Genomic DNA, 144179 nt, shown 5'->3' on the forward strand with positions numbered 1-144179 from the left:
TGGTTAGAGGCTGTAAAAGAGAAGATGTAAATGTGAAAGAACCTGTGAAAAGGTGAGAAGAATCTACTGGGAGAGAATAAAGGGTAGCATGAGAAGATTAAGGAAGTGTGGAGATATTCTGGGAGATATTCTGGGAAAAGTGAAGAGGTGGAGAGGTGGAGAGAATCAAGCAAAAGAGGTGGAGTGAATCAAGGAGAAATCAGTGGGATTAGATGCTTGGATGTAAACTCTATAAATTGAGGCATTGGCCTAATGAGAATTTGCTGGTTTTTTATTATCCATGCTTACATTAAGCTATTTGTTAATTGCTCACTAATTACGTCTTAATTATTTACTAATCACTTTGTTAATGATGTTGATTCTAGTATTTTATCCATGCTTACATTAAGCTATTTGTTAATTGCTCACTAATTATATCTTAATTATTTACTAATCACTTTGTTAATGATGTTGATTCTAGTATTTGATCCACCATAGCTCATCACATTGTTGTAATTTCAACATGGTATCAGAGCCATGCCTAGAATCCATCAGGTTTATGAGCCCATTATCTAATTAATTAAGATTAGTAGATAATTAAGAAATAATCAAATTTTTAGTCATTTTCAACTAGCCTCTATACCCCCAGCCAGTGGAGGAGCTCCCTCTCCTTGCACAATTCAAATTAGCCCAAGCCCTTTTAGGTACTCAAACTAGACTCAAGGGGCTACACTCACCTCAAAGGAATTGAAGCAAATCAGCGCAGAACGTCGGCGGCGGCGGCCCGATTTGCAGGTGTCGTTTTTCAGAAGGGAAATTCAGATTTCTTCTTGCTCAGTTGCAATGGCTCTAATTCCTCATAGCTCCAGGGGTTTTCAAGCATGCTCTACAAGCTGGTGAAGTCAGAATTCAATTTGATCAAGTCTACAGTGAGATCCAAGCTCTTCATCAAATCTGTAGGTGACATTGGTGAAACACAGATTAAGCATTCAATATTTGGTCAAATTTTGTGTTTATTGGCTTAATCCTCTACCAGACTCATTGCTATTGATGGCCTTGAAAGCATTTGAGCTCATTTGAAGTCTAAGGCACCAGATCTGGACTCCCCACATACTCTATTTTCTGCACACAAAACAGTGGATTAATTTACTACTCACTTCATATTGTAATTTGGAGTTGGTTTGATACTCCAGCCATTCCGTACAAATTGGTTACCCTTGATTTAATGTAATTTTTGGTGATTTTATGCTATAATCATCTATTAAACACCAGATTGAGTTGTAAAAGGGTAGACACTGCCCTTCAATCTTGAAATTGGATCAAGAGGTAAGACCCCCTTCACATCATCATGAGTACAGCACAAGAAATAGCCAAATTTAATGGGGAGCAGTTTTACACATGGCAGACAAAAACCATGTATTTGCTCATGAGGAAAAATCTGTGGGGGCTAGTTGAGGGAAGAGATGAATGCCCAGAGGTGAGAGGGGAAAATGAGTGGAAGATTAGGAATGAAAAAGCATTGGGACTTATTGCACTCAGTTTAAATGATGAAATCATTCATCACATCACAGGGATACAATGGGCAAAAAATGCATGGGATGAACTCAATAAATTATTTGGCACACAAGCTAAAAATTCAAAGATAAATATGTTAATGCAATTCTACAAATTGGATATGAAGGAAAGTGAACCTTTAATCACACACTTGAACAACTATAAAAGCATTAAGCAACAACTGGCAGCTATTGGCAAAAAGGTAAAAGATGATGAGGCACTAGCAGTGCTTCTGAAGAGTGTGGACAAAGGTGAATATGAAAATATTGTAGCAACAGTAAAGAATGTACCTGAATTGAAGCTACACGAGATAGAAGCAGCTCTACTAGAGCAAGAGAGCAAAGACAAAGAGAAGAAATGGCTCGACTCAACAGTAGGAGAAGAAAAAGCATTCTTCACCCGAGGAGGATTCTCTCGAGGACGAGGACGAGGAAGAGGCAAAGTAGAAGGAAGGACCTTCACTTGCCACAAATGTGGAAAGCCAAGACACATGGCAAGAGACTGCTACAGCAAACCCAGTGGAGAAGGAACGACATCGGGGGCAAACTTCATGGAGGCTCCAAAGGAAGTGGAATCGGATCATCTTTTCTGAGAGAGAGAGAGAGAGAGAGAGAGAGAGAGAGAGAGAGAGAGAGAGACCCCACAACCCAATGTAACCTGCCCCAACAAAGTAAAACCACCTCTGAGCCACCGATGATATAGGCCACGTGGTAGATAGATGTATGTGTGAGCACTTTAGTCAAGGTCGCGGGCAACTATAGTAAGCCTTGGACACATAGAGAGAGAGTGTGTCAAGGACTGAGTTCAGGGACTTGAGGCACTGGTCGCGGGCTATCAAGTAAGAGAGAAACTTGGTACAGGGTCCAGGTATGCTAAGTTAACTTGAGGGGAGGTGTGCTAGACACTGGTCGCGGATTATCAAGTAAGAGAGAAACTTGGTATAGGGTCCAAGTGTGCTAGGAGTATTCACTTGATGGGAGGTGTTGAAATATACAAGTGAATAGGGTGTGTGCGGGAACAAGCCCTTGGTTAGAGGCTGTAAAAAAGAGAAGATGTAAATGTGAAAGAATCCGTGAAAAGGTGAGAAGAATCTACTGGGAGAGAATAAAGGGTAGCATGAGAAGATTTAGGAAGTGTGGAGATATTCTGGGAGATATTCTGGGGGGAAAAGTGAAGAGGTGGAGAGAATCAAGCAAAAGAGGTGGAGTGAATCAAGGAGAAATCAGTGGGATTAGATGCTTGGATGTAAACTCTATAAATTGAGGCATTGGCCTAATGAGAATTTATTGGTTTTTTATTATCCATGCCTACATTAAGCTATTTGTCAATTGCTCACTAATTACATCTTAATTATTTGCTAATCACTTTGTTGATGATGTTGATTCTAGTATTTGATCAACCATAGCTCATCACATTGCTGTAATTTCAGCAGTCCCAACCCTTGCCATCATATTCTAAACTTTGGTAAGGGGGTGGGAAGACTTCGCCAGGAGGTCGGTAAGTAGCGCTTCATTGACATACATCGATTGGTTTGGCATTGGTATCAATTGATAATGATTATGCAAGCAATACAAAATGGAATGTCATAGTTGGTTTCATTGAGATTTTGCAATTGATGCCCAAAGTTCATGCCAAAATTTGCTTGGAATCACTTGATGGATAGTGATTGATGTATTATTGATTAATGGATTGTTGCCATGGACAATGGGACGCTTCGAATGCATGATTTTAAGGTTTTGGCAATTTTGATAGTTTCCACAATAGAAGACAAAACACTAATTCAGTATTCTAAACTTTGGTAAGGGGGGGGAAGACTTAGCCAGGAGGTTGGTAAGTAGCGCTTCATTGACATACATTGATTGGTTTGGCATTGGTATCAATTGACAAAATGATTATGCAAGCAATACAAATGGAATGTCATAGTTGGTTTCATTTTGATGCCCAAAGGTCATGCCAAAATTTGTGCAAAATTTTCTTGGAATCACTTAATAAACATTGATTGATGCATTATTGATTAATGGATTGTTGCCATGGACAATGGGACGCTTCGAATGCATGATTTTAGGGTTTTGGCAATTTTGATAGTTTCCACAACAGAAGACAAAACACTAATTCAGTATTCTAAACTTTGGTAAGGGGGTGGGAAGACTTAGCCAGGAGGTTGGTAAGTAGCGCTTCTTTGGCATTGGTATCAATTGAATGATTATGCAAGTAATACAAATGGAATGTCATAGTTGGTTTCATTGAGATTTTGTAAATGATGCCCAAAGGTCATGCCAAAATTTGTGCAAACTTTCCTTGGAATCACTTAATGGACAGAGATTGATGCATTATTGATTAATGGATTGTCAAGAAATTCAATGTTAAATAGCTCAGGACAGAAGCAGAGTAACAGTGCATAAACACCATTTTGCTTTTACAAAGGGGGAGGCTTCTATTTATAGGAAAAAGTGAGCCTCTAACCAAGCAAACTGATTCTAGAATTTTCTAGATCAGTTTGGTCACTTTTTGACCATTTTTAGTTATGTTTAGCTTACTTTTGGATCTAGTTGAAACAAGAGAGAGGAGAGATGAAAATATCTCATTATTTGTGAGTTTAAAACTCATCCACACATGTGAAATAGGCACCTCCTTTATGAGGGGAATTCCCCACACTGAGGTGTCAAAAATGCATCATTTCCTCTAAATATCTCTTCTTTTTTAACTAATAAACCTGGTTTCATGTAAATGGTCCAATGCATTATGGAGAGTGATGATGGAATTGTCCTGAATGAGATCTTGGTGTTGGTGGGAGTTTTCCACAAGCCAAGTTTATCTTTTATTTGGGAAATCTATAAGGAGTTCACTTCAATCCATATCTTCTATTGGAAGCCTTTCTTATGAGAACACTATAAGTGGAATCAAGATAGGGAGAATCACTGCATTTGAATTGTTTGTGCCATATCTTGGTTTAACTCTTGATTTGAGTGGGGATGGGACAACTACAATGAATTCTATTTTGGTCTTTACAAAGAGAAAAATGGGATATCCATTCATTATCGCATTTGGTCAATGCATGGATTATGATTATGAGAACATCACGAGAGTCGAAATGGACAAGACACTTGCACATCATGGGAGTTGAAATGGATAAGACACTTGTTATAATTTCTAGACAACAAGATGAGAAGAAGCCATACATGCATCAATGCAAGGATTTGGATTTCATCTTGAGTTTTGATTACACCTCTACATTTGTGGATCATTCTTGTGCTAATTTTATGGAGGATATTTCGGATTTTGATGATAGTATTGGAAGCAATAATTCATGCATTGATGTGGATGATGATGACACATGTGTTGAAGACCATGTTGATGAAGTAACACCCTATAACAATGTGTTGTATGAGCCTTACTTGGATGAGAGCGGTGGACGATCCATGGCAATGTATTGTATAAACCCATTGGGATGGAGGTTACACATGAGGAGGACCTTGTTTATGATGAGAAAATTTCATTTGATACGGAAGTTCCATAAAATTTCATTTGATATGGAAGTTTCATCACCTAATGGTGGATGTGCCACTAGTGCTTTATTTTAGTTCGGGGCTTCTATGAGAGACAACTCTCCTTATGGAGGGATGGAAGAGATGATGTGGACTATAAGGAGATCTTTTTGTACACAATGGGGACTATAAATGCATTTGTGGACAAATTTAGGCATGTGTGTAACGATGAGTTATAAGAAGAGAAAATGCATGGTTCTCTTGTTGAGGAGAGTGGCATTGATAGTAGTGAGGCATATGAAGGGGACTATTTTAATGAAGAGGGTAGCTATGAAGGTCTTGGTAGTGATGAAAGTCAAGATGCATACGAGGTTAGTGAGATTGAAGATACAAATATCAAAGAATATCAAGATCAAGATGTGGATGCTATTGAGGGTTTACATGCTTATGATCCTTATGTTAATGGTATATACAATGATGATGCTTATATACATGGTTATCATGAAGTATTGGATGATGCTTATATACATGGTTATCATGAAGTATTGGATGATGCTTATATACATGGGGATCATCAGATAGTGGTCTTGATGTCGAGCATTATGTGGATCATGTCATTGATGTGGTTAATATGGATGTTCATGACATTGTGGATGTTAATGAGGATCATTACTATGGTCACATTACTATGGTCACAATGATGTGCTTTTGAGTTTTCCATTTTACTAAGGTGGCATTGTGATAGAGGATGTAAGCAAGGATCTTCTTGGATATGTCATTGATCTAAGTGGTTTCACATTTAGTTTATGGGAGCATTGTGCACATAAGGGGTATCCATTTGATCACGGAGGTTACATTTTTTATGATGGTGGTGATGCCCAATTTCCATTTAATCTTGGAGGCTCTATGATCAATGCAAAGCTCCTTGGCAACCAAATTTTATATGGGAAAGGCTTGAAGGGATTTTGGAGACACATCATGGATGATATGGTTGCCAAATGGAAGTACTTTGTTTGTTGGAATTTACTATTATGACAGTTTTTGGGGTCCCATAAGTGGAAGATTCAAGTTTCCATGCAAAGAATATTTCATAGGGACTTTACAACATTGACATTGGGGATCATTTTGGGAATGATTTGAGAGCATATTATGCAACTCTTAGTGTATGGAAGTGGCATTATGTTCTTATGGACAGATTTGGGGCCATGTACATCAAGGCCATTATATGTTGCATATGGTCTACTTGGTCATTGGAGCTACATTCCATTTCATGAGCTGAATTTTTATGGTTTCAAGGATAAAACCAATGGGAGTGGATGGTTTGTAACAAAGTTATTAATACCATGTAAATAATGGTATATGTTGCATATGGTCTACTTGGTCATTGGAGCTACATTCCATTTCATGAGCTGAATTTTTATGGTTTCAAGGATAAAACCAATGGGAAAGGATGGTTTGTAACAAAGTTATTAATACCATGTAAATAATGGTATGGACTAAAGGCAATGGACAAGTGTAAAAGGGACATTAATAAGTGTAGTGTGGAAGGGGATAAGTATATAAGCCCATGTACATGTTCATTTACCAACTTTTGGAATATACAATCTCTCTTGAAGCTAATTGCTCAAGGTTTCATGGTGGTAATCCACTCTTGCGTGCATTCCATGCAATGAATGCTAGGAAGTGTGCACCCTATCCTCATTGAATGCTAATCTTTCTTGCAATCACAAATCTGATTGAATCACTTAGAGCCGTTTTTTCTCTCAAAATCCATAAAAAAAAGTTTTACAATTGGAGTTACAACAAATAGAAAGTTATGGCCATTTTACTAAAATTAAGTCTGGAAGAATTTAAAGTACACACAATTCTTTGGATGTTTAGTCATGTGTATTCTAGAATACATTCTCGAGTAGAGAAAAACTAAAAAAACTCTTGAGTCCCATTTTTTGTGTTTTTTTTTAAATCGTGCCAAAGGGAGGTTGTGATCTTCTCGTGTATTTTGGAATACAAGAAGTTTGAATATGGGAGGAATACAAAAAGCACCTAAAAATCAAAGAAAGCAAGGGAAAAGCTAGCTAGGATAAGAACAGAGAGAGAGAGAGAGAGAGAGAGAGAGAGAGAGAGAGAGAGAGAGAGAGAGAGAGAGAGAGAGAGAGGGAGAGAGAGAGAGAGAGACTTTTATTAACGTCTTCAAAAGACTACTAGGGTTTATGAGACAAAAAAAGGTGTTACAAAGTATCCAAGAGTTACATTGATCCTAGTAAAACAGAAGAATAAAACAATAAAAAAAGACTACTAGCTACAAATACAAGTAGCATCCTCAGGAATACATCATCAGGAATATAATAGCATGATAAGAACAGAGAGAGAGAGAGAGAGAGAGAGAGAGAGAGAGAGAGAGAGAGAGAGAGTTTTATTAACGTCTTCAAAAGACTACTAGGGTCTATGAGACAAAAAAAGGTGTTACAAAGTATCCAAGAGTTACATTGATCCTAGTAAAACAGAAGAATAAAACAATAAAAAAAGACTACTAGCTACAAATACAAGTAGCATCCACAAGAATACATCATCAGGAATATAATAGCATGATGACCCAAGGTCCAAGGAACATCAAGCTAGGGTGGGTAGTGGAGAGGTCTCGTAATTATCATCAGGAACTATGTAAAGGGCATCAATGTCCACGTCATGTGTGGGCATCTTTGTATCACCGGAGCATCTCCTAGACTTGGAGCTGACAAGCAGAGCACCTATACGGCCTAGTAGGTCTCGGGCACCTAGCTCGTTGCATCTGAACCGCCTGGTCTACAGTAACCCCACAGAAACGAAGAGGCTCTTTGTGTGCACCGTCTAACTCGTCTAAGAGGTGGGGGTCCTGGGTGGGTTCCTCTCTCAGGTAGTGGCTGAGGTATCTGTGCCCGAACACTGTCGACATGATCTAAGCAACTATGTCTACGCAACTCCAAAAGGTAGAGCCCAAGACAATGTTGATCCAGATAGTCGAAAGTGTAGGAATGTGCGCTTTTACCGCACAGGTCGTAGCTGGGGACTTGCCGAACACTGTATGCGCCACGAATGGCTGCAAGCATACAACCAGGAAAGCAAGCTCAAACAAAATGCAAGGGTGTGTCACTCACCGCTCTAACCGCCGCCGTGAAGGATTCCCGCGTCGCAGTAGTGAAGGAGGAGCCGCCGTCGCCGCTCTACCGCCTTGCCGCCGCCGTGCCGCTACACAGTGCTCGATCGCTCTCTCACTCTCTCTCTCTCTCTCTCTCACACACACACGCAGGAGAAGGAAACCAAGGAGATAAGGCAAGAGCACTCTTGTATTCAACACATGAGAATGAGGGTTCATTTGACTCTTATAGGTGACTTGGCCGTTCACACATGGGCACCCACACATGAGAATGAGGGTTTTAGGGTTACATTTGACTCTTATAGGTGACTTGGCCGTTCACACATGGGCGCCCATACATGGCCGGCCGATCCTAACCCTTATCCTATTGTTGATATTCAAGGTGCGCCTCTCATCGGCGATCACCCAATCTTTGCATATGGTGCCGACAAGCCCGGCCCATGACTCAGAATAGTTAAACTAATTACATGACGTAAAACATAGTACGTCTCAATGTCCATCATAGGTTAACATGCCCCCCTTCCTAATGTAGATTCCGTCCTCGGAAGCTATGGTATGGTAAGCTTGAGAGGGTTGTTGTGGTAGACCATCTGCAAAACAGGGAAGTAGAGTGAAAGTATGCTGGAATTCAAAAGATATAAAGTGTATAAATTCAAGCATGTTAGACCACAATGGATGTTGCTATGAGACTTAGTTTAAGGGGTCACATGAATGAACTAGTGTAGCAAATTAACAGGAGTTTAAAATTATTGAAAGTAAATAGAGTTAACAAGGAGTCAAAGGTTAATCAAGGTTTATAACTCGCCTAAGTCATCAAGGAAAATAACCAAGCTTAATAAATAAACAGATGACCACACTGTGTCTACTCTAAGAACAAGTTAATACCATGAGCCTAGGGACACAAGAAACATCAGAGTTACAGGAGCCTTTTGCCTATATTTTTTTTAATGCACGTGACAATTTTTACACACAATGGCGACCTTCCTAAGGCAAAACTAACATCGATCCTGGTACCATGTTTAACACAAGGCATTATCCAAGAATCTATTAGTTCACCTTAGGCAAGGCTACCCCCTACCAACCAAGGCATCGGTCTGGAGTAGAATACTCCTCGCCTACCAAGTATCAATAAGGCGATAGGCCAACATTAAAGCACATCATAGACTTGTATTGCCATTTATTGTAGGCTTTTTTTTTTTAAATTTCTTTTGATCTTCGCTCCTGAACTATAATTTGTCTTGCATCCTTTAGACAAAGGGTAAAACTATGTCCTAGAGGTCAACACACACATGGCCAGGTGTCAAACATTAAGATGTTTTGATCCTAGACCTAAGACAATGGTATTCCAAGGTTAACTAAAGACTGCATGCATTCTCAAGAATATATCCAATAAGGTTAAACTCATTAATGATTCACACTAGCACGTCAGGCAACTTCAAAAACTAAGTAGTACATTGACAATTTCCATGTGGTCATGCATTATAGTTCATGCAATTAATTGAACAATAAAAACGAAAGAGAGTGGGTATGGAAGAATTACACCTGTATTTTGGAGATCTCCTTGATTCGATGAGAAAAATGCCTGCAATTTGATGAGATATTTATGTATGAGCATTGCGGCTATCTCAGGACTTGAAAGCGAACCCACCTCAAACTTTTCCACCTGTACAACCAACTAACAAGCACTATACCTCAAGAGGCACATCAATGTGAAAAATTAAAGACTCGTTTAAGGAATCCAAACTAGAAAAAACTTGAAAACACTAACCTACCTACCAGTCACCACACTACTACTGAGGATACGGTAAGAGGATGTTGTAGAGTCCTGGATCTAGCCCTAAGGCTAAGCCTCTATCCGCATCATCCAAATAAATAAAGTCAACCTCAGTAGTGCCATGAGTTTCATCCGTCCATTCAGATATTTCCTTTTCATTTTCCCATCCACAAACTCATCAAGAATGTAACCATGCGAGGATAGTCATCTTGTGGAAAAGGAAAGCATTGAGCTAATGGGGATATGTCCTCTACGGAGTAGGGGTCAGTCATGGTCAATAGGTGAATTAGCCATTCTAATTCCTCAACATTTTCCTCTCTGGCTAGTACATCTATATGATCCCATTCAATTTCAATTACAGGATAGCACATGTGGAATATCTGAGAAAGGTACAGATGATACCTCTCACCAAAGGTGGATGAAGTGTGCGATGCTCTTGAATTTGCCATATCTGCAAACACAGATATAGCATCAGTAGGTTTATGACAGGTCAATCTAGTTCCTGATTGTATACGGATATTTCTCCTCTTTTTGTTCTCTTGCTCTTTTTACTATTTTTTGTTTTTCTCTTTTCTTTTCTATGTATGAAGCTATATATATACATCCCCTTGAATTTGGCAATTACATGGTCAGGGGAGAAGGTTAGGGAGGAAGCAATAGAATGTCGAGCGTGAGTACATGCTCCCCCTTTCCTTGGGTAGATCATATTTTTTGCAATGATGTTGCAGCCTCTTGGAACCAATTTGTCCAGCGGGTCATAGGTTGTGATGTGGGCAGATAGCTTTTTATGACCCTTGTGGCCACATCCAATTGCAAAGATGTTAGTGTATGCTCCCATTGACGAATGGAGGAAATGGTTTCCGACGATACTATTACAAGGGGAGACGTAGACTCATCGGTCTTTTGTTGGGTGTTGAAAAGAGTAGGTGTAGAGCATGTAGAAACTTCTATATCAGCGTGTGCCTGGCATGAGGAGCTAGAAGCTTCATGTGGCTCCCCCCTTCCTGAGCTAGGTGGTAATGATCGATATCGTTTGGGAATCCAAACTAACTCTGGAAGAAGTGGTGCGGAGCACTCTGTTACCTTTCCCTTACCACGGTCTTGAATTGTCGTTGGGGTGGCAACAATTGGTTTGCAAGGTTTTACAGGTGATGTAGAGGGATTCAGCTTATGTTTAAAGACCCAAATCTGGTCATTCCCCTCGTAGTACCCTTGGGCTACTAACAATTTTTTAGGGATCCATCGTGATGTTACATTGCCCTTTCTCGGGTAGGTAGCTGCTTTCTTCCTACGAGGCTTCTTGTCTGAATGAGATTGAGCAGGGGAAGTAGCTGTTAACGAAGCTTTTGGGACCCATTTGTATGTATTTTTTGGCATAGTAAGCGGAGCTTTAGAGACCACCCTGCATGTTTCCACTCTTGGCGTTGAAGCGTTAGAGGGGTGGCAAACAATCAAAGATGGTTTTGCCACTGGACTTGGTGATTTTTCATTATCCAGCATTTTGTCCAGAGTCGATGGCTTAGGAGCAGGACTTTGAGCGGTCATACTGAGTGTTGGTTCTTGCGTTGTGACTCGTCTGGTTGCCCAATCGATATTGCACTTGGTGGCCAACATCCATTTGTGCCCTAAGTTTACAGTGCCTTCCATGGTACCAGAAAGCATAACCAAAAAGCTTTGAATTACGGTCCCCTTATCATAGGCAACCGGAGTGTGCAGAATTCCTGAGACAGGGGTTTTCTTCTTGTTGATACCTTGAACTTGGATAGCACTCTTGGATAAAGGTGGTTTTCCAAGTTGACACCACACGCCATATGATAGCAAATTGTGTTGTGCTCCTGTATCCAATAATGCATTATACAGCACCTCTCCGTAAGGACTCTATAACTCAATTGGGTATCTTAGAGGTGGGTCAGATTCCAGTGAATCCTCGTCTGCCTCCTCGAAAAATGCTTGTGTAATCCCCAAGTTGGTTTCTCGTTGGCGCCTAGCACGCTGTTGACGTTCTTTGGCTTCAACTCTCGCTTGTATTTTCTTAAGCTTAGCTTGTTCTTTAGCTGCCTTCTTTTGATGGATTGCATATAACTCCTCTTGGCTTAGGGGGTCATAGTATCTTTTGAACTTACTCCCATTAAGGAATCCAATGGTTTCAACTCCGTTGAGAGTCTCCACTCTGATGGTACCTTGCGGGGTAATTTCGCATACTCTATACGGTCCCTTACCAGCATATTTGAGCTTCTTCTTTTCGTTTCGCACTCCATACATGAGGACTTTATCCCCAACCTTGATGTCCTTGTCCTTTAGATGGCGATCAAACCATTTTTTCCTTCTATCCTTCTCCACAAGGGCATTGTACATAGCCAATTGTCTTTCTTCGTTTAGCCGCTCAAGGATATACAGACGCTCTGCTAAGGGATTACCATCCCAACCCTCTCGAGTAGCAACACGAAGACTAGGAATGACAAATTCCCACGACATGACCGCTTCTTGGCCATATACCATTTTGAATGGTGTGCAATTAATAGCCACTTTGTACGCAGTACGATAGGCCCATAAAGCTGTTGTAAGCTTTAGATCCCAATCTGTGCGATGAGCTTCAACTGTCTTTGTCAAAACAGAGATTAAGGTCTTGTTGGTACTCTCGGCTTGGCCATTCGCTTGCGGATAGTAAGGAGTAGATTTATGATGGAATATCATGAAATTTGTTGTGAGCTCCTTCATCACTTCATTTATAAAATGCGTACCATTGTCGCTCATAAGTTCAAAAGGATAACCGAAGCGTGTGATTATATTTTCAAAGAGGAACTTGGCTGTTGTCCTTGCATTTGCCTTACGTGTCGCTTTCGCTTCAGCCCATTTGGTCATATAGTCAGTGGCCACAATAATATAGCGAGATTGTATGTTGCGGGCCGCTGGGTTAATTGGACCTACAAAGTCTAAACCCCACTTTTCAAATGGTTGGTCTACTTTGATCGGATGTAGGGGCATCTCATCTTTCCGCTGGGGTTTCTTGTATCGTTGGCATTCATCGCATCCCTTCACAAAGAGTGATGCATCTTGGAACATAGTGGGCCACCAATACCCTGATTGTAAGATCTTTCGCGCAGTTAAGTCTCCTGAGAAGTGACCACCGGCTACACCCATATGTGCCTCTTGCAAAATGTATAGATACTCATCCTCTCGAGCACAACGCCTAAGAACGTCATCCTTTCCTCTTTTATAAAGAGTCCCGGCTATCAGGCAATAGGGTTCGCATTCTTTGATCAGCTTTCGAGCTAGATCTTTACGAAGCTCCTTGGGTGGAAAGCCATTAACCAAAAAGTTAACAATCTTCTCACTCCATTCAGGCATTGTCTCCACCATGAACAGGGAAGTGTCCGGTAAGTCATCATCAACCCCCGTAGGAGCCTCACCATTAGGTATGCGCGAGACAAATGATCAGCCATAACATGTTTCTTGCCAAGTCTCACAACAACAGTGAAATCAAACTCAAGAAGAATCAATAGCCATCGTGTGATTCTTCCTGTGGAGCATGGTTTGTTTACCAGATACAACAATGCTTGATGATCCACATAGAAAACAAACTTGGTGGCAAGGAGATAATAATGAAATTTCCTTACTGCATATATCATTGCCGACCCTTCTCGCTCTGTAGTGGTGTAGTTCATCTCAGCATCGTTCAACTGGCGACTGGCAAAGCTAATGGGGTAGTCTAGCTTGTGTTCTCCAGGTTGAGTTAACACACACCCAATAGCAAAGTTTGATGCATCAATATGCACATGGAAGAGTAAATCCCAGTTAATCATTCTCAAGATTGGAGCACTCGCCAAGGCTTTCTTTAATAGCTCATAGGCACGGTCACATTCTTCGGTCCAAATAAACTTGATGAGAAGCTTATACAATGGTCGAGCTATCTCGGCGAAGAATAGAATAAATCTTCGATAATAACCAACGTGGCCCATAAAGCGTTGGACTGTCTTATAGTTGGTGGGTGGGGGTAATTCCAGAATGACCTTGATTTTACTCTCGTCATGGAAATCCCATTTTTGGACACTATATGCCCTAAGATAACTCCGTGTTTAACCCAGAATTGGCATTTGAAAGGATTCAATGAGACGCGATATAATCTACACCTTTCAAATATTTTTCGTAAACACATCAAGTGCTCGTCCCAAGAGGAACGAACACAAAGATCATCTAAGAAAGCTTCACAGAAGTCCCTTAGATATTCCTTAAAGGCCGTGTTTATCAATCGTTGGAATGTTGCAGGTGCATTGGTCAAGCCAAAAGCCATGACGCGAAAGGCAAACACTCCAAACTCTGTGATAAATGCTGTTTTAGCTTGGTCCTCGACTGCAATTGTGATCTGATTGTAACCCGAGTACCCATCTAAAAAGCTATATGTCTCCTTGCCTGCCACTCTTTCAAGCACATGTTCAGAATATGGCAAGGGGTGATGATCCCTTCTGGTGGCTGCATTAACCTTTTTGAGATCAACGCACACTCTGAGTTTCCCATTCTTCTTTGGTACGATGACTATCGGAGAAACCCATTCTGAGTGCTCAATAGGGTATATGAATCCACATTTTACAAGCTTTTCAATTTCCTCTTGTACAATCTTTGCGTACTTAGGATTCATTGGGTAGGGACGTTGCTGGACTGGTTTAGCAGTGCTAATCATTGGAATCGTGTGTTGCACCACCGAGGGTGGAACACCCTTCATATCATGATATGTCCAAGCAAATATGTCCTTGAATTCTTTAAGAAGCTTCTTAAGTGCAGCTTCCTCTGACTGGGTGAGGTCTTGAGTAATAAAAATTGGTTTAGACTCCTCACCCGGATCTGCTAAGTCTATCTCCTTAACTACCGCAGGGCCATCGTAGACACCGCTACTCCCATTGGTAGGTGTTCGTTGGGCTTTTGTGTAGACCACTTTACGTTCCCCTGTGGTGAATGATTTGAAATGCTTGGGTGCGGGGTGTAAGTCTACTGGTTCTTGTTGTGCCAGGCTTTTTTCTTTCAATTCCGCCTCCTTTTGTTGTTGAGCTAACTCTTGGTTTTGCCACCTTCTTGCAGTACGACTTAGTTTCGGCTTCTCTTCGATTTCTAATTGGGCGACGTCATGAGGTTGCGGAATACACCACATGACACTTAGGAGGTATTGTCTCCAATTATCTGCTAACTTCCCGATGAGCGTCAATAGCTCCTACATAACTAAGCCATTCTGCGGCGATGGATCTCTCCTTGTTTATTGCAGTGCGTACATTAGCTCGATAGCGTTTTTCACTTGTGTCCCCCTCACTTTCGGATAAACTGCAGGAGGTCACTGTCCTAGGCCTTGAGCACCTTGTTTCCACATTTGGGTGAATATTTGATTCATCCCCTCCATCAGGCTCACAGAGTCAGTTTCTTCTTGATATTCATACTCAGAGTTGCATTGGTCAGAGTCTTCGCCACTTTCAGTGTCAGTGGAGGTTGCCGCTTTCTTGCCATCAGGAGTCAAGTGCATAACACCTATCATGTTTATTGGCACTAACGGTGGCATATCTTGCCCCTCAGGTGTTACCCAACTTATGCCTCTATTTCCCCATGTGTCTATGGTTGCCGCTAGGTGTACCCAATCCACGTTATCCGACTCAGTCATACCCAGTAGGACATCCATATAAGGAGAATCTTTCCCATCATCAGTCTCTTTTTTGCATGTATAGCAATACCTTAATGGGGCGGAGTGAATAGTGGTATCCGATCGATTATCAATGATAACCTTGCTTCCTAAAGGATGTGCACGACCATTCTCAAGATCAACTCGAATGACAGAGTCCTGGAATTGTAGGTAGACATGGTTTTTCGACCAGTCATGGACCATTTGTGCTTCCCTCATGAAAGGACGTCCTAAGATCATTTGATATGACATAGGATGCTTGGAGAAATCCATTACAATGAAGGTATGTTTTACCTTGTATCCCAGGACCTTGATCTTAAGGTCCCTTAACATTCCAATAGGTTTAGCTATGGTTCCGTTTGCCATCTTAACCACTATGTTTGTGACTTCGAGGTGAGGTCTTCCCATAGATTCCCAACAGTTTTTAGTCACAATGCTCACGCCAGCACCACCATCAAGGATTCCCTTTAGAGTTAATCCCTTGGTAGTAATGGGGAGGGTTGCATTAGATTCGTCACCTTCAAAGTACTGTCCCAACTTGTTAACAGGTATTTCAATGACCGAGTCTTCATCTAGGTTGGGTTGTAGATCCCAATGTTCCCCTTCATCTTGAAGCGTGTCGGGTCTATCCATATTTGCAAATTGTGGTAATCTCACCTTTAGTTCTCCATTGAGAAATGCCCGAAGAGCTAAGAATAGCTCAGGATCTCCGTATAACTTGGATATGATCATGGTTCTGATTTCAGAGGACATGAAATCCATTAGCTTAGACACATTCAACGGTACTTTTTGGGACATCGCCCCTTGACCAGGGACTGGTGAAGATGGAATCACTTCCTCTTCGATGGGGTCAGGCATTCCCTCACTAAACATTCTTTCAAGCAAAAAGGGTATTTGCCCACTTCCGGATGTCCTATCCTCACTTTCTTCCCGAATGATACTCAGTATAGCTAACGGTTTATGGTTCTTGTGAGGCTGAACTTGCGTAGGAAACACTGTGTCTGGAATTTTGATTTTTCTCGGGTTTGGCTCCAGTTCTCTTTGTGTTTCTTCCACCAAACCCCTTAAGTGTTGCACTTATTCAATCTCCTCAACTGGGTTCGGGTAAGTTCCAATCTTTTTCTTGAGGGTCTTTGGCCCACGTGGCTTGTCTTTGGGAGTCTCAGTCAGTTTGGGTGGCCGAGAGGGCATTAGTTGACTTGGTTGTGGGGCCAAGGAAGTTTCCTTTTGTTTCCCTTGATTTATGTGTTCGCTTGATTCTCCTTCGTTGAGCTCCCGAGTGGGATCCTCCCTTAAGGTAGTGGCTTTGGTCCCCATGGTTTCTATTGAATCGAAATCATCTTCGGGATCATTCATATACACGGGGTCGTCTCCTGTCCCTATGTTAGTCTTTGAACTAGGCTTGGAGCTCGTGGCATTAAGCGATCTCTTCCGCCGCGTTTTCTTTTTCTTTGCTCGAGCAATTGATGCAGTATCCCTCTCCTCGAGAATGTAGTTTTGATTTTGAAGCATTGACCGTATAACTACATTCGCGGGTACAACGGGTGTGGTTCCTCGTGCCTGGTTGGTGACCTCAACCAAATTCAATGGCGTAATCTTGGGTGCATTAGGATTATGTGGACATTGAGCAATCAAATGATCTATGCCACAACGATTACATGTAAGTACCGGCATTCCCGATGTGCTCCCTTGATTTGGTTGCATCTGAGTAGCGATCTTCTGTAGCCTATTAGGGCACTCCGCTACATGATGCGGTCCACCACACTCGTAGCATTGAAGAGGTGGTCTCCTCGCCAAGGTATTAAGGTTTTGCCCTCTTGTGGCGAGAGCAGCCACTTGATATACAGGCTTGACTTGCCCGAAATGATCCTCCATGTAGTACTGGGGAATCATTTCAAACGTATCAATCCCATATGAAACAGTGGGGTCTATCTCCTCTTCATAATCCCCACATGCACTATGTGACTCACAATCCATCTGGTTTACATGGGTAATCCTTGGTGTGGAGGTTGTGGAGGTTGTGGTCCTAGCACTGGCGGTGGTAATGGCATAGACTGGACTACATTCGGATTCCTTGGAACTATGTGCTGTGACGGTTGCTCGACAGGTTGTGCAGGCATTAGCGCGGGTACTTGAGGTGTGTTTGACCAGGCTAGTGGTGCCTGATTTGCCAACATTTGCTTAAGTACTAGGCAATCTTTAGATTGATGGCCATACTTACCACATGCATTGCAATTCCCATTGAATTTGACTCTGAATGTGGGACATTCACTCGTGCTATGTGGTCCTAAGCAAACCGAACACCATTGTTGCTCTCTTCTTGGGTACATATGGCTATTTTGAGGAGCTCGATTACCCCTAAAGTATTCTTAGAGAGCCTTAGTAAGGTCGGTCATCACAGACATTTCGGATATCTTGGGCTCCTTGGCAATAGGTTTTACCGTCATTGGCTCGTGCCCAGATACTTGCGAACTAACGGATTTTGTCTCCGAAGACACCTTTTTACCTACAATCATCAAGTTGTCTTCTAACTGGATTGCATTGGCAGTGACTGCTTCCCATGTTGTAAGACCTCTAATGACTAGGCCATTGTATATGTCCTCGTGGCGCAATCCTCGGATGAATCTATCGAGCAGTTGGTTATTATTGAAGCGCTCATCGGGAGTGGAGCGAGAATTTAGATGCTTCAATCGACTTATAAAGTCTCTCACTGACTCCCCTTCCTCGCGTTCAGCTTTTTGGAGTTGAGACGCTACTCCCCAAAGCACACCCTCATGTATGTATTCTTTCAAGAACAATCTCTTTACAGTGGGGTAGTGAGTGCGCTCTTCAACCCTTAAGGTTCGATACCAATCTCCGGCCTTCCCACTCAAGGTTAAGCCTAAGGCTTTACACTTATGCAGCTCATTGTGCTCTTCCAAGGAATCACACACGTGTTCAAAGACTTCAATGTGCTTCCTAACATCCTCGTTACCACTGAAGTTCTGAGTGAGCTTAGCCACTTGTACTGCCTTGCTTCTAGGTTCTCTCTCAGGCATGCCCCGCATGTTTTCCGCAAATAGATCGTCCGATCGTCTGAGCAAACGCTGTGGGATCCCCTAGGTGAGCAGGCACTTCTGGGATAGCCTGGCTGATAGGAGTTGGCGTTGGTCTGGGTATATTGGCAAATGACGTAGGATATGATATGTGACTAGGCCTAGCTCCTCTTGGATAAGGGTTGTGCTAAGGCGGTGGTGGAGCATACACCATTGGCATACTAAGAGGCGTAGGAGCTACATGAGCATGAGTAGCAATAGGTACATATGGTCGATAGGCACTGGCACGCACTGTTGTAGGTACTGTTCCACTAGGTAGCGGCGTCGTACTAACTACAGTGGTCAGGTGCGCCTTCCGTCATGCTCATCATTGGAGTAGGCATTGTAGATTCCCTAATGGAAAGTTGAGCCAAGGTTGGAAAGCTAAAGTTACTGCTCGTGGGCTCAACCTGCATTGAGACTCCAGGCAAAACAACATACGAAGGGTCTATGGGACTCACCGAGGGAGTCTCCAATTGTGATAGGGTTGGTTGTTTGGCCTTGCCTCTATCCAAAAATCTCATAGGGCCAGTGGAACCTAAGTTCACTCCCCTATTTTGCCTCTCAATTTGGATAATTCTATGAATAACGTCACATATCATTTGTTGTTGCTCCTCTAGATTAGTGGCGCTAGATGTAGATCGTAGGACTTCTAACCAACCTACATGGTATGTGTAGCCCGTGTACAGGTCAGTTAGAGTCTCTGTGTGTAGATCATATTTCCAATTTTCATTGAGAAATATCCCATCCAGACTTGGTGTGCCAAACGGTTCTCTTGAAGTGGACGCAATGTCACTTCTTATGGATTGGCTTCTAGGGACCTCTACTTTAGGAGACGCGTCGGAAGGTGGTAGCTCAGTAGGGCCCTCATTAAACGAAGTGGGTAGAATATCCACATGGACACTCTTTGGGAGGGTAGGGTCTACATGAGATGTGAATGGCGAATCCACTACCCCTCCTTCATTTACTTCGCTTGTCGCATGTTCAGAGCGTGTAGCTCTACTAAAGGTCTCTATTAGACGACTAAACATGCTAGATCCGGGTTGTGGGTCCCAAACTGGCATGTTTTGGCTTGTCTCCTCAGGGTTCTTGGTAGGGTGCCCTTCCATGGCTTCTGAGTCAGAGGACGAGTCACTATCCACTATTCGTGGATCTTGGGTTGCACTCCCTTGGGTTCCAAGGCTAAGATGCCAACGTGGAGGGATGGTGTGAGCTTGCGTAAACTGAAACGCTTTCTAGTGGCTCAGGCTCTAGTACCCGACCAGAGCGTAGATGCATGTGACATGGGTACCCTACGGGCGTTGGTGACTACATTTGAAGCCCACACAAGTGGTTTCTTAGGTGTTTCGCACCCCGTTTTTACTTGTTTTTGTATTGTTTTTAACTCGTTTCTAACCCCCTTACTTATGGTCGAATCTGAACTAGGGCGTGTGATAGCTCGAAACGAGCGTATCGTTTAAAGGGTCCTAGCGTGCTTTACATCACCGTGTTCGCCTATCCAGAGCTCCTGTAGTCCTCAAAACAGTCTGTTTCCTTGTGGGGGAAGGGGCGAAAGCCTATTTGCTTGTGGAGGAAAGGGTGAAGGCTTTATCCCACATGCTCACTTTACTCCTTGGGGAGTGGGCTACATATAGGGCACAACTTCCCAAAAGCTCTCACTTGAAAGAAAGCTATGGAGGCTCACTCTCCTATATATATATATCAAAAGATTGAGACCGGGGTCGGGGTCAATTGGGGGTTTTTCTTTTCAAAATTTTTTTCTCCAAATAAAAAATCTTTCCTCTTCACACGTTTGGTTTTTTTTTCTTTTCAAAAATTTTTAGTTTTTTATTTTTATTTTTATATTTTTTTCCAAAATTAAAATTTTCATTTTTTTTGTTTGGGATAAGTTTTCTAGGGTTTCTTTCTAGGGTTCAGACTTTGCCGCGGCGCAGTTTGCACACAGCGTAGGCCTGGGGATTCAGAAATCCCCCCTCACACGCAGAAAACCAGAGAACAGAACGCACGCCCACACGCGGAGCGGAAAAATAACAAAAGCAGCAGAAATGCAGAAGACAAATTGCAGAAACAGATTGCAGAACACGAAAACACCTCAACAACAAACACACAGTCGCCTTTCCTACAGTGTAAATTTCACTTTACGCAGCAGATGCAAACTAGAGCTTGGTGCAGGGCATCTCCCCGGCAGTCAGCGGCGCCAAAAATGTACGCTTTTACTGCACAGGTCGTAGCTAGGGACTTGCCGAACACTGTATGTGAGCCACGAATGGCTGCAAGCATACAACCAGGAAAGCAAGCTCAAACAGAATGCAAGGGTGTGTCACTCACCGCTCTAACCGCCGTGAAGGATTCCCGCGTCGCAGTAGTGAAGGAGGAGCCGCCGTCACCGCTCTACCGCCTCGCCGCCGCCGTGCCGCTACACAGTGCTCGATCGCTCTCTCACTCACTCTCTCTCTCTCTCTCTCTCTCACACGCAGGAGAAGGAAACCAAGGAGATAAGGCAAGAGCACTCTTGTATTCAACACATGAGAATGAGGGTTTTAGGGTTACATTTGACTCTTATAGGTGACTTGGCTGTTCACACATGGGTGCCCATACATGGCCGGCCGATCCTAACCCTTATCCTATTGATATTCAAGGTGCGCCTCTCATCGGCGATCACCCAATCTTTGCATATGGTGCCGACAAGCCCGGCCCATGACTCAGAATAGTTAAACTAATTACATGACGTAAAACATAGTACGTCTCAATGTGCGCCGTCATAGGTTAACAAGGAACATGATCATGTAGGCTCATGCTTGCCACATGATCAATAGTTTTAAAAAATCTTTTAAAAAAAACTACAAAAGTGCCACATACAAAATCCCAAGACTCAATCAAGCTCTGGCTCTCCCTCTAAGGCGCAAAACATGCCCATAACCATGCTAATTAAACGAGGTAGAGATGCCCAAGTCACTACAAAGCCGCATCCCACGGTCTCGGGCATCATCCGATAAGCCACTATAGTTTACCAACGTACATGCCAATATTGGGTGTCCTAAAATCTTTCGTACTAGGTGTCCTAAATTCTTCCATTCTCATGGACAACCCAACCTCATTCACACCCACCTTACCGACCATCCTTGCTACACACCAACACTTAATTCCCTATCTCAAACCATGTGTAAGAGTCGAAGAAAGTAGTCAAATAAGTGTCAAAGAAAGTAGTCAAATAAGTGTCAAAGAAAGCGGTGTGTTGAAGTTTTCATTGGAAGAAGCTTCTACACATGACGTGCCACCTTTGCGCAGTGCCTATACATAGGCTCTACATATAGTAGACACATCAATAGGCACTAATATCTCAAGCATTGGCATTAAGCCTCGTCGCTCGTGAGCCGTCCAAGTACGTTTCTAGATAGGGGAACCATGGCAGGCACAAGCCTAGCCCATGGTACGACTTATTGCCTAGACCTTCCTCAAATCAGTAGGAATCTTCCATGGTCTCTTCTTCGGTCCCAACATTGCCTCTATCCCCACCAGTGCTTGTTAACGCCAAATCCCTCAAGCCACAAAGGCCGCCCAACTCCATTGTAGCTATGGGCTAAGCTAGCTACCATGCATCAAAAATCTAATGATCTCGACTTCCCAAGAAAAGAAATGTCGAAAAAATGTAAAAGAAAGCTGCTCAAAGAGACTTGAAGAAAGCAGTTAAGTTGGTGAAATCTTCAAGTTGGAGGAGTACACATAGGGGCTCACCTTTTACCCATTTCCCATGCACATCGCTTGCATATTTCACTACGGGCATCACGTTTTCTTTTCATGTCTTGCATCTCGAATGAATACTAGATATAACCTTCTTAAAAGTGGTTTTTTAAATTATCCATTATAGGAATTTGCTATAAGTGGTTTCATATATAGTGGTAGGAATGCTTAATGACGGTGAGACAAGAGTGCCATTGTACTCTTGTTCTCTTTCCACTTCATCCCATGAAGTATTAGTTTTTGTATTATTGAGGGGTTCCATTGTTCATGGAAAAAGTCGCTTGGAGAATGGTTGTGTTGGCCATCCCCTTCCTAGATTCTTCTCCTTCTATGGGTTGAGGCACTTGAGAAACATGATTGAACTCTAGATCGTTGAGGATATAATCTTTTACCTTGATTTATCTCTTCTTCTATATGACTCGTTTGGGATACTGCTCATAATGTATCTTAGTAGTCTCTCTTGTTTTCAATGAGACTTAATAAAGTTTTCACTTGGTTGTGCCATTTGTTGAGCTATTCTATGGCTTTGTGTTTTATCATTTTTCTTTTGGTGGTGCTTCAATAGCTCCTTCTTTGTTTCTTTATTATGGTGACAATGCCCTATGTAGACTTCTTTCCCAATTACCTAATAGAAGGTAATCTTTGTGAGCACACGCACGTAAAAAAGTGCCACAAAAGGACCACACGTAAAAAGTACTACAAAATAGAAGGTAATCTTTGCGAGCACACAAATGTTAAAAGTGCCAAAAAATTCAAAACTATGGAACATGGAGGGGGACAATTTTAGGCTGGGTCCCTTTGTCTTATTCTGCAGCTCTAGTGATTTTTTAACGGGGTGCGGCCTGGCAAGATCAAAGTGCATAGGTGTGCGAACGAGAGCACATCTTGTGCATCCGTACATACCCATCCTTCACCACCCACCAAGATTTGTCGTGGTCCTAAGCAAGCTTTTCCACCCCCGCTACCACTTTTGCACATGTGTACAGACATTGGTTAAAATTATCTGCTTATAAACATCCTTTTGTCATCCCCTGGCATTATCAAAGGTGATCCAACGCGGTGGGGGGTGCACACACCTTATCCTCAGCCCAAACGGACACCAACACATCCAGGTACGTGGGCGGACACGTTTGTGATGCGGGTTGACGTGCCACTACGTTAAAGCTACTCCTTTCGAGAAACATGGTTTAAGTGCATCCCATGTGTGGTGAAGGTCGTGCCATCGAGCTGCCGGAAACGGATATAACAACTATGAATGGAAGAAATAGGAACTTCTGGCGTCGTTGAGCGATAGCAGCGAAGCTTTTTCTGCCACAATGAACGCGGGATTGGCAGTTCGCTCCACCTTCTCCAAGACAGTATGCCCCACCCATCTTCTCTCTATCAAGCTAAGCTATTTCTCTTTTGCGGTTTCTGGTTTGCATAATTTCTGTAAATCCTTAATGAGTCAAATGGTTTTGATCTGCATCAAGCTTTATCACAATTAATAATTAGGTTCAAAGTTGCAGGCTAAACCAAAAGTTAAAGCTTGTTAATGATGTCTCATAATCGAGGCAATGTACTTTGTGGTGCTCTTGTGTGAGTGGGCATATGGGCAGAAGTATATCCGAATGATCAGGAAATCGTGCCTATGTTAACAGAGATTAGTGCTCAAAGTGGATTTGGAAGTAAATTCTTCTAGCCATTCTTTCGATCCTTCAGAGTCCTTCAACATAAAAGGGTCAGGGAAAGGAGGTGACCAACATCCCGAATTTACCTCCAACACAACTGAGATACATCTTTGATCCTCACATTTAATGAGTTGACAAAGAGGACCAAATCCCTCGCAGGACAAGAAACATGATGTCCTTCCATAATGTCCCTCAAGCCTCATGTATGCTGGGTATTGTATTATGTCATGCTTCTCTGTTTCCCATCTTGCTCATGTCACACATTAGGCATATGCATAACTTGCGGTTCTGCTGCACCACATCTACATCTCTCCCCGCCTCAATGCGGAGCTTGTGTGATCGGATGCTAAGCTTTGCCCCATGGACAGCACATAGCTGTACGGCCAGTACTGAGTGAGAAACTGCTGTACGGCCATTTCCTGCTGGAGCCGGACGAACCAGAGAAAGGTACACAGCTCTCAGCCAAAACAGTCCCAAAGGCTGTCTAAAAATCTGTCTCAGACAGCCCCAACTCAATCCTGTTCTGTGCGAAATAGCTCACAGGATAGCACACAGCTGTACGGCCAGTACTGTGAGAGAAACTGTTGTACGGCAGGTTCCTGCTGCAGCCCGACGAACCAGAGAAAGGTACACAGCTGTCGGCCTGTTTGCTTCCCTGCACAACCACAAGTGTGGCTATAACTGTACGGCCTGTTTGCTGAGTTATTACTGTCAGGAAACTGCTGGTTAGCCCATCAAGAGAGAAATAAAACTACGCACAGCTGCCAGCCTGACCCATAAGCAATCAGTGAAAGAAGAAGCAAAAACTGCAGGCGGCCAGCTCCAATAGAGGAGAAGAGAGAGAGAATATGTGCTGTACGGCCAGTGAAGAAGAGGGAGAGAAGTCCAAAAATTGTAGCCCATGTGAGGGCAAAAGAGACCAAAGGACCAACTATATGAAAGATCAGAGTAAAACACACAGCATGCAATGGTGATGTGTATATAAAAGATGAAGTCCAATACAGGAGCTCTATGTGAGACTCCGAATAAGCAGAGAAGGCTGCTATCCCAAAAATGCAGGCGCCAATCCAGAAGTACACCTGATGTGAGCGCCTAGAAGTAAGCACTGATGTAGGCGCTTTATTGTGCTAATCACTGCTTGATGAAAAACGCAGAACTGTGCTTTGTAGGTGACCAGTTCATAAGCTTTGTGGGCGACCTGTTTCAGTCCAGCAGGAGGAGGCAAAACACCCTGTGTGGTGCTGTCCGTGTTCTGTCCAGCAGGACGCGGTGAAACACAGTGTGGTGCAGTCCACGATGTGTCCAGCAGTAGGCGATGAGACGCAGAGGTGCAGTCCACGATGTGTCCAACAGTACGCGATGAAACGCAGAGGTGAAAAACACCCACTTAGATGAGGGTGCCAATTCAACGTAGGTTGATCATGATCATGCATGATGGCGGGGGGGGTGGGGGGGGGGGTTGCTCATATTTACATATTTATATGAGGTGTTGTGGTCGGTCAGCAGAGGAGTCGGCTAGAAAAAGGCACGGCCCTTTTTGGGCTGGATTAAATACCTGTTTTGGGTATATTTTCACACACCCCCTCTCGGACCAAAAAGGGATCATGAGAGAAGATGAGGGGGAAAAAAAACAGATTTGGTTGTCGAAGATGAGGATTTCTGTGATTAACTAGAGTGTAGGCATCTGGGATTGAGAGGTACTAGAAGAATGCTACAATGCAAGAGGTTTTCACATGCATGAATGCCCATTTTTGGGTTTTCATTCATACATGCGTCCCAAACACAAAAAACAAAATGCTATGCATAGGGAATGGAAGATGGAAAAAAATGCAATGCAGTGGGTTTTCACAGGAGCCGTGCCCTCATGGGGTTTTCACTGACTCATGTGCCCGATACAAAAATGGTAAAAAAAATGAAGAGAGAGGAAGATCCCCCTTTCAATGTGTGGGGGTGATGGTGGTGGACCGATGCCAATCCGATAGCGAAGACGCTCGAGAATGGGGCGGTTGACGGACTTCGTAAGGATGTCTGCTTGGTTGTCTGCCGGAAATGTACTGGAGTCGGATGGTACCGAGCTCAACCTGTTCCTTGGTAAAGTGAAAATGGACACCCACATGCTTGGTACGGCTAGAAAAAATAGGGTTGCTAGCAAGGGCAATCACACTCTGACTGTCGACGAAGATGGTAGAGGCGGTGTCGATGGAGACGCGCATGTCGGAAAGAAGTTGACGAAGATATGTAACCACAGTGGTGGCGTCATAAAGGGCCCGGTATTCGGCCTCTGCTGAAGAACCTGCAACAGTGTCCTGCTTTTTGCTAGACCAAGAGAAAGGGGCAGATCTGAGGGAGAACAAATAACCACCATGAGAACATTGGGAATCGAGATCACCAGCCCAGTCGGAGTCTGTGTAACCGTGCAAGGTGATCCCGCGATTGTAGTGAAGTCCATACAAATAGGTACCTGCTAGATAGCGAACAACCCTCATTGCTGAAATCCAATGTGGCTCCTTGGGAGCATTGAAATACTGACTTAAAATGGATGTGCAATAGGAGATATCAGGACGAGAATTTGTGAGCCAAATAAGTTTCCCAACCACTTGTCGGTAGGCTCGCTCTTCATGTGGAGGTGAGTCCACTGCCTTTGACAGTTTAACGGTGGGATCCAATGGAGTGGCCACGGGGATAGCACCATCAGGAAAATAGGAAGTAACGAGTTGGAGACAGTATTTCTGTTGAGACACGAAAATACCATCAGGATGTTGGATCAAATAATTAGGTCATCGACATATAGTACAAGGTAGCAAACCATCACCAGATTAGTGTGAATATAGAGATTGGGGTCACAGTGTGATGGGTGAAAACCTTGGCTGTGAAAAAATTTGTCGATGCAATGATACCACGCCTGGGGTGCTTGCTTAAGCCCATAAAGAGCTTTCTATAAGCGAAAGACTTTGTCCTCAAGACCAGGGAGAGGGAAACCCGCAGATTGGTCAACGTAGACCTCCTCGTTAAGAATGCCATTTAAAAAGGCACTCTTCACATCCATCTGATAGATTGGCCATTGATGGTGGGCAGCCAGATTGAGTAAAAGACGGATTGTGGTCATTCGAGCAGTGGGTGCAAAAGTCTCGTCGAAATCAATGCCTTCTTTTTGGCAAAAGCCTTGCACAACAAGCCGGGCTTTGTATTTGTCCAAGGTACCATCGGCTTTAAATTTGGTGCGGAAGATCCATTTGGTTCCAATGACCTTCTTATGACGAGGGCGATCCAGAAGGGACCATGTGCCATTACGGTCAATGCTTTCGAGTTCGAGTTCCATGGCCTGTTTCCAGGGTGGAAATTTAATAGCATCTTTCCACGATGTTGGCTCATCATGTGCCACATAGTTTGCGGAAAAAACAGAGGCAAATGAGGCACGAGGAGCGAGTCTGGTGGATCGACAAGGATTGTCCAAAGGGATATCAAAGGGAAGTATGCCAGAATCACGCATGGTTTGTTGATACGAGCGAGGTAAAGGGTCCCTAGGTGGTTGTCGTGTGAGGAGGAAGCCTCCTCAAGAGGTGAAGTTGTAGGTAACTGTTAGAAGTCATCTCCTGTCTTTACTGAGACACCAGGGCCTCTGTTGTGGTTGTGCCTGCCCTTATTAGGTGCTTTCTCATTTTTCCCCACTCTCCATATTTTTTTCGCCATTTTTCCCTATTTTTCCTTGGCTTGGGTGGTTGCCCTGTGATGGTAGGAGGACCCACATGCTGGCCGACTGCTCCTTCAGGTCCTCGACCTCTGATGTGTGCTGGCCGACTGTGTATAGCTGGCCGACTGCTGTGGGCTTGTGCCCATGGTCTTTGTAGGCATATGCTCACTTATGGTAGTGCTATGTGTGAACCGGGCTTAACCAAGGGCACTTTTTCCCATGTGGTTTTTCCCCTTGGACATCAAGTGTGAAAGGACACTATTTTGTACTTCTATATTATATGGATGTGGCACACATGCAAGGGTTGACTTGCATTTTGTGGATACCACACTTTTGGCTCTCTCTCTCTCTCTCTCTCTCTCTCTCATCCTCTCTCATTTCTCTGTGTGAGCTTCTCTACCTTGCACCTAACCCTAATGTGCAGGTTTGTGTGTGTGAGTGTGTGAGTCCAACACCCAACATTTGGTATCAGAGCTGGGAGCTGGCCCTGAAATTCTGTCGCTGGAAGACCTGTAGATTTCCGTCGCCGTCCGTCCGTGGATTCCGTCCGACAATTCCGTCTCGCTGCTCCACCGTCCGGCCACCAGAAGCCGGCGGCACTAGTGGGGAACCCACCACCGCCGCTCAGCCCGCGGGCGGTAGCCTTCTCTGCAGCAGCCGGCAGCCTAGCACCGCCTCCGCCCAGGTGCGCCTCCCACCTGTCGTCCGTCCCTCGGTACTCCGTTTCGTCCCGGAGCCCACCGTCGACTTTGCGTTCAGAGCCGTCGATGGTCCATATCTCGCACGCTCCGTTCCGGCGAGTCTACACCTCCGTCACCGCTTCGTTTCGGCCGTTGGTAGCCGCCCCGCCATCTGCTCCGTTTCGGTCGACGTTGACGCTCCCTTTCGGTTCCCCAACAGCCGCGCCTGCTTCGAGCTCTGCACGTGCCCGGCCGACGACTCAAGGCCGTTCCGTTCTACCCGCCTCCGCCTGGACAGTCTGCTCTGCGCGCTGCCATCGACCCTGCGCTCCAGCTCCCCGTCGACCTGCAGGCCTCCCTGCCTCCGACTGGCCTGGCACCTGCCCAGTGCCCGCCTCTGCCTCCGACCTGCCCGGCACCTGCGCAGCCCCGCCTCAGCCTGCCTCGTCAGCTGTGTACGCCCTTCTCGACACCTGCAGCTCTGCACGCCTCCGTCCGCTGAAGCTCAACGCACACGCCTCTTCCCGACTGTGCTTTTGTACTGCATCTTCCCGGCTGTGCATCAGTACTGCCCACACGTGCAGGTACCTTTGTTTCAGCAAACAGAAAAATTAAACAAAGTAAACAAAATAAGCTTTGCAGACACTCCACTCCAGATTTGACGAATTTTGGGGGTTTGCCAGGAAGATTTGAAAGCTTGCAGGTGGTACAGGATTCGTGCAAATTGGGGGATTTCTCAATTTGAGGCAAAATTGAAAATTGCAATTTGGGGGTTTTCGAAATTGAGGTCAAAATTAGCAAATTGAACCTCTTTCACTTGCAGAAATTTGGGGCTTTTGTGAAAATTGGCCAATTAGATGCACATTGAAGCGATTGGAGTGCATAAAAATTGGGGATTTTCTGATTGGAGCATGTAATTGGGCATTACAGCTGCGATTTGTCGCATATGTATACACATTGTGTGTAATTGGACAATTTGGTGCAGGTTTATACTTGCTTTGGTTTGCAGGCATACATTTGCACAGGACATTTGGTTGCCTGGGAGTGCACATTGGTGCTTGGTTTGCTTGCAGGTATATTTTGTTGACATGGCACAAAATACTACAGATGTATTTGGTGTGCTCACCCAGGAGGACAAGCTGGATGGATCTAACTACTCCCTTTGGAGTTTCATGATCCGTAATTTGCTGGTAGCCAAAGGGCTTTGGGGCATCGTGTGTGGTGATGACACACGCCCACTTACCATACAGCCAGCCACGCTTCAAAGGGGAGGTCCACAAAGAGCTCCTGATGTAGAACCTGCTCCCACACAAGAGCAGAAGAGATGGGACTCTAGAGATGCATAGGCCATGTCATTGATAGCCCTTTCAGTGAAAAGGACTATTATTCCGCACATTCGTTCTTGCAAGACATCGAAGCTTGCATGGGACACATTGGAAGCAATGTATCATGTACGCAATGAGGCAAGAGTTGCCTACTTGAAGAGGCAATTGGATCTTCTTTCTATGGACGAGGGTGACTCCATGGCAGATCATCTCACCAAAGTGAAAGATTTGCAGGAACAATTGCTCAACATTGATGAGGTTATCCCAGACAGACAGATGGTCACCAACACTCTTCATTCTTTACCGCCTTCCTACTTGGGCTTTCACACCTCTCTCAACCTCTCAATGAGAGGAGGTGCTGATCCCGTCACTTTTGAAGAGCTCGTGGGTTTACTCTTGCAGGAAGAGCAAACAAGAGCAAACTTATCGAGCAACCGTGGTGGACAAAAGGCATTTACAGCCAAGGATAAGGGTAAAGCAAAGAGCTTTAGGCATGGGGGACAATAGTCTAGCAAGGCTGGTCATGGACAGCCCTCTTCTAGTGGTGAAAAGTCTGACAAAGGGGATGCAAACAAGCCCAAAAAGAAGGGCAAATGTCACTACTGCCATAAGCCTGGACACTACATCAGTGAATGTAGGAAGCGGATTGCAAAAGAGAAAAGGAAAGAAGCAGGCAATGCAGTAGCAGACTCTTCTGATGACAAAGCACAGCAATCAGCTAATGTAATCCAGGAAGAGTATACTTTTTTGGTCACATGCACTAGTGACACACCAAGTGCTTCAGACATTGATATGTCTTGCATTGCATCTGACAGACAGAATGCATCATGGTATTTTGATAGTGGTGCTTTGAGCCACATCACTTCATGCAAAGATGTATTTCAGCACTTGGTTTATGCTTCAAATGGCCGCACTGTATCATGTGCAAATCATAGATACCTGAAGGGCACACAGGATATGTGCATTTGCTTTGGCAAACAGAATGCATTAGTGCATGGTTACACGGATTCGGATTATGCCGGTCATCCAGATAACCGGAAGTCTACTACCGGTTGTGTGTTTACATTCACAGGAGGTGCTGTGCCATGGATATCCAGGATGCAGAAGTGCACAGCCTTATCTACTACAGAGGCCGAGTATATTGCAGTCACAGAGGCTTGCAAGGAGGCATTATGGCTATCTCGGTTAGTGGTTGATTTGGGTTATACAGGGGATATTCCATTGTTGCATTGTGACAGTCAGAGTGCCATCCAGTTGACAAAGAACCCTGTCTTTCATGCAAAGACGAAGCATGTGGATGTGAAGTATCACTTCATCATAGAGGTGATAGAGAACAAGCAAATTCAGCTTGTTAAGATTCATACGGATGACAACCTGGCTGATCTGTTGACAAAGAGTTTGCCTCCGGAGTGGTTTGCTCATTGCAGACACTTGATGGGCATTGGATGAGGCCAGTTTCAGCCTTGATATGGCCTTGTATATTATCATGTACATGCTGATTTTTTCTTTTCCTTCATTTAAGGGCACTTTGCCTTTAAGTGGGAGGTTGTTGGGGTAAAGGCATTATGCCCACCCTTGTAGTGTGTACAAGCCCATAAGTTATAGTACATAGTACAAGTACTTTTAATGTACGAAGTGCACTATGTGTACTAGTGCAAATATACATGTGTGATAGGGGAGTCACACACTCATCTCATGTGTTGACTTATCCCCACATATGTCTCTCTCTCTCTCTCTCTCTCGCTTTTTCTCTGTGTTTGTCTCTCACATGAAACCCTAACCCTAATTCTCTCCCATTCACAGAATTGTCATCTAGTAGCTTACATGTCTCGTAAGTTACTGCCCGCTGAGAAGAACTACTCAGTCTATGATTGTGAACTCCTAGCAGTGATACAGGCCTTGAAACATTGGAAACATTTCCTGTATGGCCGTGACTTTGAGGTTCGCACTGACGATCAGACATTACGCTAGATTCAGACGATGCCAAGTGCACAGTGGAGTGATCGACAACACCGCTGGAGTCTGATATTCCAGCAGTTCGGTGGTATGATTGAGTACCTTTCAAGAAAGGCCAATCCAGTGGCCGATGCTTTGAGCAGGAAGGGACAGGTGTCTACGATTCAGACAACTAGACTTGATCTTGTTGGTACAGGACTAGAGGACATGAAGCACACGTACGCGGATTCCGAGGAATTCGGTACATAGTGGGAACAGGGATTGGATGCCACAGGACCATGTCATTTTTTGATACGCAATGGTTGGCTTTTCTACAAAGGCCGACTATGTGTCATGAAGTCATTCAGGGCAGCTCTTCTCCATGATGCCCATGACACCATTACAGGTGGTCATAGGGACATGAATTCGACTCTGGAGAAATTAGAACAGCAATACTATTGGCCAAAGATGAGGCGTGATGTGTTTACATATGTACAACGTTGTGACATTTGTCAAAAGGTGAAAGCTCCTCGTGGAAAGAAGATAGGGTTGTTACAGCCCTTACCAATTCCCGAGGGTCCTTTCCAAGACATTTCCATGGACTTTGTCACGAATCTGCCTCCCAGTCCAAGTAAGCGTAATACGCAGTGCTTAACTATTGTTGATAGGTTTAGCAAATTTGTTATGCTTATTCCTTGCAGGGTCAATGTGACCGCCGAGGATGTTGCCCAGTTGTTCATTCGGCATTGGTACCCAATTGGCGGGATTCCTAGAACCATAGTGTCAGACCAAGATGCTAAGTTTACCAGTCATTTTTGGAGGGCATTGTTTGATAATTTTGGTACTAAGTTGAATTTTTCCAGTGCATTCCACCCAGAGACAGATGGCCAGACAGAGATATACAACCAGTTGGCCTTTGATGTGCTGAGGTGTTATGTCCACGATCAGCAAGGTAAGTGGGAATTGTATTTGCCTTTAGTTTAAGCTGTTTTGAATGACTCTTTTTCTTCAGCTATTGGTAGGACTCCATATGAGGCAGCGTTTGGAAGACCTTTCCAGTCGTTCTTAACCAGGACTTCGTCTTCAGTACCGGAGGCAAACAGAGTGACGGAGTCTTACCAGGAGATCTTATAGTCAGTTAAAGACAGATTGGCTAAAGTGCAAGAGACCTACACTCGACAGGCCAATAAAGACCGAAGGGATATGAAGTTTTCGGAAGGGGATTGGGTTTATCTTCGGATTATGACACAAAGATTGAAGCAGGTGGGCAAGCGATGCCCAAAGTTCTCTTTCAGGAGCTTCGGATGGGAAACAAAGTTCTCTTTCAGGAGCTTCGGACCTTTTCCCATCCGGAAAAAGATTAATGAGGTGTCTATGCAATAAAAGCTACCTCCGAGTTGGACTATGCACGATGTATTTCATGTCAGTTGGTTAAAGCCATATGTAGGTCCACCCCCTTCAGAGGTCAAAGATGAAGCGGAACCAGACATTGTGGATGAAGCAGAAGTTATGGTTCCAGAACAGATCCTTCTGCACCGTTTCAAGCATGGCTCAGGCCGAAGACTACGACAGTTCCTCACAAAGTTTCAGGACCGAGGAACTCATGAAGCGGTATGGCTCGACAAAGAGTTCTTTGAAGACTATCCGGCGTTATTGACGGATTATTTGGAGGCTATGTAGCTTCCGTCAAGTTAAGCAGAAGGGAATGTCACGTGCATCCCGCACTTGGATGCCACGTAGACTTTTTTGTACAGAAGGTGTAGGACCTGGGATGGTGAACTGGTCCCATGTGAGCCCAGTCCGGGACGAGTCAGCCAAGGATCCATCTCAGATGTCCGAGGTCAGGTGTGCATTGTCGCACAGGAGTCTAAGGTTAGGTGTGCACTGTCCTGCACATGAAACAGTGCCAGTCCGCGCTGTGAGTCTCCCTCTGGAATGATGTCAGTGATTCTGTGTATCTGGTATGGTACCATATGCCAGATCACTGAGTAGTTAGTTAGGGTTTGCGTTTAGAACAAGGGGCCAGCCCATAGGGCTACCCCGGGTCTTTGTGTGGGCATGGGGATAGTGTGGAACCACCCCCATGAGGGCCAAGAAGGCCCTGGCTGAACCCACCAGCCATGGAGGGGCTGTAGGACAGTCCCAGGGGCAGGCCAGGGGTAGCCGACTGATTATCCAGCCATGGGAGGGGTATAGGGCAAGTATGGGCAGGCGCCTAATGTCCAGCCAGCCAGGAAGAGATGCACAGACTTTATGGGATTTTTTCCAGCATTTAATGGGATTTTTCCAGCATTTAATGCTGGATTTACAGTCGTGGGACAGAATATTGCTGGCCACCTGGACTTACAGCTGGCCGACTGCTCATGATTGGGTAGTATAAATAGTGGAGGCCACAATCCCATTCAATCATCTCATTTCTCCACCAAGAGCTCGAGCATAAGAGGCTAGACAAAGCCAAGAGGGTGCTAAGCAAAGGGGTGAAGGATTCAGGTCAAGGGCAGGGTATTCCCAGCCAAGAAAAGGTCCAAGATTGCTGTATTTTCTTTCAGTTTTCTCATCATTCTAATAAAGCAAATACACCATCCGTGGTGGCGGCCCTATAGAGGGTAATTGGGACCCAATACTGTGTCCTCTCCACCTCTCCCCCCCCCTCTCTCTCTATTTTTTGCACTTCTCCTTTCAGTTTGTGTGTTAATTTCCGTCGCGAAAAGAGTGCTGAATTCTGAGTATTGAAGTTATCGATTCTTCTCCGAAGCTTCCGCATATTACAGGGATGAGGTGTAAGGGAAGACCAATTAGACATCTCTTTAGGAATGGTGAAAGAAGCTGACTGGGAAGGTGGGGCTTGAGCAACCTGACTATTAGCTCGCCATTGGGAGGAACGCGGCCAAGTAGAACCATTTCCTTGCGGAGAAGAAAAACCATATGCCAAGGGTGTAGAGGGTGAGTGGGTAAAAGTAGGCTGGTCGTCTCCCAATGAAAGACCTCGAACAGGGCTCTCTAGTGAATGAGGAGTTCCATCCTTTGTGTGATCTATATCAGAATAAGGGGAGTCAGTATCTGGTATGAAGAGTTGATCCTCCGGAATCGAGGGTAGACGATCCATGGTGTGTACTTTTGAGGTCTTCAATCCCTTTGCTCACGATTGCTCTGATACCATGTGAGGGCAAAAGAGACCAAAGGACCAAATATATGAAAGATCAGAGTAAAACACACAGCATGCAATGGTGATGTGTATATGAAAGATGAAGTCCAGTACAGGAGCTCTATGTGAGACTCTGAATAAGCAGAGAAGGCTGCTATCCCAAAAATGCAGACGCCAATCCAGAAGTACACCTGATGTGAGCGCCTAGAAGTAAGCATTGATGTAGGTGCTTTATTGGGGTAATCACTGCTTGATGAAAAACGCAGAATTGTGCTTTGTAGGCGAAGTTCATAAGCTTTGTGAGCGACCTGTTTCAGTCCAGCAGGAGGAGGCAAAACACCCTGTGTGGTGCTGTCCGTGTTCTGTCCAGCAGGAGGCGGTGAAACACAGTGTGGTGCAGTCCACGATGTGTCCAGCAGTAGTAGGCCATGAAACGCAGAGGTGAAAAACGCCCACTAAGATGAGGGCGCCAATTCAACGTAGGTTGATCATGATTGTGCATGACGGAAGGGGGGGCTCATATTTATATGAGGTGTTGTGGTCGGTCAGCAGAGGAGTCGGCTAGAAAAAGGCGTGGCCCTTTCTGGGCTGTATTAAATACCCGTTTTGGGTATTTTTTCACACAGCCCACCTCTCATCTCATGCGGCTCTTCAAAAGATAGCCCCTCCTCCTTTTAATAAAGTCGACTAGCCTATAATAGCCCATGCTTTTCTTTTAAGCCAAAAGTGGCTCAGCTTGCTAAAAATAACTGCTTTTGTGCTTTTCCCAAACTTGCTTCCCAAGTTTTAGCTAGGGGCCTCTTTTTGTCCACCTATCCATGCCCAAACTAATAATAAGTCCAGCCCTTCATTTACGATGTGTGAGCACACTCACTTATAAGCATCATAAGTCACTTAGATAAATAAAATCCCATGCTGCTCATGCTCTGAGCCATCTTTTCATGCCAAACTTTACCAATAAATGCTTCAGCTTTCTTATGTGGAAAATCTCCGTTCAAACCTTGGCTCCGTTGAGTGTGTGAAACACTGGTCAAGCCCGGTGAGGGGACCAAATGGTGACAGAAGGCGAGGACTTCTTGGATAGTTTTACTCCAACCGCCAGGTATACCACTATTTGCATTGTTCTTGTCATTGCTGCTCACTTTTCTTAGCCCATCTTTTAGATGGATGTCAAGTCCGCCTTTCTCAATGGGGTTCTTCAGGAGGAAATATATGTTGAACAACCCCCTGGCTTCATCCGCGATGGTTTCGAGGACCATGTTTATCATCTGCAGAAAGCTCTTTATGGCCTTAAACAGGCTCCTAGGGCGTGGTACCAAAAGATTGATGCTTTCTTTCTTTCTCATTCCTTTGAGAGAACTCTTGCGAACAATAACCTTTATGTTTTGATAGAGGAGGATCACATTGTGATTATCATTTTGTATGTCGATGATCTTATTCTCATTGGATCCGACCCCGACCGCACTACTATGACTATGGATCTTCTGAGTCACACCTTTGAGATGACTAATCTTGGTCTACTTCAATACTTTCTTGGCATGGAGGCTTGGCAGCGCCCACATGGGATATTTCTCTCTCAACAAAAGTAGGCTTCTCAGATTTTGGAGAGGTTTGGTATGACGCTCATTATCTTGCCCTATGGACTGAAATCAGAAGTTGAGTAAAAACGATGACTCTCCACCCTATCATGATCCTACTCAGTACTGAGAGCTCGTCGGCTCTCTTATTCATCTCACCATTACTAGGCCTGATCTTGCTTATAGTGTTAGTGTCCTAAGTCAGTTCTTTTCAGCACCACATACTGAAAGAGGGCACAGAGTAGAAGCAAGATGAGCACTAGAGTGTGCTGATCTGAGATGTGCAAGAGAGAGAGAGAGAGAGAGAGAGAGAGAGAGAGAGAGATGAAGCTAATAAGCTGAATATACTGCAATGAAAGCAATCCCGAACAAGAGACAGTATAGTCTCATATGTGAAGGATACAAAAGCTGAGAGTGTACACATGAACCACACCTCAAGCAATGAATGAATGAAAAGGGGAGAGGCCAGCCCACCTATATATAAGTCATATGGGGCTGGCCAATTGGAGCAACACACCTGGCGGATTGGACAAAATAATCTGGCTGACTGGAAAAATACCAGAAAAATGGGGGAAAAACATGAGAAAATAAGGGTGGCCAACCCACAACCAAGGGCCATAAAAGGGATCAAATATAGGCACAATACATGGGCTAACACCCCCTCTCAACACTAGATGCTGAACAAACTCTGAGAAGCCGAAGATGAGGAGGCAAGAAAGCCTGAGACACTGGCTTGGTGAACAAATCTACTGCATTCTTTGTTGAAGGACAATACTCCAAATGCAAATCTCCAGCAAGAACCTGTTCACAAACATACTGATACTGAATCTCAACGTGTTTCGTACAAGCATGAAACACAGGGTTCTTGGCGATGGTGATGCAACTTTGATTGGCACACCAAAGAAGAGTAGATCTGGTAGGAGGAAAGCCAAGTTCTCCCAATAATCTTCGCAACCAAATCGCCTCACAGGTAGCATAACAAACTGCACGATACTTTGTCTCTGTAGAAGAAAGCGCCATAGTAGGTTGCTTTTTACTACTCCATGAAATGGCTCCCAACCTAAGTGAAAAAACACAACTAGTTGTCGAACGCTGAGTATCCGGATCTTGAGCCCAATCGGAATCAGACCATCCAAGAAGAGTGCACCCTTGGCCATAGGAGATGCCAAAGCCCAAAGTACCACGCAAGTACCGAAGAACCCTGAGAGCACACCGGCAATGCTACTGACGGGGTTTGGATGTGAAAGAACTCAATAAGCTGACTGCGAAACAAATGTCCGATTGGGAGTAGGTCAACCATACCAAACAATTGACAAAAACCCGATACTGTCCCTGATCAATCCTCGGAGAATCATCAAGAAGAGAAAGCTTCGCACTAATATCCATAGGTGAAGATACTGGTATACACACCGTCATTTGAAACCTGTCAAGAGTCTCCTATGTGTACTTCTGCTGAGAGAAGAAAATACCCTAAGGGGTTTGCCAAATCTCAAAGCCAAGAAAATAATGTAGAAGGCCAAGATCCCTCATCTCAAACTGTGTCACCAAAGCATCCATGACTGAACGGATTCTCACAGAACACAAATCTGTAAAGATGAGGTCATCAACATAGACCACAATGATAACAACTAATCCCCTCTCAAGGAGGATATAAAGGTTCGAATCTGCATGAGAACAGTGCAGACCAAGCTTTTGAAAGAACTCATCAATCCGTTGGTACCAAGCCCGCAGAGCTTGCTTCAGACCATACAAAGCTTTCTTCTGTCGATACACCTGGTTCTGTCTGCCTGGAACCTCAAATCCCGGCGGCTGATCAACATACACTTCTTGTGTAAGCTCTCCATTCAGGAAAGACGACTTGACGTCCATCTGGAATACGCGCCATCTATGATGTCTTGCAAGAGCAAGAACGGTCGTATGGTAGTCATTTGGGTGGTTGGAGCGAAGGTCTCATCGAAGTCGACTCTAGGGCGTTGAGCATAGCCCTTGGCAACCAACCTCGCCTTGTGTTTGTCCAAGCTGCCATCAGCTAGATACTTCGTTTTGAAGATCCACCACACCCCAATCACCTTACGCTGCTGTGGCGTAGGCACCAAAATCCAAGTGCCTTTCTATTCAATAGCATCCAGCTCTGCATAGCACGACACCAAGGCTCATGTGAAAGAGCCTCGTCCACATAAGTCGGATCAGAAGGACCATGAATAATAGAGGACATAAGAGCATAGTTAACAAACATGTTGCCCTCATGAATTTGTTTCCCTGTAACTCTGGATCTAGCACATGAGATGTCATGACAAACATGGCTCACTTTAGCTTGCACACAACTCTTTTGAGCATGTGGAATGGATGTCTCCATTATTGGTATGAAGACTCAAAGTGAGGTTGACTCCTGAGTCCTCACCCATTTAATAAACCATGCTATGTGATTTTACAGCTACATATTAGCTTCCACAGTTCCTCACTTGTATTGCTAGTTTTTGGATTCCTCACAGGAATTTCCTTAGTTCCTTTGGCTTGCTTGCCCTTTGAACTACAACTAAGGTTCCTTGGATTCCTTGCCCCAGAACCATGGATCTTCCAGATCTTTAGCCTTAACCACAATATTTGAAAACCAAATCAAATGTACCAATTGCTGCAAAAGTGCACTATCAAACGACTACAAATAATTACATTCCATACCCCTTTTAACAAAGGTTGGTATTCACAATCCAAAGTTCGACTTGCCTTTGACCTTTCATGGTTTACAAGCCTTGTTCACCTTCCACCTTGCTGAATGGCAACAATACCTACAGCTGTATGGTGTCTTTATTCCTTTGTACGACCCTGGTATGGCTGCATGTCTTTGTTCGCCCGGCTGTACTTTTAGTTGGGGGCTTCTCTTCAAGCCTTTTTCAATTGTGGAGAGCATTCCAGGGTGTTGGAGAGCCAACTCATGTGTTGAAGGCTGCCCATGTGTATGGGAGAACTCTTTGAATATTTTTGGAGAGCACATTAAAGACGCTTTGAGGACAATTGAAGGAAATTGAGGGCAATTGAAGTCTCTTGAAAAATTCTTTAAGACTTTGAAGGCTCCATGTGCACTACCTGAAGTGAAACTGGCTGCAAAAAGGTAGTACCGTCTGTAAATCAGAGGTATGGGCTGCATAAATGTCAACATCTTTTCTTTAGGCGTGCTTTGCTCTAGGCCTTCTTTCTTGTGTTCGATTTGCATCCATGTTAGATCCTTGTACATCTAAATGATGGTCTCCTCTAATGCTGGTCACTTCTTGAGTACTACTAGGCATGCTCGCATCTTTGAATTCGATGCCATTTCTCACCAGTAATCTAGCTCACTTAATGTTGGTTTCCTCAGCCTCATCGTTTGCATCACCACATATGGTGAGTGGCATAGGTTTTTAGTCCCGTTGCCTTCTCTATGTGTTTCTTTAGTGCAGCAAGAATTGAGGCCATTTTTTGTAAGGCAGTCCAGTTTACCCTCACCATAAATGTCATGCTCACATTTCCAAGAGTTGTGTTGAGTGCTTGTCATTGGTACAGTTGTTGGATGAACTTGTTGGATTCCTCTGCATGAGCTAGTCGCTCATTCCAAGCACCATGATGCATAGATAATTAGTGGTGGAAATAGACTCTTAAGCTCTTTATGGCGGCACTCTGACCACTGAATTTGTATTTGCAATGCGAGTTACTGCCCTTGAGGAATCAAGGGCTCACAAGTAGAGGAAGTGGCTCTTTAAAAAAAAATGTTACATTTATGTATAAATAATTCTGTATGTTACTTATTAGTAAAGTCTTACAATTCTCATGCAGGCATCAGTCTGCACGACATTCGGCAGCGGGCAAACGACTCTTTATCATCTATGTTTCCTGAGTTCTTGTAGTCAGGTATCGAGGCTGCAGACTACTCGAGGACTTCAGGTTGCAGGCTTAGCACGCCCATCTCACAAACAGCCAGTAAGGCTTCTCGGTGGAACACGGGAATACCATGTCAGGGCTTCTTCAGAAGGCAAGGATTCCACCCAACTTTCAGAGTCCACCATACAACAACATGACACAGTTTCAGAAGATGCTGCAAATTCGGGAACTCAAAATGGAGCTGCAACTAAAGAGGACTTTCCATCTGGAGATCTGGACTACAGGACAATAGGTGGTTGGGATATGCTTGTAATGCGACTGAAAATGCTGTGTACTGTGCCTTGGCAAAGGGTCAAGAAAGGCAGTGTCTTAAAATTAAAGCTTTCTGGCAAGGCAAGTTCAAGTTTCCTTTCGGAAAGTAGGGGGAATGCTGGCATTTAATCGTGCTTTTTTAAATGATAATTTGTGAATGTGTTAACAACCCTAATGCCTAGTCAATTATGCACCTGATGATTTGGTATCAGCAGTGTGCTGGTGGGTTTTGGTTCTAAACATCAATCAATACATGGACGTTTCTTTATCAGATCACAGAGCAATTTCAAGGGCGCTTTACATCTGGATTATCATTACCGCAAGTATGCCAGAACCTTGTAAAAGCAGCTTATGACCCCAGAATCTCAGGTGTCTACTTGCAGATTGAGCCACTTGATTGTGGCTGGGGCAAGATAGAGGAAGTTCGTAGACATATTCTTTTTTACAAAAAATCAGGTATGTCAGTATATATTTGCACCGCATATCTGAAACTTAAAACTGGCTGTCAGAGTGCTTGCGACCCTTGCCTCCTTATCAGAAACAAAGTTGGCAGTATTAAACTTAACCTCGTCTTTCTTATTTCTGCAAAGATTGTGTTCAGTGTTTCTCCTTATGAGACCTATTCTCACATGCGGCTTGTAGGGAGCTCATTTTATCGTACTCACACCAAACTAGAAATACTTTATGCTTTGAAGCAAAAAAAACATATCTAAATTGGACCAACTTATTATAAATAAGATTTTATGGTATTGAAATGATATGAGGTACTCATATTCATAGGGCAGGTAGCATGTTGCTGTGAAAGTAGTACAATCAAAGAGGCTGAGGTAGCAGCAGTAGTGGCAGGCATGAAGAAGATGTGCCAAGGAGCCTGAGGATGGGTGGAAGCAGAGTCTATTGAATGACTGCTTAGGCAAAAGGAATCAGTTTGCATGGTATGAGGCTGTTAATTGGGCAATTCAATCTTCTTTATGAGAGTCATGATGTTTACAAACGTATTGTCTTAGGATATTTTCTAATTATGACATCTCATGAGAGCTCCCAACAACTTTTAAGAAATGGACATCTAGACATTTAGAACCACATTATTAGGCTCTCCTTGGTATGCAACACTGAATGTGCAGGTCCAGTAGGGCAATCTTCCAAAATTAAATTCTTCCCCCTTCCTTCTGGGTGGAAGGATTAAACACTATTTTTTACATGCGTAGCGGAGGTTTTGACGCTGTTGTTAACACCCTTAGCAGGAGGTTTTGACATATAAATAGCTGTGTATTAAGGTTCTTCTGAGGCCAAATACAGCCTATGAGATCCAATCAAAAGCATTACAATGTTTTTCATGGCTAGTTGTTGATGCTTTGCAGTCTTTCTCAGCACTGGAGCACCCTTTGATGAAGGCAGCAATGGCAAGAGTCTTTCCTGCTTGTGAGAGGAATAGGTAGGTGTCATCTTGGTTGTCAAAAATGTGAGGATAGCGGTCATGAATGGCTGTGTCTCTAGATTTTAGAGGGTTTATCTCAAATGTACATTTTCTTTACTTGCACCATTCTTGTCTGGAGCCAAGGATGGGTGACTTCCCATTACAGCCCCCATGACAGACAACAAGTATACCTCATTACAAAATTGTTATTTGTTTTCTCGGATGTATATTCTCTTTACTAGTGGGAGGATATCATCTTTAGGGAAAATAAATTTGACTATTTACTACATTACTTTACACAACAGCTTTAATTTAAATACCAATCACTAAACACTCAAGTGTGAAGATTGCAATCAACTCGATAAAAGGATTAGAGGAATGCATATGGGAAAGCTGGATTGTTCCTCATTAAGAGTGTTTTACATTCAGAGGAAAAAACCCAATGTCAGAGTACACCTATCTTCCCGGACATGGACTGTGCAAATCACACCAAACAGAGCAACGCCACAGAGCCCCTATCTCAACTCTCTCTTGCTGCTTCATGACTGCTCTGTCCACAAACTCTCTCTTGCTGCTTCATGACTGCTCTGTCCACAAACTCGATATTAAATATCTACTCTTTCCCTCAAAGTCCTTAAGAGATATTGCAAACCTCTTCTCTGCTCTCCTGGCTGAATAGAAAAACTAACTCGTACACTTGTGCCTTGCCACACAGCAAACCATATATCAGTCACTCATACATCTAACCTGTAACCCTGACACAAACAGTTTAACCAAACGTGTATCAGATGTCACTGTCAGTATCATGTCCACCATCATCACCGCCTCTGTAAGCCTTTTTCTTAGGGTCTCATCACCTCAAATGCCAGACCAGATAACCTCATGCGAAACCAGGTAATGGCTTTGAAACTTGGAGTCACACAAGACCTGTCAGATGTGTTCCTTGAGAAAGAAAGAAAGAAAGAAAGATATATTAAGTGTTTACTAAAGACCCAATGGGCCTATGAGACAAAGTCGTACAATAATGTCCATGGCATATCTCATCATGGAATGGAAAATAAAACAGAATGAAAACATAAATACAGCTATCTCATTGGGGTGATACAAAACTGTCCATGGAATACTAAGAACATAAAAACATGGGAGCAACATCAGCTCCGAGTAGATGGTATACCACTCTCCAAAATGTCAAGCATGGGGTTGACGAGTATGGCCGAGAGGTTTTCTTAGCTATGTCACGTGGAAAGGTAGCTTGATGGCGGGGGAGCATGTCCTGGATCTGGAGCTGATGAGGTGATCGTGGCCGACGGGGGGGTCGAGGGCGTCGGGCACGCTGGAGTGCAAAGGCTTGGTCCGAGGTAACTCCTCTCGGGCGAGGTAGGTCCAGAGCTGCTCCTGGAGGGTCCACAAGATCCACTACGTCGGTGTCCTCCACCTCCTAGGTCCGGAAGAAATTGGTGATGGTTGGTTGCCGAGGGAGGGAGCGGGGTGGCTGGGGCCTGTCTCAAGAAGGTGTCCCTGTGTGTGCGGAGCTCAAGCAGGAAGAGGCCCAGGCAACGCTGGTCCTAGAAGTCAATGATCCCGGAGAGTGGACCGAATCCCTCATGAAATAGACAGTGAAACCTCCCGCGGATCTCATAGTATACTGGGCAGCGGCATATGTAATGCTCCTCCGTCTCAACCTCTGTGTGGCATAGTCGGCAGATCCTCTCCTCTCTGGGTGTCCGTATGAGCTTCTCGGCTCTGAAGATGCACTTAGCTCTACCTGTCTCCACTCTGAGGAGGCGGAAAAAAACCCGTATCTGGCCAATCGCAATCCGCATGGCATGGGACATGTGAACACTCAAGTTGCGCGGCTGTTGGATGAATCCATCCTCAGTGAGTGTGAGTAAGTGGTCTCTGTAAAAGTGCATCTTCGTGGGGAGCTCCGGGGGTGTGATCCATGTGCAATGTGTGTAAAGGCTAAGAAGATCTGACTAGATAACTCGGTTGGTATCCTTGTGAGACAGCCGGAAAAAAGGGGAGTCCAAACTGTACTAAGGGGTCCATGCAAAGCCCATATACTGAGAACCAAGTGGAAACTAGTGCATACCATACTCCAGAGTGCCCCTCAAGTGCTAGCTGTCTGGAGGACTCCAGGGCAAGCCTCGGGTACCTGTGGGGATCCATGTGACTGATGCGATGAAGGTACGTGACTATCTGGAAGAGTGCCTCCACTACCATCGGGGCTGCAGCAAACTTTGCCTGGATAATCTGGTGTGGGACTGATGGTTTGCTGCGGATCATACGGAGAACATCATGACCTGGGGCCTCTCAACTCGTTGCCAATCCTCATCGGATAAATCTGGCCCCCAGAAAGCTGCTCCATACATCAAGGTTGGTGTGATGAGGGTTTCAAAAAGCCAGCCCTTCGTCTTGGGCTCCTGGAAATGTGCCTAGAAGCACTGCCGCTCAAGTAAGCTCAAGGCTGCATATCCCCCCACGTCACTCTAGCATGTGCTGCGGGAAGCATGGTAAAGCGTGGCCCACTGAAAGTGACACCAAGGCAGACATAGGACGAGACAATCTCCACAGGATCCCCTCTATATGTGAAGCTCAATCTGGATGTGACGGGGCGAGAGGTATTGAAGACCATTACCTTGGTTTTACCAAGGTTAACAGACAGGTCCGTTGAGTGCAAAGGTCATGTAGGGCATCCAACTGTCTCTGAAGCCCTTCGGCTGAGTATGAGAGGAGGACGATGTCATTTGCATAAAGTAGTATGGGGATCAATATGCTTGCCAGTGTGGGACCAGCCCCGCCTAATCCATCAATGAAGCTTGAGATCTCATCAATGTAGGATCAAAACGTACGTACGGATCCAATCCGTACCGCACATCCGTACAGTACGGGGATCCGTACGTTTTTATTTTTTATTTTTTATTTTTTTTTTTGGTGGTTTTGGGTTTCGCCTGCGATTGCGTCTGGACTCTGTATTTTTTTTTTTTGGGTTTCGTCGATAGCGTCTTGACTCCGTACAGCGTACACCTTCCGGTAAGGGCCTCTACAGTCTCTCTCTCTTCGCTACTGTTGCCACCGCCTTCCCTTCAATTTGCCTCCCTCCCGGTGCCTCGCCATGTTCGCCATCTTCTGTGTTCGCCTGCTGTTGCCCCCCTTTCCCCACCCACGCCATCTTCTGTGTTCGCCTGCTGTTGCCCCCCTTTCCCCACCCACCCTTGCTCAGGCCCCCAAGGCAGCAACCTTCAGCATATAGAGATGCATCTTGCCTTAGCACTCCATCCACATCCCCACCCCCCCTTATATTGTTTGTATATGGACTCCATCGATCCATGATGATTCACAGTTGTATCCAGACACATGCACACTTTTTCTTTTCTTCCGATGACCGGAAGAACACAGTTGTATTATTTTTTGTCTCATAGGCCAACTTTGGCCTCTCGTAGACGTTAATATATCTTTCTCTCTCTCTCTCTCTCTCTCTCTCTCTCTCAGAGCCTTAGCCCACCATCTGTGGACCGTGCACTGAGCTCTCAGCCTCTCTCTCCTTCAAGTCTCTCTCTCTCTCTCTCTCTCTCTCTCTCTCTCTCTCTCTCTCTCCCCCTCTCACTCTCACTCTCACTCTCACTCTCACTCTCACTCTCACTCTGAGCTGAGCTGCCCACTAAATATTATGCATTGCATGATTGCTGAATCCTGATTGAAATTGTATGGCATTGTGCATTGAATTTGTCAGAGCAATCATGCCGAAGCGAGAGAACCCATACTGGAAGGAGCACACAAACGTCATTCGCATTGTGACTACTCCAGGGCAGGCAGGTAGTGGCACTCGACAATGGCAGTGCAAGTACTGCAATTTCACCCTCACGAGTACAATTACTCGTGTCATCAAGCACCTCACAGGCATTGGCACCACCAACAATTGTGCAGGGTGCAAGAGAGTGCCACAAGCATTGAGAGATCAGTTGATTGTTGAAAATTTCCCTGCAATGGGGGCAGCTGGAAGAGGAAGAGGCACACAAGAGACACAGGATGCGCTTCATGATGCTCTTCTTGGAGACTTGGCCGGTCCATCCATGCAGGTTGATGAATCTCAGCCTGCCTCTTCTGAGCAGGCATCGTCTGCCAGAAAGAGGCCTTCTGTCATGCAAGATGAGAATGAGGGTGATACATATACGGAAAGGCAAACCACCTTGCCTTCTCGTGTGCATGCACAGTCTTGGGTCAAAGAAAGGCAAAAGGTGGCTGAGATGGAGATTGCTCGCACTGTCATAGAGTGCAATATCTCCTTCAATGTTTTGAGGACTGACCAATGGAAGAGGATGGTCAGAGCTATAGCCGAGGTTGGACACACGGAGTCATGGTTAGGGCTTGAGTACAAAAAGATGCGCACCACGATGCTTGATGAGCAAAAGGCCTTGATAGACAAGGCATTGGTGCCAGTGAAAGCAGGTTGGCAACAATTTGGTTGCACTATCATTTTGGATGGCTGGAGTGACACACGGCGACGACACATCATCAATATTCTTGTCTCTTCATGTCTTGGTACGTATTTCTTACGCGCTGTGGATGCTGGGAAGGCAGGCGAACGCATCACTGCTGAGAGTATCTATGAGCATATTCGCCAGGCAATTGTTGAGGTTGGTCCAGAGAATGTGGTGCAGGTTGTAACAGACAATGCTGCTAATTGCAAGGCAATGGGAGACATGGTGGAGGCGGAGTTTCCTCGCATTGTGTGGACTCCATGTGCAGCCCATTGCCTTGATTTGCTTATGGAGGACATAGGCAAGCTGAGTTGGGTGCAACCCACAGTTTCTGATGCCACGAAGATCACTACATTCTTCAGAAAGAAGCAGCAGGCATTGGCTATCTTTAGGAGCCACAACAACCTAGATATGGTGCGGCCATCCAAGACAAGATTTGCCTATATGTATTTGGTGCTACACAGGCTTTTCAAATTGAGAGATCCACTATTACAGACAGTTGTGGATCCAAAGTGGAGAGATATGTATCATTCACAGACAGAGCCCACCAAATACATACAGAGACGTATACTGGATGAGACCCTCTGGACGGATGTGCAAACTCTCTTAGTGGCTTTGCAGCCAGTATTTGTACTTCTGTGAGTCACAGACATGGAGGGCTCCACTTTGGGCTTAGTGTACCACCTCTTCATGCAGATGAAGAGTCATATTGCAGCCTGTACTCCTTGACACAGAATTGGTAAGTAAAATCTTGATTCTTGATGGCCGATTACAGAATCATTCTTGAGTCTTGACTTACTAATTGCTCTACTTCTCTGTTTATTTTACTCTTGCAGCCGAGATGATATATTGGCTATTGTGGATTATTGATGGGGGTATATGAGTCGCCCCATTCATGGGATGGCTGCATTCCTCCATCCTTTCTACAAGACGCCACTTCTCTTTCATGATAGGGAGCTGCTCACCTTACGAGATAGGTACATTAATAGTATGTATGATGTGGAGCAGCAATTGGAGATTGATGCAGAGCTCTGCAGCTGGGTCAACAACTTGGGACCCTCATTTGCTAGAGCTGTTGCTCTTAGACCAGAGGCCACCAAGCTTCCTCTTACTTGGTGGCAAAACTATGGAAGACAGGGTCTTCCACAGCTTACAGATATAGCTCTGCGAGTGCTATCTCAGGTATGTATATCATGTATGTACTATGCCATATGAACTAGTCTTGTGAAGCTTATTGGGAATTGCCGAGCTCACATGAATGAAGCACTTTTTTTGAATTGGAGTGCAGGATTGTTCGCTTGTGAGTGCAACTGGAGCGCTTACTCGCTCATACATACAAAGATACGCAATTGTTTGAGCACCTCTCAACTAGAGAGACTGGTCTATTGTAGGGCCAACATGAAGCTCGTACGAGCTTATCATGCTTTGGGCACCCCAAAACAGGTGAGTTTATCCTATTCATTCTCTTATGGGGATTGGCCTCCCATTTACATAGCTTTTATACTATAGTATACAACAAGTTGAGTCGTTGACACTCTGCGTTCTCTTTGGTTTTACATTGAATAGGTGGATCCAACATGTGTCAAGCTGGTCCCAGATGCTACCACCATTGATGAGGCAGAGCAACGGTTGAGAGATGAGCAGGACGAGATTCTTTGCCTCTTGCATAGAGAGCTAGAGAGTGTAGACAGGCAGGTGACGAGATCGAGAGCCCGGGCTTATAAAATTCAGCTACATGAGGGACCTGCAGATGCAGAGAGTTCTGGCCGGAGAGGCGCCCGGAGAGGGAAGTTGCCTATTCAGACTCCTTGAGCACGTGCGAATGAGGCCGTTCGCCTCATTCACACTACCCAGCAGGATGATGTAGAGGCAGGGACAGGGACATCTGAGGTAGCCCACCCACCTGTGCCCATGATGATAGGGCCTGAGTATGATGACGAGGGCAATGTCATCACGGAGGGTTATATGCTTGATTCTTCAGGGTCATCATCCTCATCGGATGATGAGTTTTGATTTGGATTACCTTAGTTTTGATTTGGTGTTGTATAGACATGGCACATTTTGTCATTATTCATAGACTCATTTTCAAATTTCATCATTTTTTGATGTGAATTGTGAGTTGTCACGACTCACTTGTGACAATGTGACTTGTCTTAAGTAATAAGTATTAAGTATTAAGTACGATTAACTTATTAAGTATGATTGACGACTTTGTGATTCTAATTTCTCACTTTTGAATTAGTAGGTTTTTGACCTTGTTGTGTCTCTATTTCGAAAGTTTTATATGTCAATGTGGACATGGACTGAAATTTTATGTAGGTGGCTGAAATTTCTGAGATTTTATGTATTTTTACCAATGGTACGTATTTTTACGTACCTTAAAATTTTTTTTTTCCGTACCAAACAACGTACAGTACGTATGGATCCGTACAGTACATAACGTTTGGAACCACCTTGGATCTCATCAATGTAGAGGCCGAAAAGAGTGGGTGATAGAGGGCAGCCTTGTTTCACCCCAATGGTGCTGGAAATCTCCTGTGATGTACCTCCTGGGGCTCTCACTCGTCCGTTGACAGACTCATAGAGGGGGATGATGCTCCAAACCATGTCAGATGGGACTTCGATCTCTTGTAGACGGTGTAAGAGGCGGGCTCGGGGTATAGTATCAAAAGCTTTGCGGAAATCCACAAAGCAGCAGTAAATCGTCTGGTGTCGTGCTCTACCCTCCTCGATGATGGCACGGAGGGTGAAGATGTGGTCAAGGGTAGAGTAGCTCCTCCGAAAGCCAGCCTGTCCTAAGGCTCTGCATCCCTGGCTCTCTGCAAATGAACTGAGCTCCGCCTCTAGCACTGATCCATAGAGTTTGGCCAATGTGTGGCCAATCATGATCGTCCTGTAGTTATTAGGATCAAGTGGATCTCCGGCTTTGAGGATGGGGGTGATGGTGTTGGTGGACCAAGAGGGTGGAAATCCTTCACAAAGGGCTCTATTGAACATGTAGGCTAGTAGGGGTGCTAGGGTATCATGGGCATGCGAGTTGTACTCCGCAGTGAGTCCCTCATGTTCTTGGGCTCGTCCATTGCGTAGTCTACGAATGGCCTTGAGGACCATGCCCTTTGTGAAGAAGGTGGTGGGGGTAGTGGTGGCTGATGGGGGATATGATAGAGGGAGCGTGCATAGGAGTGCCATGTGTCTGGGCAGGTGATAGTTGTGGGAGGGCGATGTTCTCGGAGTTTCCTCCATGCCTCTTTGCAGTTCGGCCCTAAGAAAAGTCGGTATAACTCATCCTCTTTCCGAGCATAGAACTCCCGTTTCTTGTGTCAGGCGAGCCGTTGAGAAATCCGTTGCGCTTGGCGCTTCGTGATTTGCCCAACCCGTACCTCATGCTTAAGACGGGAGCGTGTGGCCCGACATTCGTCATCATACCAACAGTTTTGGGGCATGGAACCGCAAGGTGGTTGGTGGTAGACCGCCGCGTGCAGATGAAAGAAGTTGTGGCGGATGTGTGGAGTATGGTGGCGAGTTGTGTTGTGAGGGTGGATAGGGGGGCACTAGGTTCCACATCCTGGAGTTGGCGGTAGATGTGGTTGGAGTAAACAAGGTCAAGCTCGTGATCAAAGAGGACCTGAGTGTAATGTGAGATGGGGGGAGGTGGTGGAGGGACGGGTGGTGTGCAGGTAAGAGTGAAAGAGAGGTAGGCATGGTCAGCTTCAAAAGGGGGTGGCGGAATGGAGAAGTCGGGGATAAGGTGTGCCAAAGCCGGAGATCCCATAGGGTAGTCCAGAGTGCTAGTACCTCATGAGAGAGGGAAGGAGGTGACGGCGACGGAGGAGGGCCATCGGGACATCCCGTTATAGATAACAAGACCATGTGCAGCTCCCAGCTCTAAGAAATATCTCCCAGACACTCTGACCTCCTCACGGTCCTGTGATGATCGCTGCAGCCCTGTGTCAGTGATGTCTAGCTCCTGTAGACTTATAGGGTCGTCTAGATTGAGTAGTGGGACGTGCTGACTTCCCATCCTGGTGTTGAAATCCCCGAGTAGGAGGAATTTCCCCCACTGTGAGAACTCCATGATATCCTCATATAATGGTAAGTACGGTGACTGGCCATGCTGTGCGGCGTAAGGGGAGTGGCGTGTTGCAAAATAACACACAACAATGTGGATGACTCTGTTCGCTGCTAAGCTGTAGCCGTACCCAAAGATATCGTGCATTCTCGTCCTTCCGAACGATGCTGAGAATCTGTCGGAGATGAGATCTAAAAAGGACAGCTACCCCCCCCCAGAGCCACGTACTCCTCCTGGTGTGCGGGTCTCGCCTCGAAAAGCTGACTCCCACTCATACCCAGCTATGTATGGTAAGCCCCTCTCAGGGCTTTGATGAATCTCTGTATAAAAAATGACATCCCTGCCTGTGAGAATCTCGCTCAAGCCTCTTGCATTTGACCACAACATGCCATTGCAGTTCCATACTGCCAACCCCAGGTGTTTGGTCTCATAGACCCCGCGTCCCTATTTGGGACGGCGCTCAGTGATAATGACTCTTACCATCTGTGTAGATAGCCCACTTGCCTGCTCTGCAGGCCTCATGAACAGTCACCATCGCCTCACGCCGGGGTGCCACCTGTGCTGGAGTGAGATCATCTCCCATGTACACCTGTGTGCCCTTGAGGGCAGCCTGCCTGTCTAAGAAGGCCTGTTTGCTGGTGGCATCAGGGAATCTAATGATGAGGGGTCGCTGTCGTGTCATATCCTTTCCTGCCCTCCATGTGTCTGCAGAAGGGGGGGGGGTGATCCCGTCCACTCCTATCATCTTGCAAAGTGTCATGGCATCCTCCTTTGGGGAAGCCCCCGCCTGTAGCCCCCGTACTCGCACATGGAGGGCCCTATCCTTCCTGCGTTTCTCCTCCTTGAGAGTCTCATGTATGATGCTCTGCGGGGGTTTGTGCTTCTTCATCACCTCCACCCAATCTTTCTTCATGGTCTGCAGTTCTTCCCGCAGGTTATCACTCGCAGCTTTCAACTGCTCCATGTCAGTCCTTAAACCCTCCTGAATATTCAGTTCCCCTTCCTCCACTGTGTGGTCCTTGACCGTAGCCTTTAGGGCTTCCATTTCTGCCCGGAGTTCCCCTATCATTGGGGCAGCTTCTGGCATTCCTGTTTGTTGCAGCTGGGTCTCTTTCAACATCTGAATCACCTCTTCCTGGTGGTTCACTTGGGCTGTTAGTTCTTCAATCCTGTTAATCCTGTTGTTCTTTCCTTGTATCTCCTTGCAGAGGCCTTCCAACTGTTTTTCTTGTTGGTTCAGAACCCTGTCCAGCACCTTCTTTTGTTCGCCCAGTAATTTCTTGGTGTTGTCCTCCACTGTCTTGATGTATGCCGCCAGCTCCTGTAGGTTCATTGTGTTATTTCCCCTAGTTGCTGCCTTGGGGGCCCAAGCAAGTGCGGGTGGCAAAAGGGAAGGCAGCGGAGGCGGAGGCGGAGGGGGAGCGCACCTGGAAGGCGGACACGTGGTGTACGGGTCGGAAAAGGGAAGGCGAGAGAGCGAGGGAGACCACCAGCGCTCAGCGAAGGAGCAAAGGTGTCACACCATGGACACCAGCGCACAGTGCGAGCAGCGAAGGGGGGGGGAGAGAGAGAGAGAGAGAGAGAGAGAGAGAGAGAGTCGCAAGGAGGGCTGTAATGCGACGTGATTCCATCGATAGGGTTTGAATTTTAGATGTGCAGGAAAACCAATCGTCGTTCTTGCATTGCCATGAAGTTTCTCTAGAGGCTCTCCCATTTGCTGTTGCATGCGCTGAAGCCCATCCTTTTTGCGGAAACTGTGCAATGCTTAGTGGGCTGAGCTTGCCACGTATCCAAGAGATATAAATATAGAGAGAAGATAGAGAGGAGAGAGAAGGGATAGGGAACTTTGCACAGTACACCACACTGAGCAGGGAACAGGCCCCGCCCCCTTTCAGGAATTTATTCAAGAACAATCCACGGCCTTACCAAGCCAAGATCAATACAACAATGAATACAAAGCAAACAAAAATGTTGATGTAGAAATCCGGGTCAGAGTCGATGTCGAGGCACAAGATCTCTGATGCCGAGCACTCATGGGGATGACCCACAAGAATCTCTCATGGGGCTAGTACCAGATCCAAAATCCAAATCCAATGAATCCAAGTCCAAATCCAAGATATATCCAAATCCAAGTTCACGTCCAGATCCAAGTTCAAATCCAAATCCAAGCAATGTGTGTAGTTGACAAAGCTTATCATATTCAATTGTAAGCTTGTTTGCCCAAGTTGGAGAAGGAGACAATCCACAAGAAAGCCTCTCAGATAGTCGATGTTGGCCAAAAAACAATGAAAGTAGTACTTCAGGTGGCAATGATGGTCAAGAGGTAGACGACATGTAGGTAGGTAGAGGTCGGCTTTGTTGGCGGTAGTGTCCAAGACAGCTGGTGGGGTGGCGCAGGCGGCTCCGCTCAGAAAGTGGCGGCAGAAGGAGGCGTTGGTACTGGCTGGTGTGACGACGGTAGCATCACACATGCTGTCGTTGCTGGCAGCGCTGGTTGGTTTGGTGTTGAAGGCGCTTCACGTGGCACAACTCGGTAGTGCAGGTAGCTGTCACCCACCTGTATTTGTGAGAAATCCCCAATCCAAAACCCTAATCAGCTTACAAGGAATTTTGTATCAAGAATTTTGAAGTTAATAAAACTTGGACATGTTGTCTCACCTAGCAATGCAGACTTCATGATGGAGCATGTTTTCTTTTCCAAGGAACCATGATTGGACATGCTTCTATTCCGAAATGGGAGAGCATAATATTGCATGCATGAATGGACATGCTTCCATCCCGAAGTGGGGAAGTATGATTGAACATGCTTCATAAGCATGATGGACTATGCACTCTTACCATTATGGGAGAGCGTATAGATGGATACAAGTGTATGGAACCGATGTTACTCACCTTAGGCACATGCACAATAAGCTGTTTGAAGATCTTGCATTGGATGCTGATTTTGAGAATGCTTGAACATTTAGGAATTCATCTTAAAGCATCGAACTTGTGCATAATACTGGTTGCTGATCTAGCGACTTGTATTTTGCAGGAGGTTAAGTATGTTTCTTACTTAAACTACTTTCAATTTTGATAGTTTTACAAGATATGTACCTTTTAAGTTGGAGGTCGATTTTGAGGCCTTTCCCTTCATCTTTTGGGAAAACAGAGGCTGGAATCGAAAGTAGAGTGGTCGAAAACTCCCCGGGCAAATTTTTTTAATTTTTAATTTTATTTTTTTTGAGGTGACGTGGCGACTCCCCAGGCCATCTCAGCAACTGTCTCTTCAGTTGTACATGCAAATTCATTTTAGAACTTGAGTTATAAGCATCTCTTTCTATTTTCCAAAGAGAGAAAGAGAACTAACTCTTTCTATTTGTTGACAAAGGAAAGTTTCCCATGCAACCTAACATGTGTAATCTTTTTCTATTTTGAACTAAGAAAGCTTTTTAGAAAGGAATTCACCTATAAAGGAGGTGATTCCCTTCATTTTAGAAGAGGAGAGTTCATGTAAACTTGTGCATTTTTGAGAGCAGGAAGGCAAGAAGACTAGCTTCTTCTCTACCAAGTGTAGAGAACCATTTTTCAAGAGAGAAGGCTATCATGTGAAGAAGGCTATCATTTTTCAAGAGAGAAGGCTATCAGGATACAACTGTGAGTTATCATGGATCGGTGGAGCCCATATAGAAACAATATAAAGGGGGGTGGGGATGTGGATGGAGTGCTAAGCCAAGATGCATCTCTATATGCTGAAGGGGTAGTACAAGCATGCTATGCAGATCTATGTCTAACTCCATCCAGTGCCATAAGAGGGATATAAGATATCATACATCGCCGATGCTGAGGCTGTGAATGGCGTGAACATGTTCCCTGAGTCTGAATGAAAGCGAGCTAGCCTCTCCTGTGTCTCCATCTGGTGTCTCATCCGGATAGCTGCTATCTCTCGGTGACGGAGTCGGGGTGCTCTATGTCTAGTCTGTCTAGGTTTCCTTCTGGTTCTCAATTCCTCTGCTCTCTGTGCGGTCACTCCACGTGGTACATCAGTTGGCACTGGCATAGCTCTCTGGAAGAAATCTGTGAGCTGGGACTGTCTCCCACCCCTAGTGGGAGCGGGTGTCTGGAGGAGTCTCTCTCGAGAACTATGAAGCTCTAGTAGTAGTTTGCCAAGCTGGTCCGAGGCCTCCATCAACTGATGTAGTGAGGAGTGCTCCTCAAACAATCCTGCTTATCTATCTCTGACCCCCTGGTGGGCTCTACATCTACATGCAAAGTGATCCTCAGTCTCCACCTCCTCGCGGCACAATCTGCATATCCGCTCGGCTCTGGGAACCTGTGCCACTCTCCCAGCCTCTATCTCTAGTTGATGTGATGAGACTCGTAGCTGTCCAATAGCAACGCGAGAGCTGTGTGGCATGTATACATCCATATACCGTGGTCGCTGTATAAACCCATCCCCTGAGATGCTCATAAAGTGGTCTCTGTAATACAGCATCTTCGGTGGTAGTGGGCTCTCTGGTGCTGTCCATGTCTCTTGTATGTAGTAGTGCTGCCATATGTCTTGTCTCATCACTCTGTTCCTCTCATTGAGAGAGAGGTGACCCCGTGGAGCAGACTGATCATACTGAAGAGGTGGCAACCGCTCAATGTCTATCCCATGATGTGAGAACCACTGTAGCATCTGTGCATACCAAGATCCAGTGTGTCCAGCCTCGGCCAGCTGTTGGAATGCCTCAAAAGCTCGGCGGGATAATCTCTCTGTGGGCATCTCCCTCATCCTGTATATAAAGGAGATCGTCTGGAACAATGCCTCCACTGCCATAGGTGGTGCAGCAAACTCAGCTTGAACAATGTCGTGCGGGATGGATGGTTTGCTGTGTATCATCCTCGACAGCATCAAGATCTGTGGTCTCTCCAGCTGTACCCATGTGGAGGCTGCAAGCCCTGGTGCCCAAACCGCTGCTGTATACATCAAGGCTGGTGTCACTAATGTATCAAAGAGCCCCGGAGGGGCTACAAATGCTGAATACTGAAATGACTTGATCAATGCTGAATTATGACTGATGTATTTATATATGCTTGAGGTACTGGTTGGCCAGCAAGACTCCTGTCGGCTAGCTCTGTACGTGGAATATTCATAGAAAAAATCCTTAAATGCTGCGCTTTGCTCCCTGCCTTGTCCTCATCTGGCTGACCTTCACTTGATCCTAAACAGCCTGCTGCCTAGGTGCCTGCAGGCTGCAGGCTGCCGACTGCTGATGGCTGATGGCTGCCGACAGGACACCAGAGCCCTCTATGCTACTTATGCTGATGGTGATGCTGCTGATGTTGATGATGATGATCCTAATGCTGGAGCTACTACTGATGCTGGTTCTGATGACGATAATGATGTTGATGTGATGCTACTGTTGAAGATGCTGATCGGATGCTGACTTAACTACTGACTAATCAGGGATTAAGAATGTTCATGCCGAAGATTAGCCATGGCACCGGTGTGCACGTGACATTCTACCGTGGAGGGTATGGTTAAGATCGACTTAGCTGGAATGGAAAAACTTGGCAAGAGGAGTTGCAGACCCCTCAATGGTTTGTGACCATGCTGTAGACTATTGATCATTTCCCAGTGGGAGTCAAGACGCGTGGTTGTAGCCCACTGTGTCATAGGCAGGTGACTGGCCACCATGGCATTCTTCTGTTGGTCAGATAGATGATATGCCAATCCCGTGTCATCCTCGTTGTAAAAGTGAGATCTATGTGGTCCAAGTTCATGACATTCTTCACATTGATTAGGACATTCTGAGTAGTTCAGTAGGTGGTCAGTTTTGTCACCTGTAATGCCAAAAGACAGCTGCTTTGCGGTAGCGACTCTTATTTTTCTGTATTTAAAGGGAATATTAGCATCCTTTATCCTAAATGACGCTTTATTTTTAATTATTTTGCAGTCTTTTTTGTTACATATTCTATTTTTGGTACTTGTGCATATTTTATACATAACGAACACATTTTCTTTCAAACATTTTCCTGTTTTGCTGAACATGGTATTCCTGTGTTAATTGTCTGGGTTGGTGCAGGCAAATTCATTGTGAGCTATATGACGGTTGGTGGAGAAAAGGAATACTATCTGGCATGCACTTGTGAAGAACTCTATCTACCACCAGGAGCTTATGTAACTCTGTATGGTTTGAAAGTACAAGCTACTTTTCTTGGAGGTCAGTGCTGTTCCTCTCTATGAGGAAAACAAACTGTTTTGTGTGTTTCCAAGTTTAAGTGATTGAATAAGTCGAAAGTTGAAGTACATTTGTAAGACTGCTATGCTTTTATTCTCAACACTATATGGGCACATGAAGAGCACAAATTGCACGCGTAACCGCTCGTGACTTTGATGAGCCATGCCATTAAATGTGACATGGTTTTCTTGTGATTTCTGAAAAAATCAAGCAAGGTGAAAGCATGTATAGGTGATACCACTTTTTTCACCTTTTGGTGGTACCACCAATAGCCCCGAAAAGGAGGGAAGTTTAGTGTTTTTAAAATTAGTAATATGGAAAATAGTGGGCCATCATAAAATTAATTGGGCCCCCCTCTTCAAAGCATGCGCCGCCCCCCTTCTCGTAATATGAAAAATAGTGGGCCATCATGAAAAGGATTGGGCCACCCTCTTCAAAGCATGCAATGATTTGGCACCCCCCTTCTCGTAATATGGAAAATAGTGGGCTATCATGAAAAGGATTGGGCCACCCTCTTTAAAGCATGCATTGATTTGGCCTGTCGCGCGCGCCCCCCTTCTCCCTCTACTCCTCTTCTCCCTTTGCTCCGTTCCTGCATTCCCTCTCACCAAGCGAGTTTCCTGCCCATTCATCCCTCTGCTGCCTCGCATCACTCACGGTTTCATCGTTTCACAGCCGTGCGCGCAGAGATGAGTGATCCCACCCCCAAGAAGAACACCCCCCCTAGGAGGTGCAAGAGACCCTTTGCGGATGCTAACTCAGTCGTGCAGACCCCTTCACCGATGCCAGAGCAAGGTGAAGCTTCCCAGACAACATGCGGCCCCCCAACAGAAAAGTCCGCTCGGAAAGGTATTGTGCTCCTCTTTCATGTCTGGTGCATGCACATATCCTTCTTACACATCTCCTCCATTGGCTTTTGTTTGCACATTGTTTCCCTGTCAATGCATGCTCCCCTTGAGAACTAACGTGTGCTTGTTCTCTTATTGACAACGTCATCTGAGTACCCCATCCTCTCCCGTTTTTGCTACTCAGCAGCTGAGTTGCATGCTGAGTACGGCTTGAGCATGGAGGGCAAGCTGCCCAAAGACCTTACTGTCGAGGATTTGCCACCTGAGGAGTGATTGACTGTCTTCAAAGTTTCCGAAAAGAAGAAGACAAAGGTCTTCCTGCATATGGTGCAGGATCACCTATACGACGCTTGCCGTCTTTTGTATCAGAAAGTGCACCAGGCTGTCCCCTCTAATGGGTAACTAATGACAAAGTTTGCTAGGGGGTTTGCCTTTGAGAATTGTGCAGCTGCTAAAGCTCAACCCGAAAGTCACAAGATTGCATGGGCTGTGGTGGGTTGTATGGTCTTAGAGAATGTGAAGGCTTAACGGGGAGGTTTGAATCGCAAAGTGAGCAAGTTTATGTCCGATTACGGTGTTTCTGTCTTATATGGACAAACAGAGCATGCTGTTGACTCCTACGCCTTGACAGTGTCTAATCACCCTGCAAAACCGACTGAGGTTGCATCCCAGCCCCTATACATAGAATGGTTAGGTAGAATTGTTGAAAATCTTGATGGGCAGGCCCATATTGCTGAAGCGAAGGTTGGTTCTGCTAAATTTGTCTTAGCAAAGAAGAGGGATTTGTGGCTATGCAATTCGGCCTATGTCCCGATTATAGTAGAGATGGAGAGACTTAGAGCAGACATGGAGATATTAAAAGCATCTCCCCTAGAAAATGAAGCTCTCATTTTGAAGAAGGAAGCTGAGATAGGAGTGCTGGAGAGGGTGGTCTCAGTGGCTTCTGGTGCTGTGACGTCTGTTGTAGAGATGCAGGAGGAGGTGTCCATTATGCAGGTACTTTTGAAAACTCAAGCATTTTTCTATGCTTTAAGTAGTGGTCCAAGCACTTGCAAGTGATATATGCACTTGCAAGTGATTCAAGCACTTGAAAGTGGTGTAGCATTTACACCACTTGCAAGTGCTTGTTTCACTTGCATCACTTGCAAGTGCTTAGAGGTCATCGAGTTCATAGACCACTCATAAGTATTTAGACCACTTGCAAGTGTGATACCACTGTAAGTGCTTACATCACTAGCAAGTGCATAGAAATCATGCAAGTTCTTAGAAGTTTAACAAGTGCTTAGACCATGTGAAGGTGCTAAGACCACTTGCAAGTGGTCATACCTGTCAAATCCCCACGGATCCCCTCGTGATCGATCTTGGTTCGAAACTCGAATCCTGCAAACAAACGAACAAACAAACAACAAAGGGGGTGCAGGCCTGACTCACCTCCCAACCATGACAGCCGTGGGCAAGCCCATAGTCTTGGCTGTCCCCACCGAGCCACGAGCTAAGCTAACTAGGTTGACGTACCGACCAATCTCCTCCTCACGACGTCCCATACCGCCACGAAGCTGCCCTCGCGGGCCTCGAGATTGCTGCCGGCCTCGGCTGCATAAAGCAGGTGCACGTCTGCACTAGATCCAGGCTCCAAGACCATAGAGCTCTCACAAACTTGCGAGACTCTCTATATCTCAATAACTAACCTTGGCCACCCTTTTATAGGCTCTTGGCCGGTCATCGGGCGTCCACACTTGGCCGCCCGCCCGTCCATACTTGGGTGCCCGCCCGTTAGTATATCCCTAACTCAGCTCGTCAATCAGCCTGCCTAGTTCCAAGCTTCCCCAAGCCTCGAAACTAGTCTTGCATGCGTATAGCACACGGTAGATACCCACTGTGCACATGACATACTGCCCTTCCTCTAAGAGCTCACTCCTGAGCTCACTAAAAAGCCAGGGTAATCTCTCTGAAGAGAAGTCAATGTCTCCCATGTAGCGTCCTCCTCAACACGATCCTTCCACTTGATCTTGTATTCCGTGATAAGCGTATGATGCAATCTTCGTTCACGAAATCCAAGAATCTTTTCAAGTTCGTGCGGAATAAATGTCATGTCCTGGACATCTATGATGTCTTGAGGAGTAACTAACTGATCTGCTCCACCCAGTACTTCCTTAAGTCTACTGACATGAAATACAGGATGAACTTTCACATGAGAAGGCAAATCCAATTCATATGCAACTGAACCAATCCGTCGTGTAACACGAAATGGTCCACAGTATCTAGGGGATAATTTCGGAGATCTACCTGTCCGTAAAGTCTCGAAATCTTTCGGAACTCGCAAATACACCATCGTTCCTTCCTAGAACTCTCTAGGTGAACGATGTCTAGTAGAATAAAACCTGTCTCGGTCTTGAGCACTTCTAATAGATTCCTTTGCAACTTGTAACATTTCCTGCATATCTTGCAAAAAATTACGTGCTGCATCATGCTGAAGTCTTGAGAATCCTACTGTAACAGGTGATCTTGGTTGAAAACCATACATAAGCATGAAAGGACTAAACCCTGTACTCGTATGCTTAGTACTGTTGTATGCAAATTCTAACATAGGAAGATAATTCTCCCATGAACTCTGTCTTTTGGATACATATGCTCGAAGCATATCCTCCAAAATCTGATTCACTCTTTCAGTCTGGCCATCGGATTGAGGATGATCTGAGGAACTCAAATTCAAAGTTGTTTCCAACTTCTCGAAAACAAGTTTCCAAAAGTCACTCGTAAACTTAGAGTCCCTATCACTGACTATGTCCTGCGGCGGTAACCCGTACAGTCTAAACAATTGCTCGATAAATTGCCGAGCTAATTGCGTAGCTGTAATATTCTTCCGGGTCGGTAAAAATCTAGCCATTTTTGTCAAGCGATCTACCACAACCCAAATAGAATCGTGGCCTTGATGTGTTCTTGGCAATCCGGTAATAAAATCCATGGAAATACTTTCCCACTTATTACCTGGGATTTGCAAAGGATGCAACAACCCAGCCTGTCTAAAGCGTTCAGCTTTATTTGCCTGACAAATTTGACACTTGAGAACATAATCTTCTACATACCCTTTTATCTTCGGCCAATAAAAAGTGTGTTTCACTAATGATAGTGTCCTGTGTACCCCAGGGTGTCCAGCAGAAGGGACGTCGTGACACTCCCTCAGAATCTTGGACCTAATGTCCGGGATCTGTGGTACACAAATTTTGTCATTACGGAATAGTAAACCATTCCGAATCATCCACTGACCTCCTGCAGCCTGAATAGTAGACTGCTCAGTCACCGAGTCTTGGTCAATCAATGAGCTCCCGTCCTGGATCTTCTGCCAAAATGGACCAAAATAACTATCAGTCCTGCAAAGCCCTCTCAATGACTGAAATAAGTCAGTAGAAATCTCGGTGAACGACAAAGTATTCACCTCTCTAATCCGACTAAGCGCATCTGCAGTATTATTCATGGACCCTTTTCGATAACGGATCTCAAAATCAAAATCTTGCATTAACTCTGCCCAACGAGCTTTCCTTCCTCTCAAATCATCCGCATCACACACATACTTGATTGACTGATGATCAGTCAATACCACAAACTTTGAGCCATATAAATAATGTCTCCAAACCTTGAGAGCATGAATCACAGCATAAAGCTCCTTCTCAAGGGTTGGCCAACGAGATTGAGTGTCGTCTAGCTTTTTACTTTCAAAAGCAACCGGTCTACCATCTTGAAATAAAGCAGCCCCGATAGCATAGTCACTGGTATCAGTTTCAAGAACATAAGGCCGACTAGGATCAGGCAATGCTAAGATAGGTGCTTCCTTGACTTTATCTTTCAAAAGTGTGAAGGCCATATCCAAATCGTTATTCCAAGTGATAGGCTGATTGGACTTACGTCCACGACCTTTCAATAAGTCGGTCATCGGTAGTGTGAGCTGAGAGTACTTCCGTACAGATTTCCGAAGAAAAACTACAAAACCGAGAAAAGAACGAAGTTGTTTCACTGTTCGCGGTGTAGGCCAATCCAAAACCTTCTGAACTCGGTCATAGTCAATGCTCAATCCATCTCTAGTGATCTTGTGTCCCAAGTAAATGATGTCGGTCATAAAGAACTCACATTTACTGAATTTAGCATATAGTCGATTCTGTCTTAAAATAGATAAGACAATCGTGAGGTGTCTGACATGATCCTCAAGAGTACGACTATATATCAAAATATCATCCAGGAACACCACCACAAATTTCCCCAAATGTTCACGAAAAAGATCGTTCATCATTTGTTGGAAAGTGGCTGGAGCATTGGTTAACCCAAAAGGTAATACGAGAAACTCGTAATGGCCATACCTAGTCCGAAAGGCGGTTCTTTCGACATGCCTTTCATGAATACGTATCTGGTGATAGCCAGTACGCAAATCTATCTTCGTGAAATATTTCGCTCCTGCTCATCGGTCAATTAGGTCATCTGATCTAGGGAGAGGATAACGGTTCTTAATAGTCAGCTTGTTCAATCTTTTGTAATCTATACACATTCTCCAAGTATTGTCCTTCTTTCTCCTAAGCAACACAGGTGCACCCCAAGGTGATTTACTTGGACAGATCTGGCCCATCCTCAAATAATCTTCGAGTTGTTTAGCCAACTCATCTTCCTCAGCTTGGCTCATCCTACAAGGTGGAATACTCACAAGATGAGCACCAGGGATCAAGTCAATACGATGATCTACTGCCCGTTCAGGTGGTAAACCCGATGGCAGTTCCTTAGGAAATACATCTTGAAACGAATCAAGTATCTTCTGTAATTCTTTGCTTTCAAACACACTTAATTCATTCACATCCATGGAAGGGATGAGAAAAGAAGAAAGTGGAATCAAGACACAATGAAAAGCGGTGTACAAAGAAGAATTCATTATATTTCCAAAATCAATTGTATTTACAAGAGGTCCCTGAGAGGGATGAATACAATCACCTAAAATACTATACTTGGTGTCCCTATGCTGAAAAGAAAAAATATGACTAGACCAATCTATTTGGACATCAAGAGTCTTAAACCACTCAATCCCTAATAACAAGTCTACATTTTCCAGATGCATAACATAGCATTCCAGAGTATCTTTGTAGTCCTGAATCTGGATTGGAAGCATCTCCACCTTGCGATCCCAAACTTGTCTGCCCGTAGGTAGACGTACCTCATAGGTATGGTCGCAGAGTGTCATATTAAGACTCAATTTCTGCACAAGTTTGTAGTTAACAAAGTTATGCGAACTGCCAGGGTCTAAAAGAATGTGAATTTTATGGCCATTCACTTCTCCATAAACTCGGAGAAGATCATGCATGCCAAATACCTTAGAATTGAACAGACAATCAGAACAAGTACTAGGGCGAGAAAGTACAGTAATTGACGTACCTGTCAAAGACAACTGGTTAGCTGCCTTTGGCTTGGGTCTTGCGTTTGACTTGGTACCCTTTTTCTTCGAGCACTCATTACGCATGTGTCCTTTTTCTTCGCAGATAAAACAACGTCCTTCCTTCTTGAGCTTCAAAGCTCTAAGGAGTCGTTTCTTCTTCGCTGGTGTCGAACTGGAATTCTTGGAAGGTTGGTCCGAAGACTTCCCCTCTGTCGTGTTAACCATAGGTGCGGAGAACTTTCTTTTATGCTTGTTCCCCTGCTCGGTAACGGGTTTCGACTTGGAAGAGACCATCGTATCATCATAGATACGAGCTGAATGAATAGCCTCGTCCAATGTTTTACATTTGTTATTTTTAACCTGTAATCGGTACGAGTTTGGTAAACCAGCTACGAAAAACCCCAAAAGAGTAGTGGGATCCATCTTTGTAGCTTTCATCTGCAAGTCACGAAACTTCTGGAGGTAGACCTCATAAGTGAGGTGCTGCGAGGTCATGGTCAAAGCTGAAAACCGGGCAACAACATCGTAATCATCCTCTTTCTTGAGGAATTCTTTCTTGAAAATGTCTTCAAATTGTGCCCAAGTCGTTGGCTTTGGGTTCAATTCCTTCCACCAAAGCAAAGCTTTGCCGGACAGGAAACCTGCTGCTAACTGTATCTTCTTTCCATCATTATATGGATGAAACTGAAAGTGAACTTGCCACTTGTGTAGCCAGGTGTCCACGATCTCCTTGGTTCGCTGCTTTTGCTCGCCCCCGAACGGTTCCGGAGTAATATTGGGGCCTAAAGCACAAGCCAAGGTATCCATTCCCGAGAAAGTAGAGAGAGTAGTGGTCAAGAGAGCGATGGAGTTTTGCAAAGCCTGCATCTGGGCTGCGATTTGGGCCTGACGTTCCGTTGAAGAAGCTTCGAGAGCTACTTTGAACTCTTGGAAATCTGATTTTGACACAAACTCGTCAAAAAGATCGGCATCGGTTCCTTTCGTAGCCAGCAAGCCTTCGCGTTCCACGAGGGGCTCCAACTCTGATTCTTGGGTCGACATCGTGAAGAGGGTACGTGGAGAGAAAATTCGATCTTTGCACAATGAAAGTGCGAACGAACTCGAGAGCTTGAGAGCTTGAGAACTTGAGAACTTGAGAACTCGAGAGATGTGTGGCAAGAAGCCCACTAGAGGGGTTTATAAAGGTTTCCCAAAAACCCAAAAAAATCTCGAAAAGCTATGCTTAGCTTTTGCTTTAGCTTTTGTGTTTTTTTTGGAATATATATATATATATATATATATATATATATATATATATATATATATATATATATTCTCTTTTCTAAAAAAAATAAACATCTTGAAACCTTTGAAACCTTGGAGGAGAGATGACTTTTAAATTTTTATAAAAAATTTAAACTTTAAAAAAAACGAAAGCTTGTAAAAAAAAACGTAAGCTTTACTTCTGTTTTTTTTTTCTCTCCTGGATTAACCCGTCGGCTATTTGCAGGCGTCACACGTCACACGTGCAGGGGTCGCTCGCCATCTTTGCTGCCGGCCTGCTTTCCAACGTCTGCGCCAGCCTGCTGTGTGTGGCCTGGGCACCAACTTGCTGGACGTGGACTGGGCGTCGGCTGCCTGACATGAGCGCTGGCCCGCCTGGCCTGGGCTGCCTAGGCTGCCTGCGCTAGGCTGCGTAGGCCTGGCTACGCAAGCCTAGGCGCCTGGCTACCTGGCTACGCAGGCCTACATGGCCTTAGGCGCCTGCCTACAGGTTTTCTTGCGGCCCAAAACGCACACCCGCCAGCAACAAACAACACCCGGCCAACGCACATAATCAGCCGGACGCTTCGCACTCTCTCTCTCTCACTCTCTCTCTCTCGTTCGTTCAAGGAAAAGCAACGAAAAGCATCATGCTTTTTTTTCTTTTTTTCTGTTTTCTCTCCCTGCTAGTTATGCGTATGCACAACAAAACAGGCCTCTTCTTTGCAAAGCAATCAACCCTACTCAACCTACCATCTCCCATCAATATGGGGTTCTTTGATGAAGGAAAAACACATACAAAATCTGAAAACTGCAGTATGCACAGAAAAAACAGCAAGCTTTTTTAACACATACCGTTCTTCGACCTCCTCTTCTCTACCTACCGACTTGCTCGTTCACGAGGTATGCTCTGATACCACTGTCAAATCCCCACGGATCCCCTCGTGATCGATCTTGGTTCGAAACTCGAATCCTGCAAACAAACGAACAAACAAACAACAAAGGGGGTGCAGGCCTGACTCACCTCCCAACCATGACAGCCGTGGGCAAGCCCACAGTCTTGGCTGTCCCCACCGAGCCACGAGCTGAGCTAACTAGGTTGACGTACCGACCAATCTCCTCCTCACGACGTCCCATACCGCCACGAAGCTGCCCTCGCGGGCCTCGAGATTGCTGCCGGCGTCGGCTGCATAAAGCAGGTGCACGTCTGCACTAGATCCAGGCTCCAAGACCATAGAGCTCTCACAAACTCGCGAGACTCTCTATATCTCAATAACTAACCTTGGCCACCCTTTTATAGGCTCTTGGCCGGTCATCGAGCGTCCACACTTGGCCGCCCGCCCGTCCATACTTGGGTGCCCGCCCGTTAGTATATCCCTAACTCAGCTCGTCAATCAGCCTGCCTAGTTCCAAGCTTCCCCAAGCCTCGAAACTAGTCTTGCATGCGTATAGCACACGGTAGATACCCACTGTGCACATGACAATACCTTTTGCAAGTGGTCATACCACTTGCAAGTGCTAAGGCCACTTGTAAGTGTTCATGCCTTTTGCAAGTTCTAAGACCACTTGCAAGTGTTCATACCACTTGCAAGTGCCTAGGCCACTAGCGAAGTTCAAGACCACTTGCAAGTGTTTATACCGCTTTCAAGTGCTCATACCACTTGCAAGTGCTTAAAACACTAGCAAAAGCACAAAGCACATACAATTTCTAAGACCTTTAACAGGTGCTTAGAACACTTGGAAGAGCCACTTGCAAGTGGTTGCATCATTTGCAAGTGCTTAGACCACTTTCAAGTGCTTAGACCACTCACTGGTGCTTAGACCTTAGGGCACTGCACAGACCATTGATAGGTGCTCAAACCACTTATACATGCTTGAAAGTTCTGATGGCTGGTTGTTTTTCATTATGTGCAGGCTTCGGTTGAGGAAATGGAGCATGTGTTATGTGAGCTGAGGAGACAGGCCTCCTTCGTGAAGGAGGCATGCACTTTCTTGAAGAGAGGGGAGAGCCCTTCTAGTGCCTACCCCGCCTTCCAAGTCTGTACTAGGTGTTGACACTGTCCTCATTGGTGGATCTTGTGTGGCCTATGGCCAGCTGCTGTCAAGCAAACATGCGGCCGGCGTTTATTATCTGCCATGTGCCCACAAGTATCACCCCTTTTGCTTTTCCATTGTCTGTGCGACTGAGCCCAAGTGCATTGTTCCGGACTGTTCGCGGGAGATACCACTTGTAGCAAGATGTTGGGCACTTGGGAATGCATATGAGGAGTCCATAGGTAAGGCATGCCTCTTTCATAGGACAGGATTCATGCTACTTTTGATATGTACAGTAATTGTCTGTTATGTCTCAGGTGAGCCAGAGGCTGGCAAGGGGGTGGACCCAGCCGCTTCCACCTCATCCATGCATGATGTGGACGCTCCCTTCGACCTAGACGCCTTGATGATGAAGTACAAAAACTTTGAGGGTTGTAGTCTTTCTGCTGAAAAAACTGATGTGCTTGGTGATGGAGGCATCCTGAGGGAGACACCTGGTTCTGAGATCACAGAAGGTAATTTTGGTTGCTGTAACATGTTCTCCTCAGACATGATTATCCATGATCATTGTGATCATATTAACTACCTATGCTCCTAACTTGATTTCCTATTGCTATCCCAGGTACTGATGTCATTAAGACATTAAGTCATTTTAGTGTCTAACTGGAGAGCCAAGCCGCGTCGACAAAGGTGTACATACTAAAGAGGAGTTGGACCCAGATATGGAAGAGACCCTCCAATTTGTTGCAGGAGAGCCGCAGAAGAAGAAGAAAAGGCAGGTGGAGGATGGGCCTCTTCGGGACCCCAAGAAAAGTACTAACCCAATTTTTCCCAAAGCCCGAGCTTCTTGCTTCTTGCAACTTTGTAGCTTTTTGCTCATGCAAGTCGCATTATTTTGCGGCAATATAATATATAAGTCCTTTGTCTCAGTGTCTGTGCGTGTCTTGACCATGTTAATTGTTGTGCATGTAGTTAAAATTCAAGTTGTTGGCTCGAAAACCCTACCACCCACTGATGAGGTAGAGCACATTGAGCACTGTCCTGCACGCTATCAGTTTTGACGCTTCAATGACTCTCGAGACCTGGCAGTCGTTGTTGACTTCAACAAGGTTCTTTTGTGCGTGCACGATAAGAGCAGGACAGAGATTCCCCCAAATGTCTCAACGCTGTACTTTTCCAAAGTCTGTGAGGATGAGAACATCACCTATTACGTACAGCAGGACGCAGAGGTGTTCTTACTTGCGTTGAGTCAGGTTGCAGAGGTATTTGTGTGGACCTCCCATAGAGGTAGGGAATTGGAGACAGCCATGGATAAGTGCTTGCCTCAAGCCAAGAAATGCATGAGTGGATGGCTGTTGCAAACCGCTTCCCATGTTGCACTTGGCGCTTTGATAATCCTCCTAGGCCAATGTTCTTGAAAAACCTGGATACCTTCTGGCATCTTTTCCCGAAATTCAATAAGACAAATACACTTGTGCTAGATGACTCATTGTATAAAATGTACTCTAATGATCCTGCATGCTATGTGATCCTTCCTGAAGTGGAGAAGCAGACTAAGGGGCAATGGGAAAATTTTCTGAAACAGGATGTGGCTGACTTTGCGTTGCAGTGGGCAGAAAGTGCTGACAGAGCAAAAACTGTCAGAGAGTGCCCTTTTGATGTCAGGGATGATGCCTTGCAACGGTCGAATTGGAGAATCGTGCGGAACAATGTTGAGGAAATGAAAGAAATTGAAGCCCCCACGTTGCCGAAAATTACCTCCAACCTGGATCCTAAAGAAAGAAAGTATAAGCGTCCAAAGAGTAAAACAGCAAATTAGAAGTGCTTTTGTTGGCATTTTTCCCATTGTACAGAGGATTGTCTGTAGCCCCTTCACTACCATGACACCATGCCCTTACTGTGTAGCTTAATGTACTCTGACATCGTGCCTTTATTGTGTGGCTAACTTCCAACACTCCTTGACATATATACAAACAAAAATGGTTTTGACCTTGGAACGATTTTGTGTCGATCTGGTGTCATTTTCTTTAGTTTATACTGTGGTTGCATTTTGTGGACTCTTAAAAAAGTGATGGTCTGAAAGTGCTTGTCTAGTTTATACTGTGGTTGCATTTTGTGGACTCTTAAAAAAGTGATGGTCTGAAAGTGCTTGTCTAAGTACTGAAGTGCTTGTCAAGTGGTTTAAAAGTGCCGGTCTAGACACTTAGAGTGCTTGTCAAGTGGTTTGAAAGTGCTTGTCTAGGTATTGAAGTGCTTGTCAAGTGGTTTGAAAGTGCTTGTCTAGATACTAAAAGTGCTTGTCCAGGTACTTAAGTGCTTGACAAGAATTTCTCAAGTGGTCTGAAAGTACTAAACATGTGCTTGTGTAGGTACTAGAAAGTGCTGGCTAACTGCTGGTTAGGTAATCTGAAAGTGCTTGTCAAGGTGCTTAAAGCGCTTGAAGTGGTCTGGAATGCTTGTCTAGGTACTAAAAGTACCTGAGAGGTGCTTACCATGTGGCCTCCAAGTGCTTGTCAAGTGCTTGTGTAGGTACTTCAATTGTTTGGGAAGTGCTGGTCTAGTGGTCTGAAAGTGCTTGTCTAGGTACTTAAAGTGCTTTTCAAGTAATCTGAAAGTGCTTGTGTAGATCCTAGAAGTGCTTGTGTAGGTACTAGAAGTGCTTGTCAAGTGGTCTTAAAGTGCTTGTCTACTACTGAAAGTGTTGTCAAAGAGTTGAACGTGCAAAATAGTACTTCTTAGGAGGACACATTGTGCTAGCTTGAAAGTTAGAACTTACAAGTTCTCCTCTGGGGGCATGCTATTATAGATTTGTTCAAATACATCATTTGACAATTCATATACATTAGGCTTACCTTCTACCGAGCACATCGGAAACCTGATGCATCGCACCAGGTGGGAGTAGATAAAAGCAGGGGGCTTGTCATCCAAAAGAACGTAGGTGTCATCTTGGCCATTTACCTTGTCGTAGAAGAGTCCCTCAACGACAAATGAGTTCTTTTGAATACGGTTATGCCATTCATCCCTTTCAGATTTGATGGTCAAGCGCTTGGTTTTAGTGCACTTCAAGATGTAGAAGTCTGCACCTGGCTCTTCTGCATGCACTGCGAAGTTCTGGCCAACCATCAAGGCATCACTTAGGTCGTCATGGTGGCCAGCATACATGGGGGCTCCTGGTAACTCATCATCGCTGGATGCTTCTGTCGGTTGTATTCGCAAGTACGGCCACCTCTCACCGTGGTCCTTGTTTACACATCTCCTCCATTGGCCTTTCATGCACGCATGGCAAAAGCAGGACAATGGTCTGCACCATAGCCCGTGCATATCTGATTGACTGTAGCCGTTGACACATTGGAAGGATCGAGACCCTTTGATCCGCATGCAATCCCACTCTCTATCTCTGTCTACATCACCAAGCTTGACCTCCCAGAATCTACGATCGACTTTCTTCTCTGTCAATGGACATTCTTTCCTAAGGGTTGCGTTGAGGAGTGCCACCACACTTGAAGCGTTATGTAACACCCATCCGTCAGATTTCAGCTGCTCCTGTGTGAGCTCTTTTGAGCACCGCACCAGCCCCATCGTGCTCGCCCTTCCCATGGCCGGATACGAAGAAAGTGTGCATCATCTCAATACCTGTCATATTGAAGTATTGGGCTACAAAATAGAAAGGGCGCCTTGTTTTGAATTGTGAAGTAGTGCCATCAGACCACACCCAGTGTCGCTTGACACTGCATCCTTGAGCTTTCAGCCACTCATTGTGCAAAAGAAAGCAGTGCTGCACAAACAAAGTGTCGTGGATTTTGTCATCAGAGATGTAGAAGTGGGTTGTCTTCCGAATGGTACCAAGCACATCACGCAGGTACGAAATGTGGACCAAGATTGTCACCTGAGTTGAATACCAATGCATTGATTGAATTTCATTATGCACCTTGAAGGAGTAATTCTCTGCAAAATCCACTACCTGTTGAAATATCAAGCTCGTATACAGCTGGAGGATAGCACATGGGTGCTGACAGAGTGACAGTATGGTAGATAGATATCGTGTGGTGTGTTTATGACCGCGTCCAGCTGGTCATGTGTGGTGTGGACACTACATTAGGTTTACTTTGTAGTGTGGACATAACACTATGTTGTGTTCTCCTTTGTGTGTGTGAGAGAGATAGTGACTATGGCTTCTCTCCTTCTTTATGGTTGATGATTATGGATTAGGGTTTGCTTCTCTTGTGTGTGTTACATCTTGCTCCTGTTTTTTATCATGGTATCAGAGCCAAGAGCTCATTAGCTGTGTTGTGAGAGTGAGTGAGAGAAGAGGGAAGAAGAAGAAAAAGCTGTGAAGGAAGCCATTGGAGCTTGGAGCAAAGGAGAAGCTGTGGAGCACACACCGGCATCAGATCTGAGAGCTAAGGACCATTGGTGAGTGTAGCAAGACCCCCTCTGCGGATTGCAGGTATCAAAGAGCAAGTTCAGTGAAGATTGAAGTGCATAGAGCAAGTGAAAAATTCTGGTTTTTTCTCAAAGCTTCCATGGAAAGCTTGAAGTGAATGTATACTCTTGGCAAATGTATACACAAAGGCACATGTATTCGGGCTTGCAAATGTATTAACAAAGTGGACACAAACAACATACAGGATCTTGAAGCAGATTGATGCATACAGATTTGAGCAAAATCAAGTGAAAGTGAGTTTATGCAAAAATTTCTGGTTTTTCACAAAAACAGAAAACATACCCCCCGTGGAGGATCAATTGCAGGAGCTAGAGGAAAAATTGAGCTAAACCCTTCATACCCAAGGTAGATTAGGTCATTGCTAAGAGGCCTATCTATTCAATTGTGATTTCCCCTCTCTCTACAGCCCTCAGGAGCAGGCGGTGCATGAAGATGCAGAATTCTGGACAGTTTTCAAAGATTTCATCCTAATTCACTCATTTGGACACCAAATTGAATGCTTTAAAGCTTGGAGAGTTTAGCAAAGACATTGCTAAGGCCTTATGATTATTGGTTGCAGCTCATTTCATGTATTTGGAGCTCATTGAAGTGATTTATCAGAGGTGTGCAGGTTTGCAGAAATTCTGTCCAGAAACAGAGCATTTTTAATCAAGGCATTAATCTTTGTGTATATCAAATTGGGCTAATTCCTTTGGTACAAGTAAAGTCCTATGAGTTGCTAAACTTTTGAATCAAAAAGTTTTGGATTTGGAGAAGATTTGAAGGAGATAGAGCAATTTTAGTGAGAGGTGGTACCTGACAGGTGCAGAAAAATTCAAAACCAGAGGTTACAAAAATTGGTGGTTCTCATTCCCCTTGAAGAATTGGATCAAACCCTTCTAGGATATGTTGGAGCAATGTGTTGGGAAGCTAATGCAAGTTGAATCATTGAATTTGGACAAGATTTGAAGGATTTAGAGCATAATCTTGACTGGTTACTGGCGAGAATTTACTGGCGAGAAAAAAACCAGAAATTTTTTTGTGAAGGAGTTTCATTTGATTTCAACTTTGATCGAGTGTACATTGTTGGTGAATCATTGTGGGATGTTAATGCACACAATTTGCAAGCATTTGATGTGATTTGGAGAGATTTGGAGCATTACAGGTACTTCGTACATTGTAATCGAAAGGGTACATCTACTCTATTTTTTTTGCAACAATGGGAGATGGTCCGATACAGATTGTTGGAGAGAAGCTTGATCGCACTAACTTTCAAGTGTGGAAGTTTAGAATGAAGAGTTTTTTGAAAGGTAAAGGTTTATGGAGTCTCGTCTCGGAGGAAGATCCGGAGCCATACCTACCTCCTCAACCAAATAATGCTCAGTTACTGGCTCACAAGCAATGGGTAGAGCGGTCCTCGAAGGTGTTGCATTATTTTTCAATATGTGTAACAGATGCCTTGCTCATTCACATCCAAGATGCAGATACACCGAAAGAAGCATGGGGTATATTGTGCCGAATGTATGAGACAGACACTGGTGCAAGGAAAATACAACTTAAGCAACAGATTCACAGTGTCACACGAAGGAATAGGAGCATACATGAGTATGTTCAGGAAATCAAGGGTTATGCTGACTCCTTGTCATCGATCCATGCCCCGATGGATGATGATGATTTGGTTGCTCTCACATTGCGTGGTTTAGGCAAAGAATACAAATCTTTTGACACTTCCATCTCAGTAAGGTTGGGAGGAATGCCAGACTTTAATGAGCTTGTGTCCTTGCTCATTGTGGAAGAATTGAAGCTTGGCCTTGGAGGTATGAGTGTTACAGGTGGTGCATCCTCGTCAAGCAATGATGAACATGCAAGAAATCAGGCTTTTTACTCATCTAGAGGCTCTCGAGGCAGGGGGAGATTTACCCCTCGAGGCCGTGGAGGACGTGGTTGGAATGATAGGTCTACTCAACCACAATCAAATCAGAATTTTCAGAATTCACAGTCATCATTTGGATCACGTGGAGGACGTGGATTTCAATCCCATAGGGGGAGATTTGGAGCAGGTGCTCGTGGTAGAGGACGATGGCAAGGTCCTCAACAAAATTTGAATGGGATTGAATGTTATTATTGTGGCAAACTTGGACATTTGGCAAAAGATTGTTACAAAAAGCAGAATGATGCGAGGAATGGAAGACCACAACATGGAAATTATGCATCTACCAGTAACAATGATGGGAGTTCAAACCAGCTTTTTGCAATGAAGCATGTTATGGGGACAATGGATTCTCAGAATGCTCGAGATGAGTCATGGTATATGGATTCAGGTGCCTCAAACCACATGACATGTCATGGTGAGTGGTTTGAGAAGATGCAACCATTGGATACAAATGGTTATGTGGTTACAGGAGATGATACTCAGCATCTTATAACACATGTTGGCAGTGTGCCTTTGAAGATGCATGATGGAAATGTGAAAAATATGTCAGAAGTGTTATATGTACCATCCATTACAAAGAGTTTGGCATCTGTAGGCCAAATGGTTGAGCAGGGATTACAAGTCAGATTCAATGAGAAAGGCTGTTTTGTGGAAGATTTTAAGCATGGCTGTAGATTGGTTGCCAAGGGCAAGAAGGAAGGAAGGTTGTTCAAATTGGATGCAGGCATACCAGAATTGAGTTCAGCCATGTTTTCAAAGAGCAATGGGATTGTGCAGGACATTGACATGTGGCACAAGAGGATTGGACATGTCAATATACAGAGATTAAAGAACATGCAAACAAGGGGCATTGTCAGTGGATTGCCTCGATTCAAATATGATGGTCATACGCATGTTTGTGAAGCCTGTCAGTTTGGGAAGCAGGCAAGGTTGAGGTTTCCTAGAGAAGGAAACATGAGTAATAGACCACTTGAGATAGTGCACAGTGATGTATGGGGCCCAGCACAAAACCCATCTATCAAAGGAAGTCTATACTATGTGACATTTATAGATGACTTCAGCAGGATGACATGGATATATTTCTTGAGAGAGAAGAGTGAAGTGCTGGAAAAATTCATGGATTTCAAAGCTCTTGTAGAAAAACAATATGGCTGTTGGATTAAGTGCCTGAGAACAGATGGAGGTGGTGAATACACCTCAAAAGCATTTGAGCATTTCTTGCGGAAGCATGGGATAAGAAGACAGTTGACATGCAGGTATACACCTCAGCAGAATGGTGTGGCTGAGAGAAAGAATCGTGTCATATGTGAAGTGGCAAGGGCAATGCTCAATGAAAAGAGCATGCCAGATTACTATTGGGCAGAAGCATGTGCTACTGCAGTGTATATCCTGAACAAATCACCTACAGCAGCCATTCATGGAAGCACGCCTGAGATGCGGCTTACAGGTTACAGGCCAGATATTGGACATTTGAAAGTCTTTGGATGTGTAGCTTATGTTCATGTGCCTGATGAAAGAAGACGGAAGTTGGATCCTAAGGCAGAGAAATGTGTATTTGTTGGATATGCACAGGATCGAAAGGCTTACAAATGCTATAACCCTCAAACTAGACAAGTAGTCATCTCACGAGATGTGGTATTCGATGAGCTTGCTAGTTGGTATAAAGCCAAAGATGAGGGAGTCATTGACACACTTGAGGCTAATGTGCCTATGAACTTGCCCTCACAAGCAAGTTCTAGTTCTACTACTATGTCTGGGCCAGCAGCAGCAGAAGCTGAGAGTAGTAGCAGTGTCCGTCCGTGGTCAGGACGTCTGAGACATGAGAGTGTTAGCACTGGCAGTAGTGCTATGGATAAAGGCAAGAAGAAAGTTGAAGGAATTGGGATCACAGGTTATGAGTCTTCTAGCTCAGAGAGTTTGGATGAGGAGCTCGGGATACCTGTTGTACGCACACCTGGTGTTAGGCAGGACAGATATGTGCCACCACATGCTCGAGTTACAGGTGTACAGAGTGACCCGCATGCATTGCGGAGATCCCAGAGAGTCAGATATCCAGTGGAAAGATTGACATATAGAGATTTTGCTATGCATTATGCATACATGACATCTATGGTAAAGCATGTGGAACCTACATGCTATTCAGAGGCTATTGGAGAGCATGTATGGCAGAAAGCCATGGATGAAGAGATGGATGCTTTGGACAAAAATGATACATGGGAATTGGCTGAGTTACCTAAAGGAAAGAATGCAATTGGATGCAAATGGGTGTATAAGGTAAAGTGCAAGTCAGATGGCAGCCTAGAGAGACATAAGGCAAGGCTGGTCGCTAAAGGATATGCACAAACTTATGGTCTTGATTATGATGAAACTTTCAGCCCAGTGGCTAAAATGGCTACAGTGAGGTCTATCATTGCATTAGCAGCACAAAAAGGTTGGGCTTTACATCAAATGGATGTCAAAAATGCCTTCTTGAATGGTGATCTACAAGAAGAGGTGTACATGGAACAGCCAGAAGGTTATGTACATCCAAAATATCCGACTTTTGAAGAAAGCACTCTATGGTTTGAAACAAGCACCTCGTGCTTGGAGTGACAAGATCAGCAGATATCTTGTCAGTATTGGATTTGTGGTTGGAAATGCAGACTCTTCACTTTATGTGAAGAAGACACATGATGGTATCGTGATGATAGTCATATATGTTGATGATTTGATTATCACAGGTGATTGTGGGAAAGGCATTGATGAGGTTAAGGCCTCTTTATGCAAAGAGTTTGATATGAAAGACCTTGGTGATTTGAGGTTCTTTCTTGGCATTGAGGTGATTAGAACAGGCAAGGGTATATGGTTGGTGCAAAGGCAATATGCACTTGACATGCTGGCAAAGTATGGTATGACAGCATGCAAACCAATGTTGACACCATTAGAGCAAAACATGAAGCTTAGGGCTGATTTGGGTGATGAGCTTGATGATATCACCATGTACAGGCAAATGGTTGGTAGCCTTATCTACATGACCATTACGAGGCCAGATCTCAGTTATGCAGTTGGTTTGGTAAGTCAGTTTATGCAGAGTCCTCGTAAACCTCACTTGGATGCTGTGAGACGGATTCTGAGATACGTCAAAACTACCGCGCATTATGGTCTTTTCTATGAGGCAGGAAAAGACATGCATGTCTATGGATATACAGATGCAGATTGGGCCGGTAGTGCATATGACAGGAGATCTACCAGTGGCTATGTTTTCAGTCTTGGTAGTGGAGCTGTGAGTTGGAGCAGTAAAAAGCAACCTACAGTTGCTTTATCTACCACAGAGGCAGAGTATCGTGGAGCAGCCATAGCTGCATGTGAGGCTATGTGGTTGAAGAAGTTGCTAGATGATGTCAGGATACAGAGTGATATGAGAGTTGTCATTCATTGTGACAACATGAGTAGTATTCAGCTTGCTAGCAACCCAGTTTATCATGCCAGGACCAAACATATTGAGGTCCACTATCACTTCATCAGAGAGAAAGTGCTAGATGGGCATGTTGATTTGACATATGTGCAGACAGATGAGCAGGTTGCAGATATCTTTACCAAAGCACTTGGTAAGGATAAGTTTGAGTATTTCCGTACTCGATTGGGAGTCCTAGAGATGGACATGTCGAGCTTGAGGGGGAGTGTTGAAATATCAAGCTCGTATACAGCTGGAGGATAGCACATGGGTGCTGACAGAGTGACAGTATGGTAGATAGATATCGTGTGGTGTGTTTATGACCGCGTCCAGCTGGTCATGTGTGGTGTGGACACTACATTAGGTTTACTTTGTAGTGTGGACATAACACTATGTTGTGTTCTCCTTTGTGTGTGTGAGAGAGATGGTGACTATGGCTTCTCTCCTTCTTTATGGTTGATGATTATGGATTAGGGTTTGCTTCTCTTGTGTGTGTTACATCTTGCTCCTGTTTTTTATCACTACCGACACCACTACATCATCTGGAAATTTATCCAAACACTCTTTGAATTGTTCAGCTTGCCATCTGTACTTATAATTGTGTTTGATGAAGTTTCCCAATTTGCTTTGAAGCAAGGAAGTGAAAGTCCTCGGGCTGACTTGGCGAAGAACAAGATCTTTCCGAGTTTTTGCTTCAAGTTCTCATCCACTTCCTGTGTAGGAACGTCGTCAAAAAGCTTGATAGTCATCATAGAGATGTCATCGCTTTTTTCATGTGGACACAAGGAGATCTGTTTAATGCCACAATGTTGGCATGTACCCAAAAGGCATTGTCTACGGTGATAAGCACAGTCAATGGGTTTTGGGCACAATACAGACTCCCACAGGTCTGTTAAGCTTGGAAATGTGGCATTAGAGGCCGCGCACTGCGCTGTTCCATCATGAGAACTGCAAACAAGGCACCTGCAAACTGCATGGCCGGCCATGTAGCCCATATCTTCCCAGGCGCATCTGATTAAGAGCTTCCTTGAAGTAGACAAGCTGCACATGGTATTCACAGCAACAAGTGTTGCGGTCCTTCAACTTGCGTATGAAGTATGGCTTTAGACCCTCAAAACATCTGAGGGAGATCCTTATGTTAGGATGAGCCACTTGGAACCGCATATAGAAGTTCCTCTGTGACAAAGAAGACAAATTTAGACACACTATCAAGCATTATAAATCATTCTGAAGCAACCCATAGCATTGGTAAGCATTATGACGCACTTTCAATCAGTGTAAAGCTATGACACTCATTGGGTAAAGCTCTTAGACGCACTTAGTAGCACTTTCTGCACCTGGCAGCACTTGTAAATGGTTGTAAAGCACTATAAAGCACTCTCAGGCACCTGCAAGCACTTAGAAGCCTGAGGATCCATTTAGATGAACTTGGAATAACAATGAGCCGGAACGGCCGACCCCTCCCTTGAGTAAATTGTATTACTATTGGAGAAATTCAATACATAGCTTCACGGGCATCCATTGCCAAATCCTCCATACCAATGCATATGAAATTCAGCATTTAAAAAACAATGGTATGTCGATGTAGATCACCAAGGAGCTGCCTTGATGCTCGGCCCGACTTCAGTGCCCATATTCTCTACCATTGGCTCTATGTTCTACCAAGTAAGGTAGCAACATCTTCAAGAGCACATAGGACAAGAGAAATACTACACAGGGCGGCTAAACAAGGAGTCCTGCCCTTCTACTGAATAAGTAATGACAACACATTGTCCAATTAGCTTACCAGTCTTATTAGAAGTTGTTGCAAGCGGAAGCCTTCGCGTTGGAAGCTTTAGAAGTGTTGATATCTTCGATTTGCCGCAATCCTTCGCGACAAAAGTCTTCAAGAGGATGAAGGGAGCCCTGGGAAAGCTTCCTCTATGGTTCAACTTGAGAAAGGAAGGCTGAAATTAGGGTTTTCAGCAAAAAGACCAAAAATTACAGCAAAAATGAGAGCTGTTTTGCTGAATTTCAGTCATTGGGAGTGAGTAGGAGAGTGATTAGCACTTGGAAACACTCTTGGAAGCTTGGAAAACACCCTAGCAAGTTGGGTATGGCTATGGAGAGCTTGGAAATGGAGAGAAATGGTGGAAAAACAGAGTTTTCAGCCTCCAAAAATCCTCATGAAGAGAAAACACGAATTTTCTCTTAATAAGTAAGTGAATTGGGGTCCAATCAAGTGAGGGGACATGGGGAGATGCCCATTTATGAGTAAAAAGGGAGGATCAGGTCCTGGACATTGAGTCTTGTCTGCCTCGGGACTTCTTCTAGGGCTTGGGCTTGTGCCCCAACCTCTAATCTTTCCTTCTCCATAGAATTTGGCTCTAGGGAGGGATGACCCTCTTTCCTGGTGTCTCTATTCTTATAGGGCTCTTCTAGCATCCAATTCTTGTTTCCACTAGTTATAGACTTGTAATTGTCTTTAGGCCTCCCTAAATTTTATTTATGTTTCCATCTCCTCACTCGTGGAAAAAAGGTTTCTCCAATTCTCTCCTCATCCCTCTTAATCCTTGGAGTATAAGAGATAGGCTCTTGGGGATGGTTAAAGGTTTCCCTTTGCACAGAGAGAGAGAGAGAGAGAGAGAGAGAGAGAGAGACATGTGGGGATAAGTCAACTCATCAAGTGTGGGTGTGTGACTCCCCTATCACACATGTATATTTGCACTAGTACACATAGTGCACTTAGTACATTAAAAGTACTTAGTGTACTATGTACTATAACTTATGGGCTTGTACACACTACAAGGGTGGGCATAATGCCTTTACCCCAACAGCCTCCCACTTAAAGGCAAAGTGCCCTTAAATGAAGGAAAAGAAAAATCAGCATGTACATGATAATATACAAGGCCATATCAAGGCTGAAATTGGCCTCATCCAATGCCCATCAAGTGTCTGCAATGAGCAAATCGCTCTGGAGGCAAACTCTTTGTCAACAGATCAGCCGGGTTGTCATCCGTATGAATCTTAACAAGCTGAATTTGCTTGTTCTCTATCACCTCTCCGATGAAGTGATACTTCACATCCACATGCTTCGTCTTTGCATGAAAGACAGGGTTCTTTGCCAACTGGATGGCACTCTGACTGTCACAATGCAACAATGGAATATCCCCTGTATAACCCAAATCAACCACTAACCGAGATAGCCATAATGCCTCCTTGCAAGCCTCTGTGGCTGCAATATACTCGGCCTCTGTAGTAGATAAGGCAGTGCACTTCTGCATCCTGGATATCCATGACACAGCACCTCCTGTGAATGTAAACACATAACCGGTAGTAGACTTCCGGTTATCTGGATGACCGACATAATCCGAATCCGTGTAACCATGCACTAATGCATCCTGTTTGCCAAAACAAATGTACATATCCTGTGTGCCCTTCAGGTATCTCATGACACCTTCACTGCTTCCCAATGCTTCTTGCCAGGTTTGGCCATGTATCTAGAAACCACTCCCACTGCAAATGCAATGTCCGGCCTAGTAGCAACCATGGCATACATGAGACTGCCACAAGCTGAAGCATACGGAATCTTGGCCATATCAGCCCTGTCACTATCCGACTGTGGGCTGTCCATAGCACTGAGTTTCACATATGGAGGCAAAGGAGTACTAGTCTTCTTCCCCCCATCCATATTGAACCTCTGCAAAACTTTGCCAATGTATTCCTTCTGAGACAAATACAACACATGCTGATTTCTGTCCCGAAGTATCCGCATACCCAAAATGTGATTTGCATCACCCAGATCCTTCATATCAAAGGTCTGATGCAGCCTCTTCTTCAAGGCATCCATCTCTTTACGAGATTTCCCGGCAATCAACATATCATCAACATACAAGATGAGGATCAATAGACTGCCATCCAAAGCTTTCTTGGTGTATAAGCAATGATCTATGTCACTTCTCCTGAAATCCTGGGATTTCATGAATGTATCAAATTTATGATACCATTCCCTTGGTGCCTTTTTGAGCCCATAAAGACTCTTTTTCAGCTTGCATACAAGCTTCTCCTTTCCATTCACTGCATAACCCTCTGGCTGTTGCATATATATCTCCTCATGGAGATCACCGTGAAGAAAAGCAGTCTTCACATCCATCTAAATCAAATGCAGATCATCATGAGCAACCAAAGCTAATACAGCTCCTAGTGTGGTCATTTTGACCACTGGAGAGAAGATCTCATCAAAGTCCATACCATATTCCTGCTTGAAGCCCTTAGCCACTAACCTCGCTTTGTATCTTGGCTTTGCATCAGGTGCAACTTTGAGCCTGTAAACCCACTTGTATGGCAAAACTTTCTTGCCTGTAGGCAAATGCACCAACCTCCATGTTCCATTTTTGTGCAGAGAATCCATCTCTGACTTCATAGCACGCTCCCATAGAGCCTTGTCTGCCCTTTGTAAAGCCTCCTTATAACATGAGGGCTCCCCACAGTCGGTGAGCATCAAGTAGTCAACCCCTGGAACAAACCTGTCAGGGGCTCTAGAGGGTCTTGTGGACCTCCATACCCAATGACCATCATTTGCAGGTTGCTGTCCAGCCTGCATATCACCTATTGGTGGCTCTTGTTCCATGCCACAAGGTTGAAAAATCATGCCCGGTATCTCTTCTAACTGTGGGATATCCATAGGGATATCATCTGCCATCTCTGGCTGTCCATTTGGACCATTTTCAGCACCATTTAAGGGCTGGTTTTGATGCTGTAATGGCTGATTTACAGCCCTTGGTTGTTATCCATGATGTCCATCATCATCAAAGATGACTCTGCCAGGCTCCTGTTGCCTTGCAGGCTCCTTATACATGCATGTTTCATAAAAAATGACATCATTGCTGCGTATAATCTTTCTATTCACTGGATCCCAAAGTCTATATCCCATTTCACCTCTGTCACCATATCCTAGGAATATGCATTTGTGAGACTTAGGATCAAGTTTGGTGCGCATTTCCCTGCGTATGTGCACGTACGCAACGCAACCAAACACTCTCAAGTGCTTGTAGGACGGAGGCTTCCCTGTCCATACTTCCTCTGGCACTTTCCCACCAAGCCTCGTGTTAGGTGACCTGTTTATAAGATGAACGGCTGTCATAACAGCTTCAGCCCAAAAACCATGAGGTAACGCAGCATGTGACAACATAGAACGGACCTTCTCCTAAATGGTCTTGTTCATCCTCTCTGCTGTCCCGTTTTGTGGAGGATCATAAGGAGTAGAGAGCTCCCTCTTGATGCCTTTAGCATCACAAAAGTCCTGTAACTGTTTGGACATATACTCTCCACCATTGTCGGAACGCAAAGCCTTCAGTGTTTTGCCAGTTTGATTCTCAACAAGAGCAACAAAGTTCTCAAACACTGAGAATGTATCACTCTTTAAACGAAGAGGATAAACCCACACCTTGCGTGTGGCATCATCAATAAAAGACACAAAATGTTTTGCCCCTCCCAAAGAAAGCTGAGGCATCTCACATACATCTGTATGCACAAGCTCTAACTGAGCATCTTTCTGTCCAAGAGCTTTCTTGTGGGGGCATTGGAGTTGCCTGCCATATATACAATGCTCACAAAACTGAAAACTTGAAAACTTTAGAGAAGGCAAGTAACCAAAACAAGACAATTGCTCCATTCCTTTGACACTCATGTGTCCCAACCGGCTATGCCACATAGAGATTTCCGGCAGCTTTGTTGCATTTACATTAGCATGGTGACAAACACCAGCATGCATGAAGTAAAGAGTGTCCACCTTAGAGCCTCTGGCAACAACCAGTGAGCCCTAACTCTAATCTCCCTTTAACTGGACTTTTAATGTACTAAGTGCACTATGTGTACTAGTGCAAATATACATGTGTGAGGGGAGTCACACACACACTTGATGAGTTGACTTATCCCCACATCTCTCTCTCTCTCTCTCTCTCTCTCTCTCTCTCCCCCTTCTTCTCTGTATGTATGTCTCCCACATGAAACCCTAACTCTCAGCTCATTCATGGTGGGTGGGTGGGGGGGGTCGGGGCGAGACTCAAGAAATGCTCTCTGTAGAGCCGAAGCTTTGGAGAAAGCTGTGGTGAAGACAACCATGTTCAATCTGTGCAGATCGTAACCAAATCTTGGCATAAATAAATAAATATATTTATGTATTTTTTGAGCGAGGGAGGGGGGGGGGCATGGGGGGACGTGACTCAAGAAATGCTCTCTGTAGAGCCGAAGCTTTGGAGAAAGCTGTGGTGAAGACAACCATGTTCAATCTGTGCAGAGCGTGATCAATATTTTTTTTTTGGGGGTGGATAGGCTGGACAGTGAGTCAGGGACTTGATGGAGGCTGGGGAAAGAAGCAAATACAGGACCAAAAGAAGAAACATTACCATTAGTTACTGGGGCTCAGGGGGGACAGGCTGGACAGTTAGTCAGGGACCTGGGTGGATGCTGGACGGTGAGTCAGGGACCTTGATGGGGGCTGGGGAAGGAAGCAAATACAGGACCAAAAGAAGAAACATTACCATTAGTTACTGGGTCTCTGGTAGCAACTGTGCATGCTTAAGGATACTACTGAAAAGTGGACTAGAAAAGATACTTGCCACAGACAGCCCGTGAGAGAGGGGCATCCTCTTAATAATTATATGTGGATGAGAATCAGCACAGTTTGGAAAGCCTTTTGACACTTGTTTAATCAGACTTGGAAAAAGGGTTTCACTTGTTGAAGCCAGATATGTTTGAACTTCAATTAACATGATATTGGTTTTGTAGGTGTGCTTGAAAAAGTGGGCGTGGAACCTGAGGTGCAGCGTATCGGAAAGTACAAAAGCGTAGGTGATTTGATCTCTCGCAAGGACATGTCGGAGGCCAATAGAGAAATGCTTACTGCATTGTTGGATGACATATATCACAACTGGCTTGAAGAAATTGCCAGATTGAATGGTATTTTTGTATCCTTGTTGATGGCCCTTCTTTTTAATGAAAAATTGTTGAAGGTTGTTTTGGATCCAATAAAAAACTCACATCATAAGGTTGTTTGTATATGTATAACAGTGTGAGATTTTTCCAATTAGGCAAGAATAAGGAAGATGTGGAAAACCTTCTCAATGAAGGCGTTTTTGAGATAGAAAGATTGAAAGAGGCAGGCTGGATCACTGACATCAAATATGAGGATGAGGTGAGGCATCTTCTATATTCTTGAACTTTCTTTTGTATTTCTTTGCTTGTGGGATGTGGTAGAATGTCTCTTCTGGGTATCGGGAAGTAACAAATAAAGGTCCAAACGGAGATTTGCTTTACTGTTTGTCTGAGGTAGGACTACATAAAGACTGTTTATTTAAAATCCTTGCTTGGTCGGGGCACTCTCTTCATGATCACCAAAGTCATTGGAGACATGTGGGCATAGAGGGACCATGCATTGACAGAGTATGGGGTGTGGATAACAGAAAAGAACACTCTCATGCTGAGATTTCTCCTTATCATGCTTGCATCACCTAGCGCCATCTAGGATTTTGTATACTGAGGTTGGGGAGAGGTAAACTACAGTTCGGTGAGGGCAGGAAAGACCACCAGTCCCTCCCCTTATTGTGTGTCCACCATTGACAGTGCAGGGATTCTGTATCATTTTCTGGGATCCTCAAGCTCCATGTTTTTAAGTCTCCACCAACAGCACATTGTCTCCATCATGGATTCTCTCGTCCAGATCAAGTTCCTTATTCCATTGATACCCATTGCAGTTCCCAATAGGGTGGGAAAAAGATGTTTTGGACTTTCTTTTTGGGGTTTCGATAAATAATTGCAATTTGTTGCAATAAGCTAGTAGAAACTTCTGAGAGTCAAGTTTTTTATTAATGATTATGTGGAAAAGGTAGTACTTGTACAAGTCTCATTCAAGGTATTCCTTTTTTTTTTTCTTTTTGTAGTTGGAAAAGCTGCTGAAAGAAAGGTTGAAATTGAAGGATGATAAGAAGATTCCATTTGTGGATAACAAGTATGCACTCCTAGCCATTCGGATTCATGGTCTAAGTCATTTGTCACCCTTTGCACATGTGCTAACTTGCTATGGACCCTATAGTTTTAAATGTAGAGCTAAGATTCTCACACTTGAAGTTTGTCTTGATTTGATTGTAGAAAGTACTCAAGAGTAAAACCATGGACATTAAATCTTTCTGGAAGCAAAGATCAAATTGCAATCTTGCGAGCGGTTGGAAGCATAAGTCGTGCACGCAGTGGAATCAACATTGGTGGGGATGGCATAGTTAGTGACCAATTCATTGAACAAATACGACGAGTACGAGGTCCCTTTCTTTTTGCCTCACCCCTGTCAAGTTATAATCACTACAACTGCTATGGTACTCTGTGTGTGTGTGTGTGCGTGGGGAAAAGAAAGAAAGAAAGAAAATTTATTCAACATCTTTGGGGGCTTGAAATGGACCATGAGACCAATGATGATAGAATATATGTAATTACTGTGGTGGGAGATGCATAGGGCATCCCCTGTAACCTTTATAAAACATAATTGAAAAAAAGTCGGAAACTTAAGAGGTATGCCAAGAAGACACTCACGGACAATGAAGGCATGATATGTTAAAGTGTGATCTGGTTGCAAAGCCTTCTTAGGACCTCCTCCGGTGATAGACATGAGGAAGATCCAAACTCATGGATTGCCATAAGATCAAAATTGATTCCATCTCTGAGGAATGTGTGTGTTCAAGTGTGGCATTGCATAATGGATGGTCCCGTCCGTTGCGCTTTGGGTCTTTGATGTGTTTTTCATGTCATCATCTGAGGGCATCCAGGTGTTTCAATATCGAGATTGAAACTCACTTTGGCTGCAATCTCTTTATGTGTGCTCTTATGTGGTGCACTTGTGTCTCCTCCTTGTCACCTGTCTTGGGCTGGGCACTGTCCAATGCTCTGGAAGAAAGATGTAAGGAGTGCTTGACATCGGCACTATTCTTCTTCCCTCCTTTATCCCGTCATTAGTTGGTCCCTGTGTCTCTGAATCTCGTTTAGAAATAGTGTGTCACACCTTTGTCCCTCATACTTAATGACTCCACAAAGCGGACCAAATTCCTATTTGAATAGGCAGTGAAAGCGGCCTCTAATCTCATACTATGCTTAGCATTGAGGATGGCATGCCTTCCTTAGACAAATACGTGAATACATCACTCTGCTGTTGATTTGCCATTATGCCAATGCACAATGTTGTACCTGTATATCAAAAAACCCAAGCAACAACCCTGAAAGCAACTGTACTCCACTGAATACAGCTAACCCAAATATGCCTGCACTCTCAATCCTCTAAATGTGCAACTCAATGCACCACTGACTGAGTAGAGCAGCAAAAATGGCTTACACAGTGCCAAAATGCCCAAAAATGCCCAAAAGTACTGCACCCATAACCTTGCAAAAAACCTGTAGAGATTTCTTTGCAAGAAAATCTGCCTGTATCTGCCAGAAAATTTTCACAGAGAAAAATGCCCAAATTTCAAAACTTGTAAAGCTTACCACAACTGTACGGAGCAGTTTCTGGTCTCCTGTAAGGAACAAGTACAGTCGACTGTACTGTGCAGGTACACGTAGCAGGTACTGTACGGATACTACAGTCAACTGGTTGGCTTCAGGTCTGCGCTGCAGGTACTGGAGTGTTGTACGGTGTAGGTACTGATGACTGTACGGAGCAGAGTACGGAACATGACAAGTGCCCGTACTGAATGTACGACTGAAGGTGGCGCTGTCTGTACGGAAATAGTCGTCTGGCTGTGCAGGAGTGTACGGACAGTTGACGGCGAGGGGCAGCTGGTGGTGTGGAATAGTACGGGCAGGGCAGACCAACCTGGAGGCTCTGATACCAAATGAAGGTGCTGAACAGTTAGGGTTAGGGTTTAGAGGTACTGCAAAACAGAAAACGTGGGAAGCAGAGAGAGAGTGAACACGACTCTTGTATTCAGTGTGATAAAGTGAAGTCCAATAGCCACATAATGAAGTGACCTAAAAGATGTGTTCACATGCCCGGCCATAAGTGTGCCAGGCGGACCAAATCACTTATAAACAATTATAAGTGAAACTAAGCTAAACTGGGGGGAAAAAACCTCCACTAACTGAAGTAAAAAGTGCCCCAGTAATCTACTGATGATCACTAGCACTCCTCTGGGTGCATACACAGCATAAAACCCACCATGTTGGAAACATGGATCCTCCCACTTCCCAGGAGGCCACCCATCCCAGTTGTGTTCTTGCACAAGCACGCTTAACTGAGGTGTTCCACAAATTGGTCTAGCCATCCAGACCCCAAAACCTTAAGGTGTTGGGTGACCTCCGGTAATCCAATTTGTAGAAACCTCAACTTGCCAAGATTCAAACCCAGTCTCACCACGTGAGCTGGTTCTCTCTAGAAGTGTGGATTGCTTCTCCAACACCCCCCCTCAAGCCACACTTTGGTTGAGGTCTTAGCTTCCAACATCACAACCTGGGCTCTGATACCATGTTGGAAACATGGATCCTCCCACTTCCCGGGAGGCCACCCATCCCAGTTGTGTTCTTGCGCAAGCACGCTTAACTGAGGTGTTCCACAAATTGGTCTAGCCATCCAGACCCCAAAACCTTAAGGTGTTGGGTGACCTCCGGTAATCCAATTTGTAGAAACCTCAACTTGCCAAGATTCAAACCCAGTCTCACCACGTTGACCCACATGAATCTAGCTTCCTTGTTCCTTTTCACTGCTGTGACCATGTGGCTGAGATGGTCTCTAAACAGTACTGCCACTCCCCCTGATCCTCGAACCCCTCCATCAGATCTGGTTTCAGCTCTATATGCAGACTCCCATGTGTATCTATTGACCACCGGAAGACTTCTCTCCAAACTCTGATGAGTCTGAGTGTAGAAGACCAGTTGTCTCCCACTATATGTTTCCACAAAACCGCTGGGATCAGACCACAGTGTCTCGTAGCGATTCCACACTGCTATTTTCAGCATGTCCTTTGTCCCTTAGACCTCGGGCCATCATTGGCACCTTTTAGTGATGATTACCCTTCCGTCCCTATAGACCGCCCATTTACGTTGAGCTTGGCTTTTTGGACCTCAGCCATGCGCCCTATGTGCTACCTTTCGGGGGGTTACATCTCCTATATAGATCTTTGTTCCTCACAGGAGAGGTCTCTTAATCAAAAAAGCTTCCTGATCTGCTACCTCTTGGAATTTCAGAATTAGTAGACGTTCCCTATTCCTGTCTCTCTCCATGCGTCTTTGAAGGGTATCCTCTCGATCTTGGGCTGTTTGCACACCACCAGACCATCATCCTTAGCTGATGTGCCCTCCTGGACTCTTACTACCCTGATATGTAATGCCTAGCTTTCCTCCTTTGTTCCTCATCCAAGGTGGCATTCATTTTCTCTTGGGTATTGGCTGCTGGTGGCTTCTGTTTTTTGACGATCTCTATCCACTTGTTTGTTTCCTCCATGGGCTTGTACAATGTAAATCCACGACTTTGGAATTCCAGCTTTCCTCTTGTTGACTTAGCTTTGTTTCAAGCTCTGTAATCTGGGTGTTCTTGCCATCTAGTTCAGTTGTCAGGGCTTTAACTGTGTCCGTCAGTGTTGCAACCTTTGCATGCAATGCATCCGTGCCTTCCTTCAACTGTTTTTTCATGTTATTCAGGGCTTGGTCCCAAATCGTTTTCTGTGCGAGGTACTCTTTTCTCATGTTATCTTCTATATGCTTGATGTAGCTTTCAAGCTCTGCAACTGTAGGAATTTTCTTGGAGTGGGGAAGAGAGAAAATGGAGAGATAGGGAGAGAGAGAAAGAAAGAAAGAAAGCTGTATTAACGTGTACTAGAGGCCGAACTCGACCTATGAGACAAATCAATGTACAACTGTCAATGTCTTCTGGATGTCCAGAAAAAAAAGGACAAAATGAACATGAAATAAAGTATGAAAGTACTAAGCTAGTGGGGGGGTGTGATGGATGGAGCACTGCTGCTAGAGGCTTAGTATGCAACCTATATGCGTAGGGTATACAAGAATGCAATGCAGATCTGTCCAGCTCCAACCAATACCATAATGGGGGTGTAATATGTGATACATAGGCGATGGTGAGGCAAAAATACCTCGGAGCATGATCCCCGGGTGTGAGTGTAAGTGAGCTAGCCGCTCCTCGATATGGTGCTGATGTCGAGCCCGTATCTGTGTGATCTCCCTCTAATGTAGGGAGTCTGGTAGCTTGGTGCTCTTGGTCTCCGTCTAGCTCAGAGGTCCACAGCGCGCTAAAGTTACATCATATCCATGAGGTACATCATCCTGGGTGCAAAATAGTAATGAAGAAAGATAACAAAAATCTAGAACTATAAAATCTGATCTAGGTACATGAGCAGAGAGAAAGAAAGATATATTATTAAGCCTCTACTAAAGACCCAATGGGCCTATGAGACCAAAGTGATACAATAATGTCCATGGCATATCTCATCATGGAATGGAAAATAAAACAAAAAGAAAACAAAAACATAGCTATCTCACTGGGGTGATACAAAACTGTCCATGGAAACTCATCATGGAATACTAAGAACATAGAAACATGAGAGCAACATCAGCTCCGAGTAGATGGTATACCACTCTCCAAAATATCAAGCATGGGGCTAATGAGTAGGGTTGAGAGGTCTCCCTCAGCTATGTCATGTGGAAAGGTAGCTCGATGGCGGTGGAGCATGTCCTGGATTTGGAGTTGATGAGGTGATCGTGGCCGACGAGGGGACTGGGGACGTCGGGCACGCTCGAGTCCCCTCGTCGGCCACGATCACCTCATCAACTCCAAATCCTCAATGGCGGTGGAGCATGTCCTGGATTTGGAGTTGATGAGGTGATCGTGGCCGATGAGGGGACTGGGGGCGTCGGGCACGCTGGAGTGCGGAGAGGGAGAGAGAGTTTCGCCATTATAAGAATAACTCATTTGTGTTTTTTCGCACTTGAAATAGTTCTATAGCTTTGAGCATATTTGGTTTGGCCACTTTTTACTCATTTGTGTTTTTTCGCTCTTACTTGAAATAGTTCTATAGCTTTGAGCATATTTGGTTTGGCCACTTTTTCAGATGCAAAGAACTTCAAAGCTGCTGTTTTGCGCATTGACAGCCCAGGGGGAGATGCTCTTGCTTCAGATCTGTACGTATCATGCATATGCTGAAGTGTTATAAGAAACATTAAGTTCTTTGAAATCCTTCTCTTTTAGACTTGAATCAACTAAGAAGCTCCTTATGGGAGAGAGAGAAAGCAAGAAATCTTGATTTACAGTTATGGGAGAACGAAATGGATTATGAGACCAAAATGGGACAAAAATGTATACAATTTCTAAAATGAAGGATGCCCATAGCATTCACTATTATAACAAAAAATGAAAATGAAGTAGAAATGTGATGTGGAATGAATACGTTTGTGTCACATGCTAGACCTCGATGACTGTTCTTAAAAACTCCTCTTGTTCAATGTTTGTCAAGGCAATAAGATTACGGGTATGCACTTACTGAAATTGTGCCCGAATGCATTGTCTTTCTAGACACGCTTATGTTGCAAATCTTCTAGCTAAGCGGCACTATCACAGGTTCCATAGAAAATATTAGGCGAGAAAATACAATTTCCAATTAAATGCAACTTTCATTATCTCCATGGTGTAAAGTTATCCTTTTAGAGTACCCACATATCGTTTTGAAAATCATGACCTTGGTTTTGCCAAGATTGCTTTCGTGTCCTTTTCTTTGCAAAAAACATGTAGTGCATCAAGATGTTTTTGCTATCCCTCTGTTGTGGTAATGTCATTAATTTGAAGGAGTTTTGAGACCATTCTCTTTGGTAGTCTATATCCCTCTCCTAGTCTGTGAATGAAGTTTGCAAGCTCGTTGATGTACATCCCCTAAGAGTGTGGGAGAAAGTGTTATTCCTCCTACAGCTTACTTGAGAATACTACCTTGTAGGTTTTCATTTATTGTTATTGTTGCCCAAATGACTTTATCTTCCACCTCACCTGTCTGAGCTTGCTAATCAATCCAGCTGAAAGCCTGCATGGACATGGCTCAAACCTTTTGTCTCTCTTCCCAATCATTGAGATCTTCCTGTACTGCTGAGCCAAAAACCTTGGCCATGGAATGCCCAATCATGAAGTACGGCAATTCATGGGATCGCTTTCCTTGTATATAGGTGTGATGATGTTCTCTTACCATGATTTAGGTAAACCTTGGCATGTGGCTTCATTGAAGAGCTTTGAAGCATAGTTACACACCTATGAGAAAATAGTTTAGATTGTTGTCCTTCATGCTCCTTTGCTTTCGGAAATTTGATGAATGGTCTGACTCTGGTGAAGAGGGTAATTATCTTTGATGGAGGCGTTTTTGGTGCCAATGGTGTGGTAGGTTGCATTGAGTAACTCATATATGTATGCTTGCAAGGTGGAAGGGTCTAAGCATGAGGCTTTTGGCTGGCACTTGCTAAATCTGTGGCTGAAGACAGTCTTTGTGGATGTGCTAAGATGCAAAACTCTTAGCTAAGCATGTTGCTGCTACAATTTTTTTGGAGCACTTCAGGGGAGAAATCACTAAGCTTAAAGATCTCTTTGTCTCCTCAGTTGAAAGTAAATTTGTTCAATCCCCCAAAGCTCATAATGAAAATCCTGATCTTGGTTTTGCTAAGGTTGATTTTCGAGTTCCATCTTTGCAAAATAAATATATTGCATTGAGGTGTTTTTGCAATTCCTTTGTTTATTGTGAAAGAAGTACAACATAATTCATGTAAAGAAGTATCCGATCGCGCTGATGATGTGAGTGGGGTTGTCATAGCACGTAGTTTATTGTATACATGGTGAAATCTAGGATTTGAAGCTTTGTGCTTTGAACTGGCACAGAAATTGATCAAAGCTCGGTTCGATGGCTTGTCTATAAAGGTTTGTCTACTACGGTGACATATCTTTTTATGAGCCTACATCTAATCTTGGGTGCTGATTACATGAGTGGGGATGTCATAGACGTAGGCTATGCTATGCATGATATAGTTGATGAGATTAGTCTCTTGTAGAGTCAAGAGCACACTTTGGTTTTTGTTAAGTCTGGGAATTAACATGAAATTTCCATCATTATATTGTTCGCATAAAGTAGTATCGAGATCAATGCCTTTGTGAGTGTAGACTCCTCTCCTAATCTATCAATGACGCCTACAAGCTCAGGTGTGTATATCCCAAAGAGTGTGTGAGAAATCTGGCACCCTTGTATCACTCTGATTGTGCCCTGAGAATCCTTGCTCTACATTCTCAGAGTATTTTTGTGCCGCAAAAGACCTCAGCCTCTATCTTTCAACTAGCCTGCTGATCAATCTTACCTGTGGGATAGTGTCAAATGCTATCCACTAAACACCGGTATTCTACGTTTTTCTGCCTCAATAATGAGGATGTGGTCGTATGTTGAGTAAGGTATGCCTCTATTGTTGAGCCAATAATTTTGGCCAAGTCACAGGTGGTGTGGTAATACTGAGGATTCATAGGGTCTTCTACCATCTCAGGAGGTAAAATGTTTTTTGACCATGGTTCAGGGAACATTGGCATATGGCTTGATTGAAGAGCTCTCCAAGGATTGGTGCAACAGTTGGATAGCCATGAGTAAATATTTTGGATTGTAGTCCTTCATGGTTCTTTGCCTTCCTGGTTTTTACGTCGCAAATGGCCTTGGAAACCGACTCTACAGTTAAGAGTGTTGTCTTGAGTGGCCAATAAAATTGGTAGTGTTAATGGGGGGCTGGCTGGCTGCATTGAGTGGCCCATCTGTGTATGATTTTCAAACGCATGGTCGGGAGCTGGCAAGCTGTCTCTCACTAGGAAATGCAGAATGAATTCTTTAGGATTATTCATGTCCCGAATGCTGCATATTTCTGTCGGATTTTTTTGCTACAAATTCTTGTTTTTTGCACCTGAAAAGATGTTGGTATCGCTGACCTGGGCTGATGATGGCACAGCCAATCATTTCATTTCCTACCTAGTGCTTTGTATTCACCATCATTCAGACCATGTTGGGGGCTAGTACCCTCTACTGGCTTTGCTGTGGAATTGATTATGAAAGAGGAAGGCTGTTGGTGTGCTTTCTTGATTGCCTGATTGACAAGTGAGGGTTTATTTGAAAATGTAGAGAGGGTATCGATGTTTGGCAAGAAGGCTCAGGTTTTAATTGTTCAATTCAGTAAGGGCCTGACAGAAATGGTAGTGATCATATGCAGCTGTTTGGATGGTAGTTGGTAGTGGGGTTATGGGACTAGTAAGGTTGAAAGGCATGTAAGAATGGTCGGCTCCTGGCATGGGAGGAAAGATTTGAAATTGAGGCATTTGTGGTGTTAAGGTAGGGGACCTAATGGGGTAATCAAACACGCTCTTCTCATCTTCATAAAGGAAACACTTTCTCCTATCTCCATAAAGGAGGCATGCGGGACATGGGGATGGTCGAAAATTCTTTACTCCGTTGAAAGTGAGAAGGCTAGGTGCTATCCCCAATTCTAGTATGCATTTCACAAACTGGAAAAGACAAATTAGCACAATGGGGCTTGCATCCCTAAATTTTGTTCAAAAAATACAAATATTCCCATCCATGAGGAGGTAGGAGACTCCCTGAGTCCAGATAAGTACAAGACAATTATCGTTGATGGCCGAGCTTTTGGGAGCCAGCGAAGGCATATCTAAATGATTGGGCTGAGAGCTTAGGGGTTTGGGCTATGGGTTCGGTAACATTTTGACGAAACACTCTACAATTGACATTTTTTGCCGCATTTGTACCATGTTTGCTCCTCTGCAAGCATTATTTTTTTTGAGATGAATGCAGAAATGGAAATCCTGTCAATACCACGAGGGTGCAGATAAAGAACTGTTAGCAACCAGAGGTGGAGGCTTAGTTGAGATCAAACCACAAGTGGAGGCTTGGGTGGAGATCAAACCAGAAGTGGAGGCTAGGGTGGTAGCTTCTTGTTCAGTTTCTCTAGGGTTTGCAGAATGCTGGCTATGGCGGGATCCTTTTTCTCCTGATCATCCTGCAGCTACAGCTTTCTGTTGACAATGAAGTAAAAAGCTAATGTAGCAAGATCTGGCTGATTTCTAGGACTTTTTCTGGATTTGAAAGATCTTCAATTGTACAGCTGGATCTATTTTCCCAGGGAGCATTAAATGCATACTTGCACCTCTAATGAAGGTTTTCCCTGAGCATTAAATGCAAGTAGAGCTTGAGCTCACATCTTAATAATTGTGGGTAAGAATTCTACATGGTTTCCGTGCATACTATCACCTCTAATGAAGGTTTCAAATTTTTCATAATTTTGTTTTTCTGAATCTTACTTCTAGTATGACGGCTTCCCAACTGGGATGCAGCCAGGTATTGAATCCAGTTCCTGTTTGTCAGGCTAGGCCGGGTCTATATTCTTTGGGCCAGGGCCGCTGGGGCTAAATTCTCCAACTTGATCTCATAATCACATACTTTATTTTCATGGTGAACGTGTTGTTTTGCTGGCAGAATGTGGCGAGAATTAAGGTTGCTGGCTGCCAAGAAGCCTCTAATAGCATCAATGGTAGACGTAGCTGCAAGTGGCGGGTACTATATGGCTATGGCAGCTGGTACAATTGTTGCGGAAGAGCTCACGTTGACAGGCTCAATCGGGGTTGTGACAGGTTTGCCTTGTATCCTTTGCCCCCCATGTCATCGCTTTCCCAGTCAATCCTTTTTAAAGTTCACGATTGTCACCAAACATTGAAGAAACAAACTTGCTTACATGCTTCAAAACAGCCTGAGTGCCTAAAGAGGGCACATGTTTTGTAACAGGAAGATTTAGCTTAGAGAAGCTGTACGAAAAAATAGGCTACACGAAGGAGGTCATCTCAAGAGGAAAGTTTGCAGAGCTGGATGCAGAACAGCGCCCTTTAAGGTTGCCTTTCATTACTTATCCCTTAACTCTTTCATGAAATTCATGTTGCAATCTGTCTGCCTTTGCTAGTAGGGAGACATTTCTTGGCTGCCTGTAGTTCCTCCCTGCCATCATTTAGCCAGCTTCTTGCCTTGCTATACTTCAGCGTTTCTGTTTCCTCATCTCATGTGCTCCACAGTGCCCTCTGTCTTCGATACTTTTTTACTGCTACCCTGATGTCAGTGCATGCTCCAACTCCTATGTCATGACAAAGAGCCAGTTTGCTGCAGTCATAGGCACAGAAAATGACTGTTTGGCTTGTTTCCAGTCAATTGGCTGGTAATGTTATGCTTGAGGTTAAGATACTGTATGCCAAATTTCTCACGGCGACAACAAATTTTTGTGCAGGCCTGATGAAAAGGATTTCTTTGCCAAGTCAGCCCAGGGTGCATACAAAAGATTTCGGGACAAAGCTGCCCTCTCAAGGTCCATGGAGGTAGATCTCTAGAGATATCTCTTGTTTTTATTAGAGAGTTTTTTACATGGAGCTTTTTTTTTCCCCCCCCCGGGAAAGAGATCCTTCATTAGTTACCGAGCAAAACAGCCATAATGGCTAAGTACAAACTCAGCTCCATAGAGGGGGAAATGCTCTTCACCTCCGGCTGGCCGCTCTAGGAGGCGGCGGCGGCTATCTCATATACTTTTTTTTTTCTTTTTTTTGGGGGGGGGGGGGGGGGGGTGGTGTGGTCGGACAACCACACATGTGGTCTATAGTGCCGAGTGAGCTCACCACCACTGTCAGTGAGAAAGGGACTATGACGCCCTCAGGTAGGCCTCATGGCGCTGCCGCATACGGTCAGAGCCACCCTGAAGCTTCCCCCAATGTCCACGGAGGCTATGAATGATATCAAGCCAGATTCTATGAATGGACTCTGCTGGCAGGGTGAGGGTGCCCTCGATGGCCTCGCTACCCATGCTGTTGCAAATCTCCCATCTCTAACTGGAATCGGGAGTCCAATGATTTGTGGAGGGAGCTGGAACTGGTCTTGCAGAAATACGGAGATGAGAGACCTGCAGGGCAAGTACCCTGCCCTCCTCATATGTGATGGCGGCCCCGGCCTACCGGAGGGGGCTTGGTCCATAGTGAAAATGCAGAGAATCCGCTGCCAAAGTTGCTAAGCCTTGGGGCAATCCCAAAGGCAATGACGCTGGGACTCTTGGAGATGGCCACACCTCAAATAGACTGCTGGACTACCTCCTATGGCCAGCCAAGTGCCAACCACTAGGCTCCGATGTGCCAGCTGCCATTGAAAGAGCGGTTGAAAACTGTCCCACACCCTCTTCCAGAAATCTGATAGAAATTGAGGAGGGAGGCCCTGAGATTGCCAGTGTCGTGCTGCTGGAGTCTCCTCAATCTCAGGCATCTGAATCTTACGGCCTAGCAACGAAAGGAGTGCCAGGAACCTACGCATTGTCATAGGGATCATGCCATGTCCACTCCCCTGGTCCCCCTGGATTCACGTGAGAGGGTGACTCCCCCAAATCCATGTGCTAGAATCGCTCGTTGGACACCTTGGCCGATGGAGGGTCTATGTGCCACTCATGCTTATGGAAACCAATCACCCTCACCCTCTGCAAGGTGCATTCAATAAAATCCTCCAAAGGAGGCTTGGCTTCTCAAGTCTCCCATGTGGTCCAATAGAGAAGGTGAGTAAGGAGGAGCTCTCATAAGGGCCAAAGGTATGTCATGCTTGGTGAACGCTCCCAACCACTTCCCCTACCTTGTATCTCAGTGAGGTTCCTCTCCAAGGCCTCCGGGGGCAGCAGTTGTTTGAAAATAAGACAATCTCCGAGTGACCGAGCGGGGCCCGTACCCATACTCATATCTCCCCACGATACGTGCGAGCGAACCCCCAACATATGACCATTGGGCAAACAGACCATGAGGTTCCAAATCAAAGGTTGTCAGAGGTGCTCCTTAGATGCAACTCGTGTGGACTGTTGAATGGCCGGCTTAAGGTGATCCCAAGTGCACAAGAGGCTGGTTTCAATGTGTCCTCAAATGCAGGGCTAAAGCCACGAGGCCGCATCTTCGTGAAAATCCATCTCGTACTCTAGGTTCAAGGACCGTACTGGCGGAGATCCTGACAAGGAGAAAGTCCTTGGAGGGCTCGCCACCCGGAAGAAGGCCACGAACTATCAACTTGCCCAAAAGGGCACGGCTCTAGATAGAGGGGTCAATGATGCCAAGGCCCCCCTGTGTTGTAGTTGAATGGTCACTCTCCAGGCCACCTTGGCTCATCTCCTTAGGGGTCAGGACTTGGTGCGCTAAATCGTGGATCCAAGATACCCTTGTCACAAATCCCTAAAGAATGTTCACTTGAGCCTTTGTTAGGGGCAAGGTGGTGAAGGAATTTAAACTAGTTGAGTGTCCCAGTTTGATGGATTCACGCGTGATCACTTGGGGATGGGATCCCATGGTGCTCTCATGGTGATGAAGGGCTAGGGGGTGCCAGTCATTTGGAAGATATTGTTTGCTATTGTCTTCACTCGCATTGTGGAAAGAAGTGGTAATTTGACTAGGCTGGGCCTTGGACTGCCCATTGATGATGTTTGATGTATCTCTCTCCTTTGGTAATGGGGCATCTTGTCCTTATTGTTGTGCCAATGTGTCATGATGGAAAGAAGCAAATCTTCTTATGTTTATTTTTGAAATGATATTTTGATGCATATGCTGAATTCAATGGTTAATTACAGTGTTTAAGTGCAAATACTCTTGGTTTACGCTATAGTGGTACCAAAATGTGTTTCATTACTCTTCCAAAGAGAAGGATGGCTCTTGGACACCAAGAAGCTTGCACTATATTTGTTGGTCGGCATGGCAAAAAGCCAATATAGGGCAAAACGAAGAGCCAATCAAGACGTGTCCAAGGCTGAACAATAGAAACAACAGACAAATGATAAAGATAGAAAGGATTTCTGGCCCAGATATGGCTTAGAAAAGAATCTGGGGGGTAAGCATAATGTCCCACAACTGTCCAAACAAGAAGTAAAAGAGTACAAAGAGTAGGACAAATGTTTCCAATGTGGCCAGAAAGAACACAATTGAAGGATTGCCCACGGTTGCAAAAAGAGGGTGCTCTAGAAGCACCAAAGCCACTTGCAAAATGCTATTCCCGATGTGCATGGAAACACAATGGAAGATCCTAAGAGTAGAGAGTTGCCTAAAACATGGGAAAAGGTTAATAATCATGATGATGCATCTACAGATAATTTCATATCCGTTGATATGTTGAATGCATTGGGAATAGAGTATGGCTCTTTTGGTACAAGCATGCAAGCCGAAGTTTTTTTCCAGGGGCGTAAAGCAAGTGTATCCTATCATTGGAAAGCTCTACATCGAGATTGGGGATTATGTTGATGATTGAGCATGAAGATTTCTTAGTGGGCACTGATGTGATTCTTGGCATGCCCTGGTGATATTGCCATAACCTTCAGATTGACTATGTAAATAAGAAACTCAGCTTTGTACATAAGGGTAGAGATATACGTATACATGCACGCACACTTGGTGCTACTTTACCTCTTGTAAATCATATTGCTGTTTACAAAGAAGTAAAGAAATCCATTGCTTGTTACTTGTTTTTTGTTATGAATTGTGAAGAAAATATATTCATATTGGATAATGATAGAATTGGTTTCCTTAGCAAGTATCAAGATTGTTTTGTAGACTCCCTACTAGGTCACTTACCTCCCCTAAGGCTTGAAGATTATCGTATAGATCTTATACCTGGGAGTTCACCTCCTAACATGCCACCACAACTCAACAAGAAGAGATCATGCCAAAAGTAAATGATCTCTTGGAAAAAAAGGGTTGATTCACCCAGTTTTTCGCTATATTGTTCTCTTGTCTTGTCCAAAAAAAAGGATTGTACTTGGAGAATGTGTGTTGACTATAGAGAATCAAACAAAAGAATCGGTTTCCAATTCTAAGTATTGATGACATCTTGGGTAAATTGGAAGGTGTAGCATGCTTTAGTAGAATTGACCTCAAGAGTGGTTATCATCATATCTAGGTGCTACTCGAGGATGTGCACAAACTTCGTAGACACCAGTTATTCATTAATGTGAAGAATTGTGAGTTTTTCCTTGCTGAAATTCAATATTTGGGACACATTGTGTCAAAAGATGGTGTGCAAATGAACCATTTTAGACTGGGTAAATTTGACTTTTGTCCACGAAGTCGAGAGTTTTCTTGGGTTATGCTCTTATTACAGGTGCTTTATCAAACACTTTGCCTTGTTTACTGCACCTTTACATGATTTTGGGAAGAACCAAGGGCTTGTGCTTACTGTGCGTAATCTCTCCAAACCTTTTGTGGTAGAATGTGATGCATGTGGAGACTGCATTGGAGCAGTCTTGAATCAAGAGGGATATGCCGTTGCTTTTGAGACTAAAAGGTTGCAAAATGCCGAACTCAAATATGTTGTTTATGTGAAAGAGATGCTTGCAGTGATCCATGCCCTTAAAATTTGGAAGCACCACTTATTAGGTGCCGATTTTATTGTTAAAACGGATGACCAAAGTCTTAAGGCATTTCCTCTCAGAACCAAAGATTTTAGAAAAAGCATATGAGATGGGACGCAAAGAAGGCCTGGGCCATATAGAGTGTGACGGGGCTCGGTTGCATGACTCTATCCGATGATGTTGGTGAATCAAACTCAACCTGGTAGTATCCACACCCCAAAGGATGAATATTAGTGATCTTGCATGGCTCATCGATGGGGCTAGCTTGCAAAATATCCCTGAGCTGTCCGCGCACCGGGCGGCTACCCACAATCTTGCAAACCAAGGTGGAGGCCTCCAAGGAGGGAGACTGTCGAAGTGAGGAGTTGGAGTTCCGCTTTAGAAAAAAAAGGCAAGGGAGGGTAGCCTCAGTTAGGGATGACGGAGCAGCTGCCAGAGAGTCCTCCCAGAGGTGAGATGACCAGAAGACACCGACACTTGCCAAAGAAAAAAACTGCCCGAAATCTGAAAACACCTGATGAAGGGGCTGAAGAGGATAAGGCTCAGGGGCAGGATCAGGACGACAGGAGCTGGCTGGCGAAGAACACAAGGGTGGGCGGAAAGCAGGACTGGCGGACCCCAAAGGGGGAATCTAAGAGGTGGAAGTGGCGAGGAGGAGGAACCAGAGGGGGCAGAGGGCAGCACGAAGGTGGGTGGCGCACACGGAAGGGGAGGCGAGTAAGGCGAAGGTGTGAGAAGTAGGCAAAGAGGCAGAAAAAGGGGGGAAATGGGCAGAGGCAGGAGGGCTGGAGGCGGGGCATACGGTAGCGAATATGAAGGCTGGAGAAAAGCACACCTTCTGCTGTTGTGCAACCTATGCATGCATGCACGCATATGCGCAGCATCTGATGCATGAAGCTCCTCGACATGTGGCTGCATGCTTTTAAATTGCAGTACGCACCACCCATTCTGGTCTCAGCTCGGTCTGCCACGCTCTCCACACTGAATCTTGCACGCACATACCTTTTAGCCACCTTCAACTATATGTCTTTCTTCAAAACCCTTAGATCCATTACGGCAAGGTACTTCACATGATTCCGAATCTTTGTTGGGCATTATAATGCTTTTTATAGGACCATTGATGAAGGGACACATCATGGTGACATAGGCTTAAAATCTTTTTTATGATTGTTGAACCTAGCCTTTTCAGTAGGCCAAAATGCTTTGTGTGTGAGAAGACGTACACATCTACATATTGGTCGTGTTGTAAAGGTGTAAAAGAGCCCTAAAGATGGCTAATTTGTTTACTGTTGTACATAGATTGAAAAGATGGAAGAAATAGCTCAGGGACGAGTGTGGACAGGGAAAGCTGCAAAAGAAAGAGGCTTAGTTGACACCATTGGGGGAATCTCAAAAGCTGTTGCGATAGCAAAGCAGAAGGCCGGCATACCTCAAGAGAATAAGGTAACAGACTCCAAATCAGCCCACCCACTTCTTCATGACTATATAATGAGGTCTGGTGTCTAATGCTATCATATAATGGGATCTGGTGTCTAATGCTATCATAGAATGTTGCAGGTGTCATTGATCGAGCTCTCCAAGCGTACAGTGTCCTTTTCAGATGTTCTGAGGAGTGGTGTAGCAGTGGTATCTTCTTTAGGCAAAATGCTCAGTATGGAGGGGAGATATGAGGTGTTTAAAGAATTAGCTCAACATAGAGCCCTACTTGAGGACCTATATGCCCAAGGGGTCCAGGCTCGTATGGAGAATGTGATAATCGAAGGCTCAAATGGTGACTTGAGAACATTTTTCATCATCTCTGATATTCTGCAGAGGTGTTTTGATTCTCCTAAAGAGGATCCATAGCTGTCTAGGGCAAGCTGAGCTTGGTGTGCTTGTGGACTGCAGGATTACCTTGTAGCATCCCCAACTATGACGTGTATTTGGTAAGAACTGCTACGGTAGATTAAGTTCACAGATGTTGGTCCCTTTTTCCACCATATACTCCCTGTGCTTTCCCAACTGCAAAATGGTTGGTACGATGAGGAGTGCAAGAGCACACGTTTGCACCTCCTACGAGAACAGGCATGTGGAAGGATCTCTGTACGCAGCATGATAGGTATGACGAGGAATGCAATAGCACACATTGGCACCTCCTACGAGAACAGGCATGTGGGAGGATCTCTGTACGCAAAATGCCAGACATCCTTCCTCCGCCTTACTTATTGGAAAAAACGAGAGGAACTCTACTGACTCTTTGAGAGCTTAGAAGCCTGGGGTATCCTCGAGGAAAAGCGGCCACCTACACCTATCACAGATCCCTTCGTCTGGGAATCTTACACACATGATGTGCTGGGTCAGCCCATGCTACACATGTCACACATCCCTCATCCGGTGTCATCCTCCCTTTTAACCTCCGTGAATGTTACAAGGGCCCGGATAAAGCTGCACAATGGTCGAACTCATGAAAGCTTACCGGTTGAGCACTTCAGATATGGACATCCGGTCTTAGCTCCTGTCCTTGCAACTCTCCTTGTTGATAGGGCTCTGTGTGAGGGCCTCCCCCCTTCCTGGAACACTAACACCAGCATCCCTATCTGTAAGGCAGGAGACCCCATGGATCCCAGTAACTATAGAACTATCATGATTGGTCATACATTGGCCAAGGCCTATGGACCTGTTTTGGAGTTGGAGATTGGTTGATTGGCAGAGGGGCAGCAGGCTATTGGCCAGGCAGGCTTCAGGAGGCACCATTCGACACTAGATCATATATTTACCTTTAGGGCTATCATAAAGGAGACAAGGGCATGGAAGCACCATGTATATTACTGCCTTGTGGATTCCAGGAAGGCTTTTGACTCAGTCCCTCGATCCCGCCTGCTACATCACTTACAGGAACTTTACTTCTCAGTGGATATGATATGGTATGATGTCAATGTCTGGCAGGGTACAAACACCAGGTGTCTGTCTGGAGCCATTGGCAACACAATTGGGATAAAACAGGGGTGCCCACCATACTATTCGGACTCTACATAGATGAGATCTCTTTTTGGAGAACTGGATCACTGTTGGGCAACTGCCGTGGTACCCATCCTGCTATATGTCAACGACTTTGTTCTTATCTTTGACTCAGCAGTGCAGATGAGCTAGCACGTCTTTCCTATACAGAGGTACTCAAGTGGAGATTGTCTCTTCGTACATATACCACAGAAACCTTCTCGATGAGGCCAGCTGCAGAAGCACACCCATCCTTGGCTCGCTTGGAGAGACTACGAAGCAAGGTGTTACTTTTTGATACCTTGGTATGCCTTGCAACACTCTATGGGGTCGCCTTTTGGGGATCAGACTTGAGAGATGAGTGGTGTGTTATCCCGCATGATTGAGAGCAAACAGTGGGTCTCACATGAGATTGTTTTGGCAGAGCACCCCTGGTGACAGATGCCTTATTCTAGACTACCCCATACGCAGACGTGTCACCATTTGGCCGCCCAAATGGACTTTCCCTGTTTTGTGCCTAGGTAGGGGAGGCTAGGGAGCTTTGTGTCACCCATACTGAGACCAGGATTCTAAACTAGGTAGGGGAGGCTAGGGAGCTTCGTGTCACCTATACTGAGACCAGGATTCATGTCACCTACAGGAGGCCCAGCCTCATGTCGCCCGTATTGTGGCTAGGACGTGGAACCCACTATCAGGGATCCTAGTTTAGGCGTCCCACTGAGCCAGCCAGTTTCATGCTCAAGGATGCCCACCCGTAAACTGTGCGAATGCCATGTATTTTGACATGATTTGTGGCATGTGAGCAGGTGGTAAGTATCCAAACCCTTGTTAATTATTCTAAAGGTTTATAGCCTTTGCAGTTCACATTCATTTAAGTTGCGCACCGGCCACGGGCCAGTGCTTGGGGCCCAAGGTCCATGAATGGCCGGCCCAAGTGTTGGGCATCTCTTGTAGCCCTCGCATGGCCCAATTTAATGAGGGGGCACCTCCTCTTCATTAGGGGGGGGGGGGGGGGGGCGGGGGGGGGGGCGGAAGGGGAGGTGTGCAGGGGGGGGAGCTTTCCCCATCTATGAACTCCCACCTCCCTCCTTCCTCACTTCTAGAAGCGCATCTTCTCACTCCATTATTTACCCTATGCAAGTTAACAGAGAAGCTCTCAAAAGCTACCATACGAGCAGTACTCGACTGCACCTTGCTGTCGTACTGTACCTGCTAGACACGACCAGCAGTACCTGAATGCACCTTGCTTCCATTCTGTATGTTGCTGTACCCAGATGTACCTTGCTGCCATACAGCACCTGTTGTACATGATTGTACCTTGTTGCCGTACTGTACCCAATTGCACCTTGCTACCATCCTTTATGCTGTTGTACGTGACTGGACGTGTTGTCCATGTAATGTACTTGTGTACTCTACTATAATTGACTGTACTTGGAGTGCAATTATTTTGCGAGCTTTGCATTTCGAGCTTATATGCAATTTTCAACAAAATTTCAAGCTTTTTTTAAAATGTCCTTAGTACAGAAAGGTTAAGTTTATAGTGACTCAGTGTTGGGCACATAATTGTTACCCATCATTTTTCATTATAACCATAAATTAACTACTTATGGGTATCTAGACACATTGATAGGATTTTTTTGTTGTCCACATAAAACCATACATTCATATGAAGAAGAAAATGCGTATATCAAAGCATTGCAATTATAATCAGACATACTATCACAAAGAACCTCACCTACACGATAGTGGAGAGCTACACGACATGTAAATGTGTCAATAAGTCTAACATGTTCTTGAATTTATAGCAACAGAATATAGCCAAGATGTCCAAAAAAGAGCTATAGAGCTTTGTTGCAAATGTAGTCACAAAAAAACAAAAAAACATCAAAAGTCCTCACACACATAATACATAGGAAATAAAGGTTCATAAAGATAAGTCCAATCTCTCTAGAGCGCTACTCCAAAGATAGGCCACATCCCACTTTCATTGAGCACTTAGTGTATGCATAGGAGTCCAACTCTAAGCATAAGCAGTGCGAAATAACTCCGCACTAGCTGAACCAAGGCCTCCCTCCACAACCTACCAAAATATCGAGTACCAAATCTAACTCCATCATGAATGTGGCAAGCACCACCTGCATAATAATTCCAAGACTAAATAAACCGACATATCTTCATGTACGTTTCTATATCCTCTCACATGTGAGCGTTCAGCACCTTCACGAACAGATACTCCATCCATCATCGTATCGTCTACATCTTCATTTGTCATAGTCTCTTCAAGAAAACTCCTCGTTTTTGCAGGAAACATATAATGAGACTGTTAATCCATTCTTAGGGTTAACAAGAATGACCATCATTATCTTACATCAAGGAGTCAAGGTAGATACACCAAAGGGACATACATTCAAGATATGAAGTAATGGTGTTCAAAGCTACAACTTGGATGAGTGTTCGTAATGGTCTGATGGAATACTTTAGGCGATTTTCGCTTCAAGAGCGTGTGGTAACAAATTAGGATGAAGTCCTAAGTGACGTACTGCATGGATATATTATGAGAGTAGTCATTGTAATAGCATTAGGTCTCTTATGATCTTAAAGTACTCGGTCGGTCACAGTTTAAGTGAGTGTGAACACTTATGGCCATGTATATAAGTAAATTTGTCTTATAATACAAAATACTCTTCCATTGTGTAATTGAGTCTTGCTCTTGCTAATCTCTCTCTAATGCATGCTAGTGAGTGTGTGAGTGAAATGAGGCGAGAGAAAGGACGAGTATTCGTAGTGCAACGCGGGGAGTCGTGGTGAAATTGCTTCTCGAGGAGTTGTAGAGCTTGGAGAACTTAAGGGTTACGAGCTTCGCCATTAGAAAGATCCTCACGACAATTGCGGTTTACGAGGTAATCTCTTGTTGGATGTGTTTCATGGGGTGTTAGGGTGAGTCATAACATTTTCAGCACCGCTGTCGAGGAGCCATCACTTGGCTTTTTTCATCGTTTTTTCTCTAATCTATGCATTACTAACTGCTCATTATCTTGATTAATAGATTCTCATAAAAAGATGTGGATTTAGTTCTCTTTTTTATTTTTGTAAAAAATATTTTTGTTTAATTTGTTGTTTTTGTTGTTTTTGTTAATGTGGTTTTTTAGCCTTCAAGAAAGTCATAACATCATGACAATAGACCTAAACTCACCCCGACAAGCAATGGTCTTGCAAAAGGAACCATTGAACAAAACATTGAAGTTTTAGGTTACTTTAGATACACTACTCGAACAATCGATAGCAATATGGAATGTATATTTCATGTCACCCTAGATTTCTTTGAGTATGATGTCATCGTTGGTGGACCTTGGATAAGTGAATCATTGTATTCACTGGATGAATCCATGCAAACAATTACCTTGAACACTCCTGCATGCAATGTACAATTGCTATTACGGGAGGAAGAAGCCTTGCAGGAGTTGGAACTTTCAACATATCTTACTGAAAAGATCCCTAAGATTCTACTTAGATTGGAAATTGCAAATAAAATCACCACAGCTCAAGCATAGCTTTATCTAACACAAGAACACAATCTCATGACCTTCGAGTTATGGGATTTGTTAGGTCAACCAACACTCACGGTCCATACTGAAAAAGGATTACCTTTACACAAGACTTGAACATGCCATGTCTGGGATACTTTGAACATACAATGTATATTAAAACTAATCCTCTCACTTGCAAGTTTTTTGTGTGGTTGAGTATGTGTTGGAAGCAAATTTAATCTTGGGGCATAAATGGGCTGTTGCTGCTGCCCAAGCACCACTTTGCTTTGCTAGTAATAGAGTCATCATGATGGTCAACAATAAAAAGTTGACAGTAGTATACTGCGAGGAAGAAGATCCAACTTTAATGGATATCTATGATGCTGAATGCAAAAGGATACAAGCCTCTTCCACAAAAGCTCCTCTACATAATGACCTACCATCTGCATCAACAACCAACTCCGATAAAGCCTCTACTCCATCAATGTTTCCCGCCTTAGGAGTTCCATCTCAAGGCCTAAGAACTTGCACTTTCACGATTTAAGTCTCATCATGGATTAAGCCATATCACACAATAGCCACTATATATTTTTTAAGCTTATTATTATTCTTTTAGATTTAAGTCTCATCATGGATTAAGCCATATCACACAATAGCCACTATATATTTTTTAAGCTTATTGCTTATTATTCTTTTGGGGCTAAATTAATGTAGCAACTACTTCATGAGTACGAATCCATACTCATGCACTGGAGAACATTTGTACCAATACCTCACCATCAACAACTTCCAAGTATATCTCTAGATGGGGGGCCATGGTGGGTGAAAGCCTGGTCAATGGTACAACCCATCGCTTGGAATTTTTCTTCAAATTACACACCTCTCTAAACGATGCCACAATCTTCACAAATCAATAATCTTCAATCCTTAGTGAAGATATCTATATTAGCCTCACAAGTCGACGTAATTATTTCAATCCTCACCAAAACAAGTGGCTACTTCAACACAGAGCAGTTCAATAAGAGTCTATATGACTCAATTCTTGTACTTCATGAAAATTTACTTTTAAGAGCACTTAAATATACATAAAAACATAAAAAGCACATGGACAGAAGAAGACAAGATCAGGTCCTACTCAACAACATTTGACAAGAATCCTGCCACACAAAGGGACATCATCACAAGCCAAATACTTCAAATGATGAATATCGCTTTCAATGAATCAAATGAGGCATTAAAATCACCATCTCATTCTAATGATTAAGTCTACGTTCCTTCAGATCCTTCTCTCTCTTCTCTCCCATTATTAATATCTCTTAGTATCTCCAGTAACAAAAATTACATGTAACGTTGCCAAAGATTGCCAAAAACAGAGCCAAAAAAAAAGCGGCTCATAAATATAAAAATGCAATGATTTGCAAAAACCTCCCACCTCGTTAGGAATTCTCAATACACTACTAACCTCTTCATTCATTAACTAGCTTTTCTTATTCCTTCGGAGGAACATAAACCATTGTGAACGTCGTTCAATATCAAAGCTATCGACAAAGCTTGTTCATTCTCCCCACATAAAAGTCTTCAATATAATCACAAGGATACGATCGTCATCAAGAAAGGGGGGAATGTTAATCCAATTCTAGGATTAACAAGAGCTGCCACCATTATCTTACATTAAAGAGTCACGATAGATACACCAAAGGGTCATACATTCATGATATGAAGCAATAGTGTCCAAAGCTACAACTTGGACGGGTGCCCATAATGGTGTGATGGAGTATTTATGGTAATTCCCACTTCAAGAGCGTGTGGTAGCAAGTTAGGATGAAGTCCTAAGTGTTACTTGTAGATTTGGGTCTATCCATTGATAGACCCAAATCTGCGAGTAGCTTTCTCAACCAAGCTACCTCACATGCTGCCATAGCAGCACCTCTGTACTCGGTCTCTATGTACTGGATAGAGCAACCGTAGGCTGCTTTTTGCTGCTCCAAGTCACAGCAAAACTTCCCAAATAAAACATGAAGCCACTAGTAGATCTTCTATCTGAGATACTACCAGTCCAATTAGCATCATCTGTGTACCTATGTACACATATCTATGTCCCAATTTCATAAAATAGTCCACAATGCAAAGTAGACCTCACATACCTCAGTATGCATCCCAATGCATCCAAATGCGACTTCCGAGGAACCTGCATAAACTAACTCACCAACCCAACAGCATAGCTCATATCTAGCCTGGTGAACATCATGTAGATCAAGCTTCCTACTATGCACCTATACATAGTAGGATCCTCCAAAATCTCTCCTGAATCTGCACTCAACTTGCCATTCTGATCCAATGGCACTGAGATAGGCTTACAGTCTGTCCTACCATACTTGAAAAACATGTCCAAGCCATACTGTCTCTGCAGACAGTAATCCAATACCATGTGGTGACCTAATCACCTCAATGCCCAAGAAATATCTGAGCTCCCCCAGATCCTTCATCTCAAACTTCTGTCTAAGCAAGATCTTTACATCAAAGATCTCTGCATCATGGTCCCCAGTAATGATCAGGTCATCTACATAGATAACAACAAGCACAACCCCTCTATCACTGTGTCTCACATACAATGAGAAATCTGCATTGGCTACATGAAAGCCAATAGTGACAAGATATTCAAAAATCTTGTCAGACCATACTCTTGGTGCTTGTTTTAAGCCATACAAGGCTTTCTTCAACTTGTAAACATGCTCGGAGTGACTCATATTCTCATAACCAAGTGGCTGCAACATATACACCTCTTGCTGCAAATCCCCATGCAAGAATGCATTCTTTACATCCATCTAATATAAAGACCATTGCTTTGACGCAGCCACACTGCTATCACAACTCTCATTATTGCCATCTTGGCAACAGTACAACTGGGCTCAAAGTTTCCTCATAATCAATGCCATATGTCTGCGCATATCCTTTGGCTACCAATCTAGCCTTGTACCTACTTATGCTTCCATCACTACATGAGAATACCCTACAGAAATGTCAGGCATACTAAGGGGCTCAACCACTTTCTCTTTGTCTTTATGTGATGTACTAATCACATTTGCAGGACTGGTATTATGACGCAGCCTGCCACTCCATGGTCTATCAACTGAACTATTAGATGAGGACTCTCCTGGTCCACTCAAAGACTGTGATTGCTAACTTGCATTCTGTGCAACCACATTTCCACTTACATCAGTCCTAACAGCTTCTTTTTCAGCAGCATACTTGCCACTCCATGGTCTATCAATTGAACTACTAGATGAGGACTCTCCTGGTCCACTCAAAGACTGTGATTACTGACTTGCATTCTGTGCAACCACATTTCCACTCACATCAGTCCCAATAGCTTCTTTTTCAGCATACCTGTTGCTCATCTCATAAAAAACAACATCCCTACTTACCCTCAACTCACGTGTAGCAGGTTTATAACACCTGTATCCCTTTTGCTCAAGGGAATACCCAATAAACACACATTTTTCAGCTTTTGGATCTAGCTTAGTTCTCACCTCATCTGGCACATGCACATATGCAATGCATCCAAAGACTTTCAGATGAGACAAATCAGGTTTTCTACCAGTAAACCTCTCCTCTGGAGTTACATCATGTATGGCTGTAGTTGGAGTCCTATTCATGATGTAAACTGCTGTAGAAACAGCCTCAACCCAGTAGCTATGCGGCATATTCTTCTCTCCCATCAATGCTCGCGCAATCTCAGCAATGTGCCTATTTTTCCACGCAGCAACTCCATTTTGCTGCAGAGTGTATCTGTATATAAACTGTCTCTGAATACCATTCTTCTTCAAAAATTCAGAGAACGCATTGGAGAAGTACTCTCCCCCTCCATCTAACCTTAGGCACTTTACATGTTTCCCTGTTTGCTTTTCAACCATAACTCTAAAATTCTGAAAATGAGTGAACACCTCACCCTTCTCCTTCATGAAGTATACCCACACTTTACTTGTGTGGTCACATCAATAAATGTCACATAATACCTGCAGTCTCCCATAGACATGGTCTTCGTGTAGGACCCCATACGTCTAAATGTGAAAAGATGCAGGGGGGAAGAGAGCTTGAGCTCTTGCAAGCGCACACACACACGGATTCCCCCCATTAATTATTACTAATAATGCTTTACAATATGGATGAAGATGGTATCATGAGAAAATGTCTTCATAAAGACAACTTTATCACCATCCTTGAGCAAGCCCATTTTGGCATTAGTGGAGCTTTACCATGGACATGACTACCTGTAAATTTTAAATCCCAACCTATGGTGGTCTACACCCGTTGCAAATGACACTTTGTTAGGGACACGATAGTTATAAAGTTCTGCAAGTTGGGGCTTATGATTTTCTTACAGTCTTTGGAGACGTGATAGAATTTATCAAATGCTATGATGATTGGTTTGACATGGTCCAAGATAAGGATTGAAGGATCACATGCCCTAAATCCCTTACTCTAAAGCTTAGATTTTGTGGGTCCTTTTAGACCAGTCGGCCCCGCTAAGGGAATCTAAGCACGCTTTATCATAGCTGCCACCGATCACTTAACCAAGTGGTCTAAGTCCAAGGCTACATCTAAAGCTAATGATGCAATATCTATCGCTAAGTTCCATTTTAGAAAATGCGTTTTACTTGCTTTAGTTACTTGTTAGAAATAGTGAGAACGGTACACGTTTTATAAACAAAAAGTGGTTGAGTTCTCACCTAAGGAATTCCTTGTGGCACATAGAAAATCGACTTCTTAGTGAATGGAAAAGTAAAGAGCAAATAGATTCCTTATTATCCATAAGTGAATGGTAAAGTTGAGAGCAAAACTAGATGTTGTGTGCCATTCTCTCCAAGATTGTAGAGGCTTCTAGAATCGATTGGGAGCATAAGTTGCACTCTTCATGCAATCATGCTAATGGAACACTTGGTTTTGAGCTTGTGAATTGCAGCAAGACATAACCTTACAGGAAATCCTCTCACGCAAAGGTTAATTGCCTTAGAGAAACTAAGTGAGCAAAGATTATGATTCAATTTTGGATTGATGGTTGAGAAACTATGGTGTAAAAGCAATGGTTGATAAACAACTTAAGGACAATGAAGGTAGGGGACCTAGTACTCATGTATAGTATTGAGAACACCAAATGAAACCTAAAGTATAGAGGCTAAGATTCCTACCATGTCACATAAATTTCTCCTCAAAAGGTGTGGTAAAGAATAAGGAACTTACCAATGCTTTGAACTTAAGTCCCTTGAGGCCTCCAAGCTCACTTATTAAGCTTCAAACCTCCAAGCTCCACCTCCATGCTGTCATCATAGAGTTGCTCACACCGTCACATAAGGCAATCACTCTCTTTCACTCTCCAACATAAGAATGCAACATACAAGCATAGAAGAGGCACAAGTACTAGAATGCTCTCTCTCAATCTCTCTCGAGACACAAAGAAGAGCTCTCAATAGCACAAAGGAAAATTGTGTCCATTCATATATGAGAGAATGCCTTATATACACTGCTCTTCCCTATTTGTGTTGGCGACTACACCCTTGTCGGGAGCTCTACGGGAGGCACCGGCAAATGATCTCTGCTTGAGGAGCTTTCTTCGTGGGAGTAAAGCTATAGGGCAACTATAATATCCTACCGGACACCATTTTACATGTCAAAAACGCGTTTCGAACGCGTTAGGACCTCCGTTTTTCAGAAAGCAGGCGATTTCGAGCACTACAGGTAAGTCATCGTTTCTATGGAGAACTTTGTTTTAAGAACTGCAGGAAGATAGATTGGTTGTGCAAACATTGTGTGTGCTGCAAGGAGGTTAACAGTTGCCATTGGATGTATGTATGCACATTGAGATCACTGGTTTGTGACATTTGAGTGTAAAACAGTACTGCTGTAAAAAATACAACAGTTTGTGCATGACAATCCAGAGTACTGTTTCTAGTAAATTTGTGTATCTGGTAAGATGTCAAATGATGGCATAAACCAGATTGTTGGCTGAGAAGCTTGATAAGAACAACTTCTATACTTGGAGGTTTAGACAAATTTCCTGATGGGAAAGGATTACTGCTGCTGGGACTACATAGAAGGTGAGCATAAAGAGGCACCGGAGATACCGGAGATCAATCCAACTACTGCAGATGTGAAAGACTTCAAGGATTAGAACCAAGGAGCGAAAAAAGTTATGTATTGGCTCTCATTCAGTATACATGACACCATGATTGGGCACATACAGGGGATGCCAAGTTCCCCAAGGAGGCGTGGGACACCTTGGTAAAACTTTATGAAATGAATACCAAGGCATGAAAGATATAGTTAAAGAATGAACTTCATACTGTGGAGAAAAAGAGTTTTCTGTGAATCACTATGCATTGAAGATGAAGGGTATTGTGGAATCCCTTACATCTATTGGCACAATACAAGTAGATAATGATGATAAGGTGGAAGTCTATCTACGTGGTCTCGGGCCACAATACAAGGCATTCAAGACGTCTATTCAGACTCAGGAAAACATTCCCAATTTCACAGATTTGGTGTCTATGTTGATTATAGAAGAGAAGAGCTTGGGTGAAGACCAACAGTCTTCACAAAACAAAAACAGTTCAGAGCAACAGGCCTTTTACACAAGTTGAGGAAGAGGACGAGGTAGAGGAGGTCGTGGACGCAGCCAAGGAGGTGGCCGAACAAGTAATCAGAATTATGGCCAGCAACAGCAACAACAGCAGTCCCAGAATTCACAACAACAACACGTAGGTGGAAGAGGCCAATTCAGAGGCAGGGGGAGTCAAAGAGGTCGTGGTAAAGGCAGTATAATGATACACGTGGATACTTTTATTGTGGTAAGCCTGTACATGTGCAGGCAGATTGTTATAAGAAGCAGGCTAACATGCAAAATGAAAAATTGCAGCAAAACAACTATGCATCCTCGAGCAGAAACAATGAGGATAATGAAAGGTTGTTTGTTATGCAACATGTCGTTAATGCCATATCTGAAAATGTTAAAGCAGCACATAAAGATGATGTATCGTACGTTGATTCAAGTGCTTCGAACCACATGACAAGTCATGGGGAGTGGTTCAAGGAGATGAAAAACCTTGAAAGACCAGGTTTTGTGGAAACAGGGGATAACACTGCTCATCCAATTGCCTATGTTAGAGATGTGCCATTGTCTATGCAGGATGGCAAAGTGAAGTACCTTGCAGATGTACTTCATATTCTGAACATAACAAAGAATCTAATTTCAGTTGGCCAAATGATTGAGCAGGGTTTGCAGGTTCGGTTTAATCCTGATGTTTGTTATGTTGAAGACTTTAAAGACAAGTGCAGGTTGGTTGCAAAAGGCAACAGAGTGAAAGAATATTTTTCATTGAATGTAAACATGCCTGAAGTGAGTGTTGCGATGTTTGCAAATGGTTCAGGAATTGTTGCAGACACAGACATTTGTTGGCATAAAAGAATTGGACATGTGAATGTGTAGAGAATGAAGTCTATGCAGACTAAAGGAATTGTGACAGGGCTACCAAAGTTTAAAGTTGAAGATATGCAGAAAATATATGAAGCATGCCAATTTGGAAAGCAAACAAAGCATGTATTTCCACGTGACAGAAATGTGAGCACAAATGCACTAGATGTTGTGCATTTTGTTGAGATATCGAGCTCTAGTGAGGCGGTGGACACTGATGACCCGCCTGGGGGATAGGCCCCGCACTTACACCACTGGCATGGTTGGTGAGATCTTGGGTGATATGCGGCCAGTGGGATGATAGGCTGTGTGACAGCCACTCTAGAGACTGGCATAGTTATAGCGCCAGCTCATTTAGTCGGGTTCACACTATAGAGAACCCGTGTATGTATTTGGTTGAGTACCTTTCATATTGTGTGTACTCTTATTCTTGTATATGGTGTGTTGAGTGTTGAGTAGAGAAGAAGAAGATTTTCAGCCTCTCACCTTGTGTGTTCTCTATTAGGGTTTTGTGAGTGTGTGTGTGTGCTTGCAAGAGCTCAAGCTCTCTTCCCCCCTGCATCTTTTCATGGTATCAGAGCCTGGTTCGTGCTAAGGGCTGAGCTGCAAGCAAGAGAACCACAGGAAGCGGTACGAGGGTAAGAGCTGCAACTACTCTTCCCTATTGTGTTGGTGACTACACCCTTGTCGGGAGCTCTACGGGAGGCACCGGCAAACGATCTCCGATTGAGGAGCTTTCTTCGCGGGAGTGAAGCTACAGGGCAACTATACAGTCCTTTGGACTTCAATTTTTGGGCCGAAAACGCGTTTCGGGCGCGTCTGGACCTCCGTTTTTCAGAAAGCAGGCGATTTCGAGCACTGCGGGTAAGTCATCGATTCTCTGCAGAACTCTGTTTTACGAACTGCAGGAAGACAGATTGACTGTGCAGACACTGTGGGTGCTGCAAAGAGGTCTACAGTTGCCATTGGGTGTATGTATGCACATTGAAGTCACTGATTGTGACATTTGAGTACTCCAGTACCGCTGTGCAGAAAATACTGCAGGTTGTGCAGAAAAACCAGAGTGCAGTTTCTGGTAAAATTGTGTGTTTGGCAAGATGTCTAATGATGGCATAACACAGATTGTGGCTGAGAAGCTGGACAAGAATAACTTCCATGCTTGGAGGTTCAGGTTAACGAATTTCCTGATGGGAAAAGGTTATTGGGACTACATAGAAGGTGAGCATGAAGAGGCACCGGAGATACCAGATATAAATCCGACTGCTGCAGATGTGAAAGAGTTTAAAGATTGGAACCAAGGAGCCAGGAAAGTAATGTATTGGCTTTCCATTAGTATACAGGACACCATGATTGGGCACATTCAGGATGCCAAGTCCCCCAAGGAGGCGTGGGACACCTTGGTAAAGCTTTATGAAACAAATACCAAGGCACGTAAGATACAGTTGAAGAATGAACTTCATACTGTGGAGAAAAAGAGCATGTCTGTGAATGACTATGCGTTGAAGATAAAGGGCATTGTGGAATCCCTTGCATCTATTGGTGTGTCAGTAGATGATGATGACAAGGTGGAAGTCTGTTTACGTGGTCTCGGGCCACAATACAAGGCGTTCAAGACGTCTATCCAGACTCGGGAAAACATTCCCAACTTTACAGATTTGGTGTCTATGCTGATTATCGAAGAGAAGAGCTTGGGTGAAGACCAACAGTCTTCACAAAGTAAAAACAGTTCAGAGCAACAGGCCTTCTACACGAGTTCAGGAAGAGGACGAGGTAGAGGAGGCCGTGGACGCGGTCAAGGAGGTGGCCGAACAGGTAATCAGAATTATGGTCAGCAGCAGCAGCAGCAGCAACAACAGTCCCAAAATCAACAACAACAACACGCAGGTGGAAGAGGCAAATTCAGAGGCAGGGGGAGCCAAAGAGGCCGTGGAAATTGGCAAAGGCAATACAATGATGCACGTGAATGCTACTATTGTGGTAAGCCAGGACATGTGCAGTCAGAATGTTATAAGAAGCAGGCTGACATGCAAAATGGGAAAGTGCAGCAAAACAACTATGCATCCTCAAGCAGAAATAATGAGGATAATGAAAGGTTGTTTGTTATGCAGCATGTTGTGAATGCCATGTCTGAAAATGTTGATGCAGCACAAAAAGATAATGTATGGTATGTGGATTCAGGCGCTTCGAACCACATGACGAGTCATGGAGAGTGGTTCAAGAAGATGAAAAACCCGGAAAGACCAGGTTTTGTTGAAACAGGGGATGACACTGCTCATCCAATTGCCCACGTTGGAGATGTGCCATTGTCTATGCAGGATGGCAAAGTGAAGTACCTTGCAGATGTACTTCACGTACCGAACATAACAAAGAATCTGGTTTCAGTTGGCCAGATGATTGAGCAGGGTTTGCAGGTTCGGTTTAACCCTGATGGGTGTTATGTTGAAGATTTCAAAGACAAGTGCAGGTTGGTTGCAAAAGGCAACAGAGTGGGCAGAATGTTTACGTTGGATGTAGACATGCCTGAAATGAGTGCTGCGATGTTTGCAAATGGTTCAGGAGTTGTTGCAGACACAGACATATGGCATAAAAGAATTGGACATGTAAATGTGCAGAGATTGAAGTCTATGCAGACAAAAGGAATTGTGACAGGGCTGCCAAAATTTAAAGTGGAAGGTATGCAGAAAATATGTGAAGCATGCCAATTTGGGAAGCAAACAAAGCATGTGTTTCCACGTAACAGATATGTGAGCAGAAATGCACTAGATGTTGTGCATTCAGATGTATGGGGTCCTACGAAGACCGTGTCTATGGGAGGCTGCAGGTACTATGTCACTTTCATTGATGACCACACAAGAAAAGTGTGGGTATATTTCATGAAGGAGAAGAGTGAGGTGTTCACTCACTTTCAGAATTTCAGAGTTTTGGTTGAAAAGCAAACAGGAAAATATGTCAAGTGCCTAAGGTCAGATGGAGGGGGAGAATACTTCTCCAATGAGTTCTCTGAATTTTTGAAGAAGAATGGTATTCGGAGACAATATACATGCAGATACACTCCGCAGCAAAATGGAGTTGCTGAGCGGAAAAACAGGCACATTGCTGAGATTGCGCGGGCATTGATGGAAGAGAAAAATATGCCGCATTGCTATTGGGCTGAGGCTGTTTCTACAGCAGTATACATCATGAACAGGACTCCAACTGCAGCCATACATGATGTAACTCCAGAGGAGAGGTTTACTGGCAGAAAACCAGATTTGTCTCATCTGAAAGTTTTTGGATGCATTGCATATGTGCATGTGCCAGATGAGCTGAGAACTAAGCTGGATCCAAAAGCTGAAAAATGTGTGTTTATTGGATATTCCCTTGAGCAAAAGGGGTACAGATGTTATAACCCTGCTACACGTGAGTTGAGAGTAAGCAGGGATGTTGTCTTTGATGAGATGAGCAGCTGGTATGCTGCTGGAAAAGAAGCTATTGGGGCTGATGTGAGTGGAAGTGTGGTTGCACAGAATGCAGGTCAGCAATCACAGTCTTTGAGTGGACCAGGAGAGTCCTCATCTAGTGGGTCTGTTGATAGACCATGGAGTGGCAGGTTGCGTCATAATACCAGTCCTGCAAATGTGATTAGTACATCACGTAAAGGAAAAGAGAAAGTGGTTGAGCCCCTTGGTATGCCTGACATTTCTGCAGGGCATTCTCATGTTGATGGAGAGTCTAGTGGTTCAGATATGAGCCTTGATGAGGAGCTTGGGATCCCAGCTATGAGAACACCTGGTGTAAAGAAGGCTATGGAAGCCATGAATGAAAAGCTGCGAAGATCAGGGAGAGTGAAGAACCCTGTGCAGAGATTTACATATGATGGTTATGTGGCACATCACTATGCATATATGGCAAAGGTTGTGCAGGTTGTTGAGCCCACATGCATTGATGAGGCTGTTGGAAATGTGTGTTGGGAGAAAGCCATGGATGAGGAGATGGATGCACTATATGGAAATGAAACTTGGGATTTAGTGCAATTGCCAGAAGGCAAGAAAGCCATTGGATGCAAGTGGGTGTACAAAGTTAAACATAACAGTGATGGAAGCATAAACAGGTACAAGGCTAGATTGGTAGCCAAAGGATATGCGCAGACATATGGGATTGATTATGAGGAAACTTTCAGCCCAGTTGCCAAGATGGCAACGGTGAGAGTTGTGATAGCAGTGGCTGCGTCAAAGCAATGGTCTTTACATCAGATGGATGTAAAGAATGCATTCTTGCATGGGGATTTGCAAGAAGAGGTGTATATGTTGCAGCCACCTGGTTATGAGGATGTGGGTCACCCCGAGCATGTTTGCAGGTTGAAGAAAGCCTTGTATGGCTTAAAGCAAGCACCAAGAGCATGGTCTGACAAGATTTCTGAATATCTTGTCACTATTGGCTTTCATGTAGCCAATGCAGATTTCTCATTGTATGTGAGACATGGTGATAGAGGAGTTGTGCTTGTTGTCATCTATGTAGATGACTTGATCATTACGGGGGACCATGATGCAGAGATCTTTGATGTAAAGATCTTGCTTAGACAGAAGTTCGAGATGAAGGATCTGGGGGAGCTCAGATATTTCTTGGGCATTGAGGTGATTAGGTCACCGCATGGTATTGGATTACTGCAGAGACAGTATGGCTTCGACATGTTGTCCAAGTATGGTATCACAGGCTGTAAGCCTATTTCTGTGCCATTGGATCAGAATGGCAAGTTGAAAAGCCTATTGAGCTCAACATTCCAACAATGCGGCTACATGGAAAAGGTGGACTAGGAGATCAAGATGCATGGGTGGATCGACTTCTTACTTTAGTTGAGCTAGAGTGGAAAAGAGAAGCTGCATACGAGTGTTATAGAAGAAAAGCCATGCAAGCAACGGAGAAGTTCAATGTAACTTTGAAAGACAAGGGCATCAAAGAAGGAGATCTTGTGCTAAAGTATGAAAATCGACTTGATAAAAACCGGTTTGATGCCAAGTTTGAAACTAGATGGCAGGGACCATACATTGTCAAAAAGTTTTTGCTAGCTACTTATAAAAAATAAATAAAATTATTACGACCCATTTTGTGTAAATATTTCATTTCATATAAGGGCCTAAATATGGGAGTCTCTATTTCTCTAATTATGTAAATACTTCATTAGGTGTGTGTATTACAAAATCTAAGTATATTTTATTTATTATTATTATTTTTTTCATAATACTTTTGGACCATCATTGTAAATATTTTTATATATTTTATTTTATATATTTTTAATAAATAGTTTTTCATATATCAATTATTTTTATATATTTTATTTTAGTATTTTTATTCACAATTAGATCTCTTTTTTATTTTATTTTCCTATCATAATAACCATATTATCATGATATGTTGACTAGTTAAAGTACTAGCTTGTTTTTTTTCTTATTAAATCTTTAAAAAATGAAAAAAAATCTCCTCCATGCAAGTGTCCACATACACTTGAGTCTCTAAGGTCAGGATATGATGTATTGGGGGCTCACTCTTAGAGCTATCAAGAAATTTCAACAATGGGGACCCACACAAAGATTTTAAAAATTCAGAAAATACATGATTCTGCTAAAATTTTTACGCCCACCTCCACTCCGAATTTGGACTGGTCACCAAAAGACAAAAGTTAGCTCGTGAGCTCAAAAATATGCTCAAATTTTGTGAGAATTTTTGGAGCTAATTGCGGTAAGATATGAATTTTTTATTGGACCCCAGTCTGTCCACTTTTTGGCAAGGTACACCTAGTCTCTTCTCACCTCTCTTACACATTCATCACCTACACACTTATTCTCTATTTTCTTAGAAGTGGATCCATGTCAGAGGCCATAAACCAAGTGAAAGGGCGTAAACCCCGTTGCTTCTTGGTAGGTAGTCCGGTATGCCCAGAGTGCTCCATCAAGGAACTCGTCCCAAAGCTTTGTCTTGTTCTTCACCATCTTCCTTATGATTCCTGCAATGACACTATTAGCCTCCTCTACTAACCCATTTGATTGAGGATAGTAGGGTGTGCTATGACGATGTGAAAAAAGAAGCTCTTCACAAACTTCGGTGAGCAAACCTTTTCTAAAACCAGGACCATTGTCAGAAACAATCTCCAAGGGTGTGCCAAATCTGCAACATATATGAGTGTAAACAAATTTGCTTACGGTCTTTTCATTCACCCTTGCCACACTTTGAGCCTCCACCCACCTAGTCATGTAGTCTATGGCCACTAAGATGTACAATTTTCCATTTTTAGTTCTAGGTAGTGTGGACCCATAGCATCAATGCCCCATTTTTCAAATGGACCACTTGCAATGACTAATTGGCGTGGACCATGTAGCAACCTCTTATTACCATTGACTTGGCAGTTATGACAGCTCTTACACCAATATTAAGGGACTAAGGTTATGTAGAAGGGTGAGAGAAGGGTGTGAGTGTGAATGGACTTGAGGTCCACTTGTTCATCTATTTAAAGGTGAGGCCATGAGGCATTTTGTATGAGAGCAAGGCCTAGTTGTATGTACAAGCAACTTAATAAGCAAGATATTATTCTTGTATTTTGTGAGTTCTCCTCTCCACACACGATCTAGCATGAGCACCACGTTTTCTCATCATGGTATCAGAGCTTAGGTGATTTGAACCATTTGTGGTGTAGATTAGGTCAAAAATATCCATTTTTTCCTCATTCCTTGTGTGGAGCTCAACCTTCTCATGGTTGAGGAGCTACAGCAACTTGTAGAGTGGATATTTCTCTGTGATTTCAACTAGGGAGTTGTAGAACAGCCCCGGGCGCTTCAGTTCGTATCGGAAATTTTTGAAGACCTTCACGCTACGCCACGGCATTCCGTCTGCAGCAGCCCGGCGCCAATTTCTGTCTCCTGCGCAGGTCATACACAAATGCTCCAGCTATAGGCTATAATAGGCTGAGATTCCTTAGGGCTTTGATAGCTCAATGAGTGGAGGGTCTACAGCTCAAATATGAGAGCATTTCATCCACGCATGCGTCTGCAATCAATAAAAAACCAGTCACCTCCTTCTCTTTCACTCTCAAGCTTTCCATTAAAGCTTGTTTTTGGGTTTTTCTTGCTCAATCATCACTCCCTTGCTTTAATCACTCAAATGGTGTTGTGAATGCTTGTAAGCTGAGATTTCTCTTAGTTTTGAAGAGATTCCATCCACTTGAGATATCCATAAATCTCAATCCCGTCAAGCTTCAACATCAACATCAAGTTTTTAAGCTTTCAAAGTGATTCAAAGTGTGCTTTTAAGCACTAATTGTGTTGTTTAACACTAATTAAGCTATGAATCCAGTAAAGGGAGGTTATTTTTAAAGTGTTCTTAAACACTAATAGTGTTATTAAACACTAATGGTGAGTTAATCACCAAAATAAGTGTCATTTGACACTAAAAATGTGCTTTTTAGTACTAATTGTGTTTTATACACACTAATGGTGATATTAATCATCAACTAAAGTGTTGCTCAACACTAAGGTGGTCTTAACCATCAAAGGAGGAGGTCATTTACATTAAGAAGGCTCTTCTTTATCAACATCATGGAGGCCGGCGGGCACACACCATAAGTGCCACATTCAAGTCTTCATCGTCAAACCGCTTCTTCCAAAAAGAAATGGTGCAACCATGAACCAATTGTCTTTATCTCATAAGCTAAAGAGTTTGAAGAATTCTATTTTTTTCATCCTCAAACTCAGATTTTTGAGTGTTCTTAAAGTTGGGCACATGTACATTAAGTGCTCATCTTCAATGTTTATGTGTATACCCTTGAGGCCCTTGTTTGTAAGAGACATAGGCATGCCATAAGCCATATGTTCTCACCTTCCTAGCCCAAGGCATGTCATTCCGCTGCATATTCTGCATTTTCATCGTATAAGATGAGTTGTAAGGTTGAGCATAAAATTCCTAAATGCTCTACCTTGTTGGTTGTCATGATTTTAAGCATCTTTTGGCATTACTTTTGTAAGAGGCATTGGCAACATTATGAGCCATGTCCTCTCCTTGTTGAGCCAAAGGTGATAAACCTTATTGGTTTGAGCATTTACCTCAACCACTTACTCACTCTCATTAACCTTGTAACTTCAAACCCTAAAGGGTATCATTTAACCAACATGCATAAAAGCTATTGTAATTATGGAGTAGATACTGCCCTTGACCAATGCATAAGGCAAGTGGTAAGACCCTCCCTTTTCCTTCCCCATTTAAATCTACCTCATTACTCATGGAGGAGATATATTATACATGGAAGCATAAAGCATGTTGGAGGACCATCTAAAAGCAAACAAAATAAGCAATGGTGGAGGCCTGCTTATGATCATTGTGTGAGAATGGTCAAGGTGGAAAGCATATGGTGGAAGCAATGGCATGCATCTCCTAAGCATGTCATCTACAAGAAGCCAAGCAAATACAAAGAGTGGGGTGCACCATCATTGAGGTGTACATCTTCATCGACAAACAAATAAAGACTTAGATGGCATCAATGTAATAGCCTCTAAGGCTCTAGGAACACTTTTGTAAATCCTAGATAACCACACCTATATTCAAGCCTTGTATCCCTAATGTTATAAAGGCATCTTATGTCCAATACCACCTATTCCATCCTTCCATAGTTGGTATTGAGGGGGGGTATTAAGGGACTAAGGTTATGTAGAAGGGTGAGAGAAGGGTGTGAGTGTGAATGGACTTGAGGTCCACTTGTTCACCTATTTAAAGGTGAGGCCATGAGGCATTTTGTATGAGAGCAAGGCCTAGTTGTATGTATAAGCAACTTAATAAGCAAGATATTATTCTTGTATTTTGTGAGTCTCTCCTCTCCACACACTTGATCTAGCATGAGCACCACATTTTCTCATCATGTTGGACATCCACATGTAAGCTTGGCCAAACATACCCATCAAGCAAAATCTTTTTCATAGTTAGTTCTTGAGCAAAATGGCCACCACATGCTTCTTCATGCAAACCTTCTAAAATGGCTGGAATCTCCTTGGTTGTTGGTACTCTTCTGCACACCTGATCTTTTCCTCTTTGGTAGAAGGCACCTTCTAAGAACAAGAAAGAACTTGCCCTCTTCATGAACCTCCTCTTTTGTGCCCTTGTGAAGTCTTGTGGGAATTCACCTTCCAAGATGTAGCTCACTATGGGAGCCAGTGTCTCCATTCCTTGGTACCGTGGTTGCTTAATAGCCGCTGCAGCCAAGACTACTTGCATTTCCTTCTTAACACATGCAATAGCTTGTTGTGCAAGTAGATCAGCATCCTCATTTTGTTTCCTAGGAATATGATACAATTGCACCTCCTCAAATTGATTAAACAACCTACAGATAGCATGAACCTTTTGCCTTAATCTTTCATTCTTGCATGCCCAAATGCCTAAAATTTGCCTTACAATAAGAAGTGCATCCCCTTTTACCAGGAGATGCTGTATCCCTTGATTGATGCACACCTTCAAGCCATGAAGTAGTATGTCGTACTCTGCTTGATTGTTGCTAGTAGAACTTGGCAAGTTGACCTTCTCCTTCATAACCACCTCTCCACTTGGGTTGAGCAGCACCAGCCCTCCCCTTGCTTTACTTATGGCTTTTCTAAAAGCTCCATCAAAGAACAAGGTGAATGCATTAGGTATAGTTTTGGGTGGTGGCAATGGTAGGGTCTTTACTTCAGGCACCTTGATTTCCTTTTCATGCACTCTATAAGTGAGAATCCCTGCCAATTGTGCACACACACTATCTTCTACCTTGAAAGAGTATTAAAATTCTTGCAATTCCATAACCCACTTTGTGATTCTAGCGCTGAGAGTCATCTGAGAAGACACCCAAGGAAATAAATTTTCTGCAGTGAGTAGGACCTAAATTTTCTCGCCGCAAAGATGAGAGCAAGCATCATGAGTTCCGCTTCCGTGTAGCCTTTCTTCAAGACATTCATGACCCTACTAACAAAGTAGATGGGCCACATCCTAGTACTGTGGGGATCTTGCTGTAACAAAACTGCACCCACTGCTTCCTTTCCAACACGAGAGCTAACGAAGAAAGTGTACTCCCACCAACAAGGAGGCATGACAAAATGACTTTAATGTTACAAAAATACTCCTCAAGCTCATTAGCTCTGACAAAATGACTTTAATGTTACAAAAATACTCCTCAAGCTCATTAGACCATGCAAACTCTACTTGTTGAGTCAATTTTTGCAAGGGCTGAAGTAACTCTGAGGCTAAGTGAATGAAGCGTGACATGTGCTTCACCTTTTGAATGAATGAGATGGCTCCTTGAGACTCTTTGGAGATGGTAGATTGATAAGAGTCTTTGCCTTTGTAGGATCCACCTCAATGCCTTTGGAAGAAACCTTATGACCAAGCAAGATTACTTCATCCTCACCGATATGACATTTGTCGGGATTGAGTTGGCCCCCCATGTCGTAGAGTTTCTTCAAGCCTTCTTCCAACCTCTGCACATGCAATGACTTAGAGCTATAGATGCAAAAATCATCTGGGCCTCTAAGCACTCCTCAAGGCTCCCGTGTCGCTCAATGGGCTTGGGGCACAAACGCAACACAAACATAAGAACCCCAAAACCACACACTCAACAAGAAAAGGGGCACCACCTAGTTAAGTGTGTGAACTTTGAAAAGGCATTGAAATCACTTAACCTAGATGCATCATACTCTAGTTATAAAGTGAAAGCTACATTTCAAGGAACTAAGTACAATTTCACTAAAGAGGTTAAGAATCTAGAAGTGGAAATGGACTCATTGAAAGTAAACAGAACATTTTTAGTTACTCCTTTGCAAGTTGTTGATGTGATTTTAGGAATGTCATGAAGACACAAACATAATCCTTAGATTGATTATGACATCCATACAATATGGTTGATGAAAGATGACAAAGAAATTTGTCTCCAATGTCAGACTAAGGGTGACTTAGGTCCTCTTTTAACTCATACCCAAGTTAAAAGAGCTATAAGGAAGAATGAGGAGACATTTTTATTCTTGTCAACCAACTTAGTGCTCTGGGTTGACTCTAAACCAGATTTGTTTCATGATCCTTTCATTTCTCTCTACTTGCTTTATAGATGACCTACTTCCTGGTTTACCTAAACCTTATCTAGAAGATCATAAAATTGAAATAATCCATGGAAGCTCTCTACCATGTAAAGCTCCTTATCGAGTTAACATGCTTGATAGAAAGAGATTTAGAGACAAGTAGAAGAATCGTTAGAGAAAGGACTAATTAGACCTAGCAGTACTCCATTTGGTGCTCTAGTTCTCATTTAAAAAAAGAATGGGACATATCGAATGTGTATCGATGATTATTGTGCTTTAAACAAGATTACTCTCAAGAATCGATATCCGATACCATGAGTGGATGACTTGCTAGACAAGCTCAAGGGAACACAAGTTTTTAGCAAAATTGACCTCAAGTCTAGTTACCATCAAATTCTAATGGATGAAGGGGACATTTTCAAGATTGCTTTTATAGCAAAAACCGGTCACTGAGTTTTTAGTTATGTCATTTGGTTTGACTAATGCCCCGGCTATTTTTAACAGAACGATAAACATAATATTTTTGAAATATCAAAATTTTATTGTAGTGTTTTTTTATAATATCTTAGTTTTCAGTAAGAATCATCAAGAGCACGACAAAATTTAGAAAAAGTGTTCTTACTTCTTTAAGAGAATATGTTCTATGTCGATTCTGATAAGAGAAAATTATTTCAAGAGGAAATCAAATAATTAGGACATATTGTATCTATTAATGGTATTCAAGTATACCCTAAAAGTTGAGAGCATTGCTAACTCGCCCAAACCGCATGATATTCACAAACTTTGATCTTTTCTTGGATTGTGTAGCCATTACAGGAAGTTCGAAATAATTTTTTTTATACATTGAACATCCTTTAACCGAACTGGTTAAGAAAGCTAGACACTTTGATTGGACTAGTACATAGGACCATTCCTTTTCTGAGCTTAAGAAAGCTTTGACTCATGCACTAGTTCTTACACTACCAAATTTTCAACCATTCTTTGTGGTAGTACTGATGCAAGTGGACAAGGTTTTGGTGCTATTCTCATGCAAGATGGGCATCCCATTACCTATGAAATTTGTAAGCTTAAACTAGTGGAATAAAATTATAGTACACATGACAAGGAATTAGCTGTTCTGTTGTTCATGCTTTGAGACTTTGGAAACATTATTTAATGGGATCGAAATTTTTAATCAAAACTGACCAATAGAGTATTCATAATTTGTTAACCTAACCCTTGATTTCTGACCATCATATCAAATAGGCTTCATTTATCTAGAGTTTCCAACTCATGATCTAATATCAACCAGGCAAAGAAAACGTTGTGATAGATGCTTTAAGTAGACGTCTTGGTGTTCACAACATCTTTGTGATTGAGAGTGAACCTTTGAGTCTTATGAGAATGACCAAAATTTTTCTGAGGTTTGGATTAAGCTTAGAGACAATAATTGAAACCCTATTGGTGATTACTCATGCCATGATGGTTACCTTTTCTTCCAAAAGAGATTGTGAATTACACAACCTTTCAGACAATTTATATTGGAGAAAATGCATCAACTGCCATACATGGGTCATCAAGGTGTTTTAACTACTTTACAGTTAGTCTCTAGAGAATTATTTGGCCTTATCTTATGCAAGATGTAGAAAAATTTATGGTTGAATGTTCTATTTGTTAGAAAGATAAAAGCTATAAAGGTAAGACCTAAGGACTTCTCACACCTCTACCAATCCCTAATGATACTTTGGAATAGATATCAATGGACTTCATCATGGATTTGCCTACTACATCCGGTCATAAATGACATGATTTGGAATATAGTGGACTATTTAAGTAAAGCAAACTTCTTACCTTGTAAGAAAACATTGACTTCTTAACAAGCCACGATTATGTTTATCAAGAAAATCTTTGTACATCACGGGTTACCAAAACTCATTATTTTTTATAGACTCCAAATTCTTCATTAATTTTTGGATCGCCCTTTTCTCCAACTTAGGCACTAAGATAGATTTCTTCACCACTTTCCATCCGAAAATAAATGGACAAATTGAGGTTACTAATAAGACTATCTTGGATCTACTTAGAGCCTACGTTTCCCAACGACCTAATTCATAGAATAAGTACATTTATCTTATGTAGTTTGCATGCTCCTCATTCAGCTACCGATCGAGCCCCTTTGGAATTCTCTATGGAAAAGCTTTGCTTATCCAGGCTACTAGACTTTTCTACAAAATCAAAGCTACTAATCAATTCACTATCGATTTTAGTAGCATTTTCAGGCTACTAGACTTTTCTATAAAATCAAAGCTACTAATCAATTCACTATCGATTTTAGTAGCATTTTGAATCATGTAAGACATTCTATTACACATGCCCAAGAGAAATATGTTAAGAAAGCAAACCGCACATGCAAAGCTCTCTCTTTTGAAATTGGAGATTATGTACTTTTGAGAATTGAGAAATGCAAACTTAAGAGTGTTGAGAAATTTCAAGCTATTAAACTCGTCCCAAGATTTTATGGACCTTTTAAGGTGATTCACAAAATTAATGATGCTGCTTTACAGACTAGAATTACCTTCTCATTGGGTAGATTCATAATTCATTTCATGTGAGTTTGCTAAAACCTTTTAGGGAATCACTTCTCACTTATCCCTGTGTATGAGGATCCACCTCTTACTGAAGGTGAGGAAGAAGTTTTGATTCCATATACTATCATTGACCAACATATTACATCGTGTCATACTAGAAATTAATATATCAAATACTTGGTGACTTTTTAAAATTATCCTCGTGAGTGAAGATGCAAGATGGGTGCATAAGAAATATTTTCATGCCTTCCTTATGATCTTTTGTTCCTTTTAACAAACCATTTGAGGGCAGTTACAAACTCAAGCAAGTGGAAATATTATGAGAATGTATTTTAAGCTCTTTAAAAAAATTTACTCTCTTAGATAACTCAGGGATTCTTGGATTACCTTTGCATCATGCCAAATTATACATATGTTTGGGGCCTCCAATGTTTGTTACAGTTGGTTTGTATGGAAGGGTGAATCCTGGGTTACTTACGCCTGGAAAATATGTGTGTGGTGATGGTTTGTATACTTATGGAATATTTGTTTACTAATTTATTGTTGTTTATTTTATTTGTGAAGAGGATACATAAGATTGAGAAGGATGCACACAATATTATTTGTTGGCACACATTTTTGTAAACAAGATTTGTATATATATTTGTGCTAGCTTGTACACATTTTGATTTAATTTTGAAAAGCTTAGATTTATCAAGCTTAGACTTTAACATTAATACTTTTGTAAAGCATTATATGCTTTAACCCTGGCCTCGATTTATGGACACTTTATTTTGAGCACAAGAGAGCCCCATGCAAGGAAAAGCATCTTTTGTATTTTTGGAGGGGGAGGCCACACACATGAGGGGAGAAGATTGCACCCATTGTTGAGTTATTTTCATGAGCTAAGTATTTTACATGTTATTTATTTGATTCTTGAATATGTTTTTGATGTTATTTAGACTGAATAATATATTTCTTGCAAGTTCACTCCATCAGACATGCAAACTTGATGTCCTCTCTCACCCTCTCCACCTTTGCCCTCTCCTTCCATCTCCATTTGCTCTCATATCTACTCTACACCCATACCTCATCTCCATTTCTCTCCCTACTACTCCCATATTACTAAATTATTTTCCCAGTCTCAAAAAATACATAAAAATTCAGCATGAATGTTTCATATTAACCTCTGCAAATATGGGGTTTCCATCTACAAAAATCCCCATGTTCTTCACCTCAATCAACTTTTGTGGCGTCGAACGCAAGAAGAAGACCGGCGGTTAACTTAAAGATCTACACATGGGTGAGTCCAAGCTTCTTCGAGCTTTCAACCTCACAAAGGATCTTTCCAAATCTTTACTCCTCTCACTCAACCTCTCAGCCCTTCTCACCCATTTGTACATTGTACTACTAACCTTTTATAGTGATTACTAACTACTAACCACTAAACATATGTAAATAAGCACCCACTCTACTACTTTTTGAGTAGGCATTACTATAAGTTATTTGCTCAAACCTCTACATCACACTCTCCTCTCATCTTCAATAATTCTCTCACCTTGAGCCCACATCCATGTGACTCAAGGGATAAGAAGAGGCCCACCCTCATTCCAAAATAAAAAATCCATAATCTATGATTTCTCATAATAAAATTGATTAAGCTTAATCTTAATTGGGGCTTCTCAAACCTATAAATAGAGCCCTTCCATTCCTTATGGAGAGGGGGATTACACACATTGTATACCACTCCTAGCTCTAGTGTGTAAGGAGATAGTGAACTTGTGAGCTCTCTCTATACATCAATACCTTTGATTGCATTGAGAAGCTTGAAGCTAGTTATGTCATTGTGAGGGCTTGAGTGATGCCATACTCCCTTATCATAATTGTATCTTGCCCCCTTGTTGCATAAATAAGATTAGTAATTTGGGTGCAATTTGTGTATAAAGTCTTGGACTCCTACATCTCCAAAGTTGATTTAGCAAAGTGGTCCGATGTTTGATTTAAGGTAAGTTTGATCCTTGTATTTTGTGGTGTGATTTTATGCTTGGCGGCTTGAGGGCCTATTTTTTGCCTTTCAATCCATGATAAGAGGGTTGTATGGTGAGAGGGCTCCCGTAACCTTAAGACCATGTGTATACCGACAACAAAATCAAGCTTATATTGTCTCTCTAAGTTCTTCTCCAAGTTTGGTGTGCATCTATTTGTGTTATGCTAGTCTCCTCCACACACAATATCATATGTTATGAGTGTTTGTTGAGGGTGTGTGTGCCTTTTGATTGATGTATATGGTTATCTTGTATTGATTGGCTACAAGGAAAGATCTTTGGTGTCCTAGTTCACACACATAACTAGGTGGTGCCCCTTTTCTTGTTGAGTGTGTGGTTTTGGGGTTCTTATGTTTATGTTGCGTTGTGCCCCAAGTCCATTGAATGACACAGGAGCCTTGAGAAGTGCTTAGAGGCCGCTCTTCTTGTTGCCTGCTCTGGACTGCCTCAATGGGTAGTAAAGAGTTAATCAAGTAGTTGGCCTTATACATAGGACTTTAGAGTTGTTCATGGATCTTGCAATATAGTAATATATCCTTGCATCCTCTCTGGAGTGAGTTTCTAGTTGAGATTGTATTGTCTCCAAAGTTGTTTTAGATAGCTCTTGGCTTCATGAGGCTTGATCACTGAGCCTTGGAGTCCCAATTTCTTGGAGCACTCCTTAACAACCTCACTTTATCACAGTCTGATGCTATCTTTTCCTTGTGGCCTTGACTTCAAGTAGAGTAGCCACTTGTACTGCTAGAAGTAGCACCCTTGGCTCCACTAAGACCATGTTTCGATGGCTTTTCTGTGTTCTATTGTATATCTGACCAACGTTTATTTTCCTCCTCCCACTCTTCCACAATCTTCTGAACGTGATTGTATAGTTCATGACCTTTGACTAATGGTGTTTGTCCATAAGGAGAAGAGCTTATCAATGTACGAACGTCAAAAATATGATGAAGTGCAACCAAGTATGGTAGTAGCTCTCCCATGAGAACATTGTCTTCCTCATCCACATTGTCTTCCTCATCCACATTAAATGAAGGAGGAAAGACACAACTAGATATAGGGTTAACACATCCCTTTAATGGTGCATCATCAACAAGTAGAGTTCTTCTTGCATCACAACCAAAGATCTTTGATGCATAAGCTAATGGTTTAAAAAATGCTTCTACACCTGGATTATCTAGACGACATATTTTTGATGTCGCACATGTTTGGCATTGACCTTGTCCCCAAATCATTAAAGAATGGAAGTGTTATGTGCACATTATATGTGCATATACTAGGAGGCTAACCCACATTAGGCTTGTGAGCATGGGAGCATAGGAACAAGCTCTAGTGGAGCATGGGTTAGGGCTAACCTTAAGGGTTGAGGTTAGGGTCAGGCGTCCAAGGGTCACACATGGGAAATGGAGAGTCAAGAGTCACTTGAGGGCCCTCCTATATAATAGGGACATGGGGCATATGTAGAGGATTGTATCTACTCTCTTGCCATTTCATACTAGAGCTGAGTGCTGCTACTGGATTGGAGTCATACCTCTTGGTGGTATTGGACATCAAGATTAAGGTATGAGGTACTTCATTGTAATTCATGTGTGCATCCCTTGGGCTTGGGCGTGGTTGGGTGGATGAGTTTATGCATGATGATTATCTAGAGAGATCTTAGGATTTTAACAGTGGTATCAAAGCAATCTTTAGTAAATTGTTGTTTTTTCTTTCTTATTCTAATTTTTAGCATTTTTTAAAGTAAATTTTAATATATTTACTAAATAAAAATGTTATTTTGTTGGTTTGTTGTGGTGATTACGCACATGGATCATCGATATGGCGGTTGGTGGAACGCGTGTTTCTTCTTACAATGGATGAATCGACATTGTGGGGGGGTCTTCCTAGAATACGGAAAGCCAACAATTTCGAGAAAATGAAAGAACAAAAAAAAATCAAAATGTGAAAGATCAAAAGTTTTCAGAATCCGAAAGGTCAAAAGATCCCCAGAATTCGAAAGGTCAATAGGTTTCCCGGGAGATGGAAAGCCAAAAGGCTCCAAGAGAAAAATTGTAAGAAAATTTCAGAGAAGATTTTTTTTTAAAATCTCTTATACTTTAAACCTTTTTCCCCAAGCTTTTTTGAAAAGCTTTTTTTAAATAAAAAACTATTTTTTAAAATATCCAAAATCTTCAATTAAAAAGCTTATAAAATTGCTTTTATAGGGGGGGCATATTTTTTGCCTGGCAGCCTGTAGTGCAACACCCCCACCCCCGTTTTGCAAATAATGAGAGAGACGGAGGAGGGAGAGCCCCTCTCTCCTCTCTCTTCTCGCCTCTCTCCTCTCTTCTCCACTCCTTCTCTTCCTTCAGTTATCTCCGTCCCCTCCTTCTGTGTTGACAGAGAGGAGGATTAAGGTTTAATTGATTTTTTAATCATAATTAGAACTTAATTATGATTAACATGAATCAAAATTTACCTTTTTAGAGGTGTTCACACACGCGAGAGAGAAAAATAGAAGAAAATTTCAGTTTTGCAAGGAGAAAAGAATCCCATGCACACGGGAGAGAACTCAATGCATCAATTGGCTACCCCACACTGCATTTCAGTAGAAATTTGGCAGAAAATTGATAGCATCTCCACAGAAAACCCACCAAAATGCATTAAAAATATTTTTTTAACCATAAAAATGCTCTAAAAATTCCTAAATAATTAGGAAAAATTTCCAAAAATTGTTGAAATTTAGGAAATTCATTCTACCAAGAATATCTATAGTAAAATGTGAGGTATTTTTGTAGGAATTCCATAAATGCTTATTTTAAACCAAGAAAAATTGGAAAAAATAGCATTGAACTTACGAAATTCATTGGGATTCTGAAATTTTGGATCGTTCGTATTCTAGTGCGTTTGGGGTAAATTTTAAAAAAAATAAATTCTTAAAAATTAGTGAAAAATTAGATAAAGGTTATTTTAATTTTTTAGAAAATCTGGGATTGGTGATTGGCATGTGGTGTGTCCATTCGGGCACCCGTGAATCATTCAAATTCCTTTAAAAATCTATTTTTTTCCCAGAAAATTAGGAAATCCATTAAAATTATAAATTTTTATTGGATTTGAGAATTGTCGGCAGAATTGAAAAATTCGATGAACAATGGGATTCTCCAGAGAAATTAGGAAAATTCTAGAAATTATTTTTAAAAATCCTATAAATTGGTATTTTTAAAATATCAATGGTATTTTGGCAAATCTAATTGTTGAATTTTTTTTGAAAAAATATAGGTTTGGAATGCCATAAGATAGGTTTGGTAGAATTCAAAATTAGTGTATTTTGAGGTCCTAGAAAATTAGGAAAAATTAGGAAAAAATACGAAAAAACCATGGTAGTTCTTTTTTTCTCGAGAATTCTTATTTTTTAGGATTATTTGGTATTCTAGTACGTTTTATGTACTCACACTAGATAAATGCAAATTATTCACATATTATTAATGTGAGCATGCCTTGCATTAATAATTTATCCATTTGGATTGATTATAGACGGTGTTTTCATGATTTTTTTACTAATATCTAGCCACCAAATGCTAATTGAAGCATTTTTCTTATGTGCAATTGATTCTAGTGAATTAATTTGCTAGAACTTTTGGTCAAGAGAGGTCAAGAGAAGGGTAACGAAAAGTATAATCCAGATTCATAGAGAACTCATCTACCATGGCTTATATTGACTTTTCGGTCAATGACAATGTCGATGACATGAGTGATCATCCCAATTCTGGAAGGAAAGATCTTAAATTCCATGAAGAAGAAGAGGAAGAGGTAGCAAAGAGCGAATTTTTGGAGGTGACATAGCATCTCGAGGCTACAATAGCAAAGTGCCATGATGAGATGGAATCACTTAAGGTGCAGATCTTAACTCTACAGAAAGCTCTTCTAACAACCTCATTTACTCCTACCAAAGCAGTTGCTCCGTCTTTTATACCAAAGGTGTATGGCAGGGAGAAGAAGGAGAAGACACAAGAATGTGTGGATGCTTGTCTTAACACGTGGACACATGGATTGTTAAAGGGGAAAGATTTATCTTGGTGGAAGGATATAAAAGAAGATTCTATTCCCACTACTTAGCAAGGATTTGAAGATGCATTCAAGAAGGAGTTTGTCCAATCTGAGGATGAATTCAAAGTTATTGCCAAGCTAGTTAAAAATAGCATGGCTAATCAGTCTTTTGATAACTATGTGCAAAAGTTTAGACATTTGGCTGCTAAAGCCAAGTCTGATAATCATACCTTGTGTGGTGTTTTCATGCGTGAATCCCATCCCTACATACAATTTAGGAAATAATTGTTAGTTAGCCATCCCATCCCCTACTTAGCGAGAGTGCTAGATGTTGCTTGCATTTCATAATCAAGAGCACATGTGACTCCATTGCCTCAGATAAGGAAGAAGGCCTTTATGCATTGGACACCACTCATAGGCCCTATAAGCAAATCCCTATGGCCACTCGGTCATATAGGCCTTGTAAGGAGACCCATTTGGCCACAGAGATTTTCTTTCAATGCTTTTGATCGATCAGAGGCCTTATAAGGAGACCCCTATGACCACTCGGTCATAGGCTCTCTAAGCTTTTTCTTTTCCATCCACCTTAAGGAAACCCTTGTGAGGGACCCCACATGGCCACTAGATCATAGGCCTTGTCAAAAGGGAACCCCTATGGCCACTCGGTCTCACAGGCCTTGTAAGGAGACCCCTATGGAAAATAGATTACATGCCTTAGAAGGAGGCCCCTATGAGCGCTTGCTCATAGGCCAATGTTTATTTTTCTCCTGCTAAATTTTGAATTTGAAATTTGAAATTTGAAATGGTTTATCTCGTGATTATCAAGGTGAAGAAGTGCAAAGTTAAAACGGCTAAGGATGCTATTCAGGCTGCTCAGGTTTTTCACAAGACAATGGTTGCTACGAATTCATTAGAACTAGTGTCAAGTGAAAAGAAATCCACGTTCACTTATTCAAACAGTGGACAGAAAAGAAAATTGGTTTTCACACCATACCAAAAAATGGTGACAGGGCACTTTTCTCCCACTGGGTTTTTCCCCTCGGCTATATTCGGTGTTTGGCACCAATGGCAAATTTTATTCTTTTCTTTTCTTTTCTTGTTTGTTAATAAAAATTTTGCAGAGATCTCCGTAAAAAACAAGAGCATCAAACACGCCCCAATAGTCCACCTATCGTGCACACAAATTAGGAAGGGGGGAGACATGCTACGCCTACAAAGATCAAGGAGGAGCAATCTGCACAAAATCAGCAATGCATCAATGCAAACGAACAACATCAACATGGCACTACAACAGGTGTATTCAAATCTTAATCTTTATTTCTTTATGTGCTCTTATCTTTCGAATATATGGTTTGAATGTTCACACAATGTTGGCTGCTTGAAGTTTTTGATTAGTTGTTAAAATATGGTGAGTGAATTCTAGAGTCTTAGAAGACTTAGGAAAAGATAATCTTAAGTCTTCTAAGACTCTAGAATTCACTCACCATATTTTAACAACTAATCAAAAACTTCAAGCAGCCAACATTGTGTGAACATGCAAACCATATATTCGAAAGATAAGAGCACATAAAGAAATAAAGATTAAGATTTGAATACACCTGTTGTAGTGCCATGTTGATGTTGTTCGTTTGCATTGATGCATTGCTGATTTTGTGCAGATTGCTCCTCCTTGATCTTTGTAGGCGTAGCATGTCTCCCCCCTTCCTAATTTGTGTGCACGATAGGTGGACTATTGGGGCGTGTTTGATGCTCTTGTTTTTTACGGAGATCTCTGCAAAATTTTTATTAACAAACAAGAAAAGAAAAGAAAAGAATAAAATTTGCCATTGGTGCCAAACACCGAATATAGCCGAGGGGAAAAACCGAGTGGGAGAAAAGTGCCCTGGCTTGTCGATCTTATTATGGAGTCGTTGAACTTACCCTTGCGCTGGTGGTGGATCCGTGTCCTCATCTGCTGGAAAGATGGTATCAATTTCCTCAGGATGCAGAGAAAACCCCTCACAAAAACCTGCTGCTGGAAAAGGTGGTAGAGGAAGGAGTGCTTCCTCACTAAAATATGGCATTGGTTCTATGGGAAGGTTAATCAGACAGTTTTGATTTTGGAACTGTGCAATGTAGGTACTCATATTGATCCAATATTGACATGTGGAGGCTTGGGGAAGGAGGGCTTGCAAGATCGGTGGTTGCAAGTCATTTAAGCTTGTATCCCTCCATTGTTGTGCTTGAACCTCCTCAGGTAATCTACGTTGATTTGGTCCTCTCTCTGGTATTCTCACATTAAGAAGATTATGGCGTTGGTGTGTAACTCCCACAATTTGCTTCATTAAGCCCGTGCCATATCGTCTAAAGTAAGAGCGGCATATCCAACAAATATGTGAAGCTTCTTCTAATACAAGCCGTGCACACTCTTGACAATGTGGAAATGGGTGATGTTGTTGATAGAATAATGTGACAAAGTGATACCCACAGCAATTTTCACCTAAGGGAGCATAGAAGTACCTAGAATGTGTTTGAAACGGAGGAGCACTATAACCCCCGCGATGATCTGGTCGAGTACTATCGGGGTCAATGCATGGTGGACATGTATCTCGCCAAATATCCATCAGGAGTTATCTGGACGTAGAACAATGAAATTTAGAACACTCATATCCATCATGACAATTCCAATCAAAAACAAGATTATCTCAAAGAGAACACATCTTCTAAAGGCATAAGGAACTACATTATTCAAACATTGATTTACCAAAGAGCTTTAATTGTAGTGTTAATGCCTTATCTTTAGTTTTTGGTATATCCTTTTTAAGCGGTGGAAACTTTAGCAATTGTCTTGGAATTTGAGCAAGATAAGAGGATTTAGGCATTGAAATGCTAGAATCTATGCTCAAATGAGACTCATTTGGACTTGTCGTAAGTACACAAGTTGATGGTTGAATTGTGTAACAAGGAGAAATCGGGACAACCGGTGTTTCAATACATGTTTTAGGAAGATCAACACAAGTAGTTTTGTAGGTGCTATCACAACCACCTTTCCTTTCTTGAAGAGTTTGTGTTGATTTCTTTTGCACCCACTGATATGGAAAATCAAGGGTGGCTTTTGGAATCTTTCTGAAACACTCTTTTACCCCTGCCAAAGCATGACATTTTGGAAGCCAAATTGCTGTTGCACCCTCATAATAGCCTTGTGCTTTAAGAACATGTTTTGGGACCCATCGATTAACAATCCGAGGTTTAGGCTTGGAAATGATGTGCTTCTTAGGAGGCTTAGCAACTGGACTAGATGGTACAAGTTTGTACGCATCTTTGGGTAGCCACATTGATAATTCCTTCTTACCTGGCCTTCTTTGAGCAGCAACTAGAGTAGTTGGAACATGCCAGCCATGGCCCTCACTTGAGTACTCATCAATTATCCACAACATTTGTTTTGGAGCTTCAAGAGCAGATTTTGATTGTGGGTTGGGTAAGGTAGAAACATTACCCCTTTGACACGATAAAGCTCGTGGAGTAGCAGATCCCAAGATGCAATCAGAATCAATTTGCAACTTGTATTGTCTATTCTTCCAATCTAATGAGCAATTGGTAGCACTTAACCACGATCTACCGAGAACAACCTCTACTACTGCCTTGGACTTACGTGCCACATAAAAGGGCACTGACATCTGGTGATCCTGAATGGTCATCATAATGACACATTTTCCCTCTATAGGGTTATCTTCTCCTGAGAAGCTTCGTAGGTCCACAGGAATTTGCACAAGTGGTGGTTGACCCAAGGCTTTCCAGGTGTCAAACGAGAGAACATTATAATTTGCACCAGAGTCAATTAAGGCAGAGACAAAGTAGGTAGTCTCATGAAGATGAAGGCCCACTTGAATATTGAATGGTTCGACATATGGCTCATCAGTAGCCAACTGTATGGCTAACATAGAAGCTTTGCGACGCTCCTTGGCTTTTGCAACTCTAGCTTTAGCCTCCTCTTGAGCCTGACGTTTAAGTAGGTCAAGTGCTTCTTTCCGTGTTTGTGCAGCATGCATCTGTTGAAGCATGGCTTCAGTTAATGGTTCATTGTATTTCTTGAGACGACTTCCATTAATGAAGTTAGGCATTTGCTCACCTTCTAGTGTCTCTAAACGCATTGCACCACTTGGGGTGAGCTCATTAATCACAAACGGTCCTAAGCCACGTTTTTTGAGCTTTCTCTTATGTTTCTTAAGTGTGTACAAGAGAACCAGGTCTCCTTTTTTGAATCGGCCAGTTGTTACATTTCTATCATACCATCGCTTTTGTCTCCTCTTCTCGGCATACATCCCCATTACCGCCAATAAGCGGTTCTCATCAAGCTTTTCCAATTCGTCAACGCGTTGTGAAAGCTCATGACCAGTCCAATCCAATTGTTTAGCTACTCGTAGAGTAGGTACAAGAAATTCAATGGGAAGAATTGCATCTAGCCCAAAAGCAAGTTCAAATGGGGTTGTGCCCACAGATGTTTTATAGGCTGTCCTATATGCCCAGAGAACTGAGTGCAACTTTTGCTCCCAATCAGTCCTATGTCCCTCAACAATCTTTGTGAGTGCTGTGCAGAGAATCTTATTAGTACTCTCGGCTTGTCCATTGGTCTGGGGATGATAGGGTGCAGAACGCTTGTGAATTACCAAAAATTCTTGAAGCAAAAATTCTATGACTTCATTTACAAAGTGCACACCTTGATCACTAACGATCTCAATTGGTAATCCATAGCGTGTAAACACGTACTCATACAAGAACTTGGCTGTGGTTCTGGCATCATTTTTGACTGTTGCCTTTGCCTCTACCCATTTGGTCAAATAGTCGGTTGCGACTATAATATATTCTGCATGCGTGTTACGAGCTAATGGGACCGACAAAATCAATACCCCATTTTGCAAAAGCACGTGTGCTTAACATAGGCCGCAATGGCATATTGTCCTTTGTGATGGGAGGTTTGGTCCTTTGACAATCGTCACAACGTTTCACATATTCGTCGGCATCCATTTGTAAGGTTGGCCACCAAAGCCCAGACCACCTAATCAACTTAGCTGTGGTATTGCCAGAAAAGTGTCCACCACCAACACCTGCATGTGCATGAGTTAAGATTTTCAGATAGTCAGCTTCACATACACACATGCGTAAGTTGCCATCCTTGCCCCTCTTGTAGAGTTGGCCCTCTATTAGCATATAGTTTGCCGCTTCAATTTTAATAGCTTGCTTTCGATGTTTAGGAATTATTTGATCCGTATGACCATGCTGAAGGTAGTCCACAATATACTTACTCCAACTTGGTGTAGTTGAAATTTGGAATAATGTGACATTATGAATTGGCTTCTGAATTTTACATGAAGCATAGTTACGAACACATGTTTCAGCATCTGCATGCCTGGTAGGCCACCATTGCCCATCTTGAGATATACGTCGCACACAAGTAGTAGCTGATGCATGGATTCCATCGATACTCGCATGTGCCCATTCCAAGATCTCCTCATATTGGTCGGGGTTAGGTATAAGCCTCAACACTCCATCATTACCCTGACGATATAATCTCCCTGAGATTAATGTGAATGGTCGCCATAGGTCCACATTAGGACCCGCTAGTTGTAGCTGCCCACTTGTCAAAATTTCTAAAATGGATTCAGACCATTTAGGAGCTGTCTCTACAAGGAAAAGTGTTGAATCTAACATATCATCATCCACACCCATAGGAGCTTCGCCAGAGGTGATTCGAGACAAATGATCTGCCCTTAGATGAGTTGTTCCTTTTCGAACTGCAACTTCAAAATCAAACTCAAGAAGGATGATAAACCACCTTACTATCCTTCCAGTTGCACAAGGTTTATTCACCAAATATAGCAATGCTTGATGGTCCACAAAAAATATGAATTTGTTTGCCAAAAGGTAATGGCGAAACTTTTTCACTGCATATATCATGGACAATCCTTCTCTTTCTGTTGTGGTGTAATTCCTCTCAGCATTGTTCAACTGTCGACTAGCATATGAGATTGGGAAATCCTTATTATGTTCTCCCGATTGAGCCAAAATACATCCAATTGCAAAGTTTGAAGCATCAATATAGACATGAAAGATTTGGTTCCAATCTGGTGCCTGTAAAATTGGTGCAGTCACTAATGCTTGCTTCAACTTTTCAAAGGATTCCTCACACTCAATAGTCCAATTAAACTTTACAAGAAGAGCATATAACGGTCTGGCTAGGACAGCATACATGTAGATGAATCTACGGTAATAGCCACAATGTCCCATGAAAGTTTGTACCCCTTTAGGGTTGATAGGCCGAGGTAATGAGACAATGACATCAATTTTATCCATATCTGTTGAAATCCCATTGCGAGAAACAATATGGCCCAAAATTTTTCCTTGTCTTACCATAAATTTGCACTTGTCAGGATTCAAGCATATACGATAAAGTTGACACTTTTGAAACACAAGTCTCAGGTGTTCTATATGATCATCACGCTCTTGTGAGTGAACACATAAATCATCCATGAAAATCTCAAGAAATTGCCTAAGGTACTCCTTGAATACATGACTCATTAACCACTGAAAGGTTGCTGGTGCATTTGTTAGACCAAATGGCATAACACAATAGGCAAAGATGCCATCTTCAGTAGCAAAGGCTGTCTTGTGTTGATCCTTTGGATCAATTGACACTTGGTTGTACCCGGAGAATCCATCCAAGAAACTATATGCCTTTTTCCCTGCAACTCGTTCCAGAACATGATCCGTGATTGGAAGTGGGTAATGATCACGCACAGTAGCTGCATTTACCTTCTTGAGGTTGACACATACTCGAAGTTTTCCATTTTTCTTGGGCACCACTACAATAGGGGAGACCCATTCAGTGTGTTCAATCTCATAGATAAATTCTGCCTCTAAGAGCTTGTCTATTTCTTCCTTTATCTTCCGTGCGAAGTTTTCATTGTAAGTATAAGGACGTTGCTTGGAGGGTTTTGCATCCTCTCGCAATGGAATTGTATGCTGACATATGCTTGGATCAACTCCTTTGAGGTCTTTATAACTCCAAGCAAAAACATCGCGATACTCCTTTATTGTTTGTATTAATAACTTCTCCTCATCTAAGGACAAGTCTGTGGCAATCCACACATAGCGAGGCTCTTCTCTTGGCTTAGCAATATCAATCTTTTTTGCATCTTCTGGACCATCGTATGAAATCCCTGGCACGCTTGGTTTTTGACGCATGGGCTGTTGAAGAACAATCTTCCGATCTTGAAGAGTGTACTGTGTGAAATTGGGAGGAACATTGAGACCCTGTTCTTGTCCACTTGAGTCTTCACTCATTGAAGACCATGCGGTTTTGAGCTCCCCTTTGCTATCTTGCATCGGATTTTTTTGTTCAGCTGTTGTCTTTGCACTTCCCACACTCTTTTTTGAATCGGTTTTAGACATGAGTTTTGGTTTTTGTTTCTTCGTTTTTTTACGATTTTTGCTAACAGTTGTTAGCTTTTCCCCTGCTTGGAATCCATCTGATCGTTTGAGTTGGTCTTTAATACTATCTTGTGCTTGGACATAGTATAGATATTCGTTCTTTCCTAAGAAGTGAGGTGGTGGTCGAGAGTTTTCACTCTTAGACTCCTCCTTTTCTTTTTGTAGTCTCTCACGTTGTTCACGCTCATCTTGTCTACGGATTCTTTTATGGCTCTTACAGCATTTACGTTTAGGTCGGCTTCGAGTGATCTCTACCTGAACCTCCCTTCCTCTCAAGAGTAGGCGTGCCTTTCCTAACTCTTCCTCAGGGATTGTCACCTCATTATTAAAATCAGAGTCCCATCCATCTTCCTTATCAGCATCATTAGCAGATTCGAGTGTCAAATCCTCTACTGAGACTTCCTCGACATGCATAGTTGTTGTGGATGTATCTCTATAGTACAAATCATCTAGAAGGGCACGTGGTTGTACCATTCGTATAGGAATAATATCATATCCATCTGAGTCACAAAATTGAATTGGCTTCGGTAAAGCACATGTCGATAATGTTGCAAGGACATGACTCCATTCTAATGGATCAATTAAATGCTCAGGGAAGGGTTGTGGAATGTATGCCTCATCTGATACACTTCGATTACCCTTAAGTCTCTCAGTGTTGAACTCCCTACATGAGGCTCCGCACATCCATAGATCTTCTCATCCATCGGACAATGTAACTCTTGAGCCCTCAGATGAAGCAGAATCAAACTCATCTATTGGAGACCTTGTTACATCACGATATGAGTGATTCCTTAGGTTGACCCTTGTGATGACAGAATCATGTCGGAGGTACAAATAATTGTATCCCCAATCTTGAATCATTTGAAATTGTTGCATGAATATCACTTCGTAGTTTGGATGTTTTCCAAAATCCACTACTGCAAAGGTGTGCTCATATTCAATCCCACATGTGGTGACCAATATGTTCTCAAGCAGCCCAAGGGGATGTTCTAAGCTTCCATCTGCTAGCTGCAAGCGCATCCTGGTACTCCTAATAGCTGGTTTGCCCCATTTTTCCCAAATGGACCTTGTCACAATGCCCACTCCTGCACCACTATCAAGTATTGCAGTTGAAGATACTTTTCGCACTTCTAATGGGAGGGTAGCATTTCCCTGATCGTCTTCACAAAATTTTCCTACTTTGTTGATAGGAACTGGCATAACATGTTTTGTCTCAGGGTGTATAGTACACTCATGGTGACCCTTTTGTAGCAATACCTGCTCTGACAAACATGTGGCAATATCATTCCACAACTCAGGTCAAATTTTTATCAAATCATGCAAAGGTAAGGTACAAGCCACTGGTGCTGACAAAATAGCTTGCACCATACTCATATCTTTCTCCTTTGTCAACCTTTTATGCATGGAGGGTATCCTCAAGGTTTGAGAACAGTTCTCATATTCTCCTAGATATGATGGTAAGGTTTTCATTGTATTCTTACTTCTAGGAGAAACAATTGTTTGAACTTCCTCCTGGATGCTTGGGCGTCCAAATTTATTTTTCGTGCCTCTGGTAAAATCCACCTCAGAGAATGGAGGCAAACTAATTGAAGACATGTTCTCATGAACTTTCTCATGAACTGCGGCCCACATCTCATTTGCCATGTCCTCATTAGCATCAATAACTTCATCATTGCATGGGAAGACAAGGCTAGGTGGTGGCAGATTACCCCCTTTCAATCGGGTGTCAATTGGTGCAGACCTTTCGCTATGGGCTTGTGAAATGAGCTCACTTTTCATTTCCCAACTCGATGACACTTCCGGTATGGTTTCTAATATTGGCTTAAGAGAGGTTGGGCCCCGAGGAATAAGTGGTGGTGGTGGTCCCTCAAGTATTGACTGAGCTTCCCTAACGAGTTTGCTGATGTACAGCTAGATTGATCTTCTCCTCACGAGGGTTTGGGTATTCTTGAAGCTTCTTGGGTAGCTCAGATAAAGCTGTAATGCGACTTCTATGAGCATCAATGATGGCCTTTAGAGTCTCATTCACTTTATCCACAAAAACAGAACCCCCCAGAACTATCCTCAGTCGTACTAGCCTCATTTTGTTTAACACTAGGTTGATGTTCCTCATGCACTTCTTGGGATGTAAAAGTTTTATCCCTCATGTTTTGTTTAGAGGCTTCTTGAGAACTAGTGGATGCACTTTTAGTTTGTTTGTTTCGGTTCTTCTTCCTCCGAGTGGTTTTTTTTACTGGACTGTAGGGTCTTGTCCACTAGATTTGTCTTTACATCCCTAGTTCGAGGTGTCTCATCCGTCTGTATTTCGGCATTTCATGTCTGTGATCTAGTCATGACTCTAAGTGGCACGACATCCTCATTCTCAGATGAAGGTGGTGTTGGAACTGTGCCTACAATGTGGAGTGAGACCTTTGGTTGAGAGGTGCCTTCCTCATGTGGTTTTAGCAGACAGTCTTTTGGGAAGTGTTCGACACAACACCCTAGACAATATCTTTCAATTAGTGGAAACTGTTGTACTGTTGTATTGGACCGAGATGCTTGCCTTGAGCGATGTGGACAATCACGAGCCCAGTGGGGTTCTCCGCACTCATAACAGGGGCCCATTGGTTTGGCCTCTACTTTCCTTGGCTGCCATTGACCTGAGGGACCTGGAGTCCTAGGTTGGTAGCCGCCTAGCAACATTAAAGAGTTTTGTTCCCCTGGTTGAGCGTCTAGTGCTGGGCTTGGGTATGCGGGACTTTCAAAGATATTTTCTTTGGATGAATATGATACATATTCTTCCTCCACATAGCCTGGGTTTACCAATTCTCTACACATATTTGAATTGTCGTAGTCAACAACCCTTACAGGAGCAGTCCCTGGAGCAGGAGGTTGAGCACCAAGAACAGGTCGTGCTTGCTCTTGTGCCATCGGTGGCTTACGTTCAAAATTAGTATACTGTTGATACATTTGTGGAGCCACTCCACCCCTTGGCTGCTCACGTTCCTGTCTCATTCTCGCAATGCGAGTACATTCCTGTGTGGTATGGGTAAAGTTCTAAGCACAGGCTTGGCACCACTTTTTTGTGGGTTGGTTTGTGACTAGAGGAGAAAAGGTATTACAATCCTCTGTTTTATGGTTACCGCCACATGCTCCACAAAGATGAGGACCTGTAGGAAGTACACTCCTCAATCTCTGCTGCTGTTGTTGTGGCTGCATGGGTGGACGATAGGTCTATCCCAATCTCCTTAGTACTAGGTTAGCGATCTGGTCTGGATTTACTAGCGCGCTAGACCCTGAACTTTGGTCGTCACCCCACTGATCTCTAGGTTTCACCTCTGGGCCAGAACCATCTTGGAACTTGAAGTTATCGGTGAAATCCATAGCATCATGGCAACACTCATTGAAATTTGTATGCTTCTTCGCATAGAGATGTGTATGCAGAGTCGAATTTTTGAGTCCTTTTAAGAAGAGAGAAAATAATCGACTTTGGGCGGGCTTCTCATCTTCTGGGCAACGATTAATGTACTGCTTCATTCTATTTACACAGTCTCTAACACTCTCATTCTCGCCTTGCTTGAAAGAGTAGATGTGCGCTACCGTGTCATGTTGAATTCCCATCAAGGAAAAAGCAGCAATGAATCTCTCTTCCAAAACTCGTAAAGAAGATTTGTCTGAAGCCTCTAATGCCTGAAACCAAGCCAGGGCTTTTCCCTCAAGAGTGAGTCCAAATTCTTCAATTTGAGTATGCTTATCAGCCACTTGCTCAGCTCGAACTGCTTGTCTAAATGCTGCTACATGATCGTATGGATCTCCCGACCCTTCATACTTCTTTACCAGTTTCTGAAGAGTTGATGGCCTTACTTGTCTTGAATACTCATCATAGGGCCTACGGCCTCTCACTCTCAGTGGGAATTGTTCCTCTCTTTGGAAAGATGGTCCATATGTTTCCAAAATTGGTGTGGGTACCCTATTACCAGCCTCACCAAACCCCTCCAAAGATTTTGTCACCCGCATTTCAGGAGGTGCATTAATGGGAGGCCGAGTTGGCTCCCCTACCCTCCGATTGTTATAGTGAGAAAGATGTTGGTATGGTGTGACCTGTGGTGGTCGCACATTTGGTGTAGGACGATATCTTGGTGCTAGAGTTGGGCTACTAGCAGTGGTCCACTTAGATGTTGAAGGTCCCTCTCTAGTGAACTCTCGTAGGGGAGGAGCAACAGTTTCTCCAAGAAAGGCTGTCTCTCCTGGTTTGGCTGTATTTGTTGAGAACACTTCCATGAATAATGGTTGTCCTTTCCACGTGAGTTCCCGAATCTCTTTCCAATCTAAGGTTCGGTATTCATTGGCCAATTCATCAATTATTCTGTTCATGTGTCCTACAAGCTTCTCAACTACCACCACATGAGCTAGAGGAAGATCCAGTTGTGGCAATCTAGTTGTGGCATAATATCCCTCTAACGAGTCCTTATAGACCTCTTGAAGTGGGTCATCCTGTAAGACCTTTGTCACAGGAATTTGTTGTACAAACTCCCATTGGTTTTCAGCCCCCTGATCCATTTTACACTTGCCTTTCCTATCCCT

At 43.4% G+C, this 144179-nt stretch overlaps 2 protein-coding genes across 2 annotated transcripts; both read left to right on the forward strand.

The window, feature by feature from the left end:
* Window positions 1-23559: 23559 nt before the first annotated feature.
* On the forward strand, window positions 23560-100466 carry SPPA (signal peptide peptidase). Its single transcript, XM_086792949.1, has 14 exons — window positions 23560-23757; window positions 40230-40667; window positions 40859-41042; window positions 56604-56741; window positions 82851-83021; window positions 83153-83256; window positions 84002-84069; window positions 84210-84376; window positions 89162-89231; window positions 93596-93750; window positions 93902-94004; window positions 94392-94479; window positions 99810-99953; window positions 100068-100466. Exons 1-14 carry the CDS (start codon window positions 23716-23718, stop codon window positions 100353-100355), a joined length of 2160 nt encoding a protein of 719 aa, XP_086649075.1. The 5' UTR covers window positions 23560-23715; the 3' UTR covers window positions 100356-100466.
* On the forward strand, window positions 45627-47126 carry LOC147606201 (uncharacterized). Its single transcript, XM_086792550.1, has one exon. It carries the CDS (start codon window positions 45711-45713, stop codon window positions 47124-47126), a length of 1416 nt encoding a protein of 471 aa, XP_086648676.1. The 5' UTR covers window positions 45627-45710.
* Window positions 100467-144179: the final 43713 nt, after the last annotated feature.

This window comes from Cibotium barometz, chromosome 58 (genome assembly GCF_041138505.1).
Source record: "Cibotium barometz isolate CiBa-2024 chromosome 58, ASM4113850v1, whole genome shotgun sequence".
In the NCBI taxonomy this organism is placed as follows: domain Eukaryota; kingdom Viridiplantae; phylum Streptophyta; class Polypodiopsida; order Cyatheales; family Cibotiaceae; genus Cibotium; species Cibotium barometz.

Excerpts from the sequence above, each read along its gene's own strand:
- LOC147606201 (XM_086792550.1), top strand. The coding sequence starts at position 45,711 with ATGGCATTGTGCATTGAATTTGTCAGAGCAATCATGCCGAAGCGAGAG.
- SPPA (XM_086792949.1), top strand. The coding sequence starts at position 23,716 with ATGAACGCGGGATTGGCAGTTCGCTCCACCTTCTCCAAGACA. Across the intron at positions 84,070-84,209 it reads ATTCCATTTGTGGATAACAA|AAAGTACTCAAGAGTAAAAC; the intron begins GTATGCACTCCT and ends ATTTGATTGTAG. Across the intron at positions 99,954-100,067 it reads GCATACCTCAAGAGAATAAG|GTGTCATTGATCGAGCTCTC; the intron begins GTAACAGACTCC and ends AGAATGTTGCAG.